Source organism: Bubalus kerabau, chromosome 6 (assembly GCF_029407905.1).
Source record: "Bubalus kerabau isolate K-KA32 ecotype Philippines breed swamp buffalo chromosome 6, PCC_UOA_SB_1v2, whole genome shotgun sequence".
NCBI classification, from domain to species: Eukaryota; Metazoa; Chordata; class Mammalia; order Artiodactyla; family Bovidae; genus Bubalus; species Bubalus kerabau.
In genome coordinates, this window is record NC_073629.1 from 2,508,118 (window position 1) to 2,636,610 (window position 128,493).

The 128,493-nt window shown below is 43.3% G+C and overlaps 1 protein-coding gene and 1 long non-coding RNA gene across 7 annotated transcripts; one reads left to right on the top strand and one right to left on the bottom strand.

Moving 5' to 3' along the window:
* Positions 1 to 17,114: 17,114 nt before the first annotated feature.
* On the top strand, positions 17,115 to 84,817 carry ILDR2 (immunoglobulin like domain containing receptor 2). Of its 6 annotated transcripts, XM_055587193.1 has the most exons (10): positions 17,116 to 17,482; positions 38,643 to 38,975; positions 40,010 to 40,129; positions 60,160 to 60,216; positions 63,538 to 63,684; positions 64,778 to 64,954; positions 73,518 to 73,631; positions 77,466 to 77,682; positions 78,816 to 79,491; positions 80,766 to 81,281. In XM_055587193.1, the coding sequence occupies exons 1-10, from the start codon at positions 17,437 to 17,439 to the stop codon at positions 80,799 to 80,801; spliced, it is 1,923 nt and encodes a 640-aa protein (XP_055443168.1). In that variant the 5' UTR covers positions 17,116 to 17,436; the 3' UTR covers positions 80,802 to 81,281. The 6 variants fall into 6 exon arrangements, 2 of the variants coding, with proteins under 2 accessions (XP_055443169.1, XP_055443168.1); XM_055587194.1 differs by lacking the exon at positions 60,160 to 60,216 and having other exon boundaries at positions 17,115 to 17,482; XR_008716382.1 differs by lacking the exons at positions 17,116 to 17,482; positions 38,643 to 38,975; positions 40,010 to 40,129; ... (4 more) ...; positions 77,466 to 77,682; positions 78,816 to 79,491 and adding exons at positions 79,568 to 79,694; positions 84,069 to 84,817 and having other exon boundaries at positions 80,766 to 82,758.
* LOC129656558 (uncharacterized) lies at positions 44,231 to 78,814 on the bottom strand. Its single transcript, XR_008716384.1, has 3 exons — positions 78,590 to 78,814; positions 57,475 to 57,565; positions 44,231 to 44,365 (listed from the first exon to the last, which is right to left on the bottom strand). It is a non-coding gene; the product is annotated as an uncharacterized LOC129656558 (long non-coding RNA).
* Positions 84,818 to 128,493: the final 43,676 nt, after the last annotated feature.

A 128,493-nucleotide genomic window follows, 5' to 3' on the forward strand; every position in this document is an offset into this window, starting at 1 on the left:
CCTCCCACCTTCAATTTTTCCCAGCATCAGGGTATTTCCCAATCAGTCAGTTCTTCGTATCAGGTGGCCAAAGTATTGGAGTTTCAGCTTCAACATCAGTCCTTCCAGTGAATATTCAGGACTGATTTCCTTTAGGATGGACTGGTTGGATCTCCTTGCAGTCCAAGGGACTCTTGAGTCTTCTTCAACACCACAGTTCAAAAGCATCAATTCTTCCATTCTCAGCTTTCTCTATAGTTCAACACTCACATCCATATATGACTACTGGAAAAACCAGAGCCTTGACTAGGGAGACCTTTGTTGGCAAAGTAATGTCTTGGCTTTTTAATAAGCTGTCCAGGCTTGTCATAACTTTTCTTCCAAAGAGTCAACGTCTTTTAACTTCATGGCTGCAATCACCATCTGCAGTGATTTTGGAGCCCCCCAAAATAAAGTCTGTCACTGCTTCCACTGTTTTCTCATCTATTTGCCATGAATTGATGGGACCGGATGCCATGATCTTAGTTTTCTGAATGTTGAGCTTTAAGCCAACTTTTTCACTCTCCTCTTTCACTTTCATCAAAAGGCTCTTTAGTTCTTCTTCACTTTCTGCCATAAGGGTGGTGTCATCTGCATATCTGAGGTTATTGATATTTCTCCCGGCAATCTTGATTCCAGCTTGTGCTTCTTCCAGTCCAGCGTTTCTCATGATGTACTCTGCATATACGTTAAATAAGCAGCGTGACAATATACAGCCTTGACGTACTTCTTTTCCTATATGGAACCAGTCTGTTGTTCCATGTCCAGTTCTAACTGTTGCTTTTTGACCTGCATACAGATTTCTCAAGAGGCAGATCAGGTGATCTGGTATTCCCGTCTTTTGAAGAATTTTCCAGTTTGTGGTGATCCACACAGTCAGAGGCTTTGGCATAGTCAATAAAGCAGAAATAGGTGCTTTACGGTTGTAAGGGGGCTTCCCTCATAGCTCAGTCAGTAAAGAATCTGCCTGTAATGCAGGAGACCTGGGTTAGATTCCTGGGTCGGGAAGATCCCATGGAGAAGGAAATGGCAATCCACTCCAGTATCCTTGCCTGGAAAATCCCATGGACAGAGGAGCCTGGCGGGCTACAGTCCACAGGGTCGCAAGAGTAGGAGATGACTTAGCAACTAAACGACCACCACCACCATGGTTGTAAGGGGCCAACTCTGTGCCAAGACTGTGAAAGGTCTTGGGTGGACAGAGGGAGGAACACCACAAATGAGATCTTTTCCCTCAAAAAGTTTACAATCTAATGGGGGGAGGGGCAGGTAAGATGACAAAAGCAAGAGAACCAACCAGAATGATTTGATTTGGTTTCCGCCCTGATTCTTAAACATTACTTAAGAATATGGTTTTTAAAAAGCTTTTCATAAGTATTATAAAGGAAACACAGTAAGAGGCTGAGATGTTAAATACTGTCCTTGAATAAAGTTTTATAGATTTCCTCATAAAGGTCTGATTCATTTTATTCCTTTGTTAGTTTTATTCCTAGAATGTATATAGAAGTATTATACATGTTTCTTTTTTCCATTATGTTTTCTAATTAGTTACTGGTGATGTGTAGAGAAACATATTGATTTTAGTGTTAATCTTGTGTATTTAGATACTGCTGAATTCTCAAATTGATTCAAATAGTGTCAGTCAATTTTCTTGGATTTTCTTGGATATGTGCTTCCCAGAGAACTGTCCGTCTCTATTTGGTTAAGTATGCGTATGCATGTTGTATATATATATTTTAAAAGCAAGAACAAGATTTTAAAATATTTTTAAATGCTTTTTGTGCATCTTCTCAGATGACCATGTGGTTTTATCCTTTGTTTAGTATAGTAAATGATATTGCTATATTTTTCTGTTAAAGCATCCTACCATTACTACTACTATAACCTCTTCTCAATCATGCTTGGCATTGTTTATTTTTTAAAGTATACTCAATGTGGGATTTTTGCCTCCTTGATTGAAGTGATATTAAATGATGGAGTTTTTCCATGCGATCCTTACAAGATGTTGGTATAAGCAACCATAAAATGAACTGCCATCTTTTTCTCTGTTCACTTTGAAGAACAATGGCATTATCTATTTCTGGACAATTTGATAGAACTTCACTAATAAAACACTTTGATCCTAGTATATCTATGGAGAATGGAGTTGACCTTTGATTACCATTTCAGTATTTTGCATGGTTATTACTCTTTAGGTTTCTCCACTTTCCTTCAGCTAATTTTGGTAATATTCCTCTTTGGAAAATTGTTTCATTTAGGTTTTCACTTATAGTGCTGTAAAATGTAGGCAAGGATGTGACACAACTAGGGTTTTCATACAGTGACAGTGTCTTATACAGATAAACTTACATTTACCATCAGACCCAGAACTTCATTCATTTAGGAGAAATGAAAAAAAAAAAAAAAAACACTTGGAAATGAATTTTCATAGCAGCTCTATTTGTAAGAGCCTCAAACTGGACAACCCAGATGATCATTAAAAGAGGAATTGATTTTAAAATTGTGGTATATCCTTATTAGCTAGCCTGGTGGCTCAGATGGTGAAGAGTCCGCCTGTAATGCAAGAGACCTGAGTTTGATCCCTGGGTTGGAAAGAGCCCTTGGAGTAAGGAAAGCCTACCCACTCCAGTATTCTTGCCTGGAGAATTCCATGGACAGAGGAGCCTAGTGGGCTACAGTCCATGGGGTTGCAAAGAATCGGACACGACTGAGTGACTAACACACACACTTATTAGGCTGCTATTCAGGAAAGAAATGCAATGAACTGTTGATATTTAACATGGATGAATTGCAGGATAATTTCATTGAGTGAAAAAAAGAATATATAAAAGGGTAGATAGATATCTTGATTCCATTTATACAAAACTCAAGAAAAGGCCAAACTATTGTATAGAAATAAGATGAACAGTTGTTGTTTAGTTGCTAAGTGGTGTCCGACTCTTTGCGACGCTGCCCCTGCCCACCCCCCCACCCTACCCCCCCCACCCCCCACACCCTACCCCCCCACCCCCCACACCTGCCCCAGGGATTTCCCAGGCAAGAATAGTGGGGTGGGTTGCCATCTCCTTCTCCAGGGGATCTTCCCAGACCCGGGATGGAACCTGTGTCTCCTGCATTGACAGGCAGATTATTTACCACTGAGCCACCAGGGTTGCTCAAATCAGCAGTTACCTAGGGCTAAGAGGTAGAGGGAGGGGATTGACTGAGATTGGAGAAGGAAATGGCAACCCACTCCAGTGTTCTTGCCTGGAGAATCCCAGGGATGGGGGAGCCTGGTGGGCTGCCGTCCATTGGGTCGCACAGAGTCGGACATGACTGAAGTGACTTAGCAGCAGCAGCGAGAGGTAGAGGGAGGCGACTGACTGAGAACTGACAAGAGAACTCCTGGGTTGTCAGAAATATCTTATACCTTGTTTATGGCGGTAGTGGTTACAAGTGGCATATCGTTATCAAAATTTCTCAAATAATATATTTAAAAGGTGTGCATTTTACTGTGTGTAAATTATACTTCAATAAAGTTGATTTAAAAAACAAGATTTATTGGCATAAAACAATTATAACATTTGTTTATAATTTAAAACATACATATTCTAATATTGCTTTCCCTTTTCATTCCTAATGTTATTACTACCTCGTGTCTTTTTTTCCTCTTGCAAATGTTTATTTTACTGATCTTAAAAAAAAAAAAACCAGCTTTGGGTTTTATTGATGAACTTTACAGTTTTCCTGTTCCTTTTTATTTCTGCTTTAAGTTTATGGAGTCCCTCTGTGTATCTCCTTCGGGCTATTTTGTGGTTCTTTTTCTAGTTTCTTGAATAAAAAGCTTCATTCAAGTATTTTCAGTTTCTGTTTACTATCGTTCTAGGTTTCTTATTTTTCCTTTTTCTGCTTTAGATGGATTGATCAGTATTTTTTACTCTGCTTTTTCTTACACTGGTTTCAAGTCATGCTTTCTATTTTGCTTCATTCTGTAGCTATCTATACTTTTAAGATAGTTGTTTTAAAACATATTTTTATAACAACTTATACAGTTAGCAGGTATCCACATCCATTCTTCTCAAATAGACAAGAAGCTTAGAAAACTATTACTCCCCCTCACTTAGTATCCCAACTCACTGCTCCACCATTCCACTTGTTATTATCTGGGAGTTTAGTTTCAGATTGTTTTTTTATACCAATGTTGAGACATGATGGAAGTATAGTAAATTAAATACATATATCTAAAGCATACAACTAGATGAGTTTTAACATATGTGTACAGCTGTGAAACCATCGCCACCCTCAAGATAATAAACATATCCACCCCAAAAAGTTCTCTTACTACCCCCTTACGCTCCTTGAGGTTTCCCCACAATCACTGATACTCTGTTCATTTGATTTTCCTTCAGTCTTTGTTCTCTGTGTTTTATTTTTCAGTTTCTACTGTTTCTTCATGTTTACTAACCTTTTCTTTTGAGAGATCTAATTGGCTACTAAACCCATCCATATATTTTTTGTATCAGATCATTTAGTTTTCATCTCTAGAATTTTATTTAAATCTTTCTTATGTCTTCCATATTTCTACTTAACATGGTCTATCTGTCTTCTACCTTTAACATGGAGTGTATTATAGTAACTACTGACTGTCTTTGTCCACTCATTCCATCATCTATGTCATTTCTGGGTCTGTTTCTACTGGTTGATTTTTTTTATTATTATGGATTTTATTTTGTCCTGCTTCTTTGTAAGCTTGGCAATATTTGGTTGGATGACCATTGTAAATTTTACCCTGTTGGATGCTGCATATTTTTCTAATAAATATTCTTGTGCTTTGTACTATGTTTTTGGAAACAATTTGGGTCTAGTTTTACCTCCTTTTGAGGTTTGCTTTTATGCTTAGTTATTCAGATTTAGAGCAACCTTTAGGACTAATTTTCTCCTTTGCTGATATAACATGCTTCTGAGTACTGTGCTGATAACCCATGAATTTGCAGGGTTTTCCACTTTGGCTAATGGAAACGCAGACTATTTCTAGCCCTGTGTGAATTTCAAGGATTGTTCCTTCCAGTCCTTTCAGGTTGTTCTTTCCCTGGCACTGTATAGTTTCCTCCCACACATGCACTCATCAGTATTCAGCTGCAGCTCCAAGGGAGATCCTCAGCAGATTTCCAGAGCTTTTCTTTGTGCTGCTCTCTTTGTCTGGTACTCTGCCCTGTGAACTCTAGCCACCTTGGCCTACCTAGACAACAAACTCCATCTTTCAAGGAGGCCACAGGGCTCTGCCTAGGTTACTACTCTTGATTCTGGATTCTGGATAGTCTCTCTGAGCAGCAACCTGGGGCAATCACAGGGCTCACCCTGTTTGCTTCTGTTCTCTCAGGGATTTTTCGCCTCTGCTCCCTGATGTCATTTCTGAAAAGATTGTTTCATGTATTTTGACCAGTTGATAAATTCATTTCCTGTTACTCCATCTTGGCTCAGATTGCTTTATCTTAAACACTTAAAATAATACTTGGATTTAACTGTTAAATGTTTAGATAGGTGCAGAGGCAAATCTTTCTGAGATGTCATTTAAAATGAGAAAGAATGCAAAGGTATGGAGCTAGTCATGTTAAGAGTTGAAGAAGTACATTCCAGACAGAGGGAACAGTGTATGAAAAAGCCTCACACAATAAAGAGCTTGGTGAATCCTCAGAACAAACAGAAGATTGGTTGGTGTTGCTGAAGTGTATGCAGTCAGGTGGAATGTGGTGCTTACTGAGGATGGAGTGACCAGCAAGGACCTGGACATGGCCAGTATCAGGGGTTCAAGTATTATCCTAAGGACACTGGTGGTCATTTAAGAGATTTTTTAAGTGTCACATGGTTTAGAGTTTAAGAAGGTCACTCTTGATGCTAGTCAGAGAACAGTTTCAAATCAACAATGGGCATGAGGAGATGAGTTACAAGGTTCCTTCAGGAGTCCATGTGAAATGATGATGACCTAGAACAGAGACATGGAGCAGACACGGAGAAGTGACCATGGTTTTAATTGTACTTTGTGGAAAAATAGAACTAGCCGATGGATTGGTTATAGAAGTGAGAGAAAGGGAGGAATACTAGGCTTTCTAGTACCAAAGAGGATCTGCTCCTCATACTACTATCTGCTCCTCTCCTTCTTTGTTACAACTGATTTTTTTCTGGTTTTACTTAAGGTCCTATGTAAACAGAATAGTGTTCCCCTCTTACCAGCCACATGGATCTTCCTATTCAGAAATTCTACAGGGTGGCAGGTTTTTGTTTGGGGAATGCATGGCAAGGGCAGGGGAGTCAAGAATTCAGTTATGGATGTTAATTTTGAAATGCCTATTATACATTCAAGTGGAGATGTCAAGCAGTCAATCGGCTATCTATCTGAAGTTCTGGGCTAGCAATAGAATCTGGAAGTAAGCCACATAAAGCTGGTACATAGATTCATGGAAATGGATGAGATCACTTAGGCTGAGAGTGAAGAGAGAAAAAAAGAGCCCACAATGGAGTCCTGAGGAACACCAGCATTTAGAAGTCAGTTCATGGCATCTGGTCCCATCACGGCAAATAGATGGGGAAACAGTGGAAACAGTGGCTGACTTTATTTTTTTAGGCTCCAAAATCACTGCAGATGGTGACTGCAGCCATGAAATTAAGACGCTTGCTCCTTGGAAGAAAAGTTATGACCAACCTAGACAGCATATTAAAAAGCAGAGACATTACTTTCCAACAAATGTCCATCTAATCAAAGCTATGGTTTTTCCAGTAGTCATATATGGATGTGAGAGTTGGACTATAGAGAAAGCTGAATGCCGAAGAATCGATGCTTTTGAATTGTGGTTTTGGAGAAGACTCTTGAGAGTCCCTTGGACAGCAAGGAGATCTAACCAGTCCATCCTAAAGGAAATCAGTCCTGAATATTCATTGGAAAGGACGGATGCTGAAGCTGAAACCCCAATACTTTGGCCACCTGGTGCAAAGAACTGACTCATTTGTAAAGACCCTGATGCTGGGAAGGATTGAAGGCTGGAGGAGAAGGGGATGACAGAGGATGAGATGGTTGGATGGCATCACCAACTCAATGGACATGAGTTTGAGTAAACTCCAGGAGTTGGGATGGACAGGGAGGCCTGACATGCTGCAGTTCATGGGGTCACAAAGAATTGGACATGACTGAGCGACTGAACTAGAAAAAGAATGGGGCTTCCCTGGTAGCTTAGCTGGTAAAGAATCCCCTGCAAAAGAGGAGATCCCAGTTCGATTCCTGGGTCAGGAAGATCTGCTGGAGAAGGGATAGGCTACCCATTCTAGTATTCTTGGGCTTCCCTGGTGACTCAGCTGGTAAAGAACCTGCCTGCAATGTGGGAGACTTGGGTTTGATCTCTGGGTTGGGAAGATCCCCTGGAGAAGGGAAAGACTACCCACTCCAGTATTCTGGCCTGGGAAATTCCATGGACTGAATAGTTCATGGGGTTGCAAAGAGTTGGACATGACAGAGCAACTTTCATTAGAAAAAGAAAACCTAGTAAAAGTAAGGAAGAAGGAATGTCTGAGGAAGCAGGGAGAAAACTAGGAAAACTAAGAGTTTCCAAGAAGAAGTGCTTCATTCATTTAATAAATATTTGTTCAGAGTCTATGCAGCACCAGGCTCTACTTCAGGCACAATAATAAGTAGAACAGAACAAAGCTTATAACATAATGAGGAAGGCAGAAAATAAAGAAATAAATAACTACATATATAATATGTTGTCTGAACACCTTATTGGACAATAAGTCCAATGAAGAAAGACAATACAGGATAAGGGAATAGGGATTGATGGAGGGTACAACTTTAGCGTGGTCAGAAAAGCCCTATTTGAGGAAATGACATTTAAGTAAACTCTGGAAGTGAGAAAGCAAACCATGAAGATATCAGGCAAAGATCACTCCCAATCAAGGAAATAGCAAGTTCAAAGACTCCAAGGTGGGTACATGTCAGGGATGTCTGAGGAACAGCTAAATAAGTCTGTAGTTGGAGTGAAGTGAGCAAGGGGGGGAGGGGCTCAGAGAGGTTATTGCAGAGGGAGCTTGGGCCAAATCATACAGGGCTTACAAAGACAGTCTAAGAATTTTGGATTTCAATCTAAATGGGAGAGAAGCCATTAGAAACATGCATGGCTTCTACTTTTTTAAAATATTAAGTATGAGGTGTGATTTTCAGCCAAGTGAGTATGAAACCACCCCAAAAAATACAGCATTTTAAGAGAATGTTTATCTTATGCTATTTTTTTCCTGATGCTAGTTTAAATTAAGGCCCTGACAGTATAGAGTGCATCCTCCAACCTGTGCTAATAATAGTAATAATAGCTAACATTCACTGAAAGCTACTGTGTCAGACTCCCTGCTAAACACTGCACAAGGGTTATCTGATCTCTCCTCTCCATAACATCCCTATGTAATAAATTCTATGATCTTCTGCATTTTGCAGAATGGGAAATTGGGGCTTCCCCAGGCCACACAGCCCATGAATGGCTCTGACCTCTGTGAGATCCCTGCTTCTTTAACACAAGTATTCTAAGCTATTCATTATAGATGCTCAAGGATGTTTATTATACAAGGCTTTGCCAAAGCAAAAAAAAAAAAGGGGGAATTTCCAAGTTCCCCATCATCTCTAGATGTTGCCTGAATTCACACCACATTCCTGAGTAACTCAGCCTTAAGTCTGGTTGGTTTCTCAGCTTGCTCAGTCTATACATATACAACCTCTTGTCAGGTTATATGATTCCACTTCCTATGTCTCCCTGTAGTGTCTCTCATGCACAGTTTGCTTCCCATTCCTGCCACCCTATAGCTGAGTTCTGGTGCTTGTTCCTTCTTGGGTTCTTATGATGAGCTCTCCCACTGAAGAGGCCTCTGCCTGTTGTTTCTCTTTCCACCAGTACATCCTACAGCCTGTGGCTGCAATAACTTGGGTGAAATATACGTCTGATCTTGTTTTTCCGCTTAGATATCCTTATGGGTGGTCCACTGCCTGCAGAGTTAAGTCCAGGCCTGGTAGCCTGGCTCCCCTTGTTCTGACCTCAGCCTGCCTTTCCAGCCTCATTGTTGACTCACATTCCTGGCAGCAGGCCCCACTCTCAACTCAGCCCATTGCTGTGCATCTGCCCTACCTCTTGCTCCACTTCTGCTTTTAGAAACTCTGCCCAGATCATGTTTAGGACTTAGCTCAGGGGTCACCTTTTCATGATGACATCTCTGACTGGCACTCCCACAGTGAGTGACCCCTCTCCCTTTGTGCCCCCACCATACCTACAAATGTCCCTACATAGGTCCTGCCACAAAAGGCCATGTGTCTGACTCTCACCCCCTCAACACACACACACACCCAGCCACACCCACATATGGCTACAGTTCAACTGTAAGCTCTTTGACAGAAGAGTCTGTGACTCATTCATCTTTGAATACCTACTCATCTTGCATTTCTGGGCAGCACACTGTCTAAAATATAGTAGGTGCTCAATGAATGTGTATGGAATAAATAAATGAATGAATTCAAGAAAGAGAGAAGAGAAGATGAGGAAAAGGAAGTAGGCCTTGGAACAGGTTGAAATCAGACAAAAAACATCTTGATCATCTTTGTGTACAGGGAACTCCCTCAGGATTGTGATAGGAGTACTGAATTAACAGTCTATGAGACAGGCTTATGCTACAACTCCAACACAAAAGTCACGGCTGCTGTTTTTTAACACTAGTTTTCAAGAGCCCACAAATGACCCTTCTGTTGCTTGAGCAGCTTCCTTTCATGATGTTCAGTGTTCTGGCTCCATTTTCCCAATTGCCTCGCCTGCCTGTTTTCTGGGGGTGAGGTCATTGGATGACATACTTATTCACTTCCTTCCCTTAGGGTCCATGTTAGACCTGTGCCAGGGGAGAAGGCCTCTAGGAGAATGCTTAGGGCTGAGAAGCAATCTTCTAGCTTAATCACCAAAACCTAGAACCCAAAGAATTGATAAAATACAGAAAGACAGGCTCCCTTCATCATTACCCCTTTGGCTAAAGGATGCTGCTTGATTACTAGACTCTGCTCTGCTGCTAATTTGGGGGTCTGTCAATGCTGTTCTGATTTCCAAAGGATGCTAACACTGAAACAAAAACAGAAACAAAAGCAAAAACCAAAGATAGGGCTCATAAAAGAGAAGCAGACTTACTTCATGTTTGGCTCTGTTACTCAGAAAAATTATAGGTTGAACTGTCAGTCAGTAAGGGCTCCCAGGGCTTCAACTGCTCATAATTAACTTGATCAACAGCTCATGACTGAGACAGAATGAGAGCAGGTGTACATCTGGGGGCTTTGTATCTGGCTAAAGATATAGGCCTGACAAAACCCCTGTCATCTCTTCTCGCTGACTCTCTCCTTCCTCCAGGGATGTCCCAGAGACTGAATAAACTGTGGCACAGCCGTACCTATTGTCTAAGCAACAGTTTCTACACTGCAGAACTATTAGCGCATAGAGGAAATCTAAAGAAGAAAATATAAAGGAATGACTGCATATATATATATATATATATATATATATATAACCGTTATTACTCTGTTGTTATTTCCATTGACTCCTTTAAATGCATTTTCCATATTTGGGACTGTGCTCTAAATATAACTTGATGTTCTGCTCTTTTTTCCTGCACACTATCCTTGGATGGGCCACTGTGGGGAAAATATAGAGCGCTAACTCAGGTGGGGCTGCCTACTGATGGTGGGGTCTGGCCTCAGGATGAGGCAAGCTGACGACATCTAATTCTGTAGCACCCCCGTCCCCAGCACCACTGCAGTTTGATTTGAAGCCTGAGACAGCAGGCTGTTGGGTTAAATCTGCTTCAAGTTCATGAAATTTTCAGTATGTTCTCCCAATCTTCTACTGTTCTTGGCAGTACAGCTTTTTAGAATTCTCTGGCATCATGCACTTTATATTTGCATTTCCTTTCTTTAAAGCATTTTCTTAATGAAACAATTTATTCTTCAATATGAAAGGGCTTTCAGATTGAACATGTTTCCAGTTTCTAGTACAGGGTGCTTAAAGTCTTCAGTATTTGTTTGTTCATATTTATTTATTTATTTTAGTTTCTCACATTAATTTAGACTTTTAAAAAAAATTATAATTCATTGAAGGTGGTTTTGAAGAGATGAGGGATGGGAAAGATAAACTGAAAAGGTAGCACAAGGGAAGGAAGAGAAACAAAACTCAGATAAGAAACACGGTATCTGTTTGAAGGTCACACCTCATAGATTCCTCCTGGAAGACCAGATTGGACAGAAGTAGAAATGTATTATCTGTGTGCTTTAAAAAGACCTACACGCCACAGAATTCATGTGCATACATGCCTATGTGCCTGCAATGAAATCATGTTTTAAAGAGGATTCAGCTACATTATATTTATAACTATGTGGTTGCTACCAGCTACCGGCCTGTCTCCTTGCGGTGGTTCACTTCTCTTTTCTCCATGTCCTAATTCTGTTCTAAAGGGTGCAACTTTGCTGAAGCTGCTGGTCAGTCCACACCCTCTTCCCATCATACACAATTCCAGCTGTGGCTTCCTAGGAATCCTGATCTGGTCCCACATGGGCCTATGTTCTGACATTTTTGTCTCTGGGTTGCAGAAGAAAGTTTGAAGCACTGGGGATCCAGACCCTTCCTTTGGTGGTGAAAGATGCATCTCTATGGGTGTCCTGTCCTATTTGACCAGGATAAATAGATAATTAGAGATCAACTGGATCTGAATCTGAGGCTCATTGGCAAACATCAAGTCAACAGCTTCCCCAGAAAACAAAGAAAGTGATTAAGTACAGCTTCTGAAATATTAGTGAGCTTTAGAAGTATGCAAGGAAGGTGGTTAAAATGCACATTTCCAGGCCCCACCCAAAGTTTCTGATCTCAAAGTTTTTAGTAGAGCCTGGGAACCTGCATTTAATCAAACACTTTCATGTGATTCTGATGCTTGGAAGAGCATCAGGGTTCTAGTGGCATATCCTGCTATGAACACCAATTCAGCAAAATAATGCCATTGTCTGAACCACCTCTTACCTCTCTCTTTAGGTTGCAGGTTGTGAATCATTAGGTATACCTAAAGTTCCTCGTAATCCTCAATTACCTTGGTAATAATATGTGTACTGGGGAGGGGCACACACCCCCCAATGACTCAGTCCAGTTTAGCTGCTCCTTCCTGGAGAAGAAAATGGCAACCCACTCCAGTATTCTTACCTGGAAAAGTACAAAAGAGTACAGCACGTTCACAGCATTATCTTTCAAGTTTTGCATAAAATATCCTTGTTATATGCTTAGATACTAAACATTATTCAGACTCTCTTTCATGCTTTGTGTGCACGTGCCCACCAGCACCCAGACACATCCTCAGTACATGTGTGTAAATAAGTTGTAGACAATAAACATACCTCATTATATCAACCCTCTGGTCTAGATGTCCCTGTCATAATGCAAAGGGCATATGCTTTGGAGCTAATAGATCTTAATTCAAATCTACGTGGAAACAACCTAGATGTCCATTGACAGATGAATGGATAAAGAAGCTGTGGTACATATATACAATGGAATATTACTCAGCCATAAAAAGGAGCACTTCTAAGTCAGTTCTAATGAGGTGGATGAACCTAGAGCCTATTATATAGAGGGAAGTAAGTCAGAAAGATATTAAGCAGAAGATATTAAGAAGAGATGGCAAGAATACACAGAAGAACTGTACAAAAAAGATCTTCACGACCCAGATAATCACAACGGTGTGATCACTCACACTCACCTAGAGCCAGACATCCTGGAATATGAAGTCAAGTGGGCCTTAGGAAGTATCATTATGAACAAAGCTAGTGGAGGTGATGGAATTCCAGTTGACCTATTTCAAATCCTGAAAGATGATCCTGTGAAAGTGCTGCACTCAATATGCCAGCAAATTTGGAAAACTCAGCAGTCGCCACAGGACTGGAAAAGGTCAGTTTTCATTCCAATCCCAAAGAAAGGAAATGCCAAAGCATGCTCAAACTACCACACAATTGCACTCATCTCACACGCTAGTAAAGTAATGCTCAAAATTCTCCAAGCCAGGCTTCAGCAATACGTGAACTGTGAACTTCCAGATGTTCAAGCTGGTTTTAGAAAAGGCAGAGGAACCAGAGATCAAATTGCCAACATCTGCTGGATCGTCAAAAAAGCAAGAGAGTTCCAGAAAAACATCTATTTCTGCTTTACTGACTATGCCAAAGCCTTTAACTGTGTTGATCACAATAAACTGTGGACAATTCTGAAAGAGATGGGAATACCAGACCACCTGATCTGCCTCTTGAGAAACCTGCATGCAGGTCAGGAAGCCACAGTTAGAACTGAACATGGAACAACAGACTGGTTCCAAATAGGAAAAGGAGTACATCAAGGTTGTATATTGTCACTCTGTTTATTTAACTTCTATGCAGAGTACATCGTGAGAAATGCTGGGCTGGAGGAAGCACAAGCTGGAATCAAGATTGCTGGGAGAAATATCAATAACCTCAGATATGCAGATGATACCACCCTTAAGGCAGAAAGTGACGAAGAACTAAAGAGCCTTTTGATGAAAGTGAAAGAGGAGAGTGAAAAAGTTGGCTTAAAGCTCAACATTCAGAAAACTAAGATCATGGCATCCAGTCCCATCACTTCATGGCAAATAGATGGGGAAACAGTGGAAACAGTGGCTGACTTTATTTTTCTGGGCTCCAAAATCACTGCAGATGGTGACTGCAGCCATGAAATTAAAAGACACTTGCTCCTTGGAAGGAAAGTTATGACTAACCTAGACAGCATATTAAAAAGCAGAGACATTACTTTGTCAACAAAGGTCCGTCTAGTCAAGGCAATGGTTTTTCCAGTGTTCACGTATGGATGTGAGAGTTGGACTGTGAAGAAAGCTGAGCGCCGAAGAATTGATGCTTTTGAACTGTGGTGTTGGAGAAGACTCTTGAGAGTCCCTTGGACTGCAAGGAGATGCAACCAGTCTGTCCTAGAGGAGATCAGTCCTGGGTGTTCATTGGAAAGACTGATGTTGAAGCTGAAACTCCAATACTTTGGCCACCTGATGTGAAGAGCTGACTCATTTGGAAAGACCCTGATGCTGGGAAAAATTGAGGGCAGGAGGAGAAGGCGATGACAGAGGATGAGACAGTTGGATGGCATCATTGACTCCATGGACATGGGTGTGGGTGGATCCTGGGAGTTGGTGATGGACAGGGAGGCCTGGCGTGCTGTGGGTCATGGGGTCACAAAGAGCTGGACATGACTGAGCGATTGAACTAAACTGAAGTCAGAAGGAGGATCGTATACTTATGCATATATATAGAATCTAGAAAGATGGTACCAATGAATTTATTTACAAGGCAGCCTTGGAGAAGCAGACATAGAGAACAGACTTACGGACTCAGGGTGTGGTGGAGGAGAGGGTGAGAGTAACATGGCAACTCACATTACCATATGTAAAATACACAGCCAATGGGAATTTGCTGTATGACTCAGGGAACTCAAACTGGGGCTCTGTAACAACCTACGGGGTGGGATGAGGAGGGAGACGGGAAGGAGGTTCACGAGGTAGAGGACATATGTGTACCTATGGCTGATTCATGTTGATTTTGACGGAAAACAGCAAAGTTCTGTAAAGCAATGTCCTTCAATTTAAAAAGTAAATTAATTTTAAAAAATATTAGTTCAAATCTAACCACTGCCATTTATTAGCTAGCTGATTTTAGAGGAGTTAAATTCTCTGGGCCTGAGTTTCCTTATTTGGATTAATTGAGAAAGCTTGTAAAACATCTAGGACTATTTCTAGAAATGCACATCCCATGGACAGAGGAGCCTGGCAGGCTACAGTCCATGGGGTCACAAGAGTCGGGAACAACTGAGCATCTAAACCAATAATTGTTAGGTATCTCCTTTATTTCTATTTTCTTTCTTAATTTTTGTATATGAAATAAAACAATCCTTCAAATTTCTCTCACGCAGCATCTTAGTCAGGGTTCTTAATTGCAAACTTCAGAAATCATCTGTGGCTAAATCAAGCAAAGAGGGAATGTACAAGGGGGAATGTACAAGGGGTAGCTCACAGAATTGCTGGGAAGCCTGAAGAGCCAGGTGCAGAAAATAAACTGGAACTCAGAGAGGCTTTACAACCAAAAGCACAGCCAAGATCTCACCTCAGAGTAGTCTGATGGCCTGATATCTGCCATCGTTGACCTGTGAACACTGGAGGCTGCTGTCCCCTCAGTGGCAAAACCAATTCTCTGAGGACTCTGCTTCTTGTCTCATGTGCTCCTGGTTCAAAAAGCTCTGAGTGATCAAGGAAAGACAGGATAAATTCTACTCTGGGTTGAACCAGCATCACACCTGGGTGTACGTTCTCCTAGTCTCCCATCAGTTCCTTGGCAATTCTAGTATAGGCTTCCAAGCAGCCTGCCCTTAGCTTATTCAGACGATCCACCATGTTGTAGTCTGGCTTGTCTGCTTGGGCTTGGGAGGCCTGCTTAAAAACAAAAACAAAAACAAAACTCTGAGTGAGAGGGTTCCTGGTTGGTGAGACTGCTCTAGAGTTTTTGTCAAGGCTTTCATCCTTGACAATAAGAAGGGAATTGAGATGTCAGGAAGCCATGAAAGACCAGAGTAAATCCTCACCATTTCTGATGTTCACATCTCATCCTCATTTCACATATACGTACGTTCATTCCTAAGGTTGTAGTCTCTCTCCAGGAACTCTCCTTAAGCCTAGAACCACTCTGTTTTCAGAGCAGTTTTACACCTTTCTGCCTCATCTCCTTTCTTTCCTCTGCCCAGTATTCCCCTGCCCTGTCTCCTTTCCACTACCAATCCCTCAACATAACAAATCCTGCCCATCCTGTAAATACCAATTGAGACATTAATTCATTTTTGCTGGTGTTGCTCACTCCCCCCACTCCCCAGCCCCACTAAACTTCTCCTTCCTTCATATTCCAGGGGCACTTTCTCCATACCTCCACCATCATATTTGCTCCTTTTTACCACCAGTATGTCTTTTGTGTTTAATAGTCTGATTTTCCTCCCTCTCCTGGACCCAAGATGAGGCCCCTTAAGGGCAGAAAATCTGCCTTCCTCATCTTTGTAGCTTTGGCTCTTAGCACCTAGTAGATACTTGATACATGTTTGTTTATGTATATATTTCTTGGTTGTCTCAAAACATACATTTAGGATCCTTTCCTACACACACAGACAAATCCTTTTTAAAACTGAAGTAATCCATTTAAATACGCCCTGCAAACTGTAAGTGAAATTCGCTCAGTCATGGCCGACTCTTTTCGACCCCATGGACTATAGCCTGCCAGGCTCCCCTGTCCATGGAATTCTCCAGGCAAGAATACTGGAGTGGTTACCCATTTCTTACTCCAGGGTATCTTCCCTACCCAGGGATCGAACCGGGTCTCCTACATTGCACGCCGATTCTTTATCATCTGAGCCACAAGTGCGCCTTTTTTTAGACAAAAGGCCGAGAAGTGATTAAATGCTGGACAAATGTGAGCCGTATAATTGTTCACTTCATTCTATATTTACATTTTTTCTGTTAAAGAGCTGCATGCCCTTATCTCATAATGTTTTAACCTCATAACGTTTTAAAAGAAGAAAGTTTGGATGCGTATTCTCGCGTACCTTTTCCAATTCTGGGGAGCCCCTTGGTTTTTGGCATTGTCAATAAGCGATCGGGATGGGGGGCAAGGGGTTCAGCGAAAGCCCACAGCCTTGCCAACAAGTTATGTCAAGTCGCCGCAGGTCCCTCTCTCCCAGTTAGAATGGCCCTAGCCACGTGCGAACCCAGACTCCCTCCTCGAGTCCACAACCCCGCTTCTGGCTCTGGTCCCGAACGCTGGCTTCGCTGGAAGCTGCCGGCCCTGATCGCTCCCAGCTCGGCGCAGCCCGCTCAGCCGCCTCCCCCGCACCCCTCTCCCCCTTGTACTTTGTCTCTCGGCCCTGACCTCCCGGCCGCAGGGGCGTGCACGTGACGGAGAAACTTTGGCAGGCCCGGGGCGGCGGGCGGCGGTCGGCGGGGCTGGGGGCCGGCGGCTGAGCTCCCCCGCGCGGCGTGCGCTGCGGCGGGAAGGCGCTCGGCGGGCTGCGCTGCCTGCGCGTGCGGGTGCGCCAGTAGGCTGGGAAGGCGCCGCCGAGCGCGGGGCGGACTCCTGGAGCCCGCGGCAACGCGCGTGCAGCCTGCGGCGCTGTCGGCCCGGAGGCCCGCCTGCGCTGCCGGGCCGGCGGGCGGCTGCATCCAGGGACGCCAGAGCCCCGCTCGCGCCCGGCGCCACGGCTCCGCCGCCGCCTCCGCCGCTGGGTTATATAGATCCTCCATCTCTGCCGCTTCCTTCTTCCCTCACTCCTTAATCTGTATGGGAAGTTGGGGGAAATGGACAGGGTCGTGATGGCTTGGGTTGCTGTCCTCTGGCTAACAGGTAAGAGACATTTTCAACCGAGACGGATAACTTGACACGTATTCTGGTACTGGTACTGTTCTCACCCTCCTCCCCACCCCATTCCCAGTTCCCCCAGACTGTTTAAAGCTGCTTAGCAGGCTGGTGGTAAGTGGGGGAGGGGGCTGTGTGTGTGTATATCTATATATATCTATATGTATGTATTAGAATGGTGGGGGAGGCCAAGAGAAGCCCGATAATCAAGTGAGCCGGATGGAGATGCAGGTGTTTTGACTCATTCGAGATATGAGATTGTTCTTGCCAATGTGCATTTCCCTTTCCATACCACGGTTCTTCCTCAGTCTTATCCGGAGTTTGTATTATGTGAGTCCTGGGAAAAACCTGGTTGGGAGAAAAATGAAAGCTCAGGGGAGACTGATTAATTAAGAGAACTAGTTCTCTGGAGGTTGGAGGTACACGAATGTCTCCTTAATTCCTTCCCTGGAGAAGCCCAGAGCCCCAGGGGCATTCTTCTGTGGCTCCCAGAGGTGCAGGGGAGCTGGAATGAGGAAGGAGACTGGGATGGAGGCTTGATTGGTTGTGGAGTTCAGGGCCTTGCGCTCACTCATTTGGTAGCATTTGGGGAGTGGTTCCATAGAGGAAAGGAGCCTTCCTCCCCCGATAAACAAGTGGGAACACCTCCTAATAAAGATAATTTGCAGAGATATTCAGAAGGTAGGGTTTCTCTTTAGCATTAGAGTCACTTCTTCTAGCTTGGACCTCCATATTTCCCCCTCCCTTTTGGTGAACTTTCTTCTCACCGTCCTGGGATCTGGAAAGGCTGTAGTTCCAAACATGTGTTCCCACAGGATGATCTGCGAGGTTGAGAGGTGGCCAGGCAGGGTGGGCAGCCCTGAGAGATTCATGGAGCAGCCCTGCCTTGGGTGGGGATGGAGGGGTTAAGCAAGCTGGAAACCAGGTGATGGAGGAGAGGAACAAGGGAGCAGAAAGGTGAGGACAAGAGGGGGCAGAGAAGGGCAAGAGAGAAAATGTAAAATAGCACCAATAATAAAGTTGTGTCCCCTCTGGGGGCATTGAAGACTGGGAAAAATCAAGTCAGTAGGAAAAGAGGAACAAGATTAAAAATCTAAGGGAAGTGATTGAAAGAGGGTCAATAATACAGTTAAGAAAAAAGAAAACCACTATTTCTCTTAGTTTCAGAGTAAGGTTATAGATCGCCTCAGTTTTTTTCCTATTCCTCATGAAGGGTCCCTAACACTGGCTCTTGACCCCTGCTAGGTTTAGCTTTGGGGAGAGTCTTTAGCAGAGTTAGCCACTTCTCTTGGCTGCTCTGAGTTCATCCCTCCCACATTATTCAAATCTGAATCATCTCTAATTTCAGGGTTTGGCTGATCCATGCCTCCCCACTCCTCTGGCCTCCCAGTGCCTTCCACTTCTACCCTTACTGATTCGGAATGTCCTTAATTTGCCTCTGCTTCTTAGTTATCATATCTGAGGGGAACTTTGGCCTTGAACCTCTATCACCTCCTTAAAGTCTGCTAGGCAACTTCGGAGGAGTCCTTGATTCAGAGATGCTCTTCTAGACACCCTGGAGTGTACCCTAGAAAAGCTCTCTAAGGATTTGCAGGGCATGGGCAGAAGGGGAAGATATAGCCCACGCTAGAGGGCTGACAGCTTTTTAATGCAATGGTCCCTGGAAGGAACAACCTAATTCAGTCCTCTCAATTTATACAAATGGAGACCCAGAAAAGCAATATTCACACAGTAAGTTTGTGTTGGAGCAGGTGCCAGAACCCAGTTCTCTTGAACCCCGGGCCCGTCCTTCTCCCATCTGCACCTGGAGAGATTGCTCCTGCCTGGGAACAGGCAACAGGTTATCAGGGCCATCCCAGCTGTCAGAGGGCCAGAACTTCCAGGCTCTGCAAGTTGGGTGGCTCCAGAGATCCCACTGATCACCCACTGGCATCCCCTGGTCCTAGCTTCCGCTTCCCTTTCTTGCCACGGTGGACAAGCCTTTCAGTCTCAGCAAAGTGCAGGAGCTAACAATGGCGGCTGGGGAGGGCGGGGGGAGTGGGGGAGGTGGGGGAGTGGGGGGGAGTGGGGGAGTGGGGGGGGTGGGGGGGTGGGGAGGAGAGAGGAGCAGTCAAGGATGAGATGGATTCAGACTCTTCGTTTACAGAGCAACCAGGAGAGGAAAGGTAAGACATTTTAGTCCAGCCCAATCAATGAATTTTCTCTTGAGGGGGTGGTGGAAAGGGAGGGAAAAAGGAAAGGACAGATTAAAAATGAGTCAGAGAGCCAGAGGGGGAAAAAACACATTCATTCTCCCTCTCCCTCCCTTTCTCTCTCCTCCAGCTTCTCTCCTTTTCTCCTAGCCTCCTCCCATCCACCTTCCCCCTCCCTTCACCGCCAGTTTCTCTGTTTTAATGCAGGCTGAGCAATTTCTAATCAACACTTCAGGTTTTTTTTCCTCAGGCTCTAGCAGCTTCTTCCTCGTCTTTCAATGCAAAAATTCTGTGTTTCTTTCTGCTATATATTTAGCCTCCTGATTTCCCATTGTCAGTGTGAGAGAGCTTCCTGCAATAGACTGTTTTGTTGCTGTTATTGTTCTTGTTGTATTGCACAAAATAAAATGCTTACCAGCTGCTATTTTAGCAACAGGTGCCATCTAGCAATAAGACTTGAGGACGGTTCACTATGCCTTTGTTCCTGAATACGGATGATGTTTCAACCTTTCTGGCAGCAGAGGCTTTGAGAAATGCCAGAACTGTGGTGACACTCTGGGAACATACTCTAGGAGCAGGCAGTGCATTTTCCTGGAGACTCTTTTGGGTCTCTCTGTGCTAAAGAGTGCTTATGCTATTAGTATTTCTTTTGGTACCTTTTTGGTGGTATTTATTCATTTATTCATCCATTCTCCAAGCACATACCAAATACCTGTGGTTTCTAAGGATTTTGATAGGTGCTGAAAATACAGAGAGCAAAGACATAGTCTAAAAGAGCATAGACTATGTCTTTGCTCTCGAAGAGTGGCCAGTCTAGTGAGTGACTCAAATTTTTCAGATAATTTTGATATGGAGGTAAAAAGTCCTACAGTAAGGGCCATGAGAGCCACACAGGTGTTGTAAGGGCATGGATGGGGCATACCCACCTCAAGCCTGGGGTGGGAGTCAAGCAACTCGGAAACAGACTCCTGGAAGAGGTGATGGCTGAGTTAGCATGTTTGTTCAAGCACAGTCAGCTGCTGAGTTACTGTCACATCCAGGCATTGCGCTGTGGTTAATAAGACAGCCCTGCGCCCCAGCAACTTACAGTCTGGTGGTGGTGACATCAGTGAACAGTTACGGAGTACCACTTGCAGAGGCGACCGTGGAGATATGCATTAAGTGTTGTGGGTGCCGTAAGGTGGCTACTAACCCAGGCTACATACAGCAGGAAGGGAAGTGTCCAGGAAGGGTTGTTACCTGGTTTATTTGCGTTCAGGTAGATGCCTGGTAACCATGTGAGAATGGGCTTGCGTATGGAGAATTAAAGTGTTATTAGTCCTAGAGAGGCAGGAGTTTCTTTTAAAGATTCCTGACACCTCAGCATCTGGTGTGCTGCGGTCCATGCGGTCACAGAGTTGGACAGGACTGAGCAACTGAACTGAACTGTCACCTCAACTTCCATTATCTCCTTTTTCCATTCTTTGAATTCCCTTCCCTCCTCTGTCCATTTTTCCCCATAGAAGAGACCTTTTTTGTACTGGAACATCTTTCAGCACTTTATTACAACTCTCTCCACTTCCTACCATAAGCCTGGATGAGCCTCTTCAGACTAGGAAAGGGAGCTTGTTTCAGTATTGCATTCACTCCTTAGATTTTAGACTCATAATTCTGCCGAGTGTCTGGCTTATACAGACGTGGGTATTCGTTCTAGTAGTCCTAGTGTAATACTATGCTAGTACTATACTAGAGTCTTAGTGAAAGTACCTAGTGCTTACAGCGTTAGTACTGTTAGTACCCGGAGAAGGCAGTGGCACCCCACTCCAGTACTCTTGCCTGGGAAATCCCACGGACGGAGGAGCCTGGAAGGCTACAATGAGGTTGCTAAGAGTCGGGCACAACTGGGCGACTTCACTTTCACTTTTCACTTTCCTGCATTGGAGAAGGAAATGGCAACCCACTCCAGTGTTCTTGCCTGGAGAATCCCAGGGACGGGGGAGCCTGGTGGGGTTCTGTCTATGGGGTCGCACAGAATTGGACACTACTGAAGCGACTTAGCAGCATCAGCAGCAGCAGCAGTGTTAGTACCAGGACCTGGTTAGCGGAAAGAACTCTAACCTAGGATTTGAGGACTGGATTCCAGTCCCTTCTCCACAGATTAACTGTATATCCATGGGATCTGGGTCTTATAATCTGTTTTTTTTTTTCTTTTGGCAAGTAATTTTATTATTTCATTGAGATATAATTGACCTATAACGTTAGTTTCAAGTGTACAAGTTTCCATATTTATATATGTTATGAAATGATCACCACAATAAGTCTAGTTAACATCCATCATCATATATAGTTATAATTTTTTTTCTTGTGATAGCTTTCAGCATTTATTCTGTTAGCAACTTTCAAATATGCAACATAGTATTACTAACTTTAGTCACCAGCCTGTGCATTATATTGTTGCGGACTGCAGCAGGCTGGGCTTCCCTGTCCTTTACTATCTCCCGGAGTTTGCTCAGACTCATGCCCATTGATTTGGTGATGCCATCCAACCATCTCATTCTCTGTTGTCCCCTTCTCCTCCTGCCCTCAGCATCAGGGTCTTTTCCAGTGAATTCGCTCTTTGCATCAGGTGGTCAAAGTATTGAAGCTTCAGCTTCAACATCAGTCCTTCCAGTGAATATTCAGGGTTGATTTCCTTTCGGATTGACTGGTTTGTTCTCCTTGCCTTCCAAGGAACTCTCAAGTGTCTTCTCCAGCACCACAATTCAAAAGCATCTATATTTGGTGCTCAGCCTTCTTTATAGTCCTACTCTCACATCTGTACATGACTACTGGAGAAACTATAACTTTTTTTATATGGACCTTGTCAGCAAAGTGATGTCTCTGCTTTTTACTATGCTGTCTAGGTTTGTCATAGCTTTTCTTCCAAGGAGCAATTGTCTTTTAATTTCGTAGCTGCAGTCACCATCTGCAGTGATTTTGGAGCCCAAGAAAATGAAATCAGTGCATTATATACTCAGGACTTATTTATAAACTGGAATTTTGTACCCTTTGACCCCCTTCACCCAGCCCCCACCTCTGGCAACCACCAATCTGTTCTCTATATCTATGAGCTTGGTTTTTTGTTTTTGTTTTTAGAGATTACACATATAAGTGAGATCATAGAGTATTTGTCTTTCTGATTTATTTCACTTAACATAATTATCTCAAGGTCCATCCATGTTGTCACAAATGGTAAGATTTCATTCTATTTTATGGCTGAATAATATCCATTGTGTGTGCATAGATATAAATGTCAATTATACACACACACATGTATAAATATATAGTATAGCATCTTTTTATCTATTTATTAAATTACAGACACTCAGCTTGTTTCCATATCTTGACTATTGGCTATTGTCAATAAAGTAGCAGTGAACATGGGATTGCATATATTATAATCTTTTAAAAATCCATTTCTTTTTATTATTTTATCTTTAATTGGAGGATAATTGCTTTACAATGTTGTCTTGGTATTATAATCTTTTGAATGAGGTCATGTCTTTAAGCTCTAAGATCCTTTGGTATGGAACTTTTCTCCTTTTAATTTTTATGAGTTGGAAATCAGACTTACAAAGCCCTTAGTGTCCCTTCATGGATCACAGCCTTGTCATGGCAAAGGGACTTGCATAACTCAATGAAGCTATGAGCCATACCACGCAGGGCCACCCAAGACAGACAGGCCATAGTGGAGAGCTCTGACAAAACGTGATCTACTGGAAGAGGGAATGCAAATCACTCCAGTACTCTTGCTGTGAGAATCCCATGAACCGTATAAAAAGGCAAAAAGATATGACACCAGATGATGAGCTCCCCAGGTCAGAAGGTATCCAGTATGCTACTGGTTAAGAGGGCAATTACTAATAGCTCCAGAAAGAATGAAGTGGCTCAGCCAAAGCAGAAATGACTCTCAGTTTTGGATTTGCCTGGAGGAAAAAGTAAAATCCGATGCTGTAAATAACAGTACTGCATAGGAACCTGGAACGATTGCCGAGAGAAATCTCAACAACCTCAGATATGCAGATGATACCCCTCTAATGGCAGAAAGTAAAGAGAAACTTAAGAGCCTCTTGTTGAGGGTGAAAGAGGAGGGTAAAAAAGCTGACTTAAAACTCAACATTCAAAAAACAAAGAACATGAAATCCAGTCCCAACACTTCATGGCAAATAGGAGGGGAAAAAGTAGAAGCAGTGACAGATTTTATTTTTTTGAGCTCCAAAATCACTGCTGCTGCTGCTGCTGCTAAGTCGCTTCAGTCGTGTCCGACTCTGTGTGACCCCATAGACGACAGCCCACCAGGCCCCACCGTCCCTGGGATTCTCCAGGCAAGAACACTGGAGTGGGTTGCCATTTCCTTCTCCAATGCATGAAAGTGAAAAGTGAAAGTGAAGTCGCCCAGTTGTGTCTGACTCTTAGTGACCCCATGGACTGCAGCCTTCCAGGCTCCTCCATCCATGGGATTTTCCAGGCAAGAGTACTGGAGTGGATTGCCATTACTGATGGTAATTGTAGCCATGAAATTAAAAGATGCATGCTCCTTGGAAGGAAAACTATAACCAACCTAGATAGCATATTAAAAAGCAGAGACATCACTTTGCTGACAAAGGTCCGTCTAGTCAAGGCTATGTTTTCCCAGTGGTCATGTACGGATGTAAGAGTAGAACCATAAAGAAGGCTGAGTGCCAAAGAATCGATGCTTTCGAACTGTAGTGCTGGAGAAGACTCTTGAGAGTCCCATGGACAGCACGGAGATCAAACCAGTCCATCCTAAAGGAGATCAACCCTGAATATTCATTGGAAGGACTGAAACTGAAGTTCCAATATATTGGCCTCCTGAGGCAAAGAGCCAACTCACTGGGAAAGACCCTGATGCTGGGAAAGATTTAAGGCTTAAAAGGGGAAGGGGGAAGCAGAGGATGAGATGATTAGAAAGCATCGCTGACTCAATGGATATGAATTTGAGCAAACTCTGGGAGACTGTGAAGGACAGGGAAGCCTAGTGTGCTGCAGTTCATTGGGTTACAGGGAATCAAACTCAACTTAGCAACTGAACAAACAAACAAACAAACAAAAGGTCCTCAGTGAGGAGCCACAGAGGGAGCCCCAGTTATCTTCAGCCTTTCTGTGACCACCAATGATTGGAATGAAAAACAGCAGCTGGGAAAGGAGAGCACATGTTAGCATTTTCAGAGGAATGAGTAGCACCCAGTGCCTGGTGGACAGGATAGGGTCAACTCTAAACAATTAAATGTTGTGATATTGGGGGAACTGTTGAAGAGAGTCAAGTGCTTTGGGCCAGGTGGGGTGAACCCTGCTCTAGCCAACATGGCCCTCAAATGTCTTTTCTGGTCTCAACTTTTTGTTCCAGGACACACTCACCTCTTTCAGTTCAGTTCAGTTCAGTCGCTCAGTTGTGTCTGACTCTTTGTGACCCCATGAATCGCAGCACGCCAGGCCTTCCTGTCCATCACCAACTCCCAGGGTCCACCCAAACCCATGTCCATCGAGTCGATGATGCCATCCAACCATCTCATCCTCTGTCGTCCCCTTGTCCTCCTGCCCTCGATCTTTCTGACAGAATGTGGTCCACTGGAGAAGGGAATGGCAAACCACTTCAGTATTCTTGCCTTGAGAACCCCTTGAACAGTATGAAAAGACTTACCTCTTTACTCCTTCCAATTATTTTAGCTTTTATACTGACTTTCTCTCAATTAGGAATTATAAAGAAAGGTATAATCTAATTGTTGCTCTTGCTTATTTAGATACTATAATGCTTTTCTAGTTTTGTGAGTGGTAAAGAATCTGCCTGCTAATGCAGAAGATGCAAGAGAAACTGGTTCAGTCCCTGGCTCAGAAAGATCCCCTGGAGTAGGAAATGGCAACCCACTCCATTTTCTTGCCTGGAAAGTTCCATGGACAGAGGAGCCTGGCAGGCTATAGTCCATGGGGTTGCAAAGAGTCAGACATGACTGAGCATGCACGCAATACTTTTTTAATGTGTTTTATGACTTTTTAAAATCTCTTTTCATCCTTCTAAATAAGGCTGGTTATCATCTACCTATACATAAGAAGAACAAGGCTCAGAGGAAGTAAATGACTTGTCTAAGTCCATTGTATCTTATTGATTAAAAATAAGAAATAATGTCATTGACTTACATATGACTTGGTTGTTTCAAATGCCTGAATCCAAGGGAAACATTTTCTAGTTAAGGTGGGTGAAACTAGAACTCCTGACTTAAGGGAACAAATCCAGGTGTCTGGGTTTCCCTGATGGCCCAGTGATAAAGAATCCACCTGCCAAGCAGGAGATCACACATTTGATCCCTGGGTTGGAAAGATCCCCTGGAGGAGGAAATGGCAGCCCACTCCAGTATTCTTGGCTGGGAAATTCCATGGACAGAGGAGCCTGGTGGGCTACAGTCCATGGGGTCACAGAGTCAGACACGACTTAGAGACTAACAACAGCATGACGTGGTTATCTGTCATAGGGCATTGGGTAATGAGGCTCAGAAGTCACAGAACTCGGGGAAATATTACAGGGGAATGTGGTAAAGAATAGCATTTAGTATTTCTAATTAAATCCTAAGATCTACAGGAAAGGAGTGAGTGAGGAGTGCTCCAGTGAGGCACAGGAGAGCATCAGATGTGGCCCTGTGACAGCAGAGACTGCTGGCATGTCAGAGCCCATCTGGGAGTAGCGGCCGGTACTGAGTATCCAGGAGCCACACAAGAGGTAGCATATGTAGCTTTAAAATCTTGGTCTTTAAGATAGCTTCTGGCTTGCTGGAAATGAAAGACGGCATCTTGGATGACTAGAGTTCTTTATGGGCCAAGAAACAAGGAAGAACTCAGAAGAACATGCTGCTTCCCTGTTCTTCTCCAGCAGCTGGAGCCCTGCAGGAAGTATTGCTCTAAATTAGGAGTAGAACCTTCACATTCAGCTGGAATCCTGCATCATCACTCCTCCCTTGCCCTGGGCTCATCAGGAGGCAGTTGGGAGAGAGGGATAAGGCTCAAACTGACTTGGATTTAAATACGAAATTAATAGTTTACCTTGTTTTCTTTAGCTTTAAAATGGGAAAGCTAACTTGTCGGGTTGTTGTGATCATTAAAATGAAATGATGTACAATTCCTAGCACAGTATTTGGCACATAGTATGCTCTCAATACTTTTTATGGGCCCCAAGTAGGAATATTAGTCAGCATTTTGATGTAGCAATAATCAACCTCATAATCTCGATAGCTCACAACACCGAATGTTTAGTTGTTCATATTATATGAGAGGTGCAGTCAGCTGCAGGTCAACTGTGAATTGGCTAGAATTGGTGGACTTGGCTCATTTCCAGATGTCTTCTTATTCCAAGACCCAGGATGAAGGAGCGGCCACAATGTGGGCATGCTATTCTCCTGGTGGAGGACTCAAGGCTGGTAGGGAGAGGGCACAGAGCCAAATGCCACAAATGCCTTTTAAGCTTCTGCTTGGACAAGTCTTATGGCACATGTACTCACATTTCATTAGCCAAACGTGTCACCTGGCCAAGCCATAGTCTATGGAGTGGTAAGTGTACTCTGCCTACAGGGAACAATGCAAGAGTGAAGAGAGAAAACCAACGGGGAACAAATAATATAATCTATCAACTGGGTTAAATCATTCAACTGAATGTGCTGAGTACCTACTGCTGCTGCTGCTAAGTCACTTCAGTCGTGTCCGACTCTGTGTGACCCCATAGACGGCAGCCCAGCAGGCTCCTCTGTCCCTGGGATTCTCCAGGCAAGAATACTGGAGTGGGTTGCCATTTCCTTCTCCAATGCATGAAAGTGAAAAGTGAAAGTGAAGTTGCTCAGTCATGTCTGACTCTTAGCGGCCCCATGGACTGTAGCCCACCAGGCTCCTCCGTCCATGGGGTTCTCCAGGCAAGAGTGCTGGAGTGGGGTGCCATTGCCTTCTCTGGAGTACCTACTAGGTAGCAGTTTTTAAAAGCCTTCAGGAGAGAGCTTGTTGTTATTAATAATGACCAAGACAGATGACTAAATAGAAAATTCTTAGATAAGATTATGTGATTCTCTAGGGTACTATGACTGCAGTAAGAGCAAGAAGAAACTTCTATATAAGAAGTGCTAGCTGAGGAAGTCAGGAAAGATAAGTTGGTGTTACTAGAGGAAGAGTGGGATTGAGGGAAGGGAAATTTACAGAGGAGACAGCATGTGCAAAAGCCAGGAATCAAAAGAGGACATGATGTTTTTTGGAAAGTACAAATATTTTACTTTTTTTTTTTTTAAAGTGAGTGGGTAGTCTGTCCCTTCTCCAGGGGATCTTCGTGACCCAGAAATTGAACCAGAGTCTCCTGCATTGCAGGCAGATTCTTTACCAGCTGAGCTACCAGGAAAGCCCCATGGAAGAGGGTGCCTCCATCTAAAATGAGTCTTGTACTTCTGAATGCCTACAGGGAGTATTTGAAAGTGTGAGAGCAAAGGAGTGCTATGACCAGATGTGCATTTTAGAAATATTATTTGAACCTCAATGTAGAGGGTAGATTAGATATAGACAGACATGCAGCAAAAACCAGCTAGAAGACCCTTGCAGAAAGAGAAGGGAGACATGACGAGATTCTGAGCTCCGGTGGTACAGTGACGATGAGAGGAGTAGACGATGACAAGAGATGGAGGAAGTAATCCTGGCTTGGTTGCAAGTGGAAGTTGAAAGACAAGAGAATCAAAGATGTCTCCAGGTTCCTGTCTTGGGATTGCTGGGATGCCATTTATGGACATGAACTAATATAGGAGGAGGAACTTGTAGGGGAGGGAGATTATAGGTTCAGTTTTTTGCATTATATTAGTTAGAGTAAGCCTAAGATGCTATAACAAAGAGACCCTAATAATAGTTTAAAACTCACATAAAATAGTTTTTTTTTTTTCTCTCTCCTATAACAGAAGAGAACTAGTGGGACTGAGTCTACTGTTCCCATATGTGGTTCCCAAGACTGCTCCAGTGATAGGTATTTTTCAGCTAGTAGAAACAAGGAAAACAGAGGATCAAGTAGTTTGTTTTTAGGGAGGTGACGTGGAAATCGCATGCATCACCCCTCCTCACTGTGTCCTGAATCTAGTCCTATGACCATAATTAGCTACAAGGGAGGCTAGGAAATATAATATGTGGCTGTCTTGGCTGGCCAGATTAAAACCTGGAAGGTTCTGTTTCTAAAAGAAGTGGACAGTTAGCATCTCCATCTATAGAATGATGAGTTTGGGGTGCTTGTGTAACATCCGGATGGAAAAAGAAGTTATATATTTGGGTCTGGAGCTTGGGTAAGAGATCTAACCTGGAAATACAGGTAACAAGTTGATGAAAGTGGAGAAGAGCTTTCTTACAGGAGCTTTCTCTGCCCAAATGGCTGGTCCATCCAAGGAGTCTGACCCACCTTATTGAATCAGAACCGTTTCCACAGTTCCTGGGCCGTGCAGGGTAGACTGACCTCTTTTAGTACTGCTTTGGTCACACTGGAACAGCATGTAAGCCAGCTTGACACTACCCATGAGCTTGCTTCAGATCTCTGGAAGATGAGCAAATCAAATAGATAGGAGATGTGCTTCTGGCTTTCATTTGCACAGTGGTGGCAGAGAATGGGAAAGCCTGGCTCAGTGAGACACACAGGACATATGCTTAATGAATGGCAAGCTCTGTGTGCACAAGCGCCAGAGGTATAGGCAGCAAATAATAAGTAGGCCATGAGCAACGCCCACCTGAGCAAGGGTAACACCAGTGTCTACTTTAGCCCAATAGAAATGGGGAGATACTGATGCTTTTTAGGACCCTTGGGGAGAAAACATGAAAGAATGTTGTCATATTTTTTAAATGTTTTTTAAAAGAAATCTCAAAATAGTACATCTGGTCACCCTAACCCTAAAATGGATCAAGCCATTAGGTACTGTGGTAGCAAACAAGAGAAACTGATTCTGTTCAATTTAAGCACTTGGACAGAAAGAAATTTATTGAAAGAAAATTGATTAGCCTACAGGACCAATAAGCAAACTGGAGAACTAGGCTTAGAAAATAGGCAAGGGAATGTCTATGATTCTTGGTAAAGCCTTTTTTGTTTTATAACCCAGCTATATCAAAAGATGAATAGTTTCTACTTCTGGTGGTTAAAAGGTTCAAGTTGTGTTTTGTCTTTAAAAATTGAGCCTGTAGGTCAGAATTTCCCAAAATGCTTTGTTTTCCATGCTGACAGTACTCAGGGATGGGCACACTGGTCCAAACCCAGTGGAGATGCTTTAGCACCCATTATCCATCTCTTATGCTTAGAAAACCCGCCTATCAGTTGTTCCTAAGACAATGTCATAGGAAATTGGCACAGTATGTTAAAAATGTGAGGACAAAAAGATGAATTTCTTAAAGATCTAACTTAATGGCAGGAAAAAGGAGATATGTATTGTCATATTGAATGAAGGAAAAACTCAGGGCTCTGAAAGCCAAGATATGCTGGTGAATGGGCAATTCTGAGGGCTTCAAGAGTTAAAGGATGGATGAGCTTGATATACAATTTCTAAAGATGCCTGTCTGTGGTGATAATAATTTTCTATTATCTTTAGCAGCAATCTTTACTTCTTTAAAATGCGGCTGTGCTTATAGATCTGCATCTCAAAATTGCTGGCAGGAATAGCTTACAACTAGTGGGGAAAAGGGACTTGCTTTGAAAAAAAAGAAAGTGCTAAAATAAGAAGAGCATTGCTGTAGATACTGCTTTTGTTATCCTTCCAAGAACACAATTCCTCATGTAGAGACTCCTTTTTTTTTAACATGAGAATTGGGGCAGGATCTTATTTTGCCATATGTAAGGAGGCACTGTCTATACTTGTAGCTGATCCTCCCTGGCCTGGTAACTAGGCACCCCTGGTGATTAGCTGAGATGGGGCCTGATGCGCTGAGCTGTCACTCATCACTCTGCCTTTAGGCAGCTTTTCTAGTTATTGATCAGAATCCGTTCTCTGCACTGAGGACCACCTGCTGAGAAAGGCCCTTCGGATTCACTTATTCATTTCTTCATTCGTTCTTTGATTCATTCCACATTTTGTGAGCTTCAGCTCTATTTTATGGCCTTGCTGTATAATGAGGATACAGAGTCAACCAAATCCACCTAGCTGGATTTAGAAAAGGTAGAGGAACCAGAGGTCAAATTGCCAACATCTGCTTGATCATCAAAAAAGCAAGAGAGTTCCAGAAAAACATCATCTACTTCTGCTTTATTGACTATGCCAAAGCCTTTGACTGTGTGGATCACAACAAACTGTGGAAAATTCTGAAAGAGATGGGAATACCAGACCACCTGACCTGCCTCTTGAGAAATCTGGATGCAGGTCAGGAAGCCACAGTTAGAACTGGACAAGGAACAACAGACTGGTTCCAAAAAGGGAAAGGAGTACATCAAGGCTGTATATTATTACCCTGCTTACTTAACTTATATGCAGAGCACATCATGGGAAATGTTGGGCTGGAGGAAGCACAAGCTGGAATCAAGATTCCTGGGAAAAATATCAATAACTTCAGATATGCAGATGACAACACCCTTATGGCAGAAAGTGAAGAAGAACTAAAGAGCCTCTTGATGAAAGTGAAAGAGGAGAGTGAAAAAGTTGGCTTAAAACACAACATTCAGAAAATTAGGATCATGGCATCTGGTCCCATCAATTCATGGCAAATAGATGGGGAAGCAGTGGAAGCAGTGACAGACTTTATTTTCTTGGGCTCCAAAATCACTGCAGATGGTGACTGCAGCCATGAAGTTAAAAGATGCTTGCTCCTTAGAGAAAAAGTTATGACCAACCTAGACAGCATATTAAAAAGTAGAGATATTACTTTGCCAACAAAAGTCCATCTAGTCAAAGCTATGGTATTCCATCTAGTCATGTATGGATGTGAGAGTTGGACTTTAGAGAAAGCTTAACACTGAAGAATTGATGCTTTTGAACTGTGGTGTTGGAAAAGACTCTTAAGAGTCCTTTGGACTGCAAGGAGATTTAACCAGTCCATCCTAAGGGAGATCAGTCCTGAATATTCACTGGCAGGACTGATGCTGAAACTGTAACTCCCAATACTTTGGCCACCTGATGCAAAGAACTGACTCATTGGAAAAGATCGTGATGCTGGGAAAGATTGAAGGCGGGAGGAGAAGAGGACAACAGAGGATGAGATGGTTTGATGGCATCACCGACTCGGTGTACATGAGTTTGAGTAAACACTGGGAGTTAGTGATGGACAGGGAAGCCTGGCATGCTGCAGTCCATGGGGTCGCAAAGAATTGGACACGACTGAGCAACTGAGCTGAACTGAAATCCACCAAATCCTTGCCCTCAGGGACCTTAGAGTTAGAAACCAATTTATATTGGTTCAATATATAAAATTCAATTTTATTGAATTTTTGAAGATCAGAAGATGGTCTTTTAAATTTATTTCCCCAGAACTTAACACTGTATTTTAGAACATGTTTTTGAATGAATTCGAGCTAGATAGTCAAGGGCAGTTTTCCTGAAGATCAGGGGCACAGTATAAACTGGAAGAATGGTCTGGTGATCCAAGAATGATGACTTCTTTTGCAAATAGAGAAAACCACATATAATCTTCAATCTTCAATATCATCTGGTGCTTCTTTTGGTCAGGAATCCTAATTTTTACAGATATGTTCTATATAGTATGATCCCTTATTTGACTTACCTCCTTTTTCTGTCTTTTGTCGTCTTCTCTAAGCAGTCTCCTTCCAGTTTGGGGGGATCCTTGTTTTATTTTGCAGAGTGAAACATGGATTCTTCCCATACCTCTGTTAACGTCTTTATAAGAGCTTCAAAACACAAATCCTTTCTGGTGTCACCAGTGCTCAGATTCCGAGTCCCAGCCTTCCCATTGTGCCAGCGTCTGCTTCTCATGTGTGTGCATGACCTACACTCAGTGCTTCTCCCTGTCTGCCTCCCAGAAACTCCTCAGCTACATGTCCTGATGTTTCCCCAGCTGGGCAAATAACATGTTTATAATAAAAGAATGGAAAACATCTTAGTATGCCTGGAACATGTGTGGGGCCAAATCATGGAGAAAATCCTACATGCCATGTCAAGGCATTTGGACCTTATCCTGGAAGGAGTGGGGAATCTTTTGAGCCTTAAAACAGGAGACTGTCTTTTCTGAAAGAATATTCTAGATATAAAAAATGTGGAGAGTGCACCGGGCTGGAAGTAGGGAGACCACAGAAGAGGCTATTATAAAACCAAGAAGGTAATGAGGACTTGTTTAAAGTGATAGTAAGAGCTTTGGGCCCAGTCTAGGTTTGGGCTTCTCTGGTGGTTCAGTGGTAAAGAATCCACCTGCCAATGCGGGAGACCCAGGTTTGATCCCTGGGTTGGGAAGATCCCCTGGAGAAGGAAATGGCAACCCACTCAAGTATTCTTGTCTGAGAAATCGCATGGCTAGAGGAGCCTCATAGGCTATAGTCCATGGCGCTGCAAAAGTGTCAAACACAACTTAATGACTAAAGAACAATAAAAGCCTAGCTTCAAATCTGTCACTTGCTAACCCTTATGTGTTAGGCAAGATACATACATTCTCTGAGAATCAATTTCTTCATCTATAAAGTGGATGTAATGATAATATCTACTTTATAGGATTTTTTGAGAGAATTAAGCTATTACATGAATGACACTTAACACAATTTCTAATATATAGTAATTCTTTCACAATTACTTCCTGGTAGAAGGAATAGAAACCTGATTTATTCCCACTGGGAATGACCGTAGGAATAGAGAAGAGTCAAATTGGAGAAAGATTTGGAATTAGTGACCACTGAAAGTGGGTAGAGACAGAGAGGAAATGATCAAAGCTTTAATTTCTATCTGCAGGGACAGAACAAGGGCTGCATTGGCCAAAGAGCTAGGGAGACAAGGAAGACCAGTCTTATGAGCAAGAGTTGAGGTGGGAAAAGAGAAAGTGATGTATGTTTAATTGGAATAAAGAAAGTGAAGTCGCTCAGTCATGTCTGACTCTTTGCGACCCCATGGACTGTAGCCTACCAAGTTCCTCCGTCCATGGGATTGTCCAGGCAAGAATACTGGAGTGGGTTGCCATTTTCTTCTCCAGGGGATCTTCCTGACCCACGGATTGATCCCGGGTCTCCAGCATTGAAGGCAGAAACTTTACCGTCTGAGCCACCAGGCAAATCCTGTTTAATATGAAGTATCTGTTAAACGTGCAGATGAGGTTTCATGAAGTTGAAGGTCTGAGGCATAAATGGTAGTTAGAAACATGGGAGAAGAAGATTTCTTAGATCAAATGCACAGGTGAACATTACAAAATGGCTGAAAAATTTCAGTTTATTTACCTGGCACTCAAAGATGTTCTTATTAGCCTGTATAGACCAGCATAAGAAGTACTAGGTTTTTGACATCTGACAGGTGGTGACATAGGAAAAAAAAAAAATCTATAAGAGGTGGGACTCAAGTTCAGGACACTAACCTAGCCCCAGGGCAGATCTCTTGGGAACTAGAGTCAGAGGGAGGGTGTCCCCAGGCCAAACCTCAGTGTCCACAGGAGACTGTCAGTCTTGGTCCTCATCCAGACTTGCTATGACTCTGAGGGGCCTGATCTGGGACAGGAGTTGGGATTCCATGAGTGGTGTTTTTTGAAGTTGAGTGAATAGCAACTTTACAGTTTCAGATATAGATCAGTCGTGTGTGAGTATATTGGAAACAAAACCTAGTCCTCAGGAGAAGGGCCTTGTATCAGGGCCCAAGCAAGCAGGGCTGGATCTCGGGACAAGCCTTTGGTCCCAATGGATTGCAAGCCAGGTGGAAACACAGCCTAATATAAGCAAGGACTGAGGGAAAGATGTGGCTCAGTGGGTGTGGGAATCGCAGCCCTCACCCAGAACCCAGGGTTAGGGCCAGAAGAGCAGTTCTAGGCCTCGCCCTCTGGTGGGAATGGGACATCTAACAGGGCTGGCCAGGACAGGCTTGGGGCCTGGGTGCCGTGTATCCTACAATTTGGAAGCTTCTAGAACTAATGCAGGGATTGGCTTCTTTAGCTTTCTAACTCTTCACTCTGGTCCTCAAATGTTCAATAAACTGACATTTCCTTGAAATTCCTAGTTCTGGCCTCTCCAGCTATCCAGATGTATCTCGAGCTTAGATTCCCAGGATTTTCATTGTCCCTGCATATGTATACATGTCTGTGTATGTGCACACACACTCAGGGGTACGCTCTGTTTCCAACTGCTGGGAGCTATGGATGTGACTGTGCTGTGCACCCAGTCATTGTTTGACACCGAATTACCCAGTCTGCAATACTATTCCTTTGCAGTTTCTGCCCATTCTGCCCTATAACTCACACCTTTGTGCTCACCTAGCTCTAGGTTAGGAGAAGGCAATGGCAACCCACTCCAGTACTCTTGCCTGGAAAATCCCATGGACGGAGGAGCCTGGAAGGCTGCAGTCCATGGGGTTGCTGAGGGTTGGACATGACTGAGCGACTTCCCTTTCACTTTTCACTTTCATACATTGGAGAAGGAAATGGCAACCCACTCCAGTGTTCTTGCCTGGAGAATCCCAGGGACAGGGGAGCCTGGTGGGCTGCCGTCTATGGGGTCGCACAGAGTCAGACATGACTGAAGCGACTTAGCAGCAGCAGCAGCAGCAGCTCTAGGTTATATGGCTTTATAGAAGTCAACAGATTGTTATTGACAGCAGCAGCAACAACTACATTTATTGAGTGCTTACTTTACATCAGTATTATCCTAAATTCTTAGGATAAAATCTTATTTAACCCTCAAACAGCTCCACAAAATAGTTACTGTTATTCTGGTTTTACCAGTAAGGAAACCGAAACTCCTAAGAGGAGTAATCTGCTGCAAGTCATGCAGTTAGGAAGTGGTAAGACTTGGATTTTAAATGAGGACTCACTCTAAAATCCATGCCTTTAACTATCATGCTATAAAGAGGCAAATGTTTCTGAAAACGTATTCTTTATTCTTTGGAACATGAGCTTATGTGTATGTCATAGAAGAAACTGAGCTGACTAACCTCTGTTAATAATTAAGGGAGTCCATGATTTTAAAAAACAATAATTAATGGTGTCCCATGGCTTGGTCAAGTGTCTAATCTCATTAACAGAGAACAGAGCTGAGAAGGAGGTTATTCTTAGTAATCATCTAACGAAGAAAACCCTATACTTAAACAACCCTTCCCCCAACACTTTTTGTGTTGCACCTGCCTCCTTTGCTGGTTTCATTTATCCTGGAAGGGCTAGGAAATATTTCATTTCCCAAGTAGAGCCTGAATAGGTAGCAGAGAAGAAAGGTGGTTGGTCAGCGGCCAGCATTGTGATTGGTCAGTACCTGTGACTGGTCATCCAGCCTCAGCGGCTGCTCACTGAAGTCATTTCACCTCTGTCCCATTTTGTTACCTGGAGAATCAGACTGTGAATAAGGGTTTGAAGAATTACAAGGTTAAAACTTAATGCAATAGAATTCAAGGAGAAACTATAGGAAAACAACAACAACACAAGTCTTTTCCTCATCTAGATTCTAGATGTGTGAGTTGGGAAGAACAGAATCAGTGACACCAGCATTTGGGGGTGGTGGTGGGAGGAGGCAGAGCCTAGGAGGTTCTTTTCTGAGCTTCCAGATGGGAATTGTCTGCCCCTCGCTGGCACTGATCTACATAATCTGGCTATAATCAAACCTTTTGGTGATGAATGGTCATCAAGATTCAAGAGCTTCTGAATGGGAGTCGAGGGGAAAGGCAGGAAAGGTAAGGGAGTATTCCCATTTGAGATGTACCATCTATGGGTCATGGTCAAGGTGCTCTTAAAGAGTCCTCTCTCTGTAGGCACCCAGAGAGATAAGGTTTAACAACTCTGTTGAGTTAAGGAATATGAGGCTCATTTTACAGGTGAAGGTTGCTTAAGAGACTTCATTTAGGCCTTACCATTAGTGTGTAGCCAGATGAGATTCAAAGCCTTATCTCTTTGATGCCAATGCTCTTTTACTATACTATGCTGTTTATGTCATTTAAGCATAAATGTGAAGTCCTAGAAATTTTCATATTAATATTCGTTCATTTACTTGCTCATTCCTTTATTTATTCTAGCTATCCAGCACTTAAGGTTCAAAACACTAAATCTTAAATACTCTGCTGTATTCACTTCCCAATTCCATAGGATGAAAACCTTTTCTTCCTAACAGGAATTAAAACCTAGTTTTCACAGTGCTTTCATGGAAGAGAGGCACTAGTCTGGAAATCAGAAGTGAGTACAAATGTGGTATCTTGCCCTTGTTGAGCGAGCTATAAAGCTATTATTCGTGACTCTATGAAGAGTCATGAATAAATGCATATTCGAGTTGTGAGAGTGAGTTTGCTTTGTGGGCTGTCACCGTGACCATGGGCAGTAATGAAGGACAGTAGGCCCCCCTAGGAAACTAGTCCTTCTGCCTCTGAAGTCCACCTGCAATTCTAGGGTGAAACTCTTTGCCTCAAGCTACCTGAAGGTGGCTTGGCAGCCTCCTGGTTTCAACTCTGGACCTCTTTATCCTGTCTTTTTATTCATATTCCTTTTTTTGCTTCTCATCATGATTCTGCTTCTGTTTCAAAGCAGAATTAGATCAAGCTAGAAACTCTTAACTCTCCCAGTAACCTGAAGAAGTTGTGTTCTCTTTGTCTGGAGTTTCTAGACCTTACCATTGAGTTCATAGAAGCCCTTTGCCTCTCAAACACTCCCCTGGGCTTTCATTCATGGAAACTTCCCTCTCTTTCTTGAACACCAAGCTTCAAATTGATCTTTTTAACACTTAAACTTCTCATCTGCTTTCTAGTCTCCCCCCACCTCTTTTTGGATCACCTTCAAAGCTTTTGAACTTGGTCTACTGCTTTTGATCTGAAATTCTCCATTTCTCTCAAAGCCTTCTTTCCCCCTTAATCTCTGTCTCCTTTGCTTGGTCACCAGCTAGAAGGGAAGTCACTTTCTCCTAAATTCATACTTCCTGGATTCATTGTCCTCATTTATCAAATAGTTTAGTGTCTATGGGCTTCAGGAGCCAGGACAGCTAAATAAGACACGTTACTTACTTGACCCAACAAGTCTGATGGTGTGAAAATAAGAACTTGCAAAATTATTTTAGTAAATGTCTGGCGGAGAATTCTGGGGACACTATGGCTCAAAGGAGGAAGTGATAAATAGATTGACTGGTCAGAGAAGGCTTGACAAGAAGCCTTTGAACTGGGTTTTAAAAGATGAAAATGAGTTTCCCAGGAAGATAAGTGAGGAAAAAGCTTTCCATAAACAAGAAACATTATGTGTCAAGATCTAGAGGTGTGATATAGCACATCCCACTTAGGGAAACTGTTAGTTTGCTGTCCTCTGAGGTTGATGCTCAAACAGAGGTGCTGCAAGAAGTGAGGCTGAGGAGGAATTAGACGATGAAGCACCTTAAACGCCTTGCTGAGAACTTTGGGTTTTGTTCTACAGGCCAAGGAGGATGAGTGAAGGATTTTAAGAAGGAGAGCCATAACAGTCGGATTTCAAAAGATAACCTGAAATTATAGCAAGGAGGATGGATACATGTGGGCAACTGCAGGTGGAGAGACCAGACAAGAGATTATTGCAAAATTATAGGCAAAAAAATGAGGAAAACATACACGGAAGCAGTGGTAGTGGGGTTAAAGAGAGGGATGGAAATACTAAAGATGTTAAGAGGTCACGTTGACATGACTTTGTGACCAACTGGGTATTAGGAATGAGAGCAGATTCTGGACAGGGCGACCAGGTAGATATTGATGTTATTCATTGTGATGGAAAAACAAGGTGAGGGACAGGTTAGGGAGCTAAGGCAGAAAGGCGTGCCTGTGTAGTGTGAGGTCAGGTCCAGGATACAGATACTGTTTGGACATCTTCATTCTGTTTTGCAGCCATGGCTGAAGGCCTTCAGGTTACAGTGCCCGACAAGAAGAAGGTGGCCATGCTCTTCCAGCCCACTGTGCTCCACTGCCGCTTCTCTACGTCCTCCCATCAGCCGGCCGTCGTCCAGTGGAAGTTCAAGTCCTATTGCCAGGATCGCATGGGGGAATCCCTGGGCATGTCATCTCCACGGACCCAGTCTCTCAGTAAAAGAAACCTGGAATGGGACCCTTACTTGGATTGCTTAGACAGCAGGAGGACTGTTCGAGTGGTAGCTTCTAAACAGGGCTCGACTGTGACCCTGGGAGATTTCTACAGGGGCAGAGAGATCACGATTGTTCACGGTAAAAATGCCTCTGTTTTTAAGGAATGGGAGGGAGGTTGGTTTCATTCTTCACAGGTGCAAGAGGGTGTCAGCCGTGCACCGTTTCAGTCTCTCAAGGGTTTGATTTTATGGGAGATGATAGCATCAAGAAGCTTTCATGAGCTTGACTTTTAGTCTGATAATAAATTTATTATCAGCACTGAATTGAAATGGGTTCTAGTGAAAGCTTTCTCAGTCAAATACTTTACAGCTTGACACCAGCCTTTATTGCCCTTAACTCAGAAAGTAAACTTCCCTAAGAAGTTCTCTGCTGGGAAAAGGGATGCATGTGTGTAAGCACAGAGCCAGGTCACTGCATGGCCCAAGTCCCAGGCAGTTTTGCATCCGTTACACTTTTTCTCCTGGTCCCTAAACTTTGGACAAGAAAAGGTCCCAAGTCTGGTATGACCTACTTGATTATTGGAATTTTGAAGAACTCCTGTGAACCCGTCTTGGGCTTCCCTGGTGGCTCAGACGGTAAAGACTCTGCCTGCAATGCAGGAAACCCGGTTTCCATTTCTGGGTTGGGGAGATCCCCTGGAGAAGGAAATGGCAATCCTCTCCAGTATTCTTGCTTGGAAAATCCCATGGACAGAAGAGCCTGGCGGGCTAACAGTCTATGGGGTTGCAAAGAGTCAGATACGGCTGAGTGACTAACACTTTTCACTTCCGGTGAACTCAGCTCATTTCCAGGAGTCCAGGTTAATTCTGGAATTTACTTGGCTTTCAGAGGCCTCTGTAAGCCTGGTTGAAAGCAAGTGTTCTATTCCTGAAACCAGCCTGCAACTAGACCAGTTTCTGGGTGTGAATTCTCTCACCTTAGGGATGCTAGTTTTTATCATTGTTTTGTTTGTTTGTTTTCAGTAAAGCAAACATCATGTCAACCACCATTCAGGTCGAAAAATAGAACACTGCAGACACCCAGAAGCACCTCACTTCCACCCACCCTCTGTTGTTCAGTGTTTTCTTCAAAGGACAGAATTTAGAACCAGGTCCTTCTCTTTGTGATAACAGATGCAGATCTTCAAATTGGAAAACTCATGTGGGGAGACAGCGGACTGTATTACTGTATCATCACCACCCCTGATGACCTGGAGGGCAAGAATGAGGACTCCGTGGAAGTACTGGTGCTGGGTAGGTGACGGTCCTCAGCGATATTTTCATCTTAGACTGCTTGCGCTGCTCCTTCTTCTCACTTCTCCCTGTGTGTATCAGCAGGTTGCACACACAGGCTTTATCTTCGGTGCACAAACTGATTTCAGAATATGTTCTTTATGAGCAGTAGCTGTATTTGTTATATTTTGTTTCTTGGCTGCTATGATCCCCTTTTTTACATTGCCTAAATGTTTCTTCTGCTTTCTTAGTTTTCTTCTCCTCCTTTCCACTTGTACCTTTAACCCTGAATTCTTTCTGCTTATTCTTTACATAGGCTACTAGTGAGGAAAATGCCAGACGCCTTTGAAGCAGGGTAGAGACAGGAATTCACTGGTGTGTTCGGATCTCCTGAGGCCTTTGGGAATCTTTTCCCATTCAATTATCTCCCCTTAAGGCAATCCTAAGGAAAGATGGCTGTGCACTTTTAATAATAAAAGGTACCAGTGAAACGAGCTCTGGGGTAGACCTACTAGTGTTTAATTGGAGGGCAAATTTCTTGAAAGCTAAAAGTGCCTGAATTAGTCTCAAAGCAAAGATAATCTAATCCTTATTAATATTAATTCCCTCATAAATGAAAACTCATTACTTTTGGCTACTTTTCTCTTTTGTGGATTAGAAGAATGTCAGCGGCAGATGACCTCCTTGTATGAAACTGAAGAACTGAGCACATATTTCATGCTCTATAAATGTTAGTTGAACAAGAAAATTGGAATAAAATATACAGAAATTAAGAAAAGAAACATTAACTGTAGGATAAAATGTACATCCTTGAAGCCATTTTCAAAAGAAATTACTTTTTTGTAGCGTCTAAGAAACCAGGTGATAACAATTTGGGGGCACAAATAAGGTGCTTTCTTTTAGAGGCAAATAAAATTAAAGGTTAATTTTTACCCCCTGTGAGAAATTCAGTGCCCAGGGAGAAAATGGAATTTTCTACTTAGGATTTTTAGTTTTACTCTATCATGACTGGCAAATAAGGTTTACTGTTGCCTTAATTTTACAGTTTACAAAATGGACTAAGGTAAATATTTATTAATTATTAACCCTTTAATAATAATCAATGAATTGATGCTTTCAAATTGTGGTGCTCGAGAAAACTCTTGAGAGCCCCTTGGACTGAACGGAGATCAAATCAGTCAATCCTAAAGGAAATTGACCCTGAATATTCATTGGAAGGACTGATGCTGAAGCTGAAACTCCAATACTTTGGCCACCTGATGTGAAGAGCCAAGTCATGGGAAGAGACCCTTATGCTGGGAAATATTGAAGGCAAGAGGAGAAGGGGGCAGCAGAGGATGAGACGATTAGGTAACATCACTGACTCAAAGCACATGAATTTGAGCAAATCCTGGGAGATAGTGAAGGACAGAGGAGCCTGGCATGCTGCAATGAAAAACTGCTGTGATCTGTAAAAGAATGGGGAATGTGACATATATTCAAAAGGAAATAAAAATGTAAAAGGTTTATATTGACATTATAAAAGACCACAGGGCAGTCAGATTCAGGATCTGCTGTGACTCTGTAAATCTGTAGGAAATAAAAAGATAAAGGTCTGCCTAATAACACAACTCTAATGGTCAAGTTTGAAGGAACAAGTGGCTCATTGAGCCTGCAATTAGCTAATTGTGAACACAAGTTATTTGACCAGTGCAACCATTTGCAGCAAAGTAATTGCTTGTGCAGGAAAAGGAGGCCAGGTAAAAACCACTTGAAATAATTTGGTCCCCGTTCTGCAAATGTGGGGAAATAAATAGAGTGAAAGCCTTGTCATTAGAGGATGTGCTGAAGCATATGAAGGGCATTCTTCTGGATTGAAACATAGTAACTTGGGCAAAGATGCTATCCTCAGGACCAACAGGGGGGTGAAAGGAAGGCTCAGATGAAAAGGGTCAGCAATGATGGGAGAAAAGATAAGAAAAATTAGTGTTATCCTAAAAAGGGATCAGAAAGGCCAAATGTGGATGCTGCAAATCAGATAGAAGCAGCACATTTGTGACATAAACAGATACACAGTGGAGTTCTTAGGGAGGAGAAACACATAATTCTGCTGTTGTTGTTGTTTAGTTGCTAAATTGTGTCTGACTCTTTTGCAACCCCAGGGACCGTAGCCTACCAGGCTCCTCTGCCCATGAAATTTCCCAGAGAAGAATACTGCAGTCTGTTGCCCTTTCTTTCTCCAGGGGATCTTCCCGACCCAGGGATCAAACCCGTGACTCCTATTGCGTCTCCTGCATTGCAGGCAGATTTCTTTTCCACTGAGCCACTGGGGAAGCCTGTATCCCGCATTAATTAGAAATGTTCAAAGCACGGTAAATTTGCCATGTAAACATTTTAGGGCAACACTGGTTGTGTTAGTTAATTAAAGGTGTTAGTTTGAAATCTAGGAGAATTTCCTGAATGTGGTATTTACTTTCCAAATGCAACATTCTGCATCTTCTTGGTCTTGACACCCCATTATGGAATTTTTCAAAATATTGTCACAGTTTTTAAAATTCTAATTATTTAGTGGTTATATCCTGCAGGCCTGTTCATGAGGTATTCTTTTTATGTGAGACCAAGAGAGCAACCTGTTTCTGAAGTCAACCTCTAGGAGATAAAGACCTCGGTAGGAAGATAATGGTCCACAGTTTGCTGACTACAACCGTCATGAGCCACTTATAGTCACTGAACTTATTATGAGGAATAGTTAGAGGAACTGGGAGGATTCGGTCTTATGAAAGAGGACTTGGGAAAGGGAGCATGCGAAGCCTCTCCAGATATCTGAAGTGAAATTGTGTAGGAAGATTGGAAACTTACCCATTGTAGCTAGGTAAAACTAGAGCCAGGAGTGGAAGTTACAAAGGGAAGGAGTCTGTCTCAGGATAAAGAAAGAACTGTTAACAATCGGAGAGGCATCTGAAGATGCAGTGTTCTTAGGAGTATTAATTTCTATGTCCTTAAGAAGGTGGAAAATTTCTTTTGAGTTACTGTATCAGGTATTTATAGTAAAAGGTGTTCAACTCACTTATTTTTGAGCTTTATTTCAAATTTAAAATTATTGGTTTAAAAAGTAGATGAATATGAGTGATGTGACTACTCTGATAAAGGGAGAAAATGACTTCCTGGTAATTCAGTCCTCATGACAGAGATAAAAGGGTTACAAGTTGGTTACAAGAACATACAGGATAGCATTCACTCAAAAGGAAGCCAGAGGGAATGCACTGTGGTCTTTTGTGGTAGGTCAGTGTTAAAAGAACTGATTCCACAAGAATAAGAATAAACTTGATAGAGGCTTGTAGGAACTGAAACGAGCTCTTCTTAGAGGATAATCACAGCATGAGGAATAGAAAACTGTAGAATTTCAGATGACCAATTAGTAAGGGAGATAGTTAAAGGGATAAATCAGAGGCAAAGTTAAGGAGAATTTGTTTTTTTCATTATACTCACAAAGGTAAAGTTGGAAAAGTTAATGGAGCAAGATTATGAAGTGTCTTATATGTCAGACTAAGAACTTTGTGTTCCATCTGAAGCCTTTGAGGAGCCAGGGAAGAAGCCATCACAGAGGAATGAAATTAGATTTGAGGATCAGAATAGTAGTAGCAGGGTAGACAGTACATTAGAGAGGAGTACTAGAACAGAGGGGTCGGTTACGGGGCACTGCAGCAGCATGGGTGAAAGGCCATGAGATTCTGAACCAGAGTAATGAACTGAGAACAGACAGCATGGAAACATTTCTGAGAGGGAAGTGGTGGATATTGAGAGACAGGGATGAGTCAAAAGGACACCATGATTTATAGTTAATCGGGGAGCCAACTGTTCTGTCAACCAAGAGAGAGGCTACAGATTGGAAACCAGGTTGGAGAGGCTGGAAAATGAGTTTGGTTCTTAATACATGGAATGTGAGATGTCTTGATGACAATTAGAAATATGGTCTGGAATGAAGTGGAAAAACAGGGATTAGAGATAATAGATTTGAGAGTCATCAATGATAGTCACAACCATGAAAGAATAGATGAGTCACCCAAAAAGATTATATAAAGTGAAAAGGGCCAAGGACAGAACCTTTTCAGTCTTCTATTCTGGTTTGGCATCATGTGAGCAGCGACACTGGTACCGCGTGTGTATCCGCCTTAATTTCCCTTACAACACCGGACCCTTCTCAGCAGATCGGAACACGAGCTCTTCAATGGCCAGGACCAGTTCTCAGTCATCTATTTGCATTGGTTTGCAGAGTTTCTAGAATAAAGACATTTAAGTGAATGTTTTTTTAAATGACAAATGGGCAGAATCTGTAACTAATACTTACTTTGTACCTCTTAAATATTAGTCAATGCTGAGTATGTATTTGTTGACTTATGAAGTGTTAATACAATAAGTGTTTACAGTCTCAAGTGAGATATAACATAATTTAATCTCATTGGTCATGATTCTTTATCTAGGTATTTAAATTTTTCCTAGTGATAGAACCACCAGGAAGTATGGTTGAAGCCACAATACCACACAACCTGTCTATATTACAAAGCTATAGACTGCTTCCTGGCATCAATCATGTTTTCAAAAATGTAACTGCTGCTTTAGGTAATGGTTTTTACTTGGCCCAGAGTTGCTTTAGTACTTCATTTCATTTCTCAGTGAAACTGCCTATAATCATTAACCTCACTTCAAAGACATAGTTGTCCTTGTCTATACTGCTTACCTCCCCCACTGAGTATGACCTACCTTCTTTTCCCCATACATCTTAACTATCTATGAATTGCAGCTGATGCTTCTTTCAGAGGTTCAGAAATATCCGAAGATGTGATTTAGAGAAATGTGAGGATAACCACTGATTCACCATTAAACTCAAACACTATACTGAACACTTTTAAATCTCTTTTTGATGATTCAGAAGGTAGAGTCATTCTGAAGAAATGCACGTGGTGTTTAGGGTGCTTTGAGATGATAGTGACAGGTACCTTAGAAATATTTAGATAGATGTTTGGGGTCATAGAGCCATGCCAGCAGACAGTTACAGAAGGTGGAAGTGTCCAGAAAATCTGCCACCCTGAGATTAGACATTGGTCTAGGATCAGGAACAATCTGTTTATAACCTGGAACCATGCCACTGTTTGGATAGGAATAAAGTTCCCCCGGGCAACTCCAGCTGGCAGGAAAAGGACTTCACCATTCAGGAAGCCTCAAGTAGGGAAGTTGCTATTTTAAAATCTAAAGGCAGCTCGCCTTGTTCTTATTTCTTTCTATGCACAAGGTAAGGGCCTGACCCCTTCTCTCTGATGTCTCATGTGATAGCTTGTTTTTTAAGGGCCAAAAAAAAAAAGGAGGGAAAGGGCCCCAGTAAAAATATGGCGCAATGAACACTTGTGCCTCTGGACTGAGAAAAGAATAACGACATGAGCCTGTTTCATGAGCATGTTTCAGCATGGAACAGGTTCTCTTGTCCAGGTTATCAGGATAAACAAGATGGCTTTAGCATCCTTTCTATAATTTTGACTTTATCTAAAATATCCACAAATTGCAGAATTAACTCTCTATATAGGGGATGCCCAAATACTGCTGTCCTGTTTTGTTTATTACTGCTTCTATTTTAGGAAAAGTGATACCTCTTTATTATAAAAACCAAACAAAACAGAAAACACGAGAAGAAAATCTCTTTTAAAAAATTCACCACTCAGAGCTAACTATTGTGTTCTTCAGAACTCTTTTAATTGCAAGGGACAGATGCTCAAACTGGCTTAGGGGAACTTTTTGGCTTAGGTAACCAGTAAAGTGAAAGTGAAGTTGCTCAGTCGTGTCCGACTCTTTGCGACCCCATGGACTGTAGCCTGCCAGGCTCTTCCATCCATGAGATTCTCCAGGCAAGAATACTGGAGTGGGTTGCTGTTTCCTTCTCCACGGGATCTTCCTGACCCAGGGATCAAACTGGGGTCTCCAGCACTGCAGGCAGACTCTTTACTGTAACCAGTAAGTCCAGGGGTATTCCTAACTTCAAGCATGGTTGAGTTCCAGTGTTCAGATTATGTTTTAAATATCACCATCTCCTCTGTGTTAGATTCATTCTCCAGCACGCTGTCTCCAAATGTGACCCCTAGCAGATCTTTAACACCTTTGATCTCAGGAGGATAAACCGCCTCTCTCCATAGTGTGGCAAAAGTCCTATTGTTGGGGGTGGGCTGTGCATTCTGAGAGGAACATAGGGTACCACCAGCCCCAAATGAACCATATGAATTGAAGGGAAAAGGAGTAGCTTCATAAAGAGAAATTGGACATTTGTTTCCAAATGAAGAAGAAAAGAATGCCAGGCAGGCAAAAACACACACTGTTAATATTTTGTGGAATTCATCAATTTCTGCTTCTTTTTAGGCCAAATGCAATGCTATTCCAGGAGGCCAGAAATAGGCTTGCTCCCAGCAGGTCCTTGTGAGTAGGCACTAAGTTGGAATTGCTTCTTCCCTGTGAAGGTAATGCAGCAGAATTACCTATGTTTTCCTGTCATGCTTCTATTTTTCCTTCCATCTCCTCCTGTGATTTATCCTGATTTATATTACCTTGACAAGAGGTGGAGAAACAGGCATGCATTAAATTTTTTAAAAATCAAATTATTCACAATACCGTGCCTGAAATTGTTCAGTTCAGTTCAGTCGCACAGTCGTGTCCGACTCTTTGCGACCCCATGAATCACAGCATGCCAGGCCTCCCTGTCCATCACCAACTACCGGAGTTCACTCAGACTCACGTCCATCGAGTCGGTGATGCCATCCAGCCATCTCATCCTCTGTTGTCCCCTTCTCCTCCTGCCCCCAATCCCTTATGGCAGAAAGTGAAGAGGAACTAAAAAGCCTCTTGATGAAGGTGAAAGAGGAGAGTGAAAAAGTTGGCTTAAAACTCAACATTCAGAAAATGAAGATCATGGCGTCTGGTCCCATCACTTTATGGGAAATAGATGGGGAAACAGTGGAAACAGACTATTTTTTGGGCTCCCAAATCACTGCAGATGGTGACAGCAGCCATGAAATTAAAAGACGCTTACTCCTTGGAAGAAAAGTTATGACCAACCTAGATAGCACATTGAAAAGCAGAGACATTACTTTGCCAACAAAGCTCTGTCTAGTCAAGGCTATGGTTTTTCCAGTGGTCATGTATGGATGTGAGAGTTGGATTGTGAAGAAAGCTGAGCGCCAAAGAATTGATGCTTTTGAACTGCGGTGTTGGAGAAGACTCTTGAGAGTCCCTTGGACTGCAAGGAGATCCAACCAGTCCATTCTGAAGGAGATCAGCCCTGGGATTTCTTTGGAAGGAATGATGCTCAAGCTAAAACTCCAGTACTTTGGCCACCTCATGCGAAGAGTTGAGTCATTGGAAAAGACTCTGAAATTGTTATTCGGATCTAAAATCAACTTTTTGGCCTACTAGCATTAAAAAGCCATTAAGAGCATAATGAAAAATCAGGGAATTCTATGGAGGGACATCTCTGAACTAGTGATCCACTTTAGGGATTTTTGATAGGAATCTGTTTCTATGACTGTGCAGAAATATTCAGGCACACACCCCTCTGTCAGCGCTGCCTCAATTTGAATCCCGTTGTACTAACCACCGCCCCCCCCCCCCATTAGTTCTGGCTATTTAGAAAGATTACTTGTTGCCAAGACTCCCCCTCCCCCTTCTCTTCCTCGCTGCCAGCCGGTGCTGCTAACCAAGGAGATTTGCCGATTAGAAGGGCTTCAGCTCAGAGAGTTCCCATGGCAACAGACTCCTCAGAGGTCTTTGTTGCCTGCTAAAACTTTGATCTCTGAGAGTGGCTGCTGCTGTTTCTCTCTAAGATTTACAAACAGAGGAAGAGGAGAAAAGAATTGGAGGAGAAGAAAAGTTTACTCCTGGCCAAAAGGAGAGAAGGAATTAATTACAGCCACACTCTAGCCATAAATCTGGAGGTTACTCCTTTGGAACATCTTCCATTTGGGCTGTTCCTACATTTTCATTTGTAGACTCGATTATATTTCAGCTATCTTGGTTTCAGATGAAAGACTTAAAGTGGAGTTGATTCCTCTTGGAAGGTGGACCTATCCTATCCATCTTCAGATTTCCAGAAGAGTCGAAATAACTGCACAGGCTGCCATGAAAGCAGAGACACAGAACTAATATCGGGAGAGAGCTTTTTAGGCCCCAGACCCACTGGCTTTACTCCCTGCCCTTTCTCGTAATTCTGGCCTACTCTGCCCTGAGCTTACCTACATGCCTCTGTTGATCTTGGTTTTGAGAAGAACCAGAGTAATGTGTTGAAGGAGTGGGGAAGAAGGAAGAGGCAGAAAAATCAGCCAGGCATCAATAAGAAGTCGATTCTGTTTAATGGCTGTCAGTGAGCCTTCTACCATCTGAGGAGTGCAGTGGGGTTTGTGGTTGCTCCAATGACTGAGGATCATGCCTTTCACTCTTTGCAAGAAGCCTCTGATAGCCTTCACGCCTCTCTACTGCATAATCACAGCCTTGTTCTTTGATGGGCATCATGGAATGGAGTCAGTTTTGCTTCAAGTGTGACTTGTATTTGCATTATGATTTAACTTTTAACCAGTCTTGTTTGCATACTATGTCCCTAACACAAGGAGGATACAAAATAAATAAAAGGCACTGTTCTGTCCCTATATAAATTACCATCTTTTGATAAAGATAAGTATTATATTTCTGAGGCAATGAGAGAATAATACAAGAAAAGTTAAAAAGTGTATTGATATTAAATATCTAGGCTACTGATTCACAAGAGGGGCCACTTTTGCCCCCCAGAAGATATTTGGCAATATTTGGAAACACTTTGGTTGCCACAGCTTGTGGGATACTATGGCATCTAGCAGGTAGAAGCCAAGGAGACTGCTGAATATCCCACAATGCACAGAACAGCCCTCCCACCTCCAACAAAGGATTATCTGTCCCCACATGTGAATAGTGCCAAGGTTGCAAAACCCTGATCTTGATCAAAGGTCAATCTGGATACTGGATAAGGTCCACTGTGAAGAGCATGGGCTGTGGGGGGGGGGGTCACATTTATGTGGACTCCGTGCAGCCATATAACCTTTAATAACTCAAAGTTTATGAGTCATGGTTCCTTATCTGTAAAAATGAGGGAGGAAAAACAAAAGTTAACATGGAAAACCTATTGTGAGGATTAAATAGCACAGAACACAAACTCAGTAAATGTCAGTTCGGGGCTTCCCTGGTGGCTCAACAGTAAAGAGTCCGCCTGCTATGCAGGAGACTTGGGTTGGGAAGTTTGATCCTTGGGTTGGGAAGATCCCCTGGAGAAGGAAATGGTGATTCACTCCAGTATTCTTGCCTGGGAAAGCCCATGGACAGAAGAGCCTGGCAAGCTACAGACTGGGGGTCATCCAAGAGTCGGACACAAGTGAACGACTAAACAGCAATGACAAAACGTCAGTTTCCTTCTACTTCTTGCCATCCCCCACGTCTAGTTTGCAGTGTGCCACCCCTCATCCAGCGTTCTTGCCTGGAGAATCCCAGGGATCAGGGAGCCTGGTGGGCTGCCATCTATGGGGTCGCACAGAGTCGGACACGACTGGAGCGACTTAGCAGCAGCAGTAGCACCCCTCATCTGAGGGAACCCTCTAAGGGAATTCTGTGTTCTGGGACTCATCCTAGAGAGCCGATTTTCCTTTAGCCTGTTCCATAGGCAGAGGCTTTAATGAGCCATCTGAATCGGCGATCCTGTTACTAATAGGTTCATGTTTTTCCCGATGACATCTGTGCAGTGCTGTGCAGTGGTGACCCTAATCAACCCCGTGGGAATCTTCCTGCTAGTGGGTTTCAGGGTATTCTGTCCCAGCATGCAATCTTGTGGTTGCTATGTTTTGGTAGCTGTTGAAAGCCCCTGTTTCTCGTTAATTACACAGTGTTTGCTACCTGACCTACATACAAGGATTAGGTCATACAGGCCACTCGATGAAGGCTAGAAGGGTTTGGGAACACCTAAGACTTGGATTAGGATCTGGATGGACTTGGAAAGACTTTAGATAGGACAACCTTATAATTTCTTGTCCCAATTAGGTTGAGAGTGAAAAGGGGAGACTTTAAATAATTTATATCAAGACAACAGGCATATGGGTGTGATGATCACCCCATCTCTAGAGATGATCACCTGGAAGGTGTTTCTTTTGTTTGTTTGTTTGTTTGTTTTAATTATAGAGAACAGAAGAGCCAGAGAAGCTGGGAGCAAATTAGTTTCAACTCACCTTCACCTGCTGACCCCAAAATGTTAGCAGGCATTCTAATTAGGGAGCCTGTGGATGTGCACCAGCTTCCCTGGTAGCTCCTGCCAATGCAGGAGACCCTGGGTCGGGAAGATCCCCTGGAGAAGGGAATGACAACTCCCTCCAGTATTCTTGCCTGGAGAATTCCATGAATGGAGGAGCCTGGTGGGCTACAGCCCATGCAGTCACCAAGAGTCTGAGACCACTGAGCAACTAACACTTTCACTTTTACAGGGCTGTGTACATCTCCATTCATTTACTAGAAGCAAGCAAAGAGGTGGTGGTTTGCGGTACTACTTGTTCACTGAAAAATGTGTGCGAAGGTTTCTGAAGGGTGAAGGACGTTTAGGCTCTTCACTGCCCTGGGTTGTTAAGAGAACAAACGAAGTCCTGAAGGCACTCATTGCCCTCCCCTCCCCCACAACCACCCAGCCCGAGCTGTGACTGCCTCCCCTCCCCCCTTCCTCCGTCGAAGCCTGTATCCCGCCTCACTGTTTTTGCTTCACTTGTTGCTCATCACTGTGGGAGGAAACTGGGCCTTCAATTAGTGCGCATTCCTGAAGCCCGCGGTTGCCGTGGTTACCCGGGCGGGAGCCGGGCAGCTGGGTCAGCTCGCCTGGCGCATTGTAGTCGGTGCACCCGGGCGGCGGCAAACGCGCTAAGCTGGTGCGCGTGAGGGCGGGGACGGGGCCGGCGGACGGGAGGCACTGGGGGCCCGCGGGACAGTGGGCGTCGCCGAAAATCGGCTCAGCTCTGGAAAGAAAGAATGGCAGCCCTTGAAAGCCGGTCAGGAGACAGTGACGGCATTTTTCTCCAGAGCCAGCTGCTGCTATTCGAGTCTGCCGGTTTTCGTTCACAGGGGGATAGTGCCTCTGAGTTTGCTCTGGGAAATGCCCCACGCTCAAGCCCCTCGCACTGAGAGGGGGCTGGCCATGGAGGAAAGGGCAGAGCTCTGACCATCTAAGGCCTATCAAGCTGTGTGCCCCTGCGGTCAGCCTCGGACCTCCTGGGCTTTTTTGGTTAAGGAAACTAGCCATTTTGATACCTTTGCATCTGTGGTATCTGTGCTGGTCTGATGGATGGAGCACAGTGAGCTCAGGAAATCACACTGGGCACCAAGAAACTCAGTTTCGTTCTTCCCTTAAATCCCACCCTCCTCTGTGTCATTTTGGAGTCAAATCTACCTGTCTTCAGCTTTTCATCTCATGCCAAGTTGAGCATGTTATATTACTAATAATACCTTTGCATCTGTTCACTCTAAGACTAGAGAGTTGGATCACTATAGCACTTCGCAAAGGCAGAGTGCTTCACAATCATTTTTATTATTACTTTTAGTAGTTTGTAGCGCACAGTGAATACCTTTTAATTAGCTCATACTGTGTTATGTATTCAGTAATCATTTTCTGGTCACAACTTTAAAAGGTGTTGAATTGTTAACCATCTCCTATCCAAAAATTATACTTGAGGTATGTAGGTAGAGCAATAATGCCACAAACACAGATTTCTGCATTGCTCATTGCAAAGACTAGAAATGCTTCACATTTCTAACATTTCTAAATTTAGAATAAGCAAAGCTTGAGGTGGAGTGAGATATTGGGAAAGATACAAGAATACGTGTGAGTAGACCCAGGTTCTACTCCTGGTTGATTATTAGTCAGCTGTGTGATTTTGGGTAAGATCTTAAGCTCTCTGAGCCTCAGGTTCTTGAAAATATGAAATGGATTATGGATTAGATGACCTCTGAAATCCTTTCTAGCAATACAATTCTAGAATTGTATTGACTGTATTGATTCAATCAATATAATCAATTGTATTGATTCTAGAATTCTGTGTGAATAGAAGTCAGTGCCTTAGGCTAAGCTTACAACCACTGCCAAAAAAGCCTGAAGCATTTATTAACAGTTAATTGCAGATGGTCTGATACTAGTCATTTTGTGGAGAGAATTCAATGTCAGAATTACTCCCTATAATTTGAAGTGAACTAAAATGAAAGGGACAAGAAGAGAAAAAATACACACATGAAATGCTTACATAGTTTAAAAATACATATAAAAGAGAAGCTATGTCCACATTTGTGATGGATAATCATAAACTGTATATATTGAATGCATGGTTGCCATGGGAATATAGAATAAAAACAGAGATGTGTGTGCCCTTGGGAAATTTCCAATTTGAGGGGATTCCAAATAGTCATAGAAACAACTTTACACTTTAAAGGACCAGAGAGAAACATCTGTTCTTCTCAGAGACTTAGGAGAGAAACATTCTGGAGGGTTAGGAGCTGAGACAATAGGGGTGGATACAGTGCATCACTGAAAACGGATCCAGGGAATCTTAGGAAAGCTTGGAAGTATGATGAAGCCCAGATGTGCATTAAGCAGAAGGGGAAAGGAGGGAACCTCAAGGATCTGGGGAAGAAAAACATTCTAGATTATCCTGAACAGAAGGTTCATTTTATAATATATTGGCAAACCCAAGGAGGACTCCCAAGTTAGTACATTTCAGAGAAATGGATGGAGATTCAGCAGTTTTGGCATCACATGGACGAAAGGAAGTACTGTTTTTCCTTTTCATAAGTTCCAGTGCATAACATAATGTGTCTTATTATTACTTATTAATGTGTCTTATAATTACTTAGTCAAGTAATTAAGTAGCAGATCTAAAAATCTGAAAATAAGTTTGTCCTACATCTAGAATTTCTGTACCTTCCATTGTACTTCAAAGGCTTGGAACAGAACTTGGATTTAAGTTTTAAGACTAGAGACAAAAACCAATTTGGGGAGCATATTGAATCTCTCTGTAATGACTGCCTTGAAAATACCCTAGCCTGGTGGCTTTCAACTTGTAGGGCTGGGGTAGGGTGGTGCTTCAGTTCCCCGAGATGGCACAATGGGATTGGGGGATATTTTAGTGATCTGAAGATCTTCCTGACATTGAGCCCTGAGTCCAGAGCTGCTAAATATTCTCCAGTACATAGCATAGTGCTGAATGAATGGGCAGTTCCTTCAGATCCTCATTAAGGGCCCATTTCCATCTGGGATGGATAAAAGGCACTATGGTGAGCAGTAAATCAGACGTTTAGCATAGAAAATGGGACTTGCTGCTGGGAGAACTTCAAGGTCCTGATGGGTAAGGTGACTTCTTGTGCCAGGCTCTTAGGGATGCAGCACAGACACAGGCCCTGCCCCAGAAGGGTTTCCATCCTGCTAGTGGAGGAACATGTAAAGGAATCACTGCAGGCAAGATGTGTTCTCATGAAGGTGTGTACAGTGGTCATCAGGAGCATGGAGGAGGATGCACCCTATCAGAGCAGTATTCTTAGAGGACTCTGTCAGAACATATTTTGGAGTTTTGCAGACTGTGTGTGCTATGGATTTGAGAGAAGCAGAAGTTCATTAGCTAGTTATCTTAGTACAGAAAGTAAGTGCATCCTGCACTGAGGACCTGGCCAGCCTTGGGGAGATGTTGCCAGGACATGGTCTGTTGTAAATATGCAAAAATAATGCCACAGGTAGGAGAACAGTGGGAAACCAGGCCAGGGACTGTGTCTCTGAGGGAAGGCCTCATGACTAGGGGGAACTTGATGTCAAAAATGCCTCCCAAAAGCTGATGAAAACATGGAATTTGGCAGGAAGATAGTCCTTTGACCTTGGTAAGTCATATGACACAGAAGCAGATAAGTAAAGCTGAGTTCTTAATCTCACACTGTTGGACAAGCTGCGTGGGCAAGCCTGTGACTTTCAAGCATAGGGATCATGTCTTCTTCTCTGTGTCTCCACCTGGCACAAATACACATTTCCTTATTGATTGAATGGATGAATTGGAGACATTCCAAAAATGAACTTGTTCTCAGGAATATGTACCAAGAGTTTAGTTGGGGATAACTTCAAGTTGTCAGTGGCAGAGAACGGCTGAAATGGGGAATTATATAGTTAAAATCTGTAAGTTATTTTATTCACAATGATTGTTTTCTGCCCTCATCATTCAACCCAAAATATGTGAATGTTTTGGGCTGTGAAGTTTCTGATGGTATGGTATGGTATGATACTGGCATATGCGTATGTGCATTACAAACTATTAGTATGCTTGATTCATTTGGTCTATTCATGTGGAAGTTTCTTTAAAATATTGGATTCTGCAAGGTTTGGGGAAAACTGAGTGCTTACATGAAAACTATTTTCTAGTCATAACTTGAGCTGGGTTTGAAAAGAGTAAAGGTGACTTCTATTTGTGAGGTCTGTTCTCTATCCTATTCTTAGACAGTAAAGTAACTTCTAATTGCCACTCTTAACTGAATCCTAGAAAAATGACAGTGATTCACAAGTGTTAGTAAAGTGCGGTGGAAATCTGGAATGTATTTACTGCAGTTGTTTGGACTCTCAAAGATCAAACCTTCATTGGATGTGATAGAATAGAAGAGAACGGGAAGAAAAGTTAGAGCATTTCTAACTGACAACAGCATTTCTTAGAAATTGTTAAGCAAGAGGCTGAAAGCAAAATGACTTTCAGAAATATAGGATTTCAGTATAAATCCACTTTTTAAAATGCCTTTAGCTCCAGGAAAATATAGGTCATGGTATAAAAGCCAGAGAGCTTTTCTCTCTCTCCCTCTTCTCTCTGCTATTGACATAACATAGTGGTATTATCAGCTATCCCCAAACCCCTACTATATTCTGAATTTTGAAGACATTTAATTTTACCCACTTTACTGCCAAATTCTGTCACTCACACCACCCTGGGTCTAACACTGCATGGGTGCATTATGGGAAGGCTTTACCGCCTTCTGGAACTTCAGCTTTTGGCTGTTGCTTCAGGGAGAATGAGAAGCCTGATGCATGTCTCTCTGTTGGAGTGACAAGTTTTGTGAACCTCCTGTCCATATTTCTTATTGTAAGTTTTTTAATTACACATATAAAAAAAAATCTAAAAAATGAAAGCCCCTTCATTGTTCTTCATGATGCCCATTCCAGTTCCCCAGAAATAAGGGCCAACAGTTTGGTGTGTCATACTGTTGCTTTCAGATTTTAATTTGAACATCGTGCCTAGAGCTTATATTCACTAACATTCTGTGTGTACAAGTAGTGTCAGAACACCATCAAGATGTTGTTTTAAACAGTCTCTGGGGAAACCCAGCTTTTGTGTTTTACCCATCATAATTATATCTGTGTTGATAGCACAGTTGGTAAAGAATCTGCCTGCAATGCTGGAGACCCTGGTTCCATTCCTGGGTCAGGAAGATGCGCTGGAGAAGGGATAGGCTACCCACTCCAGTATTCTTGGGCTTCCCTTGTGGCTCAGCTCGTAAAGAGTCCACCTGCAAAGTGGGAGACCTGGGTTTGATCCCTGGGTTGGGAAGATCCTCTGGAGAAGGGAAATACTCCTTCTCCACATTCCATGGACTGTGTAGTCTGTGAGGTCACAAAGAATAGGACACATTGGAGCGGCTTTCACTTTCATATATATCCCTCAGTGATTGCAAGCACATGATCTCTAGGTTTTATAGCCCCCAAACATATTTTGTATGGCTTGCCCAATGCTTTTTAACAATTTATGAATCAGTTGCCAACATCTGAAAATCGGGATTTTTTACATAAAAATCTGAGGTCTGGCTAATCTTGAAAAATAGGAAGATTTGCAACCTTGAAGACACATTTCTGTGAGGTAACAATTGTCTAGAGGTGGGTAGGAGCAGCCCCTACAGACACCATATGCTGTTTGCCACACCCTTAACTGCTGTTGGTTGTACTACAGAAGGGCAGCTGCACTTGATTGCATTACCTACTGGAGAGTTGAGTTTGCAACTCTAATCACTAAGTATCAGATTGGAGAGTAGAAAATGTTATGGATGGGGTGACCATATAAATAATTGTCCAAATTAGAAGACTTTGAAATTAAAAAGGGGTGTTCTTAATAATTACACCAGGCATAAACCAGGACTGTCTTAGACAAACCAAGATGTAAGGTCTCCCTATTATGGATCTCTTCCTCAAATATTTTACTTGACTAATGAGAAAACTGAATCCTAGAAAGAGGAAGGAATTTGCCTGTTAACGGTCAGCAAGTAAACTCTTGGCAAAGCTGCCTTTATTACCCTGATTCCCAGTCCACTACTTTCTCCAATAGAACATGCTCTATATAACAGGTGTGAGCACCATATCCTCCTTCAATTTTTTATAGTTAATGATTTTATATTTATAGTTAATGATTATCACGTAGCTAATTTTCTGTGAGAAACTGTATACAAATCAATAGCTTGTATCATTGGTAACATTTCTATTATGAATGTAATTAATGATTTGGGCTATAGCACATAAAAGGATGTTTAAAACATTGGTAGGCTTGAGAACTAGAGAGTAAACACAATAAATGTCTCATTTTACTAGACATGATAAGAGATATGTTTAGAAGTGCTAATTGTCCATATTAAAAAAAAAAACCTTATGTATCTGATAACTGGCTTGATAAAAAGCAAAGTATATTGACTTTTTGATCATTGGCTGTTGCCTGGTAATTAATACTAATTATTCCTTTAAGAGATGTCTAAGATCCTAAATTCCCAAATCCTTGACCACCTGTCTGTTACCTTGTTGATTTCCAAGAAATATTTGTCCACAGACACTCCATATGAGACCAATGGATGCTCTTCATCACTTGCTTGGACTTTAGCCCCATATCTGTGTCTCTCATAGGGAACTGGACTGGACCACATGTAAGCTTTACCGTTACCTCTCAGCCTTTCATGAAGGCTGAGGCCAAAGGCTAGTCAGAGAACTCTCCTTCAAGATGCTATTTTCCAGTGACCTACTTGGCCCCTACTTGTCTTTCCAAGAGACCTTGCAAGCAGCAGACTGCTCTTACCATGTCAGCTGCACAAGAAGGAAGATAGAAAGAAGGAAACCCTTCTTGCCAAAACCTAAAACAGCTAAGCTAGTGGCCCACTCCATGCTTCATTTTCCTGGGAATGTACTCTGGTCCTGATGAACTTTTCAAATGTGGGACCATGCAGGAGATATGACCGGGACACATTTCACTACACTGGCCTGGTATAGTTGAGGAGAGCCAAGAAAAATAAAGTGAGCAGAGTCCTCTCACCTGACTCCCTTGCACCTTGCCTCTGCTGCAACGTCTTCCTCTAGTCCTGGAAGAGCTCCTCTTTTCTTTGACTTTTGTCAGAGCTGCGTTTCTGTGGAGTGATTTGATAGAGGAGAGGATCAGTGACCAACTATGACCTTTAGATGCAAAATATAAGCCACATACATGGGTAACTTTTTCTTTAACACACCTCAACAGGAAAAGTTGTCTTCTAAGTGAGCCAGAGAGACCAGACGCCTGGAGTTGTGCTTTGTAATAGTGATGTGCTTGTGAAAAACATATCGAACAGTCCATTCAGTTAATACACAAACAGTAATTACAATATTAAACATTTTTAAACATACCTATGTACAAAGATGGGGCTTCCCAGGTGGCACTAGTGATAAACAGCCAGCCTGCCAATGCAGGAGACAAGAGGTGCAGATTTGATCCCTGGATCAGGAAGATCCCCTGGAAAAGGGAATGGAAACCCACTCCAAGATTCTTGCCTGGAGAATCCCATGGACAGAGGAGCCTAGCAGGCTACAGTCCACAGAATCTCAAAGAGTTGGACACAACTGAAGTGACTTAGTATGCACCCATGTACAAAGTTAGTTGTTCCATCAGTAGGGTCAATGATCCATGTAGGATTGTCAGTTAAGACACCTTTTTTCCCCAACTGCCACAGATTACTTACTAATGAAACTGTGAGATATATCAGTTCAGTTCAGTTGCTCAGTCATGTCCAGCTCTTTGCGACCACATGGACTGCAGCATGCCAGGCTTCCCTGTCCATCACCAACTCTCAGAGCTTGCTCAAACTCATGTCCATGGAGTTGGTGATGCCATCCAACCATCTCATCCTCTGTCATCCCCTTCTCCTCCTGCCTTCAATCTTTCCCAGCATCAGGGTCTTTCCAGTGAGTCAGTTCTTCGCATCAGGTGGCCAAAGTATTGGAGTTTCAGCTTCAGCATCAGTCCTTCCAATGAATATTCAGGACTGATTTCCTTTAGGATTGACTGGTTGGGTCTCCTTGCAGTCCAGCAGACTCTCAGGAGTCTCTCCAACACCACAGATACTTTTACTTTATGGAAGAGGTAAGCATTTTTTCAACTTTATGATCAGTGTATGTTTGTGTTAGTTTCTCAGTCATGTCTGACTCTTTGCAACCACATGGACTGTAGCCTGCTAGGCTCCTCTGTCAGTGGGATTTTCCAGGCAAGAATGCTGGAGTGGATTGTCATTTCCTCCTCCAGGGCATCTTCCCAACCCAGTAATAGAAGTTGGGTCTCCTGCATTAGCAGGCGAATTCTTTACCATTTGAGTCACCAGGGAAGCCAGTAGCAGTTACCCAATCAACTGGAGAGCTTTTAATCATAGCATTCGTTTCATTTCTTAGAGCTTCATGAACCACGTCTCCAGCTTGACTTGCTAGGGTTACTGCATAACCAATGCATTTGTGCCAAGGATCAGCCATCTCCTCTTGCAGGAGGACATGAGGCTGGGACCACCGCGCCCCTCCCCCCCCCCCCCCCCAGCAGGCTCCAATGCTGGGCTCTTCCAGAGGGAGAACTAATTTCAACTTAAAAAAAAAAAAGTGCTATTTTAATGCTATTACTGGAAATGCTAAAATTGCCAGTTACTTACATTAATTTCTACTGGACAGAGCTATTCTATAGGCATATGTCATGCCCATAAATGAAGTCAGATTCAGTTGCAGGCTTAGGAATCATAGTGACCTTTGGCGCCACAAGTCTGAAATGAGTCGAGTTTGCTAGTTGTCACCTAGTAGAACTTGTTTATTAATAAGGCTGCATGGGATAGAACCTGGTAGGGGCAGAAGTTCTATCCTGGCCTTTACATTTACCTGGATATGAGAACATGGTGGAAGATTCAGCACTTCTTTCTGTATAAATCAGGCCAGTTTTTTTTAAAAGACTAATCTCCTTCCGCACATCTTCTAGGGTGCTGTTTCTTGTACAGCTCTTTGCTTCCCAGAGTCCTGAGTGGCACCTGTTCTGACACCAGCCCTTAAGTTTTTGTGCTATATCATGCAGAAGGCACTTGGTCCCATGCCACTCCAGCTGCGGGTGCCATATGGAAGAGCCATACCATATACATTGTACAGAATGTTTCTGAATCCAGAAGGAATGTTGAAGAATGTGTAACTGATCTAGCTGTATCTTTTCCTTCCCTTTGAAAATTTTAATCATTGACATATCTTTAGTCTATAAACAGAATGATGTAGGGAGATAATTCTAAGTTAAAACCAAGTATGTACTTTTGTTTTTATATGGCCATGGGGCTGTATATAGATGTATGAAGATGTAGGTTGACCATTTAGATACAGATGCGTTTGACTTTCCAATAAAATATGTGGATGTATAAATGAATGGAGATGGTATGTATCAAGCAGGATTTTTTTTGTATTTGAAGCAAAGATCTCCTCCTTCTATAATAGTTGGAAAGAAAGTTCTGTTTCTGCTTCTGCCTGGTTTAGGTGCAGAGTTCTCCTAAATGGCTGCCGAGGATTGATGGAGAAGGTCATGGTCTTGACTGAGCCTAGCCTTGGTGATGTGCCTTTCATCACTCAAAGAGCAAGGATCAGTGGCCCCATGTAGGGATGGTACCAACTGAAGCCAGGCTTCAGGCTGTATTTGCCTTTGGAGTAACCGCTTTTCTTCTTTTCCTTCCACCTCTTCTAGGCAGAACAGGGCTGCTTGCTGATCTCTTGCCCAGTTTTGCTGTGGAGATTATGCCAGGTATTCAGTCATTTAACTCTGTATTTGCTTAATTTGCTATCCCTCCATCTGTCTTGCTTCTGCATTAGTTACTAATTGCTCCTTTAACTTATTTGCACATTTGTCTATATATGTCTGTGGTATTTTCCAGGATGAACTAAGCCCATTGGAAGAGCCTTCAAATTGTATTTCTTCTGTTACTAGGCCCTAAAAGAATAATGGTAGTTAAAACCAGGCTGAGACGGGGCCCAGGCCTTCTGTGTCAGCTGTGCAGGCCCTGTGACAGTCTCAGAATCTTGGTTGCACCCAGTTGCTGTAAAGTGTCTTTAATGGAGTTGTTATTTATCTGCATTCCTGTTCCCTAAGTTTCATGTTTGAAAGTGAAAGTGGACATTGCTCAGTCATGTCCAGCTCTTTGCAATCCCGTATAGTCCATGGAATTCTCCAGGCCAGAACACTGGAGTGGGTAGCCTTTCCCTTCTCCAGGGGATCTTCCCAACCCAGGGATCAAACCCAGGTCTCCCGCACTGCAGGCGGATTTGTTACCAGCTGAGCCACAAGGGAAGCCCAAGAATACTGGAGTGGGTAGCCTATCCCTTCTCCAGCAGATCTTCCTGACCCAGGAATCAAACTGGGATCTCCCGCTTTGCAGGCAGATTCTTTACCAACTGAGCTATCAGGGAAGCCCAAGTTTAATGTTTACCCATTCATCACTGTACAACCACGTTACTTGGAATTGCCTTTTATAACTTTATCAAAACATTTTTTTCAAACCTTATGAATGCTATGTACCCCTCCTACCTTGAAAAGTACACATTTACAGGTTTATATTGCATTGTATACGATCTATATTGCTTTTGAAGAAGGCAATGGCACCCCACTCCAGTACTCTTGCCTGGAAAATCCCATGGATGGAGGCACCTGGTGGGCTTCAGTCCATGGGGTCACTAAGAGTCGGACACGACTGAGCGACTTCACTTTCACTTTTCACTTTCATGTATTGGAGAAGGAAATGGCAACCCACCCAGTGTTCTTGCTTGGAGAATCCCAGGGACGGCGGAGCTTGGTAGGCTGCCGTCTATGGGGTCGCACAGAGTCGGACACGACTGAAGCGACTTAGCAGCAGCAGCATATTGCTTTGTATACAATAACAAAGCAATTACAAAGCAATAACAAAGCAATTTAGGACTTTTTGACCTCCTAAATCCCTGGGGTCCATGGGCCCTGTCAAGGACACCTGCAGCAAATGCACACCTCTGTCTTTTTATGTAGTGTCCGTTGAACATATCAGCTAGCCAGCCAGCAATGCTGCACTATAGTGCATCATGGAAGGAGCTCAGAGAGAAACAAGAATGAACTATGGGAGAGGACATATCCAAACACAGAAAGTAGAAAAGGGTGAGATTCAGTTTTGCTTTGGAGGACTTCTGCCAAAAGGTTAAGAACTGACTAATAATTGAGAGCAACAGAAAGATACAAAATAATCCTAGTGATTGTTTTAGACTTGATTCAAGTTTTGAGAAATATCCAGAGTCCTCACAGTTGAGCTTCACTCTTCTGTGAAATCTCCAGATCCTTCCCCATTAGCTGGTTAACCCAAATACAGACATTCTTCTTACTGATGTTGATCCCAAGATCACAAATAGACATTTCTTTGTGATCCGCCTTATCCAGAGTTCAGTCAATTTGTACTCATTTTTTTCATCACAAAAAACCCCACAATGTTACACTGTATTGCTTCGAACTAGATGTTGCATCCCCGAGTCCCAAGGAAAAGTTCTCACATCTGTCCTGGCCCTCCGAATTTCCCCCCTTCTGACTCCAAGAATCCTTTCATGGCTAACATTTTTTGTTTCTCCAAGGCAACCTGCCAGTCTTTAATCCTTGCCTGCCTGACCCAAGTTGTAGCTACCATACCACACAGCTCTTCTAGTCCTCAGGGCCCATATCTCAGGTCACATTGTGTTGTTATGTTAGTGCAAAGGCAATGCCAAAGCCTTCAACTATCTACTGTCCTCAGCAAGAAGCTCTTCCAGAACATTCTGGCCTTCTCACTTCCGCCCTGAAGAGAGGGTGACCTGGTTAATTTGAGTGTACTTCTGTTGGGTGAGTGAAGAGGGACACTTAGGAAATCTAAGTTGTGTGTTTTCTCTGAGAAAATTATGTTCTAAGCAAAGGTCAAATAACTTTATCATTATCACAAAACCCTTTATCTAACCAAAATGTCATATTCTCGAGCTCCAAATGAATGTCCTATTTTGTTGAAGAAATATTTAATAACTAAAATGCAAACAAAATAATGTATACTTGAAGTTTGTTGCAAAGGGATTTTTGGTAGATGGTTTTCAATCAAAATGAATCGCTTTAATCTTTTGCTTTGAAAGGAAATCATGGCTCATTCCAGTCTGTCCCAGGCCCCCAGGAGGACATTAGGTCTTATAGCCAAGTCCCAGAAGCATGACATCAAGTCCCTCCAGGGCCACAGTCATTTTTCTCTAAGTCAAATGGAATTTGTTTCCTTTCTCTTTATCTGTTGGATAGGCAAATGAATTAAATTCATGTTCACTCTCTGGCAGAGCTGTGAAAACAGCTGATGTTAACAAACATGGTCAGATATACACATTAGCCTTGCCAGTCATCACAGCCTGAATCACTTTAGTCCGTGGCTGTGCTGGCTATGTAGCTTGGTCAGCCGGCCTGTGATCAAACCGTTCTTAGGGGACAGGGACAGCATTTCTCTACCAGAGCCTATGTCTCTAGTTTTTTCAAGGAAATGGTTTTAATCTCAGCTCTGATGCTGAGCACAGGAAAGGTGTCAAGAGGCGATCAGCAGGGAAAGCAGATGGCTACATAAGGGACCTGGACCACCTACAGGTGTTCTGATTTAGACCACACAGACATGGAGAGCTTTTCTCGGGACTTACACTATTAAGGGATAAGATTAACTTGACTACCAAAGATATGTATTCATGGAAATCACCACTTTATAGCTCAGCAAGCAAAGTCCCCTGTCCCCAGCCAGGAATTTCTCTGCTCTTGTCCCCTACCTCTTCTGACACCACAATCAATAAGGTAAGCCCATTCCCTGGGAAGGGGCCCTGAAACTGCTCCCAGCACTTTGTATTATGTGTGCTCAGTATGACCTGGGTAACCGTCCCTGCCCTCCACAGCGCAGCCCTAGGACGGTCTGCACCTCTCAGCCTCAGAGCCCCTCCTGAGTCTGGGGGCTCTGCTCCCTGTTACAAGGTGCCTTCTTCCCTAGGCTGCTCCCACTCTTGCTCTCACAGGGAGACCCCAGCAGGGGGCCGCCACGAGTGTGGGTTTCTCTGTGCATCCTTCCAGAGTGGGTGTTTGTTGGTCTGGTGATCCTGGGAGTCTTCCTCTTCTTCGTCTTGGTGGGGATCTGCTGGTGCCAGTGCTGCCCTCATAGCTGCTGTTGCTACATCCGCTGCCCGTGTTGCCCAGACTCCTGCTGCTGCCCTCAGGCCTGTGAGTAACGTGACGCATGGGGAGACACAGAATGACCAAAAGAAACGTCACCTTTCCATCAGACAGCGGTGTGCCCTGAGCGCCTTGTCCGCCACCTTTCCTTCCACCGCAAAACGGATCATTCCAGACTGTCCTCTCCTGGGAGCCCCTGACTTCCTGAGATGACCATTCCTGTTTGCCTTCTCACACACAGGCACCTCTCCATGTTTTTGATCCACACTCACCGCCCCTGCATTTGGAATTCTCTTTAACACTATTGATGAAAGGAAGGGCAGGTTCAGGATGGTGAGGTTGTGGGGCAAGGCTTTTGCCTCTCCTTGGGCATCCAAACTAGAGAAAACTTTCTCTGGCCATGCCTCTCACATGCAGAGAACTCTTCTTTTTACCAGCAGCATGTTCAAAGTACAGCCTTTGGGTCCCCTCTAGCCACAGATGAGTTTTATTTACTCCTGTGACAAAATGGTCCACAAAGGAACTAGTCCTCATTTGGGGATTCACAATTTTACCTCCCTAGCCAAGCCCATATAGGCATTGAGTTTGGAACCCCTGCCATAAACATCTTGACGGAGAGAGACACAATATGTGTCTTTAGTATCCTTAGGAACACAGCGGTTTCTGTGAGGTGTCAGGTTATTTGCTCTGCTTTTGAACTCGAAGAGCAGGGCCACGTGTCAGCGCATTGCTGGCTTTGCCTCTCTAGAAGAGGTTAGGATCGTCTTGGAAGCAGCCCTGGGCAGTGCGAGTGCTAGGCCTCCTACAGAGGGCTGAGGCAGCCTGCAGCCAGGGTGCTTAAGAGCGGGCTGCTGCGGTCACAGGGGAGGCTGCCGTGACAGCTCCCAGCACCACTGAATTACTCAGCTGCCAGGCACTCTAAACACTATAACCCCTTATGTCACTGCTGGAGGAGTCCAGGAGAGTGGGGGAGAGTGTGTCCAATGAATCAAGTCAGGCCTAGTGGAACACACACACAAACACACGCAAGCCCGCGCATACATCCCGGAGCTCCCTTAAGCGCATCTTCAGGGATTTTTGGTGTGAGGGTTGTGGAGGGTGGAACGATGTAATCTCTCTTGCTCTTCATCTCCCTCCACAGTGTATGAAGCAGGGAAAGCAGCAAAGGCCGGGTACCCTCCCTCTGTCTCCGGTGTCCCTGGCCCTTACTCCATCCCCTCTGTCCCCTTGGGAGGAGCCCCCTCATCTGGCATGCTGATGGACAAGCCGCATCCACCTCCCCTGGCACCAAGTGACTCCACTGGAGGAAGCCACAGTGGTAAATGCAGTTCCAGACTGTCCTGCCCCACGCTCCGGTCGGGCTTCCATTCTGATTCCTTGCTGATAAGAACCATCAGCCCAGTGATGCTTCCGTGGACAATGATTATCTCCATTCTGGAAATGGGATCCTGACAGCTGTATCAGATATCTCCTGAAATGCATGTCAAGCTTGCCAAGGGCTGCAGGACATAGCTGCCCCTTGCTTTCTTCCTGGGCCTCACAATAACTAAAATCATAAGAAAAAGAGGCAAGGTACCCCCTGAATGTTGATCATTCAATTAATAAATGGTTATCTCTTATACCTAGTGCTCAGGACTTGACCGGGTACTCTGAGAACACCCAGAAGTGTAGGACATGGTTTGTCTAACCAGCAGTATGGCCCAGCCAGGGAAAGAGAACGGACCTTTACTAGACAGTTAGGTGCTATAGTGAATGTACTGGGAGTTCAAAGAAGAAAGAGCTGGAATGCTTACAAAGTCTTCAGGGAGGAGGTGAGATTAGAGCTGGGCTTAGAGAAGTGAGATGGATTAGGAAAGCAGAGACACTCACAGACCAGCATAATGGAAAGCCAGAGCTAAAAGAACAGTGTGTGTGTTTGACAGTGTCCAGCTTGTTGGTCTGACTGGAAGACCATGGAAGAATATGGTGTAGCCAGATTAGGCAGGGCCTTGGAAGCCCTCCAGAAGAGCCTGGGTTGGTGCCATAATAAATGAGAACCCCTGTAGCCAGGCTCCTGAGTGGCGAGGTGACATGCCAACAAAGCTAGTGGTGAGTAGGACAGAGGAGAACCAGAGACCTTGAGCCGAGGTGTGATTGATATGTTTCAGATGGGACATTATGATGCAGACAAAGGGAGTTGAGTGGTAAATCTGAGAGATGCTTTGAAAGAGCAAGCAATTAGATGTTAGAAATCTTTAGAATGAGCCCAAGTTGTCTAGTGGTATATATCCGAGACAGAGAAGAAATAACTGGTAAGGAGAATTTCTTTGGATGATGATTAGCACCACTGAAGGCATGATAAATTTGTTGTTATAGGCGGTGGTAGAAGAGTATAGGCGGAGAAGGCAATGACACCCCACTCCAGTACTCTTGCCTGGAAAATCCCATGGATGGAGGAGCCTGGTGGGCTGCAGTCTATGGGGTCGCTAAGAGTAGGACACGACTGAGCGACTTCACTTTCACTTTTCACTTTCATGCATTGGAGGAGGAAATGGCAACCCACTCCAGTGTTCTTGCCTGGAGAATCCCAGGGATGGGGAGCCCGGTGGGCTGCTGTCTATGGGGTCGCACAGAGTCGGACACGACTGAAGCGGCTTAGCAGCAGCAGCAGCAGAAGAGTATAGGGGTGTTAAAATGTAGCTTTCCTGGAGGCATCTGAAGAGGACTATACAGAGTAGTAAAGGTTAGAACTGTGTACAGAATATATTTAGGAGGTGACTTTTAGATCCCTAGTTGTAAATGAGCCAGTAGGGTTGGTGAAACAGACGTTTCTGCCCTGGAGGGCTCTGGACAGACTTCAGTGGGAATCGGGGTCGAAGGTCTAGTTCATTTAGTGACCTGTCAGTGCTCCACCATGGAAGGGGTGGATATCCTCAGTGAGTAATTGGTACTTGTGTTTTTTCTCTCTCAGAAACTATTAGTGGAATTCTGACGTATGAGATTGGGAATGAGTCATAGACTGAGAAGTAAAAGTTAATAATCAAGGACACACAGGGTATTAGAGGAATAAAGACAATACAGTCCATTTTCCCAAAGGATGGAGAGGACAAAAGAGGCATTAATAGGACTCGTCGCTGCCTTTTTCTCCCAATCTTCTCTTTCCTTCCCACCGGGACCCTTCCCCCTTAGTTTTTATTGAGTAGATTCTCTTAATAAAATAACTATTATTTATAGGATGGCAAATACTTCTCTCCTATTTTCAACTTTTTTCCAGTTCCTGCTTGTTGCAGTTCAATCATTTTGACTCCATCCTGCCATGCTAACCAACTGTAGTTAGAAATGGCTTAAAAAAAACAGGAAAAAAAATATGATTTCACATAGTGAGAAATTCCAAGGTAAGGTGGTTCTGGGGTTGGTTAATGGAAGAGTTCAGGTGGCATCCCTGAAGGACCTGCTTCTTTCCATCTTGTGTTCAGCATCCTGAGTGTATCCTCTGTTCTCCTGGACGAGCTCCCCTCTGGATCCCATAGTCTCAGACACTATATGTATTCAGAGATGGAAAAGATATGCTTCTTCCTTGTGCTCCTTTTCCCAAGAGGGAGGAAAGCTTGTCCATAAGTCTCCTTCTCTTCCAGTAGACTTCTACATGTCATTTTATTGGCAAGAATTATGTCCTGTGTCCATTCCTAAGCCAGATTGACTTGGACCCACCAAGACTCATCTCTTAGGCCAAAACACCTCTTCACCTCAGAAATGAACAGTCAGAATTCTGTTCGCCAGGAAAAAGGGGAGGATGCACAACCAGCTTTTGCCACAGCCAGTCTGGCTCATGTTATCTGGCTTACTGAGTCAGGAGTGAATTCTTCATGATCCCTACCAGGCACATTTCTGTACTCATGGTCCCGTGGCCAGAATTACTGATTGCATTTAGCTGTTTCTCCTTTAAGAAAGGTGGCTTAAGCTAGTGTTCCATGTAGATTGTTTTTCAAAGAATGTTCGAAGTGTTAAGAAATGCTGATTTATAAAGATGTAAATGTAGCCTATTTTATATTTTTATGCTACTTCAATTTTAGGGTAATCATCTAGCAACAGTAATTTTTCAGATTACATTTGTACACAATACTCTTTGAATGTTCTGTGTAGTTGAAAAGCATCTTTGATGAGCTATATATAGTATAGCCAGTTAGTTACCAAATGGGGGAGACAGAAAAGGAATCCTGACTCCTTCTCCCATTCTTCATAGCAGCTATTTATTACCTCTTTACAAAAAAAAAAAAAGGACTGTCTCCTCCTGCCCTGCTCTGGATCCATTGCTTTGTCGAGGTTCTCTTTTTATTGACTCTCTAAATCCCACCCCATTCCCACCTCATGGGTCCAGCCTTTCCTTCTTCAGTGACTTCTTCCTATCCGCATTCAATATGTGCTCAGATCTTGCATTAAAATACAACAATTTGCAAAAACCCTTAGTCCTCTAATGCTGTGTCCCAGTCCACCTTCCCCTCTTCACAGATAAACTCCTTGATAGAGTTTTGAATATTTAATGTCTCCATTTCCTCTCCTCAGCTAACTTCTGTCTTGCTGTCACTTTCACCACTCCAAAGACCAGCTCTTGCCAAGATTGCCTTATTGCTAAGTCTAAAGGATGCTTCTCAAAGCTTGCCCCCCTTGACTTCTCAACAGCATTTGCCACCCCTGATGATACATTCATATTCTTTGCCCTCCTCAACACTGTATTTTGTAGCTTTTCCTAGCCATTTCACTATATGCTGGCTGTTCGTCCTCTGCACATCCCCTAGATATTGGTGTTTCTATTTTGTCCAAGGTCCTCACCCTGGGAAATCTTACCTTGTCCATGGCCTCAGTCATCATCTGTATGCTGATGACTGCCAGTCTTTATGTCCATCCTCTCTCCTGTTCCTCAGTCCCACATATCCAACTGCCTTCTGGACATTTCTACCTGAATGTCTTTCAATTTCAATTCAACCTCTATCTAGGAAATGAAATTCATCTGCTGTTTCTCAACCTCAGACCAACTTCAACATTTCTCATTTCAGCGGATGGCACTGTTACCCACCTGTAGCCCAAACCAGACGCAGGGACTTATCCTTATCCCTTCCTCTTCCTCACTTCTCGCATCCAGTTGGTCACCAAGTCCTTCAGATAGGATCTCAAAATAACTTTGAATTGGTCCATCTCTACTCAACTATCCTAGTCAGCCATCATCTCCCACCTTAATTAATGCAGTTCTCTCTTCTCTTGCTTGAATCTATTTTATTTTCATATCTACCTGGTCTCCACTCATGCTTCTTACAAAAGAACTGAGTAGGCAAGTAGGGTTTTGAAATGTCATTTTTCAAACTAATAAGGATATATGCCTACTGTATGTATACAGAGAATATGCAAATTTTAAGCATCACTCCTCCCACAGCTGAGCTGCTGCCAGCCTGGGGGTGGAATCTGGCAGCTGTTCCATTATCCATAAACAGCTTTCCTTAGCTTATTAAGATAGGACAGGAAGAACAAGGCTATACACCCATGGATATCTGCCTTAGACACTTTTGCAAGTTCTACAAATTGGAGTTGGTGTTAAAGGGGAAATTAGCTGAAAAATAGTTGAGTCTTAATTGGATCAGAATTATCAGCTCTAATCTTTTAACAGTAAGAATTTTTTAAATTTGGCATCAAAATGAATATCCCAATATTCCCTCTCCAGTAAAAATCAAAGTTGGTGAGGCTAGTAAATTAGAGGAGCTGAAGTATGAAAACCACACCAACCAAAGGACTTGGACCAGACTGAAATTCAAAAGAGAAGTAAATCTTCCATTGACCCTGAACTGAAACATCACCAGGAAAAAAGTCATTTTCCAAAAAATGCTGGTCTTTGACCAATAAAAATATTGTAGGATATTTGTTATTAAATATTGTAGGATATTTCTTTTTAAAATATCACCACACCTCAGAGAGTTCTCTGATCTAAATTACAGATAAAAATCAGCCCGACACCATTCTGTTTTCAAATCAAGAAAAATTTAATGAATGTCTACAAATTTTTTCTCAAGGAGTTTACAGTCCAGCAGAATGGTTTTGGGCGGCTTGTGAATGGAAATAAAATGAGTAAAAAAATAGAAAGGAGCATGTAATAAGACTGATCTCTGATGTCAGCTCAGAGAAGGCAAAGTCTCATCTGCTTGGAGGGATCAAGAAAGGTTTTCTGATGTTTTCTATGCTCCTGAGCATATATGTGACACAGAGTCAGTTCCTGCCACAATGAGAGAATTAGTTATAGTCTGCTGCCTAATCGAATTTACAGCTTTTGATTTTAAAAAAAAAAATCTTTTCAAGGGAGAAACCCTAGCTTTTTAACTGCTGAAACCAAACGGATGATGCCTCTGAAGCCTGTCAGTGCTCCACTCTGTCCTTTTCGACAAAGGGGACAGATTTAGAGTTCTGAAATTATGAGCTGGTGTGACTGAGGATAAAATCTGAAAGTATTGGGCTGGCCAAAAGGTGTGTTCAGGTTTTTCATAATATGTTACAGGAAAACCCAAACATTTTGGTCAACCCAATATGTAGTACAGTAATGTCTCTTTATAATGCCAGTACTGAAAGGTGAAGCCGACATCTTCATCTGAGACTGTAAATAGTTACTCTAACTTTTCAGAGGCATGATAACCTATGCATACATGATCAATCTGTGTCATAATTAGGAGCGTAAATTGTTATAACGACACAGAAAGCAATCTAAGCTCCAATCCAAGTTGCAGTTAAGGGAGATTTCCAACTGTTGCTTGGGGTGGCGGGCGTTCTCTTACCACCAGGGTACAGCTGGTACATTGTTCCATATAGCAATACTTTCCCCCCTTTATCTAAGTATTACTGAATGTCTGCCATAATAGCACTTCACATATTAAGAACAGCTAGATAAAGACACAGCTGCAGGTAGAGTAGACCCCTTCTTTAAGGCCTGTAAACATGCTCCTTTTCTTAACTAAAAATATTGTTTACAGTCCCTAAGTTGTGTCTGACTCTTTTGCAACGCTATGGACTGTAGCCCCCCAGGCTCATTTGTCCATGGGGTTCTCCAAGCAAGAATACTGGAGTGGGTTGCCATTTCCTTCTCCAGGGGATCTTCCTGGACCAGGGATCAAATTTGCATCTCCTACACTGGCAAGTGGATTCTTTACCTCTGAGCCACCAGGGAAGCAGACTAAAAATATAATCATCAATAAAAATAATAAAACTTGCCTTAACCTTGGTGCTCCCTCAAGCTACCATTCAAGGCTTCCCCTTCCTGTTCAAAATTCTCCAACAAACCCACCACATGTCTCTTCTGCCTTACTTTGCAATTCCCTGTAATACAGTTTGTATTCCTGATTTTCACTTCATTCATTCATTCATACAATCTCACATGTTTGGAGTGTCTGCAATGTGCTAGGCTCTATGCTAGGTGCTCAGGAATCATAAATACACAGAGGGAACTGGTCCTTGATCTCAGGAAGTTTACAATCTAGAGAGAGAAATTCTACTGTAAATAATCTTTCTTAAGAAAGCATTAACCTCACACCCATCCCCAGGCTGGCACCATTTCAGCTCAAACAAACATACTACGTTTGTTTAGGAATATACTCTGTAGAGCACCATCCTGGGCGTTCCACTGAGCTAGAATGATAAGCATTCTTTTCCCTCAAGAATCTTTTGGAAGATAAGACATTTATACATATCATTTGAAACAAACAGGAATATATTAAGGGACATATGATGAAAGTTCAAAGTAAATGATTTGTAAGTTGGGGGTTGGATAGAGAGAGAAAAGAGAAAACTTTTCTAGCTAGAGAAAAAGAAAGTCTTTTGGATGAGATGTTGTTTGCTCCACCCCTAATAATGACAAAGAACTCAAAGTACTCCACTGAGTTGGTCTTTGTTGTCTTCTTTTTTTCCTTTTTTGGTTTATGTATTTGTCTTCTCTGACTTATAAGATTATTTAAAAGGTGAAAATTATTAGTTGTATTTTATGGACATGCAAACTGAATCCTGGATAGGTCACCACTTATTTGAGGTCCTTGTGGCCTACAGGGTGCCCAGTTCCCCACTTCCCAGCCCTGTGTTTTATTCATCAGACACAAACACCTTAGAACAGACATAGCAGTTCCGTGGGATAATTGCATTTTAATTGAACTGTCTGTGCTACTCTGTAAACGCCTCTGCAGAGATGGGAGGTTGCGGAGGCTGATAAATAAAACCATTTCTGCTAATAATTGCTTCTGCATAAGGATTAAGGATCTAACCTCTGGGAGAAGGTGTCACTAAAAAGCGTGTGCTGAGATTCATTAATTTTTTAAAGTAATTCCACAATTGAAGCTGAAGGTGGACTGCCCGTCCTGTGCTTACATAGAAAACCAGTGCACCTGCAAATGGATGTGTGGGCGTCTTCCCAGTTTTCAACACCAGGGCTGTGATTAGAGTCGGTGAAAGATGATATTTTAATCTTCCACATACATGCTTGTGTAGGGGGCTATGTCCACAGCAGGGGAACATAATCAGAGAGCAGAACGCAGAACTTTCTCCAGAGACACGTGCAGTTGTGTGGTTTCCTTGTGGTATTTTCCCTGCTCTGGGAATAGAGAGTGTTGGGGGTGGGTCATCTGCTTCCATCCCCATTGTACGGTCCTGACTGGCTGCATGGTAGGACAGTGCCTCGGATGCCCAAGGTCCACCTCTGGGTTCTTCCTTTTTGTCTTCTTTTCGTCTCTCTCTGCTGCTTCTGGCCCCAGACTCCAGACAGACAAGTGGCCCAGTATGGTTGGGCTTCCTTCAGACTACATTCCAGTCCCAGCACTGCCACTTATTGCTGAGCAAGTTATAAAACTGCTCTGAACCAAAGTTTCCTCGTCCGTGAAGCGCGGCTGCTAACAGCTGACTCCTTATGCAGTTTCGAGGACTAAGTCCACGGAAAGCACGTAGCGTGGTGCCTAGCACGTCCCAGTGCCCGCAGGTGTTGTCTGTCACCCCTGCTGTTCTGTCCCCATCCCAGTCCTTTCTCTTTCTTGTTTTCTCTTTGTCTTATCTGTGAATATTAGAGCTGTCTGTGTCTGATCACCCTTGGGGCTGGTCTTGAATTAGGTTGATGCTTAAGTGATACCGGGCTTCAGCAGCCTTTGTCTCTGACAACGTGAGTGATGAGAACATAGAGGATGGTATTATCTCTCACGCTTTAGTTTTGTTTTATTTTTATTAAGCCCTGAAAATAGCACCTGCCTGTAACCACACTGCAGCAGGTTGACTTAATCATGTCTAAAATATGGTATTCCCTTTCCTAAGGGGAAAATGCTAAAGAAATAATAATGGAACCATAATTAGTAATCCATGCATTTTATTTTGTTCTACTGTGTGTAAAGCCTGCAATCTAATATTAGCTCTTAGGCATCGCCTAGTTATGGAATTTTTGTACAATCTCCCAGGCAACTACAGGCTTTTAGGCCACCTGTGTCAAGGTCTCTGATGTTTGGGTATCTGTTTTAAAGCTACATGTGCTTCCAAGTGAAGGTATGATCCTCAGACTCTAGAGTGATCTGTATCCCTAGTCTAGAAAGTGGTCTTTTTTAGTGTGAGTATACTCCCCTAAACTTTGAGAAGATGATCTTTAAGTGGAGCTATAAGAGGTCAGGAAGTAGGAAGGAGAGGTTACTGGAACAGAATTTTTTTCTTGATGTGCCAGTCCTCCATTCTAATGGAACCATCTGATAAAGGGTATGGTTCCATATATAGAAATATAGGTTACTATTTCTGGGTGATTTCAAAAAGAGTTGTTCTATCTGGGACCCATGTTTTCTACTGGTAAGTTACATGGAAGTCACCTTTTCCTGATTTTTTTTCAGCTTACTATCTTGTTTGTTTCTCAACAGTTCGCAAAGGTTACCGGATCCAAACTGATAAAGAGAGAGACTCCATGAAGGTCTTATACTATGTCGAGAAGGAGCTGGCTCAGTTTGATCCAGCCAGAAGGATGAGAAGCAGATGTAAGCATCTGTTAGTTTTCTGTGTTCTGTGCATCATGCTAAAAGGGATTTGGGGGTGACCATACATGGGGAGCCCTTAGCTTTCAGGGTCAGAACTAGTAGGGGTGCTGGTGACACCACCCTAAAGAAAGTAGCTTTGAGTACACAGAGGAAAGAAAAAGGGGTTCTGGTATGAAGAATAGGGTGATAACAGGGAACTATATCCAATATCCTGTATTAAACTATAATAGGATTTAAAAAAAAAAAAAGAATAGAGCAGTCATGTACCATCTTGGCTTCTGTTGCCTCTCTCATGGGGCAGTCAGTATTGCTGGGCTGTGCAGTGGGGTTGGCACCATTTTATTAAAACAGCCTTTCCCTACTACTCCCTTTAAAATATATTCAAAATTATGGCTTACAATGTGGAAGCTTCAGTATCAGTTTTTTCCAACATGAAAGGCCCTAGCCTCGAATGAAAGTCCAGCTGCCAACTTGCCATATCAATGAAAGTAAAAGAACAAGTCTGCCAAATGAATCTCATAAAAAAGATGCCTACATTCCTTTCAGATACCTAGTGGCAGAGACTGAGGGGCAAGCAAAAAGTCAAAAGAATGTTTTAATTATTGAGTCTGTAGGCAGCAGGGCCCCAACCCTTAACTCACATACCTTGGAGACTTTGCTGCTGACATAGCTGATTCTTGATTTGGACTCCAAATTACTATCTATCATGAAAAGCAACACAGCGCAGGTCTGACACGGATGGGCTAATTATCAGAGGTGCTGGCAGGCATGGGAGTGCGGTCACTACATTTCTCTCTTTGAACCCTCCTTGCCTTGGAACCAGCTCCAGACTCAATGGCATTGTTGGGAAAACAGTCCCAGACTAGAGGAACTTTATTCAGATTAAGGACAACATATTCCTCCCAGTTTGCAATTCTAATTTCATCCTGTCTGAGCTGCATCCATTGCTGCCTCCTCCCACCACACTGGCTATAAAAAGACCATCTCCAGATTGGAATGTCAGGAATGCAGATGTCACTGCACTTGACAAGCTAGTTGTAACAGTGTTGTCATGGATCCCTGTAAGGGGACAGACATAGAGATAGTCAGAGTTAAAGGAGAAAGCCCGTGGAGGAAATCTGTGAACTCACAGCTCAGAGAAAAAACAGAGGTTAAAAATAAAGGGTAGATCCCGGTTGAGATGATGTCTCCCATCCGCCTGGATTAAAGTGGTCTCCAAAGGCCTGGCTGGCCAGAAGGAATCTTAAGAGCCCAAGGGGTGGCCTGGGTCAACAGATGAAGAAACAGAAGCCCGGAAGGTGGAAGTGAGAGTATCAGGACCACAGCCCGGGTCTGCGGATTGCTGTCCTATGCTTTGCTGCTAAACTAGAAACTTTGGAGCCAACTGTGGATGCTGTCATGGCTGCAGTAGCAGTTTATATTCAAAGATCACAGCCTTCTAACTATTGGGACTTTAGGATGTTGGAGCTGGAAGAGGCTGAGATTGTTGAATGTACCTCCCTCATTTTATGGAGGAGGAAAGGGAGGCCGAGGGGAAAGTAACCAGTGCCAGTACTCACTGCCAGTGCCAGAATTGAGCCCAGAGCTCTTGCAACCTACACATTGCAATAACTGCACAGAGATGAAGCAGAAATCTAAGTTCACATTGCAATAACTGCACAGAGATGAAGCAAAAATCTAAGTTCTCTTTACTTTGAGAGGTTCTATCCCTGAAGAGCAAAGTAAACCCTGGGATGGATCATGGCCATGGGATGGTCTTAAAGATCTCATCAGAAAATGAGCCACACCTAGTTTCAGGTGTGGCAAAGGAGTAATAGATTCTGTGAGACATGGGAGTTTCAGGGTCAGGCCTATGAATTTCCCAGAATGTGTGATCCTCATTCACCTGCTCCCTGTAAGTAGGGGGTTGCTCTGGGGATATTTCAGTCTGGAATCAGCAAACCACAGCTCCCAGGGCATGTATGTTCCACCTCTTATTTTTGAAGTAAATTTTCTTGGAACACAGCCATGCCAATCTACTTGTCTTATCCATGATTCCTTTCATATTGCAGTAGCAGAGTTGAATAGTTGCGACAGTAAGACTTGCAAAGCCTACAGTGTTTACTATCTGGCCCTTTACAGGAAGTTTGCCTCTCCTGCCCTAGAGTCCCACTGTTAGGGGTCTCTGAAGTGGGGGATGTTGATGTTCATGTTCACTGTGGCAGAAGTTTCAGAACAGCATACATCCTGGACTATGGAGAAACATCTCTCCCTCACATCTGGAGAGATGAAAAATGTCCATTATTCCTTGAAGTTTAAGGCAAGTTCTGAGCCAATAATGTAATTTTTCAAGAAACACACTAGGTGCATTTTAAAGTTCTCTTCTGTGGGGTTCCCAGAAGACTGGAATTCACTGGCATCGTGAGAAAAGGAAGACTAGATTTTATTAATCAATAGGATCCGAGTTATTTCCCTTTGAAATAGGCAGGCACTAGACCATTCTCCTTATGAGGAACAAAAGACTTAGATTATAATTCAAAACCAACTGATCACATGACCAAACTGAATGGCATTCCTGCTCAGCCCTGTGTCCTCGTAAGGAGATTGTGTTTATGCTGTGCAGGGAGGCCCACCCTTCCCTTCAGGAGTGGGAACCAGCACAATTCCTCTGCTCCTCTAAGGACGGTTGGGGATAGGGAGGAGATAAGGTGGAGGGGAACCTGAGACACACACCTGTGCTGCCCACATCTGATCTTAGCTTACCTCTCATTCGGCAGCCAGGCCCTACACCTTACAACTGTTGATTTTGATAATAGTTTGAAGTTCAAAGGATTTTTAGAAAACAATGGATTTTTCAATGGATTTAGTTACATTACAAATAGATTTGCTAGATTTATTTTTTAAATAATGTGAAATTCAATCCATTTCAAAGTTTTATAAATAAATAGTTTTTGTTTTTGTTTTTTTTTCTTTCCAAATTGTGATTCTGGTCCTTATTCACAAGTGCTTTTGTGAAAAGCTACTTAGAGAAAGCTGTGACCATCCCCTCCCTTTTTACATTTTTGGGCTGGGACCAGAGCATAAGTGGAGGTCCATGGACCATAAGTGCAGCCTAGCCTTCCCCGTTTCTTCCTACACTTCCAAACAGCTATCCTGGCCATCCATGGCCACATATACCTGAACAGTCTGGGGAGTGAAGAGGTCTACTCAAGCCACAGAAATGAGCTTGGTACTGTTCAGGGAAAATATTCCAGGTTCCTGGATGAATATCCAGAAGCAGGGTGTGCACACTCTCTTCGTCCTGTGGACTCCTTGCTCTGTGGGGAGGGGCACAGCAGCAGCTGGGATGGGGTGCGTATGAAGCACAGCATAGGACTGGCTCTAAAGGCTCCATCTTGGGACTCAGATAACAGCAGGGAAGATACTGTGATCTGTGGCTTTTCTCCTTTTGTCCCTTTTGCCTCATGCCTGGGATCATCATGGCTCATCACTGATTTAAACAAGAAGAAGCAAAATATTTGAGCGAGGATGATGATATACTAGGAGGAGACCAGCTGCAGAGAGCCTGAGTTCTGGAAAGCCTGCTTTAGGTGGAACAATAACAATTGTTTTCCTGTTCTAAGAACAGAGCATGTGGGAAGCCTCCCCTCTGTTGGCAACTAGGCTTCCAACTGAAGCCAGTTCCTGCTGAGCTGAGAACACAAATACCATTAGTTCAGGTCTACAACCCACCCTGGACAGGACTGAGACCCTCGGGTGGGAGTTTCCCAAAGATTCCAGTGTTAGCCCTTAACCAAGTTCCTGTTCTGTCCTATAGGCAGAAAGCTGTGTCATGCCTAGTTTTTGTCCTTGCAGATAACAACACCATCTCGGAACTCAGCTCTCTGCATGAGGAGGACAGCAGTTTCCGCCAGTCTTACCGTCAGATGCGGAACAAGCAGTTCCCTGTGTCTGGGGACTTGGAGAGCAATCCTGACTACTGGTCCGGGGTCACGGGAGGCAGCAGCGGGGCCAGCCGGGGGCCCGCGGCCACGGAGTGTGACAAAGAGGGTCGGGAGAGCTTCAGGCACAGGTGCGGACAACTGTGGCAAGGCAGCGCTGGTGCTGGGCATGAGGAGCCAAAAGCTGGGAGGCAGGATGGGTCTGAGGCTGCAGTGATCCGAGAACATCTCTGTCTGCCCTTCTAGGTTATCTTGCCTCATCTCTCTCTGTGGCTATTGAACACCCCTTTCCCACATGTATTAAGCAAGGGAATGCTCGGGGCACCATGTGCAGAAGTAATCAGTCAAGGCTCTTTGAAGAGGGTTCTCTAGACCCCTTAATGAACCCTATTGACATTTCTCTGCCCTTCTCATATATTTTATCTTGTAACCTCTAAAAGACCCCACCCATCATCTCTCTCATTTTTGATCATTTGTTTTGTGAAAGGTCAAACGCCAATTATGTTATACTGTTGGATTTGATTCTCATAATTCTAAAAGGCAGGTACTATTAATGTCCTCCCAGTTTTAGCTGGGGAAACTGAAACTTAAAAAATTCTAAGGAACTTACACAGGGTCATGTGGCCAGTGAATGTGAAGGGTGTGTTTGGTTTGGTATGGCCAGTGTCCCCTGATAGCACCTTCCCCACTCACCTATCCTTTATATGGAAGGACAGTAGATATTGCTCTTCTCTCAGAGAACCAACTGCAGGGTCCCTCTGGCCTGCTGCCCCACGAGGTAACTTGCCCTTCACTCTGAGGAAGGAAAAGGCCTCTCTGTTTATCACCAAATATTACAGGGCTCCGTGGGCCACAGCTGTTTGGACAGCAGGCCACATCGCCCATGCCGGCTTCGAGGGTGTGAGAAGTGAGTCAGGAGGCTGTCAACCAGAGGTCATATCATAATGACCAAAAGAAGGCCCCACGTGTGTTTCAGCACCGTGTAGATCACAAAGAGGTTTTATTCACACAACCCCTTAATCCTTAACGCTAACTCACCAGATGAACGGACGCCTTGACTTGGCTGTGATTCTTAGGCGTGAGAGGTGCCTGGGGTGATGCATCCAGCCAGGAGCAGAGCCGTGTCGGGCCGCTCAGTCACCTGAGCGAGGCCCCAGCCGCGATGGCGTCCTTAGATCCCAGCTCAGCTCCCTGCCTCGCGCGTCTGACAGGTCTTGGGTACCTGGGCCTTTCAAGGACTGACCAGCGCCTCCTCTGCCCACAGCCAGCAGCGCTCCAAATCGGAGATGCTGTCCCGGAAGAACTTCGCCACTGGGGTGCCGGCCGTCTCCATGGATGAGCTCGCGGCCTTTGCCGACTCCTACGGCCCGCGGTCCCGCAGGGCGGACGGCAACAAGCAGGACCTCCGAGGCGGGAGCCGCTTCGAGCGCTCGGAGGCGCGGGCGCACGGGGGCCTCTACCAGGACGGCTCGCTGGAGGAGTACTATGGGCCGCGGAGCCGCAGCCGGGAGCCCCTGACCGACGCGGACCGCGGCTGGTCCTACAGCCCCCCGCGCCGGCGGCCGCCGGACGACGCGCACTTGCCGCGCCTGGTGAGCCGCACGCCGGGGACCACGCCCAAGTACGACCACTCGTTCCGCGGGTCCGGGCTGGAGCGGCAGGTGCGGCCAGAGGGCGCCAGCCGCGGCGGCAGCCTCGAGACGCCGTCGAAGCTGAGCTCACAGCTCGGCCCTCGCAGCGCCTCCTACTATGCCTGGTCGCCGCCGGCCACCTACGAGGCGGGCGCGCCTCCGGACGACGAGGAGGACACGCCCGACGACACGTTGCCTCCCTACAGCGAGCTCGAGCTCAGCCGGGGCCCGTCCTACCGCGGCCGCGACCTGCCCTACCACAGCAACTCGGAGAAGAAGAGGAAGAAGGAGACACCCGCGAAGAAGACGGTGAGGCCCAGGCGGCCTCCCCGGGGGCCGGTGGGCACGATCGCCAACCGGGGGCCGGGGGGCTGGGGAGGAAGGCGAACAGAGCAGGAGGGCCCTGCCCTAGATGCGCAGACGCCCGGTGGGGCCCAGGTGGAGAGAGCAGGCTCTCCTGCTTGGGGAATCCGGATGTTAGGCTGGTTTGTCCCCCACCTCCTTCTACCCAGGTAGGACCAGGTGAAGTAACTGGGCTTGGAGCCTGGAGCGTTGAAAACAAGCAGAAGTAGCCGATATGCAGGTGTAGCAGATTAGCATTAATGGACAGCTTTAAGAAGCATTTAGCATCAGGGATTCTAGGGGTTCATTCCCACCACAGGCCTTTAGGTGGGTTTCTGAGGTCTGCATTCTGACGATCTGTGCTCTATGCGTGCTTATGTGTGCGTTCCTCCCTAGCCCCTGCTCCCTTTAGGGTGAGGGTTTGTAACTTGCATCAAATGCCGGAAGAGTCCAGATTCCAGAGAAGCCGTTGGTATTTATGAAGGACAACTCACTTCTTTTTTTCCTTTGACGTTTTATTGAGTGTAAACTGTACTATGCCTGTATATGTGAAGGAAATCTTTCCGTCCCTGCCCAACTCATTTGTCTGTCTAAGTGGCCTTTTTTAGACTTTATTGTTTTCCCTCTAAAAGCCAAGAGCAGCCCAGTGAATCCTGCAGCCCCCTAAATGTGAGCTCTGAACCTGAGAGATTGTTGGGGGACAAATCACAGATCATTGTGGGTTTCCAGGGTGCCTCTGTGCTCCAGAGGCCCTCTCCAAGCCTGGGTGCTACTGCCCCCTCCTCAGTTACCCTGCCTCTCTTGTGGTTTTGTTTTTCTCATGGTTCCAAGCAGCACATTTGCTTTAGTGTATAGTATGGGGAGAGAACATGAACATAAGAAGGTTCTGGCATGATTATTAACCCCTCCAAAACAAAACCTGCAATGACCCAAGTATTATGAGTAGAGAAGGAACTTTCAGGTGATGTCAGATGTATGGTGCACCATCCACACCAACTGTTGTGGAAATGTAAACATTTTAGTTATCCCCAAAGGGGTGAGAGGTTTTTCTGTGGTCATGGAACTAAGTTCTATGAGATGTGTGTTGGCTTCAGCACCAATGGAGGCTTAGGGGCAGTAGTCACAAGCTTAATGAAATGTCCTAAAAGTCAGAGTGTGCTAGGCTCTGAACAGGTGTGGATTCTTCCCAGGGAGCCATTGGTTGTGTTTCTTTAATCAGGCTTTTTCTGTTCTTTCCCCAGAGTGACTTTCCAACCAGGATGTCCCTTGTGGTCTGATGTTTGTTTTCAAGACAACTCTCTGAATGACTAGGAATTGGGAACAGAACACAGGAACAAGACACAAATCCAAGAGCCAGCAGGCCCGGGACCTTCTTGGGCCACCACCTTGGAAGATTTGCTGATCTTTGCTTTGGCAAGGGATGGGGGGCAGCCTTTAAGGGAGGCTGATTGCAAACCTCAGTGCCCATCTAACTAGTTTGAGAAACTTATCAAGAAAACAATTACAGGTGAACACATTCCTACACATGGAGTTTCTCACCCACAGAGTTCATCCCGCCCTGTCTCCTCCCTTAGCCAAACCAGGATTCCTTTTCCATTTCTGAAAGAGAGTTAGCTCTGGACTGCTAATCTCCAGATAATGCCTATACTACAGTCTGCTTTTCCATACCTCCTGTGCTGTGCTTAGAAACAGAACCGATTACTACTATTAGAAGGCCTTCACCCACAGCGGAAGATAGCTTCAGGCAAAATACACCTTTTAGCCCCATCACTTCCCAGTCACTCGTCAATGACTGTTGTTATACTGAAATCAGGCCTGTGGTGAGCTCAGTGACCATGACCTGCCGGACAATCACAGAAATGACTTCAATTTGCTGTTCCTAATGACAGTTCTTGGCTGGAACAAAACAAGAGCTGTCAAAGTGGTATTTCTTTTTTCATTCTGAGAACATGAACTGCTTTTTCTCTTTTGTCATAGCGACGTGAGTCTTGGACATCAAGGGCTCTTCTCGTCCTCCCCTTTCCTGGACTGTCCATAGGTTGGTGCCACACACAGAGCCCCGCGTCCCTCTGCACTCTGATTAGGTTGTCATCAGGTGCCTTTTGATAAATGTTTAAAATACACATATAAAAGAGGAGAGGGGGAAAAAAGAGGAGAAGAGAATAAAGCGAAAGAAAGAAAAATGAGAAAGAATCTAAGAAGAAAAGAATGTATGGTCTCACTATATGTTGAATATGGGCCATTTCCTCCACAGGCTCTGCTGGCTCTTCTGTGTGTTTTATACTTCATTTACCACGAGTTGTTCCTGCCCAGCCCAGTTTCATCATCCCAGGACACCTGAGTGTGGAGCAGGCATCCCTGGGCCTCACCAGGCTGCCACTCTAGATGCTCTTGGGAGATGAGGGATATTGCTTTCTCAGGAAGGAGCACTTCCTATTCCGTGTGTGCATGCTAAGTTGCTTCAGTCGTGTCTGACTCTTTGCGACCCCATAGACTGTAACCCACCAGGCTCCTCTGTCCATGGGATTCTCTAGGCAAGAATACTGGAGTGGGTTGCCATGCCCTCCTCCAGGGGATCTTCCCAACCCAGGGGTCAAACCTGCTTCTCTTACGTCTCCAGCGTTGGCAGGTGGGTTCTTTAGCACCATCTGGGAAGACCTTTTCTACTCCTACCCCTGCCTAAAGGATAGATTTTGCTTAAATCTCAAATCTAGGACTCTCTGGATTTCATAATTTGTATAGATTGGTAAAAAAAAAAAGGCTACAAACTCTTCTCTTCTCATCAAGAGGTGCCGTCTATCTCTCAACCCCTTGAATTTGGGATTGGCCATGCTATTTAATTTAGCCAGTGGCCTAATAACAGATATGATAGAAGCAGAAACTTGACAGATTCTTGTGCGTGAGGGAATTTGTCCTCTCTTGCTGCTTTTGGGAACTGTGCATCACCACCAGGTAAATTAGCCTGGCTGGCCTGCTGCATGATGAAAGGGCCCAGTTACCCCATCACTCTAACTGGCAGCCTATCAACTCTCAGCTGATTGTAAACATGAGTGATCCCAGCTAAAACCAAAAGAAGAATTGCCTCGCTGAGCCCAGCCCAAATTGCTGATTGCTACCCAAGGCATGAGAAGCTGGTACACTCTTTAAATGTTCATTTTTCTTCAAGGAAAAAGCTGAGTTTTTTGTTTTTTTTTTTCTTGTCTGAATATTTAACCCCCAAAACTCTAACCTTAGGTGAGTGCTGGTCTCTACTTTCTTTGACAGACTTTTTTCAAAGCTTTTCACCCCACACTCTTATGGTGGGATACTTGGTTAGGTCAAATCACTGGTAGACAATGTTGCTTGGTCTCTGTATCCCTCTACTTCAGCAGGCTCCATCCTCTGTCTGTGGATCCATGGACAACTGCTGAAGAAAGTTTCTTCCTCGGCATCTCTTTGGTCTTCTCTGGAACCACCTGACTGGGGCTAGGCCCTTTTCTCAGAGTACCATTGCACTGATGTCCATTTAATTCATGGCATTTCCAAACCAGTTCTATGTGTGCAATGAAATAATAAGTGACTGGGTGAGGGTCAGAAGGATGAGTTGATATCATTGCTGGGGGGTAGAATTGGCCTGCCAAAAGACTTCATAATGGCCTTGGCCTGTATGAGTTGAACCAGGAGGACAATTCAGTCCACTGCTGGCACTTCCAAGGGCTGGAAGACACAAGCCATAACCCTGGTGCTGAGTTTTTAGACTTGCTGAGCTTTTAGTCCTTGTCATTTGAAAGCCTAGGTCTCATCTGTCTGGGCCCCATTTCCACTGGAAAAGATGATTAAAACACCAATTCTTAGTCACCAGCTTTGGATTTTAAATTGCTCAGGCAATTTTGGAGAATCTTGGGTAGCTGAAGTAGTTATTATTCATACTGAGCACTGTGTCAGGCTATTCACCACCAAAGAGCCCCATAGCACCAGCTGCAGAGACCAAAAATACTGCTTTCATTAGCCAGGGGCATGTATGATTTTGGTGAAGGGAGGCATGGGAAAGAATTATTAAAATCGGGAACCTGAAGGCAACAAAACTACCGACAGACAATAAAAAATACAAAGATGATAACAGACTACCGAAATAACCTGGGTACATGGGACCAGGTTGTCCTCGGAAGGGCTGCATAAATCACTCAGACCTCCAGGTTTCTGGTCAAGAGAGAAAACAGTCATTTCTGGGTATGTGGACAGGAGATAAGTCTGACCAGACAAGTAAAGGTAAAGCTGGCCATCCTCAGCACCCTGGCTTTTCTCAGCACATCCTTCTGTTTCTTTTCCCCTGACTAGTCCTGTGTAGAAAGTGCTTACACATATTAGCTTCCTTCCTTGGTTTTATTGGGGGTAAAAGATTAGGCTTGTGTAAGACAAGATCTCTGTCCATGCATGCGTGCATGCTCAGTCACTCAGTCAGGTCCAACTCTTTGCAACCTTACAGATTGTAGCCCACCAGGCTCCTCTGCCCTTGGGGTTTCCCAGGAAAGAATACTGAAGTGGGTCACCATTTCCTCCTCCAGGGGATCTTCCCGACCCACGGACTGAGCCTCATCTCCTGCGTCTCCTGCTTTGGCAGTTGGATTCTTTACCACTGAGCCACCTGGAAAGCCCACTCTGTCCATGGGGACCCTGCAACTGAATAGAGGAAACAAGAAATGCCCAAGAAAGAATTGGGAGATTTTATATGTATAATATGAAATACTGCTATGGATAAATTACAACAAACCCAGAGAATTAAAGTTTTTTTTATTTAAATAGGTATATTTTGATATCTAAGTGTTGTGTGTATTTGTCCATCCATCCTATTTAAAGACATGCTCAGTGATCTGAAAAGCCAGTATTAAGAAATCTGAGCTGAAAGAGGTGAGTTGGAATGGGGAGGGGTGAGAGGCAGAGGGCTGAGTAGGATGATGTAGGAGCGTGTTTGCCTGTGAGTCACAGCTGAGTCAGGGACATGTTGGATGAGGGCGCAAGGAGACAGGTGGCAGGTAGGTGAACTTCTCTAGGCCATGCAGGCTCATGAAGAAGCTGGGAGCATTTGCCATGGACCTGGTGCTCATGGGGTGCTCTCCATCTGCTCCTCCAGGGGTTCGTTCTGCGGCCGTGGAGTGTTGGCCAGTCTCCCTTTCCACACCAGGCAGGCTGTGCAAACTGGGCATGGCAAATGGCTGTCACTCTAGCCTAAGGAACATCTAGACCTAGCCACATCTGTAAATATTTCTAAAAAGTCTGAAAGACTTCATACAGGTAATCCAGTCAGACCTTAGGCAGCCTTTGAGAGAGGCTGAGGTCACTGATTGCATTGTAACCCACCCCCTCTTTTCTTTATAGATAGAGAAATAAACCACTGCTGCCATTAGTGAAGTCAAAAACCTAATTGAGTCTTCTTTTGGATTAGCATTTTCCCAAATTGTCTAACCGTATAAGTTACCTGATTGCTGTTAAAAACATATTGTTGGGCCCTGCCCAGAAGACTGATAGGATGAGTCTGGAGCTAGGATTTGTACTTTTAACGTGTATTTCAGGAGAGTCCTGTGATCACGTGTATTTGGAAGATCTTACACTAGATCTTACCTCATCATGTGCCCCAAACACTTAGTCCTGAGGGTTCCTTGGGCTTTGAATATTTTTCTTCAGATGTCCTGGTGAGGTTGCTCATACTCCCTTGGGCCTGAAAGTGGCAAAGCCCCCAGCAGTCTCACTAGGATGGTGGTGACTGGCTTACCAGGGTCCAGGGGTAGGAGAGCTGTGCAAGGCAGAGGGAAAGGATGGCTAGGAGCCCACCCTAGGAGGCTGCTCCCAATGCTTCCAGTCCTGGAATAGAGATCCTGTTGTGACGATTTCAGGTCTGACAAGAATTGCAGGTAATTTTCTCATTCCCCTGATGTCATTCTGAGCAAAACTTAGATCATGAATAGAAATAAACAAGACCTTTGGGGGAATGGCAAAAATAAATCATTTTTGAAACATTCAAATCACAGCCTGACTGGTCAACACCTACTTCCTCCTTAAGACCCAAACTGAATGAGCAAAAATAATAAAAATCTGCTACATATCCTTTCAAAATCAGATTTAAATGCTGCCACAATCTTACAGGGTTTTGAAATTGATTTATAGAATGTAGAGATCCAAATTCACCAAAATGGGGGCCAGGTACTTAAAAAAACTGCCTAGATTTTTCCTGCCCAGATCCTTCCTCCTTTTCACCTGGGAAACTGTTCAATGGAAGCTCTGAGTCAGTTCAGTTCAGTTCAGATCAGTCGCTCAGTCGTGTCCGACTCTTTGCAACCCCATGAATTGCAGCACGCCAGGCCTCCCTGTCCATTACCAACTTTCCGGAGTTCACTCAGGCTCACGTCCATCGAGTCAGTGATGCCATCCAGCCATCTCATCCTCTGTCGTCCCCTTCTCCTCCTGCCCCCAATCCCTCCCAGCATCAGAGTCTTTCCCAATGAGTCAACTCTTCGCATGAGGTGGCCAAAGTACTGGAGTTTAGCAGCATTCCTTCCAAAGAAATCCCAGGGCTGATCTCCTTCAGAATGGACTGGTTGCATCTCCTTGCAGTCCAAGGGACTCTCAAGAGTCTTCTCCAACACCACAGTTCAAAAGCATCAATTCTTCGGCACTCAGCCTTCTTCACAGTCCAACTCTCACATCCATACATGACCACAGGAAAAACCATAGCCTTGACTAGACGAACCTTTGTTGGCAAAGTAATGTCTCTGCTTTTGAATATGCTATCTAGGTTGGTCATAACTTTCCTTCCAAGGAGTAAGCGTCTTTTAAAAGTCTGCCACTGTTTCCACTGAGTAAAGGACTTTTAATGTGAGGATGGAGCAAGGATAGTGTGAGCTGCTTTAAGAGGATGATAAGAATCAAGTTTGAATTATTTTTATGGTGTATTACTGTTTACAAAACACTTTCACATGCATTATCTTATTTGATTCTCTCACAGTGACCTCTATGATAAAGGCAGGGTGGATGTGCTGATCCCATCAAACAGACGGTAAAACTGAAACTGACAAAGGCTAAGTGATGTGCCTATTGTCAAGTGAGTTTTTAAATCATAGAGCCAGGCCTTCTGACTATCTCTCGAGGGTTCTTTCCAATTCCTACAATACTTGTGGGACTGGAATCAGCCCAACATCTGGGAAAAGAGTCCTGGAGGTGATGCTCACTCATGACATCCCTGGAATGAACCTGTGGAGACAAGCACTGTGGGTTCTTCCTCTTGCCAAGCATCGGTCCTCAAATGCTGCTGTGAGCGGAAGTCAGTTCTATTCAAGGAGACTTTCATTAGCCATGCTGGAGTTGAGAAAAGGTTTTGATAAAAATGTGCTTTAGATTTTAGAATCCTTCCTGAGAAGGAATTTCTGAGCCAAATAACAAATTCCTGTAGACTCAGAATTCCGAGGCTTGGGGTGACCTGCCTGGAATGAACAATCTGGCATCTTCACTGCATTTGGTGATTTTAGATAGAACTGAGAGTGGCCAGATATAGAGGGAGCCATGCGGCAGTTTAGTTAAAAGTTTTATTTCTTGGTGAGGCTGGATACAGGTCCATATAGTCTGGCCCATTTCTTTGGGGAAGGCTAAAAGAGATTCAAATAGCTTGTCTCTTACCTTGGCTTCCAAAAAAGTCACTCTATATTAACAAATGTATTAAGCACTATCAGTGAGAATTTTCTTTGTGGGAATAAAGGAAAAGGGAATAGAAGGAACCACAGGCCAAGAAAGGTCGGAAAGCTGCTTCATGGTCGTTGCCTGTCCAGTTGTTTTGAGCCTTGTCTGTGGCATCAAAACTTAAATGTTTGTATCATGTTGCCCATGACTTTTTTTCGGTATCAGACATATAAATTGAATTTGGTTGTAATGTTTAAATAAAGCATTGTCACCTACATTGGTTATCAAGAACTCATGATTTATTATAACTATGTTTAATCATGACCTGTCATTAAATGATCTTAATAGAAAAAAAAAATCATACAATCCATGGCCTCCTCAAATTTTCTTAACTACTGTAATGGAGAATGAATACTGTGGGACTAGAGGCAAGTACTGACCAAGTGTAGTGTATGTTTTTATAGATTTTAGTAAGCTTTCTGTGGCCACTCTCACGGCTCTGCACAGACATGAGGAGTAGGACAGATGCTGGGACAATGGGAGGGTTCGTAGTTTATTTTCAAAAAGCGTCCAAGCATTTGCTGCTAGAAATGGCATTTGGGGAAGGGAAGAAGGAAACTGTATTGGGAAGATTAAATTCTGAGATTTGGAAAATTCCACAGCATCATAATTTAGAGAAGGCAACTTAAAACCTTTGTTAGCAAAGTGAAAGTTGAGTGTTACTCGCTCAGTCAGGTCCAATTCTTTGCAACCCCATGGACTGCAGCCCACCAGGCTCCTCAGCCCATGGAATTCTCCAGGCAAGAATACTGGGGTGGGTTGCCTTCCCCTTTCTCCAGGGGATCTTCCCAAACCAGTGATTGAACCAGGGTCTCCTGCATTGTAGGCAGATTATTTTTTTAACCAGCTGAGCCACCAGGGAAGCCCTTTGTTAGCAATATAAGTGATACCTCCAGAGAACTCTTAATCCTCTCTTCTTGGCCAGGTCCTCTCAAAGGAGTTCTAGACTTTAGGGTCCTGGTTGAATGAAAATTCAGTCCTTGCTTAAAGCATCTGGACTCAATTTTCTTCTTTTAATAGTTAACTAAAAACGTTTATATGTGGATTTAACTTAGACACTAAAACAGTTTAACTCTGATTACCTCCTTTGAACTTTCTGCTATTTTATCCATTTTTAAATTTCTATCTTACCTTTCAGCTTTAAAATATGGTATTTGACTTGTTTGTTTAGAATCACCTACATCTTTTCTTCCTACATTTCAGATCTGCTTTTAAAATCTTCTCCCTTCTTTTCTTTTTGTATTTGTTTGTTTTTAATTTTTATTGGAGTATAGTTGATTTACAATATTGTTTGTTGCAGCAAATTGCATCAGTTATACATATACATATACCTACTCTTTTTTTCAAGATTCTTTCCCATATAGGCCATTACGAAGTATTGAGTAGAGTTCCCTGTGCTATACAGTAGGTCCTTATTAGTTACCTATTTTATATATGCTGATAAGCCACTTCAGTCATGTCCGACTCTGTGCGACCCCATAGACGGGCAGCCCACCAGCCTCCCCCATCCCTGGGATTCTCCAGGCAAGAACACTGGAGTGGGTTGCCATTTCCTTCTCCAATGCATGAAAGTGAAAAGTGAAAGTCAAGTCGCTCGGTCGTGTCTGACTCTTAGTGACCCCCTGGACTGCATCCCACCAGGCTCCTCTGTCCATGGGATTTTCCAGGCAAGAGTACTGGAGTGGGGTGCCATCGCCTTCTCTGATTTTATATACAGTAGTATGTATATCGGTGGAGAAGGCGATGGCACCCCACTCCAGTACTTTTGCCTAGAAAATCCCATGGACGGAGGAGCCTGGTAGGCTGCAGTCCACGGGGTCGCTAGAGTCGGACACGACTGAGCGACTTCACTTTCACTTTTCACTTTCATGCACTGGAGAAGGAAATGGCAACACACTCCAGTGTTCTTGCCTGGAGAATCCCAGGGACGGGGATGCCTGGTGGGCTGCCATCTATGGGGTCGCACAGAGTCAGACACGACTGAAGAGACTTAGCAACAGCAGCAGCAGCATGTATATCAGAGAAGGCAATAGCAACCCACTCCAGTACTCTTGCCTGGAAAATCCCATGGGCAGAGGAGCCTGGTAGGCTGCAGTCCATGGGGTCGCTAAGAGTCGGACACAACTGAGTGACTTCACTTTCACTTTTCACTTTCATGCATTGGAGAAGGAAATGGCAACCCACTCCAGTGTTCTTGCCTGGAAAATCCCAGGGACGGGGAAGCCTGGTGGGCTGCCATCTATGGGGTTGCACAGAGTAGGACATGACTGAAGCGACTTAGCAGCAGCAGCAGCAGCAGTATGTATATGTCAGTCTCCATCTCTCAGTTTATCCCTCTGCCCCTATATCCCCTGGTAACCATAAATATGTTTTATATATCTGTGACTCTACTTATGTTTTGTAAATAAGTTCATTTATACTCCTTTTTAAGATCCCACATATAAGCAATATCATATAATATTTGTCTCTCTCTGTCTTAATTCATTCAGTATGACAATTTCTAGGTCCATCCATATTGCTGTGAATAGCATTATTTCCTTCTTTTCTCTGACTGAATAGTATTCCATTGTATATAGGTACTACATCTTTATCCATTCCTCTGTTTATGGACATTTAATTGCTTCTGTGTCTTGGCTATTGGAAATGGTGCTGCAATGAATATTGGGGTGCATGCATCCTGCTGAATTATGGTCTTCTCCAGGTATATACCTAGGAGTGGCATTTCTGGGTCATATGGTAGTTCCACTTTTATTTTTTCAAGGAGCCTCCATACTGTTCTCCATAGTGGCTGTGATAATTTACATTCCCAACTATAGTGTAAGAGTCTTCTTCTTTCTGAATAAAGTTTTCTTTAGTAATGGTCTATTGGTAGGATACTCTGTCAGTTTGTATTTGTTTAAAACAAAATCTTTACTTCATTCTTGTTCTTGAAAGATAATTTCACTAAGTATACAATTTTAAATCAATAGTTATTTTCTCTCAGTGCACTGAAGATATTATTCTACTGCCTTCTGGCTTTTGTTGTTGATTTGAGAAGGCAGTTACCAATGTAATTATCCTTTCTTCATAAATAATCAGTCTTGTCTCTCTGGCTATTTTTAAGATTTTCTTGTTTCTAGTGTTTTTTGGCGTAATCAACATGTGACCGGTTGTGGATTTCTTTTTACTTATTCACATTAGAATGTGTTGTGCTTCCTGAATCTGTGGATTTTTCATTAATTATGAAAAACTCTCAGGCATTAATATGTCAACTATTTCTTCTCCCCTTTAGCTCTCTTTTGAGAATTCTGATTGAATGTATATTAGACCTTTTCATTCTGTTCTACATACTGTTTAAAGCCATCTTTTGTATTTTTCACCTTCATCATTCTGTGCTCTCTTCTGGGTAATTCCTTCAAGTTTATCTTCCATTTCACTATTTTTCTCTTTAGCTTCCTCTAATCTCCTTCCTTTGAGTTTTAATTTTAATTAATAAATATCTGTAAGGTATTCATTTTAAAAAATTCAATTTAGTTCTTTTTCAAATCAGTATGGTCACTGGCAATAGTGTCTTGCTCTTACTGCTATACAATTTCCTCTTATTTCTTTGAATATATTAAATGTACTAATTTTTTACTTTATCCCCAGTAATTCCAATATCTGCAGTCTTTATGGGTCTGCTCATTCTCACTTGTGGTTTCTTATCTCCTTATATGTTTTGTAGTTTTTGATTGTGAATTCATGTTTGGTAAAATGTCACATTATATTGATGCCAGTCAAGAAAAACATTTCTTGCTCCTTCTCCTTACCTGTCCTGTTCTCTCCATAGTAACTCCACATCTATATATACATACACACAGCAGCCCTGAGGATCCAAAAAGAATAAGTGATTGAGGGAAGATGCAATGGAAGTACTAAGTGGGAAAATCTAGACAGTATATGCATTTCTCTTTAATGCAAACTTCTAGAGTAAAGTGATCCTACAATAGGGGAGAGCAAGAAGTCTTAACTTTACAAATTGTCCAGTTTGATCATTATAAAAGAATCATCATTTGAATTACAGAACTAAAACTATTTGGGTGAGTTGAAGGTGAATAGAATGCCATGTATTATTTAAGAGGTGACCAAATCAAGTATGGATCTAGATTTGATTCATGAAGCAAGGAAGGGCTTGACCCATAGGATTAGAATTAGGCAGTTGTGGGGGAAAAAATCAACTATTTAATGTTTTAACCCTACTGATTTCCATTTGCTTCATGTAAGAGTCATATTTTTTAAAAATATTTATTATTTTTGGTTGTGCTGGATCTTCATTGCTTTGTGGACTTTTGTCTAGTTGTGGTGGGCAGGAGCTGCTCTATACTTGTGATACACGGGCTTCTCGTTGCCATGGCTTCTCCTGTTGTTGAACACGGGCTCTGGGGCCCGGGCTTCTCGCTGCCACGGCTTCTCCTGTGGTTGAACACGGGCTCTGGGGCACGGGCTTCTCGTTGCCATGGCTTCTCCTGTTGTTGAACACGGGCTCTGGGGCACGGGCTTCTCGCTGCCATGGCTTCTCCTGTTGTTGAACACGGGCTCTGGGGCACGGGCTTCTCGCTGCCACGGCTTCTCCTGTTGTTGAACACGGGCTCTGGGGCACGGGCTTCTCGTTGCCACGGCTTCTCCTGTTGTTGAACACGGGCTCTGGGGCCCGGGCTTCTCGCTGCCACGGCTTCTCCTGTTGTTGAACACGGGCTCTGGGGCCCGGGCTTCTCGCTGCCACGGCTTCTCCTGTTGCTGAACACGGGCTCTGGGGCCCGGGCTTCTCGCTGCCACGGCTTCTCCTGTTGCTGAACACGGGCTCTGGGGCACGGGCTTCTCACTGCCACGGCTTCTCCTGTTGCTGAACACGGGCTCTGGGGCCCGGGCTTCTCGCTGCCACGGCTTCTCCTGTTGTTGAACACGGGCTCTGGGGCCCGGGCTTCTCGCTGCCACGGCTTCTCCTGTTGCTGAACACGGGCTCTGGGGCACGGGCTTCTCGCTGCCACGGCTTCTCCTGTTGCTGAACACGGGCTCTGGGGCACGGGCTTCTCGCTGCCACGGCTTCTCCTGTTGCTGAACACGGGCTCTGGGGCCCGGGCTTCTCGCTGCCACGGCTTCTCCTGTTGCTGAACACGGGCTCTGGGGCCCGGGCTTCTCGCTGCCACGGCTTCTCCTGTTGCTGAACACGGGCTCTGGGGCCCGGGCTTCTCGCTGCCACGGCTTCTCCTGTTGTTGAACACGGGCTCTGGGGCCCGGGCTTCTCGCTGCCACGGCTTCTCCTGTTGTTGAACACGGGCTCTGGGGCCCGGGCTTCTCGCTGCCACGGCTTCTCCTGTTGTTGAACACGGGCTCTGGGGCACGGGCTTCTCGCTGCCACGGCTTCTCCTGTTGCTGAACACGGGCTCTGGGGCCCGGGCTTCTCGCTGCCATGGCTTCTCCTATTGTTGAACACGGGCTCTGGGGCCCGGGCTTCTCGCTGCCACGGCTTCTCCTGTTGTTGAACACGGGCTCTGGGGCCCGGGCTTCTCGCTGCCACGGCTTCTCCTGTTGTTGAACACGGGCTCTGGGGCCCGGGCTTCTCGCTGCCACGGCTTCTCCTGTTGTTGAACACGGGCTCTGGGGCCCGGGCTTCTCGCTGCCACGGCTTCTCCTGTTGCTGAACACGGGCTCTGGGGCACGGGCTTCTCGCTGCCACGGCTTCTCCTGTTGTTGAACACGGGCTCTGGGGCCCGGGCTTCTCGCTGCCACGGCTTCTCCTGTTGCTGAACACGGGCTCTGGGGCCCGGGCTTCTCGCTGCCACGGCTTCTCCTGTTGCTGAACACGGGCTCTGGGGCCCGGGCTTCTCGCTGCCACGGCTTCTCCTGTTGCTGAACACGGGCTCTGTGGCACGGGCTTCTCGCTGCCACGGCTTCTCCTGTTGCTGAACACGGGCTCTGGGGCACGGGCTTCTCGCTGCCACGGCTTCTCCTGTTGTTGAACACGGGCTCTGGGGCCTGGGCTTCTCGCTGCCACGGCTTCTCCTGTTGTTGAACACGGGCTCTGGGGCCCGGGCTTCTCGCTGCCACGGCTTCTCCTGTTGCTGAACACGGGCTCTGGGGCACGGGCTTCTCGCTGCCACGGCTTCTCCTGTTGCTGAACACGGGCTCTGGGGCCCGGGCTTCTCGCTGCCACGGCTTCTCCTGTTGCTGAACACGGGCTCTGGGGCCCGGGCTTCTCGCTGCCACGGCTTCTCCTGTTGCTGAACACGGGCTCTGGGGCCCGGGCTTCTCGCTGCCACGGCTTCTCCTGTTGCTGAACACGGGCTCTGGGGCCCGGGCTTCTCGCTGCCACGGCTTCTCCTGTTGCTGAACACGGGCTCTGGGGCCCGGGCTTCTCGCTGCCACGGCTTCTCCTGTTGCTGAACACGGGCTCTGGGGCCCGGGCTTCTCGCTGCCACGGCTTCTCCTGTTGCTGAACACGGGCTCTGGGGCCCGGGCTTCTCGCTGCCACGGCTTCTCCTGTTGCTGAACACGGGCTCTGGGGCCCGGGCTTCTCGCTGCCATGGCTTCTCCTGTTGCTGAACACGGGCTCTGGGGTGCACAGGCTGCAGTAGTTGTGGCACATGGTCTCAGGAGCCGTGGCTCCCGGGCTCTAGAGCACAGGCCTAATAGTTGCGGCACATGGGCCTGGCTCCTCTGTGGTATGTGGGATCTTCCCGGATCAGGGATTAAACCCCTGTCTCCTGCCTTGGCAGGTGGATTCTTTACCAGTGAGCCACCAGGAAAGCCCCCAAAGTCAGATTTTTAAATACATTCAATCCAAGAAACAAAGAAGTAGGCTGATTTCAGGCTCCGAAAAAAATCTTGGCAGAGGCATCCTAATAATACTCATTATACCATTTAGGTGAGTTATATTTTCTGCTGAATTGGTCTTAAGCATTTCCTGAGTGTTTATCAGGTGGCCTGAGATGACTCACCAAATATGGCAGGAGGTGTAGAGGGAGTTAGCAGGTTGCTCAGAGACGGGGAGCGAGTTAGCCTGATACGCCATCTAGTGGCACACATCTAAAGGAGCGTCTCAGGTGCTAACTCTTCAGGACTCAAGGTAGAATTGATGCTTTTGAACTGTGGTGTTGGAGAAGACTCTTGAGAGCCCGTTGGACTGCAAGGAGAGTCAACCAGTCAATCCGAAAGGAAATAAGTCCCAAGTATTCATTGGAAGGACTGATGCTGAAGCTGAAACTCCAATACTTTGGCCACCTGATGCGAAGAACCAACTCGTTGGAAAAGACCCTGATGCTGGGAAAGATAGAAGGTGGGAGAAGAAGGGGATGACAGAGGACGAGATGGTTGGATGGCATCACCGACGCGATGGACATGAATTTGAGTAAGCTCTGGGAGTTGGTGATGGACAGGGAAGCCTGGTGTGCTGCAGTCCATGGGGTCGCAAACAGTAGGACACGACTGAGCGGCTGAACTGTGCCTCACGTTGTTTAAGAGATGTATTCTTAAAACACTGTGTATGAATTCACTTTTGGCAAATCAAACTAAGTGCATTAGGAGTTCTTTATGTAGAAGTGATAAGTCCTTGTATATGTTTTGCAAGTTTAGATCTTGCCATGTTATATTTTCAGGGTGGACTTCTGTGGCTACAGAGTTATAGTGAAGTCAGTTTACCATTAGCAAGCAAAAATTATATCATTGAACTGTGCAACCAAAGGATCTAAATAATCTACTCCCTGGCTTTTGGGTGAAAAACATTTGAATCAATATTTCTCTCTCTTTCTCCTTTGCTTGTTCACTTGCTCTCGCTCTCACTATTTTGCTGTCTCTAAAAAGCAAGTAGAAAAAATTCCATAGTCTCTTAGATGAAAACACTTTTTATAAAAAGCAATCCTTGCTCTTAAGACATGTTTTCTTGTATTTTGTTTACATATCTTGTGAAGCAGCCTAGCACTAATGTTTTCTTGGCTTGTTTTGGTTTTTCATGAGATGTTCAGTGTCCAGTAGACCAAAACCAGAAAGAGAGAGAGAGATGCCAACTTCTATTTAGCACTGTTCTTATAAAAGCCCTTTGTTCAACTGAATGAATCCATTTATAATGGACATTACTGCCACCCCTTCTCCCCCATAACCTCTATGGTCCAGGCAACTGGCCTTTCTTATTCCATCATGCCAGGGAGACAGCCACTGAAGTTCTAGTTGAAGTTACTTTCCTTTTGCAGAAGTATTAGTAAAAAATCTTCTGGTGGAAAATAACAGAAAGCCATCTCAGACTAGCTTAAGGTAAAAAAAGGAAGAGAGGGAGGCTGTTTATCAGAAAGACCCTGGGATAGATCACGGGATGGAAGAAGAGCTGTAGGAACTGTGGGTAAATCTGCATTGTGATGTATTCAGATTCTCTCTCCATCTATCACTCACATCTATTTGGCTTTTTATGTCTATATTTTTCCCATTGAGGACAGACTTCTCTACAAGGCAGGAATATATCCAAAAGCAATTCAAGAGTTACAATTTTTCAGCTCATGTGGCCCCAGAAAGATGAACGGCCTTCCTCATGAGAATGATCCTGGGGAAAGGCTTGACTAAACCATCTTGAGTCATGTGCCCATGTTTGAGCTCATCCTTGTGGCCAGACAGATGGCAAGTCCATTCCAGAGAGATGGCAAGTCCATTTTTGACTAGAAAGTTGAGATTTGGTGATGGACTGGATCATGGGATAAGAATATTTCTCCAAAGGAAAGAAGACGGTGTTATAAACAGAAGTGGGAAAAGGGATGTGGGGCAGACGGGACACCAGAATGACAGGCATCCACTGCTGCATCCTGGAAGTTTCTTCTATAGTCATGGAGCCTTGAAAACCCCTCAGGTGTAACATCCTATGCAGGGCAGTAGGGAGGCTGTTTGCAATTCAGTGAAAATCCCACCAGAGCCTTCCACATACTGGTGTATCTCCTTGGTTACCCTCTACTCATTCTAAATTCAGAAATCTGTCTCTGGGTCACTGCCTTAGTGAAGACGTTTCCTCTCTGTCCTGAGTTAGTCTAATATTCCCTCTTTATTCTCTCCTGCTTCCAGTGTTGTCCCCTAATAATTCACCTTCTACTTTGTTGTCAGAATTTCTAGCTAGTTTTAAGAGAAATACTTGATATTGGGCAAAATGCCTTCTTTCCTCTCTAAGTTCCGCAGAGCTGGAGAATTCGAGTCTCTCTGTGCACTTTCATTCTTTTCTGTACCAGCAGGAAAGGAGAACTAACTGGATTACTGAGAATCCCTGAAGCTCACCGCGCCACAATTTATGCATAAAGGTAAGTGTTCACGGACCACACACTCTTTTCTGGTCCCACTTCCCCTTCCGTTTCCTGTTCTCAAGATGCACAGCACCTCTGAGCTTCCCTTCCCCGTGGGGGGGGGGGGCGGGCACATGTGACGCAGAGTCAGCACCAGGCGCCTCCACCTCAGAGCATGGCTGTGTTCTCACACACGTTCTCTCACATTTGTCTCTCTGAGCCCTCACTGGACTTCTACTCATTCTGGGTACAGGTAAACAGGGTTGTGCCTCTCCAAACCTCTAAGGCTGCTAAGATATTTGTTGATATTTGTACAGCTATATGGCACCCCACTCCAGTACTCCTGCCTGGAAAATCCCATGGATGGAGGAGCCTGGTAGGCTGCAGTCCATGGGGTCGCTAAGAGTCAGACACGACTGAGCGACTTCACTTTCTCTTTTCACTTTCATGCATTGGAGAAGGAAATGGCAACCCACTCCAGTGTTCTTGCCTGGAGAATCCCAGGGACAGGGAAGCCTGGTGGGCTGGCATCTAGGGGTCACACAGAGTCAGACACGACTGAAGTGACTTAGCATAGCATAGCATAGCATAGCATAGCATAGCATAGAAAATTTATTGAAGTATGTTATCTATACAAACAACTTTTACTTTATATTATGTAACTTTAAATACATCTTTTCAAAAAATTTATTGCTTCCAAGCCACCAATATCTCACACCCATCTGACCATAGATACTGAACCAAGCGTTAACAGATTTAAAGCAGCAGGTTCTTGAGGGGAAAATCCATTTATTGAGAGATATTGCCTCAAGAAAAGTGAATGCCATGTCCAAGATCTCCCCATGAGGAGAACTTGGAGAGCACCCATAGAGATTCTTCAGATTTAAATAAGTCCATTAAACAAAGGTAGATTTTCACAGTGATCCAAACTCTCATCACTCAGAGCAGGCCATGGGCATTTTCAAAAGGAAACCTCTTCTCCCGGTGTTTGAGGGCTCTTGTGACTACTTTCAGTGCTTCCAAAGGAAAAATCTTCAATAGCTGGCAAACAGCTCTTCATCACAGCAAATGTATCTCTCATTCCAAGAAACACATGTTTTTCTCTCAAGGAAATTTGAAACAAACAAAAAAAAAGTGTTTTAAATTCTTGACTTAAGGAGACCTGGGTTTGTTTTATATATATAAAGCTGCCAAATGCTCCTCAGAGTAAAAGAAAGAAAAAAGTCTACCCAAAGACTCTCACTGTCAGAATTGTAAGGGATAAAAAGGAGCTAGTCAAGTCTGGCTTGTAGTGGAAGGCAGCCTGACACCAGGCAGTGCTGGGAGGGTAGGGTGCTGGGCACTGGGCTGTGAGCCAGTGACTGGTGGGACCAGAGCCCCTGGATCCAGGGCAAAAAATAAATCAGCCAGCAAAGTTCATCCAAGAAGAAGAGCCCAAACACTCTCACACAAGCCATGTTACACCTTGATGATGACCCTAGGTTACAAAAGTCCAGATATGCAAATATTTCCTAATCCAAAAACTAAAATAAATAGTTCAGTTAAAACCAAGATACCTGGCAAGATCAAAGTCTGACTTTGTCACTCCCTGCTTAAAACTTTTTTGGCTCTCCACAGTCTTCTTGGCATGAGGTCAAGTGTCTTAGAAAGTACACAAGGCTCTGTGATCCAACCTCTTCCTGCCATTGCAGCTTCACTGCCAGTTTCTACTTAGACTTCTCTTTTTTCTTCTTCTTTGCTGTGCTCTCACATGCAGAATCATTTGTAGGACTCAAATACACTGCGTTGCTTTGCATCTTTGTATAGATGCTTTGCATCTGTATTATAGAATGCCTTCTTCCTCCTCCTTGGGCACCTTACACACATTTTAAGATTCATTTTGGTTGTCACATCCTCTAGGAATCCCTGCTCTCATCAGGCTGAGCTAAGAGCCCTAGATCCAAGCTTCTCTGGCAGTGTTCATCCTGTCACTGCAATCAACGTGAATTCAAAATGATTCCTTTTTGTGCCTGTCCACCCACTGAAATGCAAGTTTTTTGAAAGTATGCTTTTCCTGTCTCCTTCAAATCATCCTGGTATGTGGTACACAATAAATTTACCAATGTTAGTTGAACTAAACCAGAGTGAGCTCATGATATTCTGAAAGCTCTGAATGCAGAAGGGCTGGAAAGCAGTTACTCTCATGCTGGTTGAATATGCCCAGACCTTTCCATATCCAGGTCACAGCTCAGCCAGGACAGATGATCTCGGTCACCTTGAGGCTTTCCTCATAGCCATATGCTAAAACAGAGGTTTAAAAACTTCTGAAAGGGACTTGCCAAGAAACTAGTCTCTTTCTCGGTGACATGTAAGCCTAGAGATGTTTGGAGGGCAGGAGATGGGGATTGTGTTCACCTATAAGCCATGGGTGACAGGCCAAATATTTTGGAGGTAGAAACACCTGATGCTACATATTGGCTGCCAACCTCAGCTTTTCACTCCAATTGAGGATTTATATCCATTTTTCATGCTATTGTGACTGAGACATGAAAGAAGCAGCCAGTCTCAAGGCCACAAGATGTTTGTGTGTGTCTCTATCAGCACCTAGACCATTCATTACTATCCCCAAGCTCATGAGAACCACGAAAGATTATAAGCCGTGTATCCAAGACAGAGACAGCAGGGTTGGACAACTCAGGAGGCCCGGAAGACATCCTGTCCAGGTTGTGGGGAAGATGAAGCCTGAGCTGCTAGAGAAATCTGCTCAGTCACTGTCTGGCTCTGGGTCTGCTCCCTTCCTCTCCACCATATCTGAGCCTCAGTTTCTTTTAGTTTGAAAGGCAACAAATCAGTGTGTTATGTAGAATATATCAGTGGTACGAGCACCCCTTAACCTCTTTCTCTTTCAATCTACACCAAATTCTGAACAGCCAGCTCAGTGTCTGCAACTTGTGCTATAAAACAAGGTAATGAGTGAGGCATTCCCTGGTGGCTCAGATGGTGAAGAATTTACCTGCAATGCAGGAGACTCAGATTCAATTCCTGGGTCAGGAAGATCTTCTGGAGAAAGAAATGGCAACTCACTTCAGTATTCTTGCCTGGAGAATTCCATGGAAAGAGGAGCCTGGCAGGCTACAGTCCATGGGATTGCAAAGAGTCAGACACAACTGAGTGACTCTGAGCAAAGGCAGAACCCAGAGAACCCTGGCCTGGCTTGGTGGGTTCACATGGAATGAGCTGAGTGTGGGAGAAAAGACAGTAAAAAAAATGGTCAAGATGAGCCAGGAGATTTTGGAGAGGGGAGAAAGGCTTATAGGTTATTAAAAGATATTGAATACAGTTCCCAGTGCTATACAGTAGACCCTTGCTGTTCATCTATTTTATATAGAGTAGTATATACCTGTTAATCCCGGACTCCTAATTTAGCCCTTCACCTCCCTTACCCTTTGGTGATTATAGTATTATTTTCTATGTCAGTGACTTTATTTGGATGACACAAATACGCTATCTGAGACTGATGAGTCCAAGCAACCCTGGGAGAGAGTCAGAGAAGATACAAAAGAAAACTCTTGCTGGTCCTCAGTTTCTGTGTCTTAGAAACCCAGTTTTTTGGACTGGAGAATGATCATAAAAGATTCTAAAACTGTCTCTCTTTTGTGACTCAAGCCTCTGATATTTTCAGAAACCAGGCCTTGAATACAAAAAACAAACAGCCTGGGCCTAAGGGGCAAAAGCAGCCTTAGTTCAGGATGAAGGACATAAGGGAAGAGAACCAGCAAGAAAAATGTGGTATCTTAAGTGGCACCTGCTGTCCAGGGAGACTGATTTTGGGTGGGCAGCTCTTTTGTTTTTGATTCTTTTAATAAGAAGCTTTGAATAAGCAGCATTGTTCAAAAGCTGCTCACCATTAGCTACAGATGAAGAAGAAGCTGTTTGAAGAAGTTCTTGGTTAACTTTTGTGATACTCCTGGAGCATCCAATGACTACAAGACCGATGTGGGTCAGGAGAAAGGGAGCAGGGTTTATGCCAAGTTATAGGTGCGGCTGCCAGGAACCGAAAAAACTCAGAGGACATGAAACACCTGGGCACTTGCCACTTAGCTTGCATCGGACACATGGAGTCTGAACTCCCAGTAGTCCTAGATTGTACACCCCCTCTTCCCCGCCCTGCCACAAGCCATCAACTCCAATTGCTAAGGACAGAAGGTGGCCAAACAGATCAGATAAAGCTTCATTTCTGACTTTCGATCTATTCTTTTTAATTTTTTTAATTGTTTTTTATGAACACTTACATTTTATTATTAATCACTTCTGTAATTTTATGGGAAATGCTTTATATTCTGATCTATAGGTGGAAAACATTAATTTTGTTTTTTTTTTTAATGTTTCTTTTTCTTTTTTTTTTAAATTTAATTTTATTTTTTTTAATTTTTTTTAAATTTTATTTTATTTTTAAACTTTACATAATTGTATTAGTTTTGCCAAATATCAAAATGAATCCGCCACAGGTATACATGTGTTCCCCATCCTGAACCCTCCTCCCTCCTCCCTCCCCATACCATCCCTCTGGGTTGTCCCAGTGCACCAGCCCCAAGCATCCAGTATCGTGCATCGAACCTGGACTGGCAACTCGTTTCATACATGATATTTTACATGTTTCAATGCCATTCTCCCAAATCTTCCCACCCTCTCCCTCTCGATCTATTTTAGATGTGTTTCATCTATTTTCTTTCTTTCTTTTTTTTTTTTTGGTCACATCACGTAGCTTACAGGATCTTAGTTCCCCAGCCAAGGTTAAGTCTGGGCCACCACAGTGAGAGCACTGGGTCCTAACCAATGGACTTCCCTCCACCTATCATTTATACAATTTCTTTGTAAGATTTCTTTGGTGTATTGCCTTTGAAAAATCAGAGTTAACTATTACTACAAAGTATAATAAAGACGGTAGGAAATTAGAAAAGAAGAATTTTTTTTACATTCCCTTAGAGATAAACTGGGAGTTTTAACATAGGAGTAAAAATAACTTAGCACTAACCACATCAATCACTTCACTTTCACTTTCATGCACTGGAGAAGGAAATGGAAATCCACTCCAGTATTCTTGCCTGGAGAATCCCAGGGATGGAGGAGCCTGGTGGGCTGCCGTCTATGGGGTCGCACAGAGTCGGACACGACTGAAGCGACTTAGCAGCAGCAGCAACCACATTAACCCTAAAACAAAAGTCCTGCCTTTTCACCTGCTTTTTCTACCTGTATTGATGGCCTCATCTATCCCAGTTAGTTAAGCTGGGTCCTGGGAGATCATCTCAGACTTCTCTCACTCTTCCACCCTAGCACGGGGGTGAAGTCCAGGTCCAGAGTCAGACTTCTTGGATTCAAATCCCATCGTTGCTATCATCTAACTCTTTGGATTTAGGCAAGTTATGGAGACCAACATCTTCCCTGAGCCAGATACCAGACTTATGCCTATGCAGTCCCTGACTATAGGGCTACAGGGGCACTCACAGCATACGACTGACATCTCGTCCATCAAAACCCTTCAAGCCTTGTCATCTGTGCTGTTAGCTTTGCTTTCCATAGATCACTTTTCACATGGAGGCTTCAAAACATCTACTCCAGTCATATGGGCCTCCTTTCAGTTTCTTGAACCATCTTATTCTTGACTTTTCTTCATCTTTAACATCTCAGCTTGAATGTCCTTTCTTTGGAGAAGTCTTCCCAGTCAGCCTGTAGACCTAATTCCTTTCATGGAACATAGCATCACCTAATTAACTTGAGTATTTATTGGTTACTTCTTAATGGTGTCTCTTCTCCAATAAGAGAGAATGTAAACCGACATGGAATATAAGGTCCATGAGGACAGGAATCTTATATTTTCTTCATTTATCACTGGAGTCCAACACCTTTCTGGGAATTGTGTCCTGGGCAAATATTTGTTTAAAGAAGTAATATAAAAACACTGAACCGTAAGTGAAGTGAAGTGAAACTTGCTCAGTCATGTCCAACTCTTTGCAACCCCATGGACTGTATAGTCCATGGAATTCTCCAGGCCAGAATACTGGAGTGGGTAGCCTTTCCCTTCTCCAGGGGATCTTCCCAACCCAGGGATGGAACCCAGGTCTCCCGCATTGCAGGCAGATTCTTTACCAGCTGAGCTACAAGGAAAGCCCAAAAATACTCGAGTGGGTAGCCTATCCCTACTCTAGGGGGATCTTCCCAACCCAGGAATTGAACTGGGGTCTCCTGCATTGCAGGCAGATTCTTTACCAACTGAGCTATTAGGGAAGCACAGAACCATAAGGATGATGCTATTTAAAACACACACTTGATGATATACCCTTTAACTGTCCTATTCTGCCTAGGAATAGAGCACTCAAGTAAAGAACCAGAAAATATTAACACTATTGTTAATACAGATCTCATTTCATAGATGAGAAACCTGACGCTTGACTTTTTTGTAGATAGCTGTCCAGAGCAGCTCAGCAGTAAAGAATCTACCTGCCAATGCAAGAGACATGGGTTCAGTCTCTGGGTCAGGAAGATCCTCTGGAGAAGGAAATGGTTACCCACTCCAGTATTCTCGCCTGCAGAATTCCATGGACAGAGAAGCCTGGTGGGCTGTAGTCTATGGGATTGCAAAAGAGTTAGACAGGACTTAATGATTAAATAATAATAACACTCCAGAGCCACACAGCTTGTTAGAGTCAATAGTGAATTGATTTGTGGATTCCCTCAAAAATATAACCTGTATTCTAAACCAGATCCTGTGAATGTAACTTTATTTGGAAAAAGAATCTCTGTAGATGTTAATGAAGTTAAGGGTCTCAGGATGAGATTATCCTGAATTATCTGAATCCAATGACAGGCTCTAAATCCAATGACAAACTTAAGAGACAGAAGAGAAGATGCAGAAAGATAGAAATGATGTCCATCTGAAGAAGGAGGAAGAGATTGGAGCTGCACATCCAAAAGCCAAGGAACACCTAGAGTCATCAGAAACCGAAGGCTCAGGGAAAGGTTCTTTCTTAGAGCCATCAGAGAGAGCACAACCCTGTAGACAGATTGACTTCCAATTTCTGGCCTTCAGAACTAGAAGAGAGTAAACTGTTTTTTTAAGCCTTCAACTTTGTGATAGTATATTAGTGCAGCCATGGAAAATTAACACAGGGGAGGGGCCTGGCAAGGAACTACCAGCCATACTTCTTAACCAGTGTACTTTCCATGAGCACCTAGTTCTCCAGGTGACTATGAGTAATTACAATACAATCAAGTTCCAGATGACAACCCAACCATTAGCCCCCAAGTCTAAAGACACAGATCTCAATCCCAGACAAAACCCCAAAAGCTGAAACCTAAACAGGGAATGTCTGAATTCTGAATCCAGGGAAAGTTGCCTTTTAAACCATGAAGGGAGGGAAAGTCCAGGCTCTAAAAGTGTCCTGCCACTCAGTTATTGATGGACAGGCCTTGTTTCTCATGGGACCACACTTCTCCCTGACCTCCATTCCAAGAATGGATGCATCAACATTTTGCTCAGGTCCACCACCAATACAAAGCCCATCTCTGCACAACTATGCTGAGCAGAGGTCCCTCTTTCAAGAGTCTTCTCCATACTTAAAGTGGGAGAATGCACTCAAGCCAAAGGTGATCAGTTCTTTTCACCAGCTCATTAAACATGCCATCCATCACATCGAGTCTTTACCAGGCAGTCAGTGTTTACAGAGGGACTGAAATCTAATTCCCCTTGTGTAATAATAGCATTTCACAAAATTCCATGTGGAACATCTGAATCAGATCAGATCAGATCAGTCACTCAGTCGTGTCCGACTGTTTGCGACCCCATGAATCGCAGCACGCCAGGCCTCCCTGTCCAACACCAACTCCCGGAGTACACTCAGACTCACGTCCATCGAGTCAGTGACACCATCCAGCCATCTCATCCTCTGTCATCCCCTTCTCCTCTTGCCTCCAATCCCTCCCAGCGTCAGAGTCTTTTCCAATGAGTCAACTCTTCACATGAGGGACCAGAGTACTGGAGTTTCAGCTTTAGCATCATTCCTTCCAAAGAAATCCCAGGGCTGATCTCCTTCAGAATGGACTGGTTGGATCCCCTTGCACTCCAAGGGACTCTCAAGAGTCTTCTCCAATACCACAGTTCAAAAGCATCAATTCTTCAGCACTCAGCCTTCTTCACAGTCCAACTCTCACATCCATACATGACCACAGGAAAAACCATAGCCTTGACTAGACGGACCTTTGTTGGCAAAGTCATGTCTCTGATTTTTAATATGCTATCTAGGTTGGTCATAACTTTCCTTCCAAGGAGTAAGCATCTTTTAATTTCATGGCTGCAATCACCATCTGCAGTGATTTTGGAGCCCAGAAAAATAAAGTCTGACACTGTTTCCACTGTTTCCCCATCTATTTCCCATGAAGTGATGGGACCGGATGCCATGATCTTCATTTTCTGAATGTTGAGCTTTAAGCCAACTTTTTCACTCTCCACTTTCACTTTCATCAAGAGGCTTTTTAGTTCCTCTTCACTTTCTGCCATAAGGGTGGTGTCATCTGCATATCTGAGGTTATTGATATTTCTCCCGGCAATCTCGATTCCAGCTTGTGTTTTTTCCAGTCCAGTGTTTCTCATGATGTACTCTGCATATATGTTAAATAAGCAGGGTGACAATATACAGCCTTGATGTACTCCTTTTCCTGTTTGGAACCAGTCTGTTGTTTCATGTCCAGTTCTAACTGTTGCTTCCTGACCTGCATACAAATTTCTCAAGAGGCAGGTCAGGTGGTCTGGTATTCCCATCTCTTTCAGAATTTCCCACAGTTTATTGTGATCCACACAGTCAAAGGCTTTGGCATAGTCAATAAAGCAGAAATAGATGTTTTTCTGGAACTCTCTTGCTTTTTCCATGATCCAGCGGATGTTGGCAATTTGATCTCTGGTTCCTCTGCCTTTTCTAAAACCAGCTTGAACATCAGGAAGTTCACGGTTCATGTATTGCTGAAGCCTGGCTTGGAAAATTTTGAGCATTACTTTACTAGCGTGTGAGATGAGTGCAATTGTGCGGTAGTTTGAGCATTCTTTGGGATTGGAATGAAAACTGACCTTTTCCAGTCCTGTGGCCACTGCTAAGTTTTCCAAATTTGCTGGCATATTGAGTGCAGCACTTTCACAGCATCATCTTTCAGGATTTGGAATAGCTCAACTGGAGTTCTATCACCTCCACTAGCTTTGTTCGGAACATCTGAATAGTGCTTCTCAAACTTTGTTGCTATTGTTCAATCGCTAACTCCTGTCCCATTCTTTGCAACCCCATGGACTGCAGCATGCCAGGCTTCCCTGTCCTTCACTATCTTTTGGAGTTTGCTCAAATTTATGTCCATTGAGTTAGTGATGAGTTGGCTAGCTAAGCATCTCATCCTCTGCTGCCCCCTTCTTCTTTTGCCTTCAGTCTTTCCCAGCATCAGAGTCTTTTCCAGTGAGTTGGCTCTTCACATTAAGTGGCCAAAGTATTGGAGTTTCAGCTTCAGCATCAGTTCTTTCAATGAACTTCAGGGTTGATTTCCTTTAGGATTGACTGGGTTCCTCTCCTTCCAGTGCAAGGGACTCTCAACAGCCTACATTGTGAGTTTAAATGGTGTGGGTTTCTTATTAAATATGCAGATTCTAATTCAGTAGGTTTTGCTGGGACCGAGGATTCTGCATTCTAATAGGCCAGGTCACACTAATGCTGTCAGATTTTGAATGGTCCAGAGTAGCAAGAAATAGAGACAGTCCTTGCATTGTGCTTTGACAAGTGTGACAAGTGACCAGATGTGGAGCTCCTACAGATTTGTTTGCATTCTACTTTCATAGAGCTTGTCCCAAATAATTCTTCCTCTTTCCCTAGACCACATGTCTATATTCACAGAAGTGTCAGAGAAAGGGGAAAGAGAGCTGTGTAGGAAAAGTTTGTGCATGCTGAGTCACTCAGTCATGTCTGACTCTTTGGGACCCCATGGACTGTAGCCTGTCAGGCTCCTCTGTTCATGGAATTTTTCAGGCAAGATTACAGGAATGGGTTGCCATTTCCTAATGTAGAGAATATTCCCGACCCAGGGATTGAACCCATGTCTCTTTCGTCTCCTGCACTGGCAGGTGGATTCTTTGCCACTGCGCCACCTGGGAAAAGTTTATTGATATATAATATATAATATGTAAAACACATATCATAAAATGTGAATATATAGTCAGTAAAATAATATACATGTACATGAAATATAATAAATGAAAGAATATACAAAATGTTTTAAAAATCTAAAAGTTTAAAATCCCAAAATGTAAAGTCCAAAAATGGAGAAATATTTTATTTTCTGAAACCCAGTTTCCTCTTATGGACAATTTTTTTTTAGTATTTGTCTTTATTTGTCTGTACCAGATCTGATGTGTGGCACACAGGATCTTCAATCTTTGCTGTAGTGTGCAAGATCTTCTAGTTGCAGCATGAGCACTCTTAGTTGTGATGCTGGTCTCGTTCCCTGACCAGGGCTCAAACCTGGGCCCCCTGCATTGGGAGTGTGGAGTCTTAGCCGTGGACCACCAGGGAAATCCCTATGGACAAATACTTGAGGAGACAGTAAAGAGACTTATGACTCATCTTGACTGTATCACTCTTGTCAACTCTAAGACGGCTTTACATTAGGTTACCTCCTCAATTACAATTTACACATAGTCACATGATCAGAAAAATTTGGTTTGCAAGTAAGTGTTCATATTCCTTCAGACTGTAAACAATAGTGTCTTCCCATTTTCATATCCTTAACCCTAAGCACATACTAGGTGTTCAAATATTTGTTGGGAAGAAAAATGAATGTCTTTGGCATTTAAAAACACGACCTTTCATCATGTTATATTATGCAAAAGTGATAAGACAAACTCTACCTGCAAAGAATCACACTTGTGCCCTCCCCAGGCAGAAGAAAAGGTAGAAAGGGCAAAGTCATGTAGGCAAATAACAGATAAAAATCAGTGAGCACTGAGGATTAATTGCACACACGGTGGGGTAGGGTGTGCTTAGAGCCTTCTGGTTGTTAAGCCTCTCCAGATTATTGGCTCAAATTTGGGCAGGAAGGCACTTCCAAGGGCCACTTCAGGCCAGAGTGGGAAGAGAATGAAGAGAAAGGAGTAACTTGGTGGTGGTGGTGGGGTGGGGGACGTGTAGAAAAGACAAAAACACAGGAAAACTGTAGAGTGGGAGGGAAGTGAATGGAAGGAACAAGGAGCCTTAGAGGACAATAAAGCAGAAAGATTTATTTCAGCCTATTTCAGCCTGTTAGTTGAGCACCATAAAATCTTTGTGCCCAGCCCATACTCTCTCCTGAACCCCAACTGCTTTGCTTTCTAGACATATCAACCCTGAGGACAACAGACTCTTCAAAGTTGACAAGCATAACACCAAATTCACCTTCCTCTGCTCTGACTCAGACCTGCATCTCTTATTGGGTTTGTTATACCTTTAATCTAAAAACTAAAGTCATCCTTGACTTGTTTGCTTTCACCCTGCCACACAATCCTGACACTAGCTAGACAAGTTACATTTACAGGCTAGGTGCACATTCTTCCACAAGGCTGTCCTTACTTTAGATTTCAGCTACAAGTTCAGGGGTTACTATGTCACATGCTAAAGAAAGCTGAGCACCGAAGAATTGATGTTTTTGAGCTCTGGTGTTGGAAAAGACTCTTGAGAGTCCCTTGGACTGAAAAGAGATCAAATCCTAAAGGAAATCAATCCTGAATATTCATTGGAAGGACTGATGCTAAAGCTCCAATACTTTGGCCACCTGATGCAAAGAACTGACTCATTAAAATAGACCCTGGTGCTGGGAAGACTGAAGGCAGGAGGAGAAGGGGATGACAGAGGATAAGATGGTAGGATGACATCACTGACTCAATGGACATGAGTTCGAGTAAGCTCTGGGAGTTGGTGATGGACAGGGAAGCCTGGTGTGCTGCAGTCCATGGGGTCAAAAACAGTCAGACATGATTGAGCGACTGAACAGAACTGACTGATGTCATATGCACTTCTGACCAACTGGCTATAAATTGGAGGGTCTCCCATGACCTTTTCAGATTTGATCATTTGCTAGAATGACCCTCAGGAAAGTGCTATGCTTCTGATTACAGTTCATGATAAGAAGATAAAAATCAGGACCAACACAAAAAAGAACCACAGGTGAAGGCCCTAAGTGTGAAGTTTCTGTGTCTTCAGGATGCATCACCCTCCCAATACATCAATGTGCATCACTAGCCATAAAACTCACTAAAGTCTCAGTGTCCAGAGTTTTTACTGGTGTTAGGGTTTGGTTAGAGAGGCATTGGTTGCTGGACTCCTTGGCCATGTGATTGAAATAATTCTAATCTTTCTTCCCCTCCCCAAAGTTCAGAGGTCTAGCATATATCACTTGGCTCAAAGCTTCAATCTCCAAACTGCATGATTGGTTCTTCTGGTGTGGCCAGTCCCTATCTTGAAACTTTCTAGGGGCTCACCATGAGTCACCTTATTAGCATAACTCAATTGTGGTCCAAGGGCCCCACCGTGAATAATAAAGACACTACTGTCACTTGGGAAATTCCAGACTTCAAGATTACCTGTAAGAAACTAGGGACAAAAGCCAAATTCTTCATTGTACAAGACAGTGTACAGTCCGCTGCCAGTCCATTACTAAGCGGTGCCAATCTCCATCCTACATATCTTTTCAATAGAGCTCCCTCATTCCATCCCTACTCTTTCAGGTCTTTGTAGGCACTTATGTGACTTCCCTGGTGGTTCAGACGGTAAAGCATCTGCCTACAATGCGGGAGACCTGGGTTCGATACCTGGGTTGGGAAGATCTCCTGGAGAAGGAAATGGCACCCCACTCCAGTACTCTTGCCTGGAAAATTCCATGGATGGAGGAGCCTGGTAGGCTGCAGTCCATGGGGTCGCAAAGAGTCGGACATGACTGAGAGACTTCAATGTCAATGTCAATGTATGTGGACTATAGCCATAGTCTCCTAACTGGTCACCTTACTCTCTCACCAAGCCATCCTTTGCTCTACTATCAGAATTGTAATTATAAAAACCCACTCAGATATGCAGATGACACCACCCTAATGGCAGATAGTGAAGAGGAACTAAATAGGCTCTGGATGAAGGTGAAAGAAGAGAGTGAAAAAGCTAGCTTAAAACTCAACATTCAAAAAACGAAGATCATCACATCTGGTCCCATCACTTCGTGGCAAATAGATAGGGAAACAATGGAAAAAGTGACAAACTTTATTTTCTTGGGCTCCAAAATCACTGTGGATGGTGACTGCAGCCATGAAATTAAAAGGCCCTTGCTCCTTGAAAGAAAAGCTATGACAAACCTAGAGTTCAGTGTTCGGTGTTAGTCTCTCAGTTGTATCTGACTCTTTGTGACATCATGGACTGTGGCCCACCAGGCTCCTCCATGGGACTTTACAGGCAAGAGTACTGGAGTGGGTTGCCATATCCTTCTCCAGAGGATTTTCCCAACCTAGATAGCATATTAAAAAGCAGAGATTTTGCCAGCAAAGGTCCGTATAGTCAAAGCTCTGGCTTTTCCAGTAGTCATGTATGGATGTGAGAGTTGGACAATAAAGGAGGCTGAGTGCCCAAGAATTTATGCTTTCGAATTTTGGTGCTGGAGAAGACTCTTGTGAGTCCCTTGGAAGATCAAAGCAGTCAATCCTAAAGGAAATCAACCCTGAATATTCACTGGAAGGACTGAGGATGAAGCTGAAGCTGAAGCTCCAATACTTTGACCACTTGATGCAAAGAGCCTACTCATTGGAAAGGACCCTGATGTTGGGAAAGACTGAGGGCAGGAGGAGAAGAGGATGACAGAGGATGAGATGGTTGGATGGCATCATCAACTCAATGGACATGAATTTGAGCAACCTCCAGGAGATAGTGAAGGACAGGGAAGCCTGGAGTGCTTTAGTCCATGGGGTCACAAAGAATTGGACATGACTGAGTGACTGAACAACAACAAACCTAAGAGATTAAATCAAGATGGTGGCATAGAAGGACGTGTACTCATCTCTTCCTGTGAGAGTACAGAAACTGCAACTAGCTATTGAATAATCATCCACAGAAGGGTGCTAGAACCCACCAAAAAAGATACCCCACTTCCAAAGACAAAAGAGAAGCCACAACAAGACAGTAGAAGGGGTGAAATTATGATAAAATTAAATCCCACACCTGCTGGGTGGGCAACCCACAAACTGGAGAACAATAATACCTAAGAAGTTCTCCCACTGTTATGAAGGTTCTGAGCTCTATCTCCAGCTTCCCAGCCTGAGGATCCAGTAAGGGGACTATAAATCTCCAGGGTATCTGACTTTGAATGTCAGTGGGATTTGATTATGGGAATTCTACAGGACTGGCTGAAACAGAGACTCCACTCTTGGAGTGCACAAGCAAAATCTTGTGTGCACCAGGACCCAGAGTATTATCTCCTAGATGAAAGAACAAGATAAAACCCCAGAAAAATAAGTGGAGATAGTCAATCTTCCAGAAAAAGAATTCAAAATAATGATAGTGCTGATGATCCAGGATCTTGGGAAAAGAATGGAAATGATGCAAGAAATGTTTAACAAAGACTTAGAAGAACTAAGGAACAGGCAAACAGAGATGAACAATACACTAGAAGGAATCAATAGAAGAATAACTTCCAGGATAAGTGACCTGGAAAGCAGAATGGTGGAAAATCACTGCCACAAAACAGAATGTAGAAAAAAGAATGAAAAACATGAAGACAGCCTAAGAGTCCTCTGAGACAACATTAAACATATCAACATTCACTCTATAGGAGTCTGAGAAGAAGAAGAGAAAGAGAAAGGACCCAAGAAAATATTTGAAGAGATAATAGCTGAAAACTTCCCTGACATGGGAAAAGAAATAGTCAACCAAGTCTAGGAAGCACACAGAGTCCCAGGCAGGATAACCCCAAGGAGGAACACACTGAGACACATAATAATCAGACTGACAAAAGTTAAAGACAAGATAAAATATTAAAAGCAACAAGGGAAAAATGATAAATAACATACAAAGGAACTCCCATCAGATTATCAGCTGATTTCTCAACAGAAACTCTACAAACTAGAAGGGTGGCATGATATATTCAAAGTGATGAAAAGGAAGAAACTGCAGCCAAGTTTACTCTACCCAGCAAGATTCAGGTTCAGATTCAATGTAGAAATCAAAAGCTTTCCAGCAAGCAAAATTTAAGAGAATTCAGCACTACCAAACCATCTTTACAGCAAATGTTAAAGGAACTTCTCTAGGCAGGAAACACAAGAGAAGAAAGAGACCTACAAAGAATAAACCCAAAATAATTAAGAAAATGGATCATACATATTAATAATTACCTTAAACGTAAAAGCATTAAATGCATCAACCAAAAGACATAGACTGGCTAGGAGGATAAAAACATGTGCAGGTATACACTTCTACTTACCACATCACTCTAATTAACCCCCTAAATTGTGTGTAATTATTTTATAAAGTGAAAGTCACTCAGTCCTATCTGACTCTTTGAGACCCCATGGACTATACAGTCCATGGAATTCTCTAGGCCAGAATACTGGAGTGGGTAACCTTTCCTTTCTCCAGGGGATCTTCCCAACCCAGGGATTGAATCCAGGTCTCTGTATTACAGGCGGATTATAATTGCAAGCCATAATGGAAACATGATTAGCCTAACAGTATACTGTATTTATCTTTTACTTTTTGTCTGGCTATCAACAGTGAAAACTTTTAATTTTGTGATTCAGTTCAGTTCAGTCTCTCAGTCATGGTCGACTCTTTGCAACCCCACGGACTGCAGCACGCCAGGCTTTCCTGTCCATCACCAACTCCCAGAGCTTATTCAAATTCATGTCCATAGAGTCAGTGATGCCATCCAACCATCTAATCCTCTATTGTCCCCTTCTCCTCCTGCCTTTAATCTTTCCCAGCATCAGGGTCTTTTCCAATGAGTCAGTTCTTCGCATCAGGTGGCCAAAGTATTGGAGCTTCAGCTTGAGCATCAGTCCTTCCAATGAATATTCAGGACTGATTTCATTTAGGATGGACTGGTTGGATCTCCTTGTAGTCCAGGGGACTCTCAAGAGTCTTCTCCAACACCACAGTTCAAAAGCATCAATGCTTCGGCACTCAGCTTTCTTTATAGTCCAACCCTCACATCCATACATGACCACTGGAAAAACCATAGCTTTGACTAGACAGACCTTTGTTGGCAAAGTAATGTCTCTGCTTTTTAATATGCTGTCTCGGTTGGTCATAGCTTTTCTTCCAAGGAGCAAGTGTCTTTTAATTTCATGGCTGCAGTCACCATCTGTGGTGATTTTGGAGCCCCCCAAAATAAAGTCCATCACTGTTTCCATTGTTTCCCCTTGTATTTGCCATGAAGTGATGGGACTGGATGTCATGATCTTAGTTTTCTGAATGCTGAGTTTAATTTTGTGATTATGTAACTAATATTCATTTTAATACCATTGTATCATGATTGGTTAAGAGAAAATAATTGACTTCTATATCACTAAAACAACCATTTAATGGAAAAACCTGTAATCACTTCTAAAAATCCAGATGCACAGTAGAATTATCTAGGAAATTTTTGAAAAATACAAATGCCAAGGTATTGTTTTTTTTTTTTTTTTTCTCCAAAGCTCCAGAGGTAATTCCAATGAGCAGTCATGTTTAAAAACAAATGGACTATATGATGACCTTTACTTTTATCTAGTTTGTTTCATTTTTTCTATTTCATATTCAATGCTCCCATTTCATTTATGTTTTCCAATTTCTCCATTTCTTTTTGTTGTTGTTCTTTCTCAAGGCTTTATCAAGTGTAGTAGAAAAGCTTTTGTATATATATGTGTGTGTGTGTATATATATATATACAGTAAGTATAATATATGTATTTTAGAAAACTTCTGAATTTTTGTCTAGCTAAAAAATTTATGACATTTTGAGTCTCCTTGTTTGACTTAATATAAACAGAATACTAGATTTGTAAATTTATAGTCACTCAAAACTTTGATATAGTTCCATTTATTTTGGCATCTAGTATTACTGATAAAAGTCTAGAAAATTTATTATTTTAGTGATTTGTAAAAAAATATTTGAATGAGAAACTTCTAGGGCTTCCCTCATAGCTCAGTTGGTAAAGAATCTGCCTGCAATGCATGAGATCCCGGTTCGATTCCTGGGTCAGGAAGATCTGCTGGAAATGGGATAGGCTACCCACTCCAGTATTCTTGGGCTTCCCTTGTGGCTCAGCTGCTAAAGAATCCACCTTCAATGTGGAGACCTGGGTTTGATCCCTGGTTTGGGGAAGATCCCCTGGAGAAGGGAAACGCTACCCACTTCAGTATTCTGGGCTGGAGAACTCATGGACTGTATAGTCCATGGAGTCACAAAAGAGTCAGATGTGACTGAGTGACTTTCGCTTCACTTCACCTCAGAAACTTCTAATCCAGTTTTGAAAATATTAAGAAATATTATGTTGAAAAAAAACAGGAAATTAACATGTGATACAGTATATTTCTGCCAGCAACGTGGGAGACCTGGGTTCGATCCCTGGGTTGGGAAGATCCCCTGAAGAAGGGAAAAAGGCCTACCCACTCCAGGATTCTGGCCTGGAGAATTCCATGGACTCTATAGTCCACGGGGCTGCAAAGAGTCAGATATGACTGAGCAATTTTCACTTTTACTTTCACAGTATTATTAACTAAAGTACAGATTTTGTTCAAATTTCAGAAAATTTTATACTAATGTCCATTCTCTTTTCATTTCTCTTCTGTTACAAATATTTTCTAATTTTCCTTGTTATGTCTCCTTAGAAACACCCATTATTTAAAAGTGGACATTTAATTTCCAGATACATGGGGTTTTTGAAGTATCTTTATATTAATTTTTCATTTTGATATTAATGTCTCATTTAAATGTTTCTTTCTCTGCAATTGCTCTCTGTGGTTTTTTAGTCTTTTAACCTTCTTGAGGCTTTCAATAGCTCAATCAAAGATCTCTCTGGCTAAATCAAATATTTCTGTGGCTAACTCAAAGATCTCACATTGTACTTGAAAATATGTGGGTTATTTTAAAGTATCTTTTGATATTGATTTCTAACATAATTACACAGTGATAAGAGAACAGACTGTGTACACTTCTTTTACATCTCTGGATATGTTTCTGTGTCTCCTGGTTTATAGTTATGGGAACTTGAATAAATTTGTACCCTTTTGTTGTGTGAAAATTGTATAAATCTTAATTATGTTGAATTGTTTCATAGTGCTTTTCAGGTCTACTATATCCTTCTACTTTTCTGTCTATTCATTCTATTAAATTTTGAGAGTTTGATATTGAAACTCCAACTAAAAACCTTAATTTATCTACTTGAAATAATAACTGTTACAGGGGAACTCTATGTAACTTTGTTCTGTATTTTCCAAGTCTCCTGTAAATGTGTCACCATACTTTCATGATTTAAAAAATTTAAAAAAGATTAATTAAAAAATAAAACCCCAATCTGATCACATTCATTTCCTGCACAAAATCTCTCAGTGGCTTCCAATTGTCTATAGCAGCACTGTCCAACAAAAATATAATGTGAGCTGAACACATAATTTTAAAGGTTCTAGTAGCCACATTTTTAAAAACTGAAAAGGAACAAGTGAAGTTAATTTTAATAGTGTACTGTATTTAACTAACCCATCCAAAATACAATCATTTCAACATGTTATCTATGTATCTTTCTATTTTGTACTATTTCCATTTTTAATTTACATCAATGAAATAAAACAAAAAATTCTGCCCTTCAGTTGCATTGGACACATTTCATGTACTCAAGAGCCATATGGCTCATGGCTATCCTACTGGAATACTACAAGGTTAGCTTCCTGCCTGTGACATAAAGTCCTTCACATGCTGCCTCCTGCCTGCATTTATCCTGCTTCCTCCCTTCCACCCCTCCTGCTGCCAACTCAGATACTTTCTTCTCTGACCACATTGAAGCACTTCCCTCAGACAGACCAAAGTCTTTCCTACTTCACACCTTTACACACACACATTTAACTGTCTGCCTTAAAACCTGTCTCTCTCCTGTGCCAGGAAATGTCACATATGTTGTTGAATATTAAACCCCAACTTTGTCTCCTCTGTGAAGAATTCTCAGACCCTCCAGGCTGAGTCAGTCATGCTCGCTGCTGAGCTTTGATGGTGCTTTAATACCTCTATTTGAGCAAACCATATTTTCTGCATCAAAGATTGCAACTCATGATTTGACACATCAATTGACAGCTAGGCAGACTATTTGAAAATCAATTTTGTGATTATAATACTTACCATGTTATATTGGTTCCAGTATAACATGGACTTCCCTGGTGGCTCACACGGTAAAGCATCTGCCTACAATGCAGGAGACCTGGGTTCAATCCCTGGGTTGGGAAGATCCCTGTAGAAGGAAATGGCAACCCACTCCAGTATTCTTGCCTGGAGAATCCCATGGACGGAGAAACTTGGTAGGCTACAGTCCATGGGGTCACAAAGAGTCGGACATGACTGAGCAACTTCACTTCACTTCACTTCATGTTATATTGAAACTGTGTTTGTACATGCCTGGGTGGTTAGCTCTTCAAGGACACAGATTGCTCCTCTTTACCTCTGTGTGCCCAGTTCTAGTTCAGTGCCTGCTGCCTGCTGGCTCCTTCTCCACTTATTAGAGTCAACAGAACAGATCTCGAACCCTGGATACAGCAAATACTCCTGGGAGAGGAACTATACAGACCAGTTAGTTATATGTACTGCAGTTCTTCCCCTTAACTTCCACTGCATTGCTTAATCAAAGCACTCTTAGAACATTTGTTCCTGTTCAAGGTATATGTAATTGATGACAATGAAAATTGTTACCAATTATACAAGAGTTTGTATTTTGACAGAGTTCAAAAACTCAAACTATTTAGATGAAATATGAGGACAGAATGAGAGGCATCTTCCAACTAACAGCTGATTAGGGAAGTTTTCTGAAGTCTCTGAAAACACACCTCATATAGGTACTGCTGGATTCAAGATTAAGTCATTTAAAAAATATATATTCCATGGTATAACTGCTTTTGAAGTTTGAAGGTTTCTTACAAAACTAAACAGTCTGAACATATACTCCAGTAATCACATTCCTTGCTATTTATCTAAAAGAATTTAAAACACGTCACACAAAAATCTGCACACAGATCTTTGTTGCAGTTTTACAGAGAATTGCCAAAACTTGAAGGCAACCAGGATGCCCTTCAGTAGGTGAATGGATAAATAAACTGTGGCACATCCATACAATGGAATATTATTCAGCACTAACAAGAAATGAGCTATGAATCCACAGGAAGACACGGAGGGATATTAAAAAGCATATTATTAACCAAGGAAGACAATCTGAAAAGGCTACATACTCTATGATCCCAAACACGTTACATTCTGGAAAAGGCAGAACTATACAGACAGTAGAGAGCAGTGGGCTGGGGCTGGGGGTGGGGAGCAGTGAGTGGGCAGCACACACAGGATATTTTAGGCAGTGAAATTATTCTGCATGGTACTCCAATGATGGATGCATGTGCTTACGCATTTGTCAAAACCCATAGAATGTACACCAGGAGTGAACGCAAATGTAAACTGTGGATATTGGGTTACAGGGATGAGTCAATTTAGGTTCTTGTAACAAACATGCCACTCTAAGGCAAGGATGTTGATAGTGGAGGAGCTTAGGCATGTATGAGGGCAAGGGGTATATGGGAACCCTTTGTACATTCTGCTCAGTTTTTCTGTGAACCTAAAACTGCTCTAAAAATTAAAATCTTGGACTTCCCTAGTGGCCCAGTGGTTGGGACACTGTGCTTCCAATGCAGGGGGCGTGAGGTCAACCCATGGTCCAGGAGCGAGGATTTCACATGTCCCATGGCAGGGCCAAAATAATAACAATAAAAGAAAAGGAAAGAAAAAATAAATTGTGTTAAACAAACACTGTAAAATGAGGGAAATTCTGTACATGAGCTTCTTTGGTGCTTGAGGAAAAAGCAGCTTCTACACTCCCCAAGGCTGAGCAGCCTCTCTGCATCTCACCTTGGGTAAGGTAGGTACTCAGCTTCACTGACCACCCCCACCACATTCACTCACTTCCTCATCTCCCCTCTAGACTGCAAGCCCCTTAAGGACAGGAGTTGTGTGTGATTCAGCATTGCATCCCCATTGCCTGGTATCTACTAGATGTTTAGTGTATGTATGCTTATTCACTGAATCAGAGCGTGGGCAGCTACAGAGCTGCCCTGAAGCGCACTTGAGCGAAGCCATAGCTCTGGATGACTCACAGCACAGCCCTCTGGGAACGCATCCTCCGAATCAGTAACACTGTGTCCTGAGAAGATGGGGCAACTGCTTCTGGTGGTATTGTTTTGAGTTCTGCTTGAGACGCCGCCTGAAAGAGAGAGCTGCTATTTCTGAAAATATCTCAGAAAAGGGAAAGTTAAAGCACCAGGTTGGCCTTCCTCTCTGGATGAGAAACATATTACACTGGCCAATGAAAAACTGACTAGGATCTGGCTGACCTAGTTTCAGGCCCAACTCCTTCCCTCACTGACTGTGTGAAGGTGGACACATCTGTGAACCTCGTTCTCTGTAAACAGAATGAGCAAACACTTGGGTTGGATGAGCCCGAAGCTCTCTCTTAACTTTGTGATTTAGTACAGCCCAACGGCAAATGAAATGCTTTTAGGCTTCATGGCCTATGTCTTCCCTGAAGCAATTTACCAGCTATTCCTGCTATGTTTCCATTTGTCACCGTGCTAAAAATTGTTTGTAATGACTTTTACTTCTTGTATAGTGCTCGTGTTCTCAGTTTGCCCTCACCCACACCTCACCCTAGATTAAAGGACGCTTTATACTCTCTTCTGCAGACTGCAGCTTCTGTCGTTCGCTTGCCTTTTGACTTTTGCCAGTGGAAAGCACTGGCTGAGATCAGGTGGGCAGGAGAAGGGAAAGGCCATGGCTCATCCAAGTGAGCTAAGTCGTTTCAGTCGTGTCAAGACTGTGACCCTATGAACTGTAGAATCCCAGGCTCCTCTGTCCATGGAATTCTCCAGGCAACAATACTGGAGTGGGTTGCCATGCCCTTCTCCAGGGGATCTTCGCAACCCAGGAATAAAATCCACATCTCCTACCTTGCAGGTGGATTCATTATCACTGAGCCACTGGTGAAACCCAAAGACCAGGTATTTCTTCCCTACTTTTTCTCTGCTATATTTGTTTTCTAAGGATCTTAAAACAAATTACCACAAACTGCATGGCTTAAAACATTGGAAATGTATTCCCCTCTCACAGTTCTGGAGGCCAGATGTCTAAAATCAAGGCGTCAGCAGGGTTGATTCTTTCTGAGGCTCTTGGGGAGAACGCCTTTCATGCATTTCTCCTCACTTCTGGTGGTTCCTGGCAATCCTTGGTGCTCATTTCTTGGCTTGTTGATACATCACTACAATCTCCACCTCCATTTTCCCAAGGCTTTTTCCTTTGTGTGTTTCTATGTTTCAAGTCTCCCTCTCTAATCTTTAATAAGGACATTGGTCATTGGTGTCTGCCTAAATCCAAAATGATCTTTTCTTGAGATATTTGAAAACATTTGCCAAGACCCTATTTCCAAACAGTCACATTTTTAGGTGCCAAGGATTGTTGCTGTTTAGTCACTAAGTCATATTTGTCTTTTTTGTAACCCCATGGACTGTAGCCCACCAGGGTCCTCTGTCCATGGGATTGCCCAGGCAAGAATACTGGAGTGAGTTGCCATTTCCTCCTCCAGCGGATCTTGCCAACCCAGGGATCGAACCCCTGTCTCTTGCATTGGCAGGCAGATTCTTTACCACTGAGCCACCAAGGATTAGACTTGGAAACATCCTTGGGGGTGTCACAGTTTAACCCCCTACATTTGCCCTGATGTTGTGTCCCAGGCAAAAGCAGAGAAATGTGGAAGAGAGGTGTCCTGACTGCCCTTGGTCACAGTATCTCCTCTCCGTGTCCATTTCACCCCAGGAGTGGAATGACTTTCCATGCTTTGCTAGACTCAGAGACCCTACTTTAGGGGATTGAGTTATTGGATATCCTTCTAGTCCAAGAAAGACTGTGGGGATAAAATTTTTATTCCTGGAAAATAACTGGCAAGAAGTAAAAGTGAACTTGGATAGAAATCATAAGGATGCAAGTCAAGCAAGAAGGTAAAGGGTGAATTTTATGTTTTTCTCTAAAGAAGAACCATCTCATATTTGGTTCATTTTTTCCAAGCCTTTTTTTTCAAGTTCATTATTATAGTGAAAATAAGTTATAATCAGCTTAAGATAAGGACTCACCTAAAATTAATGTCATCTCCAAAAGGACATTTAGGTCCAGTATATTGGAGTTACCACTAGGCCATTCAGGTATGATCTAAATCAAATTTCTTATGATTATACAATGGAAATGAGAAATAGATTCAAGGGGTGAGATCTGATAGACAGACTGCCTGAAGAACTATGGACAGAGGCTTGTAACACTGTACAAGACGTAATGACCAAAAACATCTCAAAGAAAAAGAAATGCAAGAAGGCAAAATGGTTATCTGAGGAAGCCTTACAAATAGCTGAGAAAAAAAGAGAAGTGAAAGGCAAAGGAAAAAGGGAAAAATATACCCAACTGAATGAAGAGTTCCAAAAATAGCAAAGAGAGATAAGAAAGCCTTCTTAAATGAACAATGCAAAGAAATAGAGGAAAACAATAGAATGGGAAAGACTAGAGATCTCTTTAAGAAAATCGGAGATACAAAGGGAATATTTGATGCAAAGATAAGCACAATAAAGGATAGAAATGGCAAGGACCTAACAGAAGCAGCAGAGATTAAGAATAGGTGGCAAGACTACACAGAAGATCTGTACAAAAAAGGCCTTAATGACCCAGATAACCACAATGGTGTGGTCACTCACCTAGAGCCAGACATCTTGGAGTGTGAAGTCAAGTGGGCCTTAGAAAGCATTACTACGAACAAAGCTGGTGGATGTGATGAAACTCCAGCTCAGCTATTTCAAATCCTAAAAGATGATGCTGTGAAAGTGCCGCACTCAATATGCCAGCAAATTTGGAAAACTCCACAGTGGCCTCAGGACTGGAAAAGGTCAGTCTTCATTCCAATCCCAAAGAAAGGCAATGCCAAAGAATGCTCAAGCTACCATACAGTTGCGCTCACTTCACATGCTAGCACAATTATGATTAAAATCCTTCAAGCTCGGCTTCAGTAGTACATCAATGAAGAACTTCCAGATGTACAAGCTGGATTTAGAAAACACAGAGAAACCAGTGATCAAATTGTCAACATTTGTTTGATCATATAAAAAGCAAGAGAATTCCAGAAAAGCATTTGCTTCATTGATTACCCAAAACCTTTGACTGTGTGGATCACAACAATCTGTGGAAAATTCTTAAAGAGATGGGCATACCAGAGTGCCTTATCTGCCTCCTGAGAAAACCAGTGCACAGGTCAAGAAGCAACAGTTAGAACTGGACATGGAATACCTGACTAGTTCAAAATTGGGAAAGTAGTACATCAAGGCTGTATACTGTCACCCTGCTTATTTAAATTCTATGCAGAGTACATCATGAGAAACGCTGGGCTGGAAGAAGCACAAGCTGGAATCAAGATTTCTGAGAGAAATATCAACAACCTAAGATATGCAGATGATATCACTCCAATGGCAGAAAGTGAAGAGGCACTAAACAGCCTCTTGATGAAAGTGAAAGAGGAGAGTGAAAAAAACTGGCTTAAAACTCAACATTCAAAAAACAAAGATCACGGCATCTAGTCCCATAAACTTCATGGCTAATAGATGGGAAAAAAAGTGTAAACAGTGGCAGATATTATTTTCTTGGGCTCCAAAATCACTGCAGATGGTTACTGCAGCCACAAAATTAAAGACACTTGCTTCTTAGAAGAAAAGCTATGATAAACCTAGACAGTGTATTAAAAACTTGAGACATTACTTTGCCAATAAAGGCCCAAATAATTAAAAGCTATGATTTTTCCAGTAGTCATGTATGAATGTGAGAGTTGGACTATAAAGAAGACTGAGCACTGAAGAATTGATGATTTTGAACTATGATGGTGGAGAAGACTCTTGAGAGTCCCTTGGACAGCAGGGAGAACAAACCTGTCAATCCTAAAGGAAATCAGACCTGAATACTCATTGGAAGGACTGATGCTGAAGCTGAAGCTCCAATTTGCCACCTGAATGTGAAGAACTGACTTATATCCCTGATGCTGGGAAAGATTGAGGGCAAGAGGAGAAGGGGATGACAGGATGAGATGGTTGGATGGCATCACTGACTCAATGGACATGGGTTTGAGCAAATTCTGGGAGTTAGTTAAGGACAGGGAAGCTTGGCGTGTTGCAGTCCATGGGGTCACAAAGAGTCAGACACAATCTAGCGACTGAATAGCAACAGCAATATTGAAGTCATCTGGGGTATTTTTTAAAAGTATTGCTTTGGTGCCTTCCCTTTGATCTACTAAGTTAGAATCCCTATAAACAGATTCTAAGTAGTTTTACACTCAACTTTCAAACCACAAGAAATTAATTTGGGCACATTTCTGGTAGAACAGTCTTGATTTGGGTTCCCCAAACAGGACTTTAAGGATAAGTACTTTGTTGGAGAGGTGATCCTCAGCAAGAGGAAGGAAGCCAGTAAGAGTTTATTGTCAGGGTGGTTACTATTTCCTGCCACTGGCACTCAGTCCTGATGGGAGCTTCTGGAAGATTTTACAGGAATGCCTCATCATCCCGACTGAGATCTTAGAATTCTATTTACCATTAAATTCCCTTCCTATCTTTGGTTCAGAAGCAGAAGATATTAAGAAAAGGTGGCAAGAATACACAGAAGAACTGTACAAAAAAGAGCTTCATGACCCAGATAATCACGATGGTGTGATCACTCATCTAGAGCCAGACATCCTGGAATGTGAAGTCAAGTGGGCCTTAGAAAGCATCACTATGAACAAAGCTAGTGGAGGTGATGGAATTCACGTTGAGCTATTTCAAATCCTGAAAGATGATGCTGTGAAAGTGCTGCACTCAATATGCCAGCAAATTGGGAAAACTCAGCAGTGGCCACAGGACTGGAAAAAGGTCAGTTTTCATTCCAATCCCAAAGAAAGGCAATGCCAAAGAATGCTCAAACTACCACACAATTGCACTCATCTCACATGCTAGTAAAGTAATGCTCAAAATTCTCCAAGCCAGGCTTCAGCAGTATGTGAACCGTGAATTTCCAGATGTTCAAGGTGGTTTTAGAAAAGGCAGAGGAACCAGAGATCAAATTGCCAACATCTGCTGGATCATCAAAAAAGCAAGAGTTCCAGAAAAACATCTATTTCTGCTTTATTGACTACGCCAAAGCCTTTGACTGTGTGGGTCACAATAAACTGTGGAAAATTCTGAAAGAGATGGGAATACCAGACCACCCGACCTGTCTCTTGAGAAACCTATATGCAGGTCAGGAAGCAACAGTTAGAACTGGACATGGAACAACAGACTGGTTCCAAATAGGAAAAGGAGTACGTCAAAGCTGTATATTGTCACCCTGTTTATTTAAATTCTATGCAGAGTACATCATGAGAAACACTGGGCTGGATGAAGCACAAGCTGGACTCAAGATTGCCGGGAGAAATATCAATAACCTCAGATATGCAGATGACACCACCCTTATGGCAGAAAGTGAAGAGGAACTAAAAAGCCTCTTGATGTAAGTGAAAGAGGAGAGTGAAAAAGTTGGCTTAAAACTCAACATTCAGAAAACGAAGATCATGGCATCTGGTCCCAAGACTTCATGGGAAATAGATGGGGTAAGAGTGGAGACAGTGTCAGACTTTATTTTTGGGGGGCTCCAAAATCACTGCAGATGGTGACTGCAGCCATGAAATTATAAAACACTTACTACTTGGAAGGAAAGTTATGACCAACGTAGATAGCATATTAAAAATCAGAGACATTACTTTGCCAACAAAGGTCCATCTAGTCAAGTGTATGGTTTTTCCAATGGTCATGTATGGATGTGAGAGTTGGACTGTGAAGAAAGCTGAGCGCCGAAGCATTGATGGTTTTGAACTGTGGTGTTGTAGAAGACTCTTGAGAGTCCCTTGAAGTGCAAGGAGATCCAACCAGTCCATCCTAAAGGAGATCAGTCCTGGGTGTTCATTGGAAGGACTGATGCTGAAGCTGAAGCTCCAATACTTTGGCCACCTCATGTGAAGAGTTGACTCATTGGAAAAGACTCTGATGCTGGGAGGGATTGGGGGCAAGAGGAAGAGGGGATGACAGAGGATGAGATGGCTGGATGGCATCACCGACTTGATGGATGTGAGTGTGGGTGAACTCCAGGAGCTGGTGATGGACAGGGAGGCCTGGTGTGCTGCGATTCATGGGGCTGGAAAGAGTCGGACACGACTGAACAACTGAACTAAACTGAACTGATCTTTGGTTCAGCTGCTTTCAGGGCATTAACTTCCCCGAATATCCTGCTTGTCCTCCTTGCTGGGCTGAAGACAAGTCCTCAGACAGAGTTGTGGATACTTGCAGTAAGCAGCTCTGTCTTGTAGAGGTGAACATTAAGTGGATTAGAGGTGGGGCATTAAATAACATCTGCTAAAGAAATTAATATCATTAAAGAAAAAGACAAAACCAAAAATATAGACTTCCTTTCTATTTATTTGTCAGACTAAGTCAGATTGTATGTATGATCCAAAAGTCTTCCTTCTTCTATCCTTTCCATGAATGAATGATAAGCAGAATGTAACTCTCTCACACTATTGACTAGGGTGGCCAAGTGACTTGCTTTTGTCCAGTGGAAAGTTAAAATATGTGATGGGAGCACAGACTCTAAACAGCCTAATCTCTGTGTTCATGTCATCTATCTTTACACATATAAGTACACTTTGGGGAATTGACCCTATAGAAATACATAAGTATACAAATAAATTATGCAAAATGATAGTCTTATAGAATTGATTGTAAAGGTAAAAAAAAAAAAAAAGGAAGGAACCTAAAGAGAAGAAAGGGTAAATAAGTTATAGAATATTCTTTTTTCCTGATTCCGATTTTGGCCACACAGTTTGGCATCTGGAATCTTAGTTCCCAATAAGGGATCAAACCCATGGCCCCAGCAGTGGAAGCGCAGAGCCTTAACCACTGGACCACCAGTGAAGTCCCCATATTATAGTATGTTTTTACTGTGAAATCTTATTCAGTATCTCTTTACATGGAAAGATGTGAATGGTATATAAAAAAGGAAAAGGCAATTGCAGGACTGTATAAAATAAAAACCCCAAAAATAAAACATATCTCTGGGCACTGCAATTGGGAGAAGCAGAGAAAAGCAAACTGCTGCTGATAGTTTTTCAAATGTCATATATAAAGCACATATAAGATGAAAAATGTAATGAGTGAAAGATAGAAAATAAAAGTGAGAGCTCCTTTCTTTCTTTAACACCAGCTCCCATACCACTGATAACAGTTTCTTGTAACTCATTTCAGAAAAAATATTTTAATATATATATTCACATAATACATGCATCTATTTATCGGTTCTTATAAAAATGTTACACATTGTGCTGCTTGTTCTTTTGCTTTTGATGACAAAGAACTACCTTGCTCTTTCCATGAAGTCATTCTTATTCTACCATATTTAATTTAGTTAACTTGTCCCCTTCTTTTGAATGTTAGATGTTTCTAGCCTTTTGGTGTTCCAAAGCAATGTAGCAATAAACATTCTAGAACATATTTTTGCTAAATAATTGCAACTAAATGAATTGGGCAAGTTTCTGGCAGAAGGATTACTAGTGAAAGGGGATGGATATTTTTAATTCTGACAGGTATTTTCAGATTATCCTTCAGAAAGAATGCACCAATGTACATTTCCACTAATTATTTATGAGACTGCTCATTTTCCCCTCAGGCTTGCAGTACTAGGAGTCATCAAACATTTCTATTTTCCATCAGATCAGTAAAAAAAATTATATTGTTGTCATTGTAGTTTCTATTATTTGCATATATTTATGAGTGGAGTTTAATATCTTGTCACTTGTTTAGTGGATGGTCGTGTGTCTTTTTCTATAAACATTAGTTTCTTCTGACCATTTTTCTCCTGGATTAGTCTTTTTTTTTTTTTTCAAACTTACACATATGAACTCTTTGATAATTGAGGAAGTTTAACTTTTTACCATTTGCTTTGTAAATACATTTTTCCAGTTTGCCATTAGTCTTGGTTTATAGCATTTTCCTCCACACAGCTTTTTAAAATGATTATATGATTAAATACTTTAATTTTGTTTCTTAACAGCTTTGGATTTTGTTCTTACTTAAAATGGCCTTGCTTATCACAAATAATAAATTCTTCTAAAACTTTAATTTTTATGTTTAAAACATTGATGCAGCTAGAATTTTAGTGAAGCGAAGAATATTTACTTTAACTCTGTAAATATCTACACTGTTTGAGTTTTCTAAAATGAGCATGTGTTTGGTTCAGTAATTTAAATTCCAGTAAAGGAAAAAAGCAAGAAGATAAGCATAATAATCCAGGGGATAAGGATAAGACAGAAAGAGGGCTATTTTAATAGTTTTGGTCAGACACATTCATTTAATACATTGACCACCTATTATTTGCCAGGCCCAGTGCTAGTCCTGAAGACATAATAAGGGCCTAGATTGAAGGTATGACAATGGTAACGGGAAGGAGGGGAAAGATTGATGAAAGTATTTTAGCTCATAGAAGAATCACCATGGCAACAGGAGCCTGAATCATCACTATGGAGACACAGTGCTTGAAATTATGACTAGAGGGCTACTGTGACTCTGTTGGTGAGGATTTTGAAAAAGGCAAACAAGTATGTTACAGATGTTTCAAAATGACACTGTTTCGTGCTTAGTTGAGGTTACTGCCTTGCTTTTTCCCAGTGCTCTGTTTCAGGGAGGCTAGACGCAAAAGAGTTCAAAGACAACATAGATTAAGACAAGCAGAAGTTTTTTTGATCATTGCTACTCATGAATGCACCGGCCAGGGAAGAGTGTTATATTCAAAGCCTTGTATTGCCTATCCACTATGACATGTGTTACATATAAAGTGACCTGGCATCCTGGACTTCTGATCTCCAGGCTGCTTAGTTGTTGGAGACACTGCTCAGACATTTTCTCCTCTGCAGCAACATAAAAGACTTCTGTCCAGCACTTAAAGCCTAAGAGAAACTTACATATGGTTGGGAATGAGGCTTAATTTTAATATGATATTCAACCATGGTTTGATCTATAACAGGCAAATTTGGGCTTGGAATATGGAATGAAGCAGGGCAAAGGCTAATAGAGTTTTGCCAAGAAAATGTACTGGTCGTAGCAAACACCCTCTTCCAACAACACAAGAGAAGACTCTACACATGGACATCACCAGATGGTCAACACCGAAATCAGATTGATTAGATTCTTTGCAGCCAAAGATGGAGAAGCTCTATAAAGTCAGCAAAAACAAAACTGGGAGCTGACTGTGGCTCAGATCATGAACTCCTTATTGCCAAATTCAGACTGAAATTGAAGGAAGTAGGGAAAACCACTAGACCATTCAGGTATGACCTAAATGAAATTCCTTATGATTATACAGTGGAAGTAAGAAATAGATTTAAGGGACTAGATGTGATAGATAGAGTACCTGATGAACTATGGACTGAGGTTCAGGACATTGTACAGGAGACAGGGATCAAGACCATCCCCATGGAAAAGAAATGCAAAAAGGCAAAATGGCTGTCTGGGGAGGCCTTACAAATAGCTGTGAAAAGAAGAGAAGCAAAAAACAAAGGACAAAAGGAAAGATATAAGCATCTGAATGCAGAGTTCCAAAGAATAACAAGAAGAGATAAGAAAGCCTTCCTCAGCGATCAATGCAAAGAAATAGAGGAAAACAACAGAATGGGAAAGACTACAGATCTCTTCAAGAAAATTAGAGATACCAAGGGAACATTTCATGCAAAGATGGGCTCGATAAAGGACAGAAATGGTATGGACCTAACAGAAGGAGAAGATATTAAGAAGAGGTGGCAAGATTACACAAGAACTGTACAAAGAAGATCTTCATGACCAAGATAATCACAATGGTGTGATCACTGACCTAGAGCCAGACATCCTGGAATGTGAAGTCAAGTGGGCCTTAGAAAGCATCACTATGAACAAAGCTAGTGGAGGTGATGGAATTCCACTTGAGCTATTTCAAATCCTGAAAGATGATGCTGTGAAAGTGCTGCACTCAATATGCCAGCAAATTGGGAAAACTCAGCAGTGGCCACAGGACTGGAAAAGGTCAGTTTTTATTCTAATCCCAAAGAAAGGCAATGCCAAAGAATGCTCAAACTACCACACGGTTGCACTCATCTCACACGCTAGTAAAGTAATGCTCAAAATTCTCCAAGCCAGGCTTCAGCAGTACGTGAACTGTGAACTTCCAGATGTTCAAGGTGGTTTTAGAAAAGGCAGAGGAACCAGAGATCAAAATGCCAATATCTGCTGGATCATCAAAAAAGCAAGAGAGTTCCAGAAAAACATCTATTTCTGCTTTACTGACTACACCAAAGCCTTTGACTGTGTGGATCACAATAAACTGTGGAAAATTCTGAAAGAGATGGGAATACCAGACCACCTGACCTGTCTCTTGAGAAACCTATATGCATGTCAGCAAGCAACAGTTAGAACTGGACATGGAACAACAGACTGGTTCCAAATAGGAAAGGGAGTACGTCAAGGCTGTATATTGTCACCCTGCTTATTTAACTTATATGCAGAGTACATCATGAGAAACGCTGGGCTGGAAGAAGCACAGCTGGAATCAAGATTGCTGGGAGAAATATCAATAGCCTCAGATATGCAGATGAC

Bases quoted from the DNA above. Each gene is read 5' to 3' on its own strand.
- ILDR2 (XM_055587193.1), top strand. From the start codon at position 17,437: ATGGACAGGGTCGTGATGGCTTGGGTTGCTGTCCTCTGGCTAACAG. The intron at 17,483-38,642 runs GTAAGAGACATT...TCTGTTTTGCAG, and splicing joins TGCTGTCCTCTGGCTAACAG to CCATGGCTGAAGGCCTTCAG. The intron at 79,492-80,765 runs GTGAGGCCCAGG...TTCTTTCCCCAG, and splicing joins AGACACCCGCGAAGAAGACG to AGTGACTTTCCAACCAGGAT.